Source organism: Saccoglossus kowalevskii, chromosome 6, assembly GCF_978046115.1.
Source record: "Saccoglossus kowalevskii chromosome 6, keSacKowa6.1, whole genome shotgun sequence".
Classification (NCBI taxonomy): domain Eukaryota; kingdom Metazoa; phylum Hemichordata; class Enteropneusta; family Harrimaniidae; genus Saccoglossus; species Saccoglossus kowalevskii.
This window is the reverse complement of record NC_140646.1, coordinates 6,138,689-6,257,446: the sequence shown is the minus strand read 5'-3', so window position 1 is coordinate 6,257,446 and position 118,758 is coordinate 6,138,689. Positions and strand designations below refer to the sequence as shown.

At 37.1% G+C, this 118,758-nt stretch overlaps 3 protein-coding genes across 3 annotated transcripts; 2 read left to right on the top strand and 1 right to left on the bottom strand.

Moving 5' to 3' along the window:
- The first annotated feature begins 21,837 nt into the window (after positions 1-21,837).
- LOC100377563 (purine nucleoside phosphorylase-like) lies at positions 21,838-27,304 on the top strand. The gene is made up of 6 exons (XM_006814556.3): positions 21,838-21,878; positions 24,568-24,737; positions 25,888-25,985; positions 26,075-26,250; positions 26,398-26,585; positions 26,985-27,304. The coding sequence occupies exons 1-6, from the start codon at positions 21,856-21,858 to the stop codon at positions 27,197-27,199; spliced, it is 870 nt and encodes a 289-aa protein (XP_006814619.1). The 5' UTR covers positions 21,838-21,855; the 3' UTR covers positions 27,200-27,304.
- Positions 27,305-43,932: 16,628 nt separating this feature from the next.
- Positions 43,933-68,054, bottom strand: LOC100368781 (purine nucleoside phosphorylase-like). Its single transcript, XM_085499992.1, has 6 exons — positions 67,934-68,054; positions 65,408-65,577; positions 63,208-63,311; positions 62,065-62,240; positions 52,516-52,706; positions 43,933-44,476 (listed from the first exon to the last, which is right to left on the bottom strand). Exons 1-6 carry the CDS (start codon positions 67,948-67,950, stop codon positions 44,244-44,246), a joined length of 891 nt encoding a protein of 296 aa, XP_085356118.1. The 5' UTR covers positions 67,951-68,054; the 3' UTR covers positions 43,933-44,243.
- A 272-nt stretch (positions 68,055-68,326) lies between these two features.
- LOC102801880 (lipid scramblase CLPTM1L-like) lies at positions 68,327-112,329 on the top strand. Its single transcript, XM_085500729.1, has 15 exons — positions 68,327-68,743; positions 69,893-69,993; positions 75,505-75,691; positions 81,345-81,475; positions 83,397-83,469; positions 86,563-86,680; positions 91,689-91,783; positions 92,079-92,163; positions 95,736-95,839; positions 96,817-97,016; positions 99,864-99,898; positions 102,856-102,911; positions 107,616-107,660; positions 109,697-109,812; positions 111,983-112,329. Exons 1-15 carry the CDS (start codon positions 68,573-68,575, stop codon positions 112,077-112,079), a joined length of 1,614 nt encoding a protein of 537 aa, XP_085356855.1. The 5' UTR covers positions 68,327-68,572; the 3' UTR covers positions 112,080-112,329.
- Positions 112,330-118,758: the final 6,429 nt, after the last annotated feature.

Below are 118,758 nucleotides of genomic sequence, written 5' to 3'. Positions count from 1 at the left end.
ATGAGCCATGCATCGATCTACAATAATCCATAATCCACTCTGTCCAGACAGACATGCATTTCAGATTATGTTTAGTTGCAGTGCGTGTAATCGTATATTATTCTGACTGTTCTTGTTGTAATGTATACAGTTCCTTTACCCCAATATATATATATATATATATTCATGTAGATATAGTTAAAACATGTATACTCAACATACAACATGTTAGCGTACATTTGGTTTACTGAAAACAGCTCCACAGTTTTCACCATTTCGTTAATATCCAAGCTTGGTTGAGGGATGGATTTATTTATCTAATAGACACCAAGCCAAAACTAGTATCACAATCGTTAATTTGGGTTAGCGTGTGTGTACAAATATTCAGGCCGTATACGTGAATTATAATTATCTAAACTTTGCAAAAGTATCTATATATATCAAATAATTAATAATTTGATTAAATAAATGAATAAATGAAGATGATCGCCTAACTATTCTGTCCAGGCCGCAAGGCATATAAAGTACATAGATGCAATTATAAATGTGTATTGCGGTTATTTATCACGTTCACGTATAAAAACACAATTATGCACGAATAACGTGTCTGTGTATAGAACAGATAATGTACACTAATGTTGTATCACACTGTACTCAAAATGTCAAAGAGACAGAACAATCCTGGCAACAATTATTACGTTACTCACGATGACGAGCAATTTACCACTTATTTATCACATTTTAAGTCGGAAATATTTTAATGCTTGTTGACAATAAGAATAAGTATTGAATTGAACAGAATCAACTTCAACTCCAATGTTTGATAAAAGCTTGATGAAATTTGTTTACATAATTCATTATGAAGTCATATTTCACTCAACTTGTACATTTCAAATGATATTGTTTCACATTGTTGATTCTATTTACTGATTAAGTACCTAATCACACGTAAATCCGGACGTTGTTATGACGGGTGTGTGTCTTTCCGTTCAATCACGTGCTCTGAATGAAACCTAATTCCGTGTTTAGTGGACTGAATGCAAATCATACTGCTGTCAGATACACGCCTCCTGGTGTGAAGCAAATACGATAATCGCTACGCTCCTCCCCGCCCAGGTAATTACACCATTGAATATATATACTACATAAGTGTAGAAGTAAATCACTGTAATAAGATTTAGTTAAGAAGAGAAGATAATTATTGAATTAAACTCAATCAGAATCTTTTTACCATGGTGTAGCCATTTTAGCTATTAACCTTCAAAGATCAGTTGGATCTTGCATAATTGTAATTTTTGAAGGATCTGATTGACCTCTAGTTTAGTTTGATTGTTGTGGTGTGTTAACACGTACTCACAGTCAGCTGACAAACAAGTGATAATTCATTAAATCAGATTGATTTGTCGATATTAAATCTCGTCGAAATCATACTTTAGAAAAGACGCTTTTCAATAATTTTCCAAAATTTAAAATGACGCCATAATAATTTTGGGTTGTAAGATACTAATGCCAAAATAGCCACAATTGGGCTAAAATGCATGAGATGATCCTTTGTCGAAAAATATCAAATAGCTTGGAGATTGGCTAAATATAATGCTCTCAAAAATTCGAAATAGGTCAAAGCTACTAAATAGGATAGTGTTTGATGCCTCACAAAGCAACACAAGGTTGTTATGTTCATACATAGATCACTGTTAACAAAACAGTGACCATCATGAACAACTGATGTCTCAGTGGTGGTATCAGGTATTCGGAGTGAGTACGTATACCTTGCTGACTAGTCACACCCATTGTGATTGGTCTCATATTGTAAAAGATGTCAAGTAATAGGGATATTAGCCTGATTTATATAGTAATTAGGAACGCTGTCTCGCATATTTCTCTTGACAGACATGCCATATTCGGTAATTATCTATTCATGTCGTTTGAAAACCCTTTGAAGGTCTTAGCCTTTGTATCTATTGAGCTACATGCTCCACAATATCTTAAAAGTTGACATGTATACAAATAAGCTGGAGCTGAGGGAAGGTTAATTGAAGGATATGAGAAATCAAAAATATTAAAATTGAAATCATACCACTTATCAAACACTTTAGTGTGTAAACCATTAGGGTTTTTTTGGAAGAACAGATCAAGGTAAGAATGTAATCCAAGCTCTGTGTTGTGTTCTTGATGTTTCATAAATCAAGTGAAGATAACTGAAGAGATCGTCAATGTTTCTGTACGTTTTGTTCAAGAATTTAGTAAGCTTAATGGGTACAGCGACGTTGTTTGGAGTTTGGGTATCCAATACAAACTACGTAGAGAAACGTTAAATGGAATACATGGGTGACACGAAGGAATAAGTGTTGCAGAATTTGTCACCATTGTTTTTACCTGAATGAAGTTGTAATTTAGGCACTGAATGCAATAGTGTTTACAGACACAAATAATGTTGTTGAAGCCTAGTCTGTTGGAACGACGACATAACTGTTATGCAAGGTGTCCAAACAAATAGGACTGATGAATCATCTAAAACAGATGACTAATGAAACGAATCCGTGTTGTGTGAGATTTTATTGTATCCATGAATGTACGTAGAAAATTAGATAAACATTCCACGTCAGTGTCTTCTTTTTAGCCAATATTTTAGCATAAACTACATAAATAGCTTCCATGATAGTTTTAAAAATGTAATTTCAATTTATCCACGATATTTGTTTAAGTTTATTGCATATTATGTCAAGTGGCATATAAGACAGCAACGAAGGGTCTCTACTTCTGTCTGTTTTGTGCTGTTTTCTGGAAACCCCAGGTCATCGCTCTCATTTCGCTCTCTACTGTTCGACGCCAGGTAGTTTTGTATATGTAATGAATGGCTCTAGTATTTCAAATTAGTACTTCCTCTAACACTCGTTTATTATTACTGATGTTAATTTTGTAAATCTTTGGTAAATTTCAGGGATAAAAATATTCAGTTCTCACTATTCGGCCTTGCAGGCTTGAAAAGATGAAAAGTCTAAGACGATAGAAGAAAATGGATATACAGTATTTGTAAATGACGTAACAAGATGCCAAACAACGCAGTTCTAATTTTATGAAGACCTAGCGGTTGACCAAGCATAGCTAACAGATCGTTGAAGTGAAGTGAGCTTGAACAAACCCATTGACAGTACTTCCTCTAGGGCTGGATAAATCAACGTCAACAAGATTGTCATTATTCATTCAGTGATCCACTGAAGTTCTCGTTGTTTACAGATAAATCTGCTACGTTTGGAACTATTGGAGCTATGGTATATTTTCCCTATAATTCGCACCATACTGACATGTGTTGGTGTTGTTATTGATGCCTGATCTGTGGTCAAATACTCTCTTATATTAATATGCTTATCTCCAGTCTCACCAGCATAAACCACACAACGTGCATGCCATGTCATAAACAATAAAGTTTCGAATGAATGTGTGGTATTGTTTTCTTGACAGGTACCATAGTATCACCAATAAGAATTGCACATGTTTTTATAATTCCTTGCAAGACAATGTGAATCAGTGAAGTTTTATATTATAAAAAACATGGGTAGCGGGTTATCTTAATCTTCAGATATGAATCAGTATAACCAGACATTTCGAAATGGTCCTTTCCCAGTAGTAGTTAAATAAAAATGAACTGATGGTGGTATATAGAGCAATAATGCCTAAAAAGATGCGTGCTGTTGGTAGCAATATGTAGGGTAGTTCAGATATTGATGAGTTGAAATATGATTTTTATTGGTGGACATAATTAAATAGGCGAAGATATTGTTTTTTCAGGGTCGCCATTCACTTTTAATTCATTATCCCTTAAGTACGGGATATCTGCCACTACACATAAAACATTTTATTATGACTTAGCTTTGCCTCATATCAAGTATTGCACTCAATAGGTGATATTGACACCTGGTAACCTTTGGTAAATAACAGACGTCTAGAACAATAATTCAAATAATAAAAATATTCAAATTGTTATGTTTTATTCAATTATATTATTGAAGTTTAAATGATGTATGTGCTGTGCTCTATGGTGAATGGAAGGTGCGCTTCACAGATAGTGAGTACATAGTCTCCAAGACAGTAGCAGCAGATATTTGGTCTTGCAATTTCGGAGCTGAAGATGTCTCCTTTTATTGGGATATGGCAATTGCAGCATCAGTCTTACAACAACTCTGCATTGTAAAGAATAGGGGTAAATCATGGATACAACAGTAGTCAATTACAGCATGGTAAACACATTTTTTCTTTCTCGCAGCCTTCCTTTGAAGTACACTATCTGTAGTTTGTGACACTAAACACACTTGATCAAAGGTTTGAGCGGCCAGAAGTATACTGGGAATGACTCGGTGTAACTGTGTGTGATGGTTACATGTTCCTTTTTAGTAGTATCATGGGTCTACGCAGTACGGTGAGTTGCTGGTAAATGCGTTGCGTTCTCATGTGACTAAATGTACCTTTGAATTTAGCTGCATCAGTGGTTACTTGGACTAATACCTCATGTAGTAGTAGGTAACGTTCTTTTGTGTCATCCAAAGTTGAGGCTTGTACGAAGGCTAGTTTACTGACATATACATATAATGGAATGTTGGTTACAGTGTTCAGGTATCCAGTCATTGTAGGGACACTTACCAAATTGAAAGTAAAAGCATAATTCAAACATATACAAAATAACAACAATGAATTTTAAACATATTTCAAACATGATTTTCGATATGAGGAATGCCACCTATCCATCAACTACTGAGATAACTATAGTAATTACATCACTATAACCATTGTCATTATGTCCTATTGTCTATTTCATTGCCAAGCAGTGAAGGGTATAAATACACTATTTTCACAGTGTTTGTATCAACAGCAACTGAACAATTTGTCAATGAATATTCTCATCAAAGTAAACAATAGCTTAATCTAGTTGAAGGTATTCATGTCGAACAGATTTGTTGTACACTCTTCACTGTAGTATTGTTTCTTTGAACAAAGTGTGTATTGGCATGATTAGCACTAGTATATCTCTTCCTCAGATCCAAGTATATTCTATAAAAAAATAAAGCAATCAGCTAGATCCTTGGTTTGCACTATGAACACTATGTCACCTGTGTTAAGACTTGGTAAAGTGCATCTAAATGATTTTTCAGCTAGCAATGTGTGGGTATATCATCTGACACTCATTATAACCTTGAAACTGATCAAACATAGGTGGGATAGCAGAGAGCAAGAATTATCAGAGGCTAGCATCACGTATTACTTGGTGCTAATTTGTGCAGTACAACAATAAGGCATAATTTAGCGAAAATAAAAAAAAACATTACTGTGTAAGAAAACACATATTTGCTGCTCTCTATTGATGAGTTTCAGCTTTTTTCAAGCATGTGTTATTGTCCATGTTATCCATCGTCGCAAACGGTTTAAAACGTGGACTTATGGGTTTAGGTTCCGTCCCTTCGTCGACTGGCATCAATTTTGTTAAAATATGGTAGAAAGACAAGCCATAATGGCCTACATATGCACGTTGATTTGTTTCACTTTGTTGACCAAAACACCAAAAATATACATTTGGACAAGTCAACAATAGTATCTCATTTATGCCTCGGCCAATTTTTTTCAAACTTGGTATATATATGAGTCCTGGTGGGTTACTGTTCTACGTCATATTATAAAATAAGTGGAAATTAACTATATACTCGTAAAATATACATTAAAATTGAAACAATATGATATATGTACTATGAAAGCTATACCGAAATGTTACCTGGACGACATTACTTTAATTTCAGAGTAAAACAACAGGCAGTTAAATACTATAGAGAATCCTGTTTAAATTGGAATTTATTCTAGAAACAAAAAGTCGTCAATGAAAATTATGCGGTAGCCGACCATCTATGGCCGTCTCAACGAACCTGTGAATTTCAAAATTAATCAATAGATTCTGCCTCATGGCGTCATAGCGTAACTGAAAAATTACGCGACTTCGTGTTCCATTTACCATGGAAACGCACGAGATCACGCGCAGTTGTATTTGGTAGTGGCCGAATGAATAAACCTTGGCTGGTGATGATGGCGTCCTCAATATTAGGTATAACTGAACTATCCAGGGCTATGCAGCCAGTGCTATAACGAAGGTTGCAGACAAAATATATGACAATTATATGAAACGACCATATAAGATCATGTGGTCCTAATAGTATGCATAAATGAAATATCTCAAGCAATTGACAATGTATTGTCATGTGACCTCATTAATATGCCTACCTCACTGTTGCAGATAGGACACGATACCAGTTCTATAATGAAGGCACCGGAACTGATATCATGATGTGGTCATTAATTGTGCTATCTAATGTCCACATTTACTACAAACTGGATATTGTTCACATGAATATTTGAATAAACTATTCTTAAAATATTTGGATGAATATGTCATTATTTCTGTAGACAACTCATTCATATATAACTACTTTAGATACATATTTGCTATAAACGGAACATTGTCTTCATATAGCTAAACTATTAGCTGGTCACGTGTCCTGATTAGTTATGTGCATATTTAACTCTAGATATATATTACAGATAACAATTTTGCTACTAGTTTGACGTTGTCTACATAGGTAAATAAACTACTAACTGTCACATGGCCTCATTAATTAACCTCATCTCTAATTTACTGATAACTATTGCAGAAACAGATTTACTACTAATCTAATATCATTCACATGGATCACGTGGTTGCGTGTAGCATTAGCATTAGCATTAACCTGAACTTTTGATTGGGAAACAATCCGCGGCTTCGTGTTTACATTTTACAATTAAGGTCAGTTTCAAAATAAATAGTTTTCAATGATTTGTATTTAAAATATGAATAAAAAATACCTAACGTTATTTCTAGACTGCTATGGTTTCAAAATTGCAGACAGTTACCCTGATTGATGAGAGTAGAAGTCATGCGCGACGGAATTAGCGCATGTTCATTTTAGAAATGTACACACTCGGTTAACACGCTCTCACATAGAACATATATGCAAAATAGCACAACTCACATTCGTCAATTTCAACCACTCGATCGTAAATCACGGGGGATGTTGTTACCTTGAAATTGTTTCGTTGATATTACCCCAAATATGTATACTTTCAAATTCGCCTGCTCTTTTTTGTGTCAACGCCGCCAACACTGTGCGTTAGCTTGTAATCCATGTGCACTTTTCACCTCTGGCAATGCAGATCCTGTGTTTTTCAAGTCCCGAACATATCGGCCTGTTGGGCTCCGACACACAAGCAAATTTTATGAATTTAGTTCCAAATGACGTAACTACGCTCAGAACCGTCGATTTGAGCATCTAGTAAACAGCTAAATGAGTAAGTAAATAGCAGTAATTTAACATATATGGCTGGAAACAGCAGTTAGCTGAAGAAAAGATAGTCGACGCTATTTCCCTTTATTACTTAGTACACCTGCGATATTAGGGCGTCTGTATAAAAGTTAGAATTATAAATAAATAAATAAATAAATAAATAAATAAATAAATAAATAAATAAATAAATAAATAAATAAATAAATAAACAAACAAACAAACAAATAAACAAATAAATAAATAAATAAATAAATAAATAAATAAATAAATAAATAAATAAAACAGTCAAACCACCAATTAGTCAAACAATCTTGGGGACAACTGTGATAGTTTATAATACATTTATAATGAGTGAGGGAATTTATCTTTGAATGAGATGAGGCGAACATTTTATTGTTGAAGTATATAGGATTAAGAGAGGAATGATAAGTGTTGATCCATACTTCTAAGCCATAAGATATATGAAGAAGTATTAGTGAATTGTAAAGAAGGACATAGGCAAATTTGGGAGGTGAATGCCGAAGTTTCGTAATCAAACCAATTAAGGAGGAAATTTTTCAGTACATGTTTATAGTGAGATTTCCAGGTAATATCAATTATTAACCCTAAATATTTGGTAGCTTTGACTTCCTGTAGAATATTGTCATCCATTTGCAGTTCTAGTGTTGAGATTGGTTTATTTTGGGCTGAGGAAAATAGCATGTAATTAGTCTTGTTAGCATTGATTGTTAATTTATTAGCACATCACCATGTGTGTACATTAGTGAGGTTAGGTGAGCTTTTATTAAGTGAGTGAAAAAGATTTTCATCATTAGCGAATATTTTGTAGTTTAAAAACGAAGAAGTCGGGAAATCATTGATATATATATAAATATAATAAAAAACATTGATGTCTTAATATTGTGCTTTGAACAGACGTTTTTATCGCACAAACGATGATAAATAGTGAGCAGGTATTACACATGATTATTATTACGGTTATCACGTGATATAGTATACATCGCTGATTGGTTTAAAGACGCATCGAGTCCAAGGGAAGATGGGGTTACTGCCGACAAACGTCCTTGTGTTCCACCATATTGTGAATTTGGTCAATTCAATCAATAGGGTAATTTGTGTTTATCCATTTACTACCATAGGTCTTATGTGACATCAGCTATAATCATATGGCTCATTCGTCATCTTCTGGCCTTTCTCTGCAAAGTGTAGAAGGTCGATCGTTGTACTTTCTGGTACAAGAGCTGATGAAGCCAGATTCTACAAAGGAGTCTTAACTGTGAATGGATTGCCTGTACAGTAATTCTCAATTGAGTGTCTGATCTACAGAGCATTGTCTCTTACAGAAACATCCCCAGAAAGCATTCATTTGAGCAAGATGGATTGGCATTAGGCAAGCATAATTAAGGAGATCATGTGCGAAAAAATACTTTATGAGATTATCTAATGCAGCCAAGTAACAGTCACTTGAGCGACAAGTGCTGATAAGAAGGAGAAGGCTTTCCACTTGCATAAGGTACTGTGTGAGAAATTGAGCAAGTTGTCCACAATCTGTATCTTTTTCTCGTTGTTTGATATTTTCTGAATACCAGGACTGGATCAGGTCTACGTTGATGGAGTGCATTCTTAAAATCAGTACATGGGATATGGAGAGGTTTAAGTGGAATTACAGAGGAAATAGCATCAAACTTCATCATCAGGATTGCCAGATAGGTTGTAATATGGTACTCCACACCTCGCTTGTAGGCCTTGCCACCATAGATCCCACGAAGAGCTGCAGAAGTGTATGTTCCGCTGTCTATGGTACATGTGTCAATGCCACTTCCATCAATTGTTTTACCGAGAGCATGAAGGGCAGCAAAGGCAATATGAAGAACACCTGCTCGGAGGATCCAGTTGATGTTATCCACTGACTGCTGAATTTTGAGTGCACGTTGGTAAGGATCCAAGTCTAGTGTTATGAGGGTTCTTCTCTCTGGACCAACAACAAAAGCAGAGATGCTCTGAGTCAACATCAGAACAGTGTACAGAGTCGCATAATCTGTAGGTGATGTCTTAAATAGTGGAGCAAGCACCTCTGAGTTTGTGCGGTCTTGACTCTGAAAGGAATGTAATAACAGCAGAGATTTGTTACTAGCCCACGTTGGCATAATTTCTTCCTTTGCTAGTTTTACAGCCTTGTGGCTTCGTTCTTTCACTGAAAGAATAAAATCATCACAATCATGGATGTCTTGTGATGTGGAAGACTCTTGCTGTTCTCCTAAACATTCATTTGTGTTTTCACTGTCGTTTGTCGTCAGCAGTGAGGTGGTTAGCAGGTGCCCAAATGTGAGTGTAATCATTTGAGGTAAGACACTTTCGCTTTCCCAGCTCATAGTCCTCAAATCGTATTGGCTTTGTTTGAATGATTGGCTCTTGCAAGTACTTTACTTCAAACTTAAGTGGTGCAAATGAGACAAGTTTCTCTGGGATGACAAGTGGTGGGTTGACATGTTCCCCATTTTACTACTACTGTACCATGGAATGTGTTCTGTCCTGCTAGCATGTCTTCTAAGAGATCAATGTTATCAACAGCAAACCAGATGTTTACACCTTTCTTGACAAAATCAGGCAAACAAAACCCCCCAGTCTCCTTCATTCTTTGAAGAACACCTTGCTCCATACGCTTCTCAAGGTCAAGGATTCTGTGATAGTCACTGCCAATGTAGACTTCTGAGAGGTTAATAAAATAGCAAGGGGCAGACCGATTGAGAGTGGAGTCTCAACAGATTGCTGAAAACCATGGTTCTTCTGAGACTGATGTTTTACTTGACCATCACTTCGAGTATTCTGGATAAGAAACTGGCAAGCAACATCAACTGTTTTGTCAACTTCTTCGTTGCGCATTCCAAAAACTGTATTTACATGGTTGCCAAAGAGTAGATGGGTGAGGAAAAACTGGAGTAGTGGGGGATTTTCAAAATCTTCAAAGCTTCCATTGAATGACCAGTTCTGATGTTGCATTATCACCTCTCGTAGAATGTTGACCATGTTCTTCAAGAGGCCAATTGTTTCATCATTATCTAGCCGAACAGATCGAATTTCCATTGCTTTGCTAACTGCTGTTGGGAGAACAATGCTGTCAGGTTCATTTCTGCGCAGTGATTTGACAAATTGAACATTTGGAAGGCGTTCACTTATGAGTTTTTTCAAATGTTTTCGGTAAATCTCAGAAATCTCTACCTGATACCTTTTCAAAATTAACATGTATGCAGCATTCACCTCAGCCATATTCAGAGTAATGCTGTATTTTGAATGAGTAATGAGTATTTTGAACACAGAGAAGTAACTGTTCGTCACAAAGAGAATGAATTAGCTGGTCATTACATCTATATGTTGAAGCAAATGTTCTTTGGGCAGACCGTAAACATTTTCTATGATAGTAATTTTCAAGGGCACTAGCATCTCCAACATCTTCTAAATCTGACACACAAATTTTGACAGAGTCGTGCTTTATCTCTAGTAAGTTTCCACCCATCATGTCTGACAAAACTTGGTGGAGTGGTTCGGAAGTATCTTTGAGCAAAAGCTGCAGGACGAGAATATACAAACTTCTGCTTTGGGGGTGATTTTCTTCCTCTTAGGCAGGGCAGAGTCAGATGCACTAGATGGGCGTCCAGGTCCTCGTACAGAATACACAGACAAATCAGACAAGGTTTGCTTGCCCCTCAACCTTTCTTCATGGTCTTGTTCACAACAGGTTTTCGACACTCGCTATGGTAACATGCAGATTTGCGTTCAGATTCACTGAGTGAATTTAAGTGATCAGTAAGTTTTTTGATATCAATTTGTCCCAAAGACTCTCGTTACAACACTTGATAAGTTCATCAATCACTTCTGGGTTATTTACCAGTCTCTTGGTTGAGTTGGCACCCTCGTTGCAGATAATGCATATGCTGTTTTTCGCAAACATGACTGCCTATTTATCTTGTTTGTCTTGTCTCAGCTTGATGCTTTTATCTCAAACAGTTTACAACATATAAATGATTGAATATTCTCCCAATACTCGTTTGAGTCTCCTTCAATATCTGTAGCAGGATATTTGAAAATAGATTGGACCAGTTGTGTTTCTGTGCCTGAAAACCAAAGAAAAAGTTGGTCACATCACTGAAATGACAGATGTGTTTAACCATGTTGAAAGTGTCATAAATGGAATCAGCATCATCAAAAACCCCTAAATTGTCTCTAAGTACATAAAAATAGGTTTACCGTTAATGAAAATAAGCGTGGGTTAGGTCGAGAAGGTCCGCAATTGAAACACACAAATTTTAGCACACAAAACCTACGGGATAACACTTCGTACCACACTATTTGCTTTGATTGCTGTCTCAGGTCTGGTCACCTGAATTATTGGCGATCGCTAGGATTGTCCTTATCACTTGTATCTCCCACTATAAATCATGGAGTAAAAATGTTGGACATAACTCATTCTACTCAGCTTGAGTGTGGGCCCAAAGTTACCATTTTTTTTAATATCTTGTTTCATTGCCAAGGAATTTGATTTTAAAGTTGGGGTAACTTTTCGTCAAGAACGGTTTATTAACTCTTTTGTGATTTTTGTTATCCTCGTACAAATCTTTTTGTCAAAATCTCGGACACATCTCAATCTAGTTTGCTTGAGTGTGTGACTAAAGCTGCTATTTTGTTTTTGAGTCTGTACCACCATTATCATGGTAACCCGAAACAATATTTTTTTCAGCGGAGCAGATAGCCAGTCAGCCATCAAGTTTTTATGTTGAGTTCTTCGAATTCCGGCATTGGGTACGAAGGTGTCGAATACGAATACTAGCACGACACGTTATGTAAATATTTTGGATTTCATGGTCTAAGAATTTGCAAGCAGATATCTGGTTTGAACTGTCTTAAAATAGTTTAAATAACAAATATAATAATTTCGTATGTCGACTCTTCGTGTTAATTTCAGAAAACAGTCATTTTTACCCAGAATATTAGCCATTTTAATCAAATTAATTCTGATAATAATGCATTGACCTTTTCAGTAGGTTGCAGCAATTTATACGTAATATTTGTCATATTTTATATAAGCCCTTTTGTATTGTTTATATTGGATTGTTTTGATGTAATTATTTGCATTCTGTCTTTTTACAAACTAAAACCAAATGCAGTTATTATACATTTATGGTACAACACGCCGGTTTCTTTCATCGTTAATTTTAAAAAAGCAAAGGTAGGTATCAAGCCATTCAAACACCGAGCGCAGTGCGCAATGTGGTCAGTTGAAAAGGTTTCCATTTTATTCAGTCGGCTATTAGAAAGCTTGAAGTTAAATGATGATAGCAATAGGATGGCAACTCGATTGTCAGTCACAAATAGCGAGTTAATCGGGTAAAGCACCCATGAGAAACAAATTCCCGAAATTGTGAAAATTTTTGTTGTAAATCAAAGATGGCGGCCAACCCACGATATTGATCTGTAATAGTTTTTCTCATGAAAAAACTTAGACCTTACATGGTTCATGCTACATATCAAGTTGATCGGTTGAAGCATTAAAAATGGCGGCCAAACCACCTGACCAACCCCCAAAATAGATTTTTAAACGTAACGTGCTTTACACCTATATGCTCGAAACCGAATTTCAAATCTATGTGTTCAGTGGTTTCGAAGAAGCAGATTTTCAAGTGACTTTCAGACCAGTGGACCAATTACAATTTCGAATGTCGTCACTACTTCACATTAACTCCAATTACATTTTACATTCAATCGAAAATGGGCAAAATGGATGATTTTGTGTGAACGTTAAGTTGTCCTAAATTCACGTTATCTGACATTTCAGATACTCAATAGCTTTCTAAATACGTGATGATATTACAGACAACAGTTCCTGGGCTTTCATGTTACTTTTCAATTATCAGTCACACATTGTACAAATTAGAATTCGAGACAGTGTTCATCTTTTTTGGGCATTAGGATTTATGTCACGTGCATTTCACGTGACCAAGAGACAACGACGTTTCTACTCATGATAAAAACATATTTTGCAATTACACAGTAAATTGAATACATAAATAAAAAGTTAATGTACGTGTTATTATATTTAAATGACAGATTCAGACTTCTCTTATATAATACCTTTTTAGTTCCAAGTATTATTCCAGCACAGGATATTATGCATTTCATTCAAATAACTCATGGCTAACTTAATGGGAGCATTTGCCAAACACCGCCTGGCGACGCGATAGTATTTAGGCTAGGGGTACCTCAGAAGACCGCGGTCTTATACTATGTGATCGTTCCAGGTAGATCACGTGTTCATTTACTGCATTATTGATATAGTACCTTTGTGATCAGCTGACTCACAAGTAATGTGGTTTATTGCAATACGCGCAATGAAGTTCTAAGTAGCTTCGGGTCGGTTATGCTGCTCCCACCACTGGCGCTTGATGTAGAAATTCTGCGAAAATGTAATATGTTCAAATAAAATTAGTATATTGTACATTTGTTTTGTTTTTCTTCACCTGCTCCTTTCTTTCAAAATTATATTACTCTTAACCGTGAATTGAATGTGGTGTAACCCACTGTGTATGTCACTATGTAATTGAGTATGCAGCTTCCAATGGTATCGAAAGTTTCACATCATACAATTGTATTAAACATGCCCGTTATTTTCAAGCAATGAAGCACTTACTAAATTAATGGATTGTTACTTGAACAAATTACATTATTTTAACAGGTTAACCCCGAAGACGTATATTTGTCATTTACAATTCAAAAGTTGAGTGAACACGGTTTTGATTCAAGGGGTATATTTCTTTGTTATTTTGCATCACGAACGCTTGATTTTGTCCTAATTGACAACAATATGTACGGAGGCTCAATGACTGAAACCTAGACAAAAAGTGACACAAATAATATGATTTATTTGTTAGTAAATTTACATTTGCCTGCTTTAATATTGTAAAACCTTTCAAACCATCAATATATATATCAAGTATGTGTGTGTGTTGCACAATTGTGTTTGGGGAACCAGTGAAGGGCGGTGGTTGTCGCGCAGCGCGTGTTCGAATTTCTTGTAAATAAACAATGTATTTTACACGCGTTGTATACGTAGCTATGAGTCCCATATCGAACAGAACGCGACGCGACGACAGCCACCCTTTAATCTTCTTGAAGTTTTATATATGAAAACAGCATTTTACTGTGCCCACCATCTTCGCCAGCCAAGGACCATTTATTCGGTCTAATCCTCAACATTATTAGATTTACTTCGGCTCATTTGCATCACCCAATCACAACTCAGATAGAAACGACAATTACTTAACAAAACAATTGAAATTAAAATGGTGGAATATAGAAATGAACGTGTTGCTAGCTTTTTCTCTGTTAACGAGCTTACTGACCATAACAGCGCTTAATGCTGTATGTGAGGGAAATGATATAGGGACTATGTTGCAGGAAGACTTACGGTGGCCCATATATACAATCGGCGAAGAATGACCAAATTTCGGCGATCAATGACGCATTGCGACGACCAATAACCAATTACGACGATCAATGACGCATTGCGGCGAACAATAACGCTTGCGGCGATCAATAACGCATTGCGACGATCAATAAAGCATTGCGAAGATCAGTAACGCATTGCGACGATCAATAACCAATTTCAGCTATCAATAACGCATTGCGACGATCAATAACGCATTGCGACGATCAATAACGCATTGCGACGACCAATAACGCATTGCGACGACCAATGACCAACTTCAGCGATTTAGTTTAAAGGATGGACCCACAATGCTTTGCACACTTCAATGGCGTCCGCCATGTAGTCAACTCCGTTCGTCCACGAACTACAGCTTGTGTAAGTATTCGTTATATGAATAAATCCAAAATGCTAGAATCCATTGCTATGGCAAGCCAAGTGTTGCAATATTATTAAAAACAATTTTTTTTTTTAAATCCATATTTTATTCCACAAAACGCGATTTACATTTGTAAAATCCATATTTCATTCCATAAAACGCAATTTATGTTTGTAAATTCTATTTTACATTTCATAAAATATTATTTTATTTTCTAAAATTCGTATTTGATTTCATCAAACGTATTTCTGTTCAAAGAATTCCTATTTAATTATTCAGATGCCATTTTGTTGTGTACAATTTATATTCCATTCAGTACACAAATTTATATGTTTAAAAAAAGGTTGTCATTTTGTGTCATTCATTTTACTTCTGATACACCGAATTGTGTTTAGGGTAAATATATGTTTCAGTTCTGAATCAAAATTATTTCATTCGTGATTCTATATTGATTCATAAACCGTAACAAACTTAGGGGGCCTACAATTGTATGCCGTCATTTTTGGTAAAAAGTGATATTTTCAACTTCTTTGATACTATACATATATGTACCTCAGGTAGACCTTTTTCAGATTTGTTTATTTCGTGATATCTTAATTCTCTAATTTTAATGAATATTTTTGTCATTTTTGGTAAAAAGTGACATTTTCGAATTATTGTTGAAAACAGCAAGCCCGATTGCTTGGATACTATACACATTGTTCATTTTCTAATGATATCTTCAGTTCTTGAAATGTGCATTGCTAACAGCGTAGATATCTCATATTATATATTGTTATATCGTTAGTTATATCGTTAGTTATCAAATTTAAGATATATAGTTTTGTTTATAGTAATATAGCTGGAATATAACCATGTCAGGAATATGATTGTTAACATTAAAATGATTGACATTTGTATCTGATCGTCAAACAAGTACTTGTCCATATTGAGAGGATTATTGCTCTGGAACAGCATTCAAAATCAGCCATTTTGAATACATGTATATATATAACATGATGTATAATGAATATATAAAATGTGAATATAATCAGTCAAAGCATTTAAGAGACATGGCTCTAGAACCCCAATCATTAAAGCAAAATGGCCGTCAGTCAGCCATTTTGAATCCAATCTGAAAAATAAAATGACATGCATCAGGAACCCGTAATGTCTAATGTATGTACCAAGTTTGAACGAAATCCATTCATAAATGCCAGAAATGCTTGATATTTGATGATTTTTTAGCACAAAAATGACTACCATTCGGCCATTTTGAATAGGATCGTCATACCAATATATCTGTTTATCTATGACATGATGTATAATGAATATTTAAAATTTGAATATAATCAGTCAAAACAAGTCGGAGATATGGGTCTAGAAGCCCATTCATTAAAACAAAATGGCCGCCAGACAGCCATTTTGAATCCGATCTGAAAAATAAATGATGTGCATCAGGAACCTGTAATGTCTAACGTATGTACCAAGTTTGAACGAAATCCATCCATAAATGCTTGATATTTGATGATTTTTTAGCACAAAAATGACCACCATTTGGCCATTTTGAATAGGATCGTCAAACCAATATATCTGTCTATCTATGACATGATGTATAATGAATATTTAAAATTGCGTCATTGATCGTCGTAATTGGTTATTGATCGTCGCAATGCGTCATTGATCGCCGAAATTTGGTCATTCTTCGCCGATTGTATATATGGGCCACCGTAATGTTGAAGGACGACTGGATCGGTTTCTACAGTTTTGTCAGGTTACTAAAACACCGTTTGTACAAATATTTAGACATTCCGTCGTCTTCATTCACTTGCTCACAGACAATTTTCAACGTTGGAATAAGAAATTTTGGAATATAATATAGACCTTCTGTTCGCGACTCCGGGAGAATCAGCGAGGATTAGCGTGCATATCATTAGCGTTGTTTTTGACACTCTTGAGATGAATTGCCGTCATGTTAATATTCCTAGAATGCAAAGCGCCTCCCTTTGAACGCATGCGCATAGGGATTGTGACACCGCCATTGTTTTAATCTGTGATGAGCTCCCCGACCCTCATATTTATGGTACAGCAATGCTGATTGGTGGCACCAGCTAATTGGCGCGCCCAATCAAAAGACTCAATTCAACTGCAGTGAAATGCAGCTTTTCCTAACACGATCACACACGGGTTCGTGGGCCGGTTATGAAAGGCCGGCTTTAGCGAAACCGTGCGATTCGGACGATGTGTGCCCACATATGCACAAATAACGCGTTTTTATTCAATTGACGGTATAAATGGTATTTAAATACCTTGAGGACCACCAAATAAATTTACAACGCAATTATTTTCAAATTGTAATCATCGATTCTGACCTAAATTTCAATGATATTGTCAACATCGAAGTCTAGTTCTGTCTTCAATGTTCTGTTAGTTCATTTGAGCTTCATGTGTATTTCTAAGTTACGTGTCCAATAATTAAAAAAAAATGTTAATATAATATTAATGACAATTGTTCAATAGTTAGTTGATAACGCAAGGTTCAATGTTCAATCATTCATTCAAGCTGGACAACAGCCGATATGTCGTGATCTGTCAAGGTGCCGAAAATTACCAACGTAATACCTCTCTACCAAGGTGCCGAAAATTACCGATGTAATTTCTGTCTATCAAGGTGCCAACTATTACCAACGTAATACTTCTATGTCAAGGTATCGAATATTACCAACGTAATTACAAACGTAATTCCTCATTACCAAGGTGCCGAATATTACCAACGTAATTACAAACGTAATTCCTCACTACCAAGGTGCCGAATATTACCAACGTAATTACAAACGTAATTCCTCACTACCAAGGTGCCGAATATTACCAACGTAATACTTCTCTGTCAAGGTGACAAATATTACCAACGTAATACTTCTCTGTCAAAATGCCAACTATTAGCGATGTAATTCCTCTCTACCAAGGTGCCAAGTATTACCAATGTAATTACAAACGTAATTCTTCACTACCAATGTGCCAAATATTACCAATGTAATTACAAACGTAATTCCACTCTACCAAGGTGCCGAATATTACCAATGTAATCACAAACGTAATTCCTCTCTACCAATGTGCCAAATATTACCAATGTAATTACAAACGTAATTCCTCTCTACCAAGGTGCAGAATATTACCAATGTAATTACAAACGTAATTCCTCTCTACCAAGGTGCCGAATATTACCAATGTAATTACAAACGTAATTCCTCACTACTAATGTGCCAAATATTACCAATGTAATTACAAATGTAGTTCCTCTCTACCAAGGTGCCAAATATTACCAATGTAATCACAAACGTAATTCCTCTCTACCAATGTGCCAAATATTACCAATGTAATTACAAACGTAATTCCTCACTACCAATGTGCCGAATATTACCAATGTAATTACAAACGTAATTCCTCTCTACCAAGGTGCAGAATATTACCAATGTAATTACAAACGTAATTCCTCTCTACCAAGGTGCCGAATATTACCAATGTAATTACAAACGTAATTCCTCACTACTAATGTGCCAAATATTACCAATGTAATTACAAATGTAGTTCCTCTCTACCAAGGTGCCAAATATTACCAATGTAATCACAAACGTAATTCCTCTCTACCAATGTGCCAAATATTACCAATGTAATTACAAACGTAATTCCTCTCTACCAAGGTGCCGAATATTACCAATGTAATTACAAACGTAATTCCTCTCTACCAAGGTGCCGAATATTACCAATGTAATTACAAACGTAATTCCTCTCTACCAAGGTGCCGAATATTACCAATGTAATTACAAACGTAATTCCTCACTACTAATGTGCCAAATATTACCAATGTAATTACAAATGTAGTTCCTCTCTACCAAGGTGCCAAATATTACCAATGTAATCACAAACGTAATTCCTCTCTACCAATGTGCCAAATATTACCAATGTAATTACAAACGTAATTCCTCACTACCAATGTGCCAAATATTACCAATGTAATTACAAATGTAATTCTTCTCTACCAATGTGCCAAATATTACCAATGTAATTACAAACGTAATTCCTCACTACCAATGTGCCAAATATTACCAATGTAATTACAAACGTAATTCCTCACTACAAATGTGCCAAATATTACCAATGTAATTACAAACGTAATTCCTCTCTACCAAGGTGCCGAATATTACCAATGTAATTACAAACGTAATTCCTCTCTACCAAGGTGCCGAATATTACCAATGTAATTACAAACGTAATTCCTCACTACCAATGTGCCAAATATTACCAATGTAATTACAAACGTAATTCCTCTCTACCAAGGTGCCAAATATTACCAATGTAATTACAAACGTAATTCCTCTCTACCAATGTGCCAAATATTACCAATGTAATTACAAATGTAGTTCCTCTCTACCAAGGTGCCAAATATTACCAATGTAATCACAAACGTAATTCCTCTCTACCAATGTGCCAAATATTACCAATGTAATTACAAACGTAATTCCTCACTACCAATGTGCCAAATATTACCAATGTAATTACAAATGTAATTCCTCTCTACCAATGTGCCAAATATTACCAATGTAATTACAAACGTAATTCCTCACTACCAATGTGCCAAATATTACCAATGTAATTACAAACGTAATTCCTCACTACCAATGTGCCAAATATTACCAATGTAATTACAAACGTAATTCCTCTCTACCAAGGTGCCGAATATTACCAATGTAATTACAAACGTAATTCCTCTCTACCAAGGTGCCGAATATTACCAATGTAATTACAAACGTAATTCCTCACTACCAATGTGCCAAATATTACCAATGTAATTACAAACGTAATTCCTCTCTACCAAGGTGCCAAATATTACCAATGTAATTACAAACGTAATTCCTCTCTACCAATGTGCCAAATATTACCAATGTAATTACAAATGTAGTTCCTCTCTACCAAGGTGCCAAATATTACCAACGTAATTACAAACGTAATTCCTCACTACCAATGTGCCGAATAATACCAATGTAATAACAAACGTAATTCCTCTCTACTGCGGAATAGTTGTCATTGATTTTTATCGTATCAGCTTGTGCCGGGCCATCAGCGACGGCCTTAAAGTCAGATGACTATTTCTTTATTTAGTTTTTAGTCGTATTCAAGATGGCTGCTCCAATGTAGTAAACATCAGAAAATTATTATTCGCATTTATTTTATTATAACTTGTACGCTAGCTGACTGTGACGTGTGAGTAAACCCCAGAAAATATCACTCCAGTGAATTTTCAAGCCACGGGTTCACTTTTGTATAGCCCTATTTCCGGATACTATATATCTCCATGTGGGCCTATATAATGTAATTGTTACTGTTCACTTGTTTCGTGCCATAGTATAGTATTGTATATTTACCGACACAACACTGACTTAGGAAAGTACAGCGGTAAGGTCAATACAACTACAGAACACAGAACAAAAATAAAATATAAGTGCAACTAAATCAAAAAACGCACAACAATCTCTAGTACAATTGTGTGTGTGACTAATAACTACAAAATAGTGATAATGAAGTTAAAATGAATCAAAATACACACTTAAAATAGAAATCACATAAAATATTAAGAAAAACATTTTATTTTGAAAAATTCATGAGTATTTCGTAGTATAGACCTGCTGTGATTGTTAAGTATAACTCTGGGAATTCAACACTGTAATGGCTTTTCCTCATAATTGATGCAGATATGCAGTGTATCAATATGCAATGGGGAATCATGTGTGGCCATTAACTATGATTTACTCACCATCACATCAAGTGTAAAATTTGGGGAGGGTGTCTACTGTTTTCACACATAGCATACCGTTCCTGTGGTACCATATCATCCCATAATGTGTACGACGGATCCGAAAATTTGGTGACGGAAGGAGCTACTGCTATTGAATCTCGTGGCCGAGGATATTTTTGTTTACCAACCGAACGGGAGGGGCGTGCTTCCCCCTAAATCCGCGCAAGCATATTATTATAGTTTAAACAAAGGTGCCTCTAAGTAATATCATATTTTCCACGTACACCCGAAGTCAAGGCCGTGATTTACGCCAAAATGTATTCATCCCATTCATAAACGATTTGTTAGATATATTTGATGTAGAAAGTCGTAATAAATAATCTAAAAGTTAGCTGCCACCTATATGACATTGTCATTTATTAAAATCGAAAATAGGTTTACAAACTTGCATTTAACAGTAAATACTGAAAGGAAAACGCGTGCTTTGATTTTTGTGCAATATTGTGCAATGTACTAGTACTTTGCATAATTGAACAATTAGTTTATCTTGGTAGTCATCATGTGCAGATTTTACCGATTTCTAGATTTTTCAGTCCTATATCTTGTATTTCTGTTGTAATTTACTCAGTTTTTTGTTGTTATTTTAGCTTAACCATGCCTTAGTTTTTCTTGTTTGTGTGCATGTATCCATTTATACCCATTTAACGTATGTTTAAATGATTAAATAAATATACTGGTAGATTACTATCACACTACATATACATGGGGCCTGCTACGTAAACATCGCGTGACCTCGAGTCTACAATCATGCAAAAGACGTCCCTGAGTCGAACGGTCACAGGTCGGTGAGAGTTCTCAAGTAAACCAGCGTCGACATACGAAGAGTACAATGGACGTCCAGGCTGCTGGTAGGTTAGTAATAATGCTTGTTATCATATGTACATGATTGTAACCAATCCTAGTATCTGTCATTACAGGGTGTACGCTAGTTATATTAGCTTACTTTAGAGTGAGCGACAAAGGCACAAAAGTCACACTTTGTTTCCATTGACAGAAAATCGTATTTTTGACATTTCAAGCCCTCCTTAAACGGTGTTACTGCACTTACTGCGAACATGGAGGTAGAAAAGAGCGTCCTCACTCCTTCTCTTTTCTACCTCCATGCTGCGAACAAGTAACACAAGTTCCCGTATGTACACAGTATGATTGGCTCTCTTGTATCTGTTACGTGATCCAATTCATTTTAAACGCATGACAACTACGCGACATATGCTCTTTCATTCAGCATTTATCTTTTATAGATTATTAAACGCAGCCAACTATCTAGGTCACACACCGAAGCACACCATTCATCATGACTTAGATGACAGTCTCTCTATAGATAGAGGGACTGTGCTTAGATGGAACACGCGTTTAGGCTAAATGGACTTTAGATACAAGAAATTGTTCCCCGTGTGTTTTTGTAAGTTTTTTTCACCTATCTGCAGTGTGTTAACACTTACTTCTATGGATGGTGTTCACACATGCAAATGTTTCTCTGTTATGTATTAACGGAATAACTTGGTTAGCTTGGTTACCCCAACTTTTCTAATCGTAATTTTACTCTTCCAGATTCATTCCACATTCCATATTAAAGGGCGGTAGTCGTCGCGCTGCGCATGTGCGACATCTTCTAATGAAATCCACAAGTATAAGGTTTGACTTGGGCGCGATTTGCACTAATTACCGCCGGTGACTCGTTTGATACCTTCCAATCACCTGAAAATACCTAATTGAAGCTTGGTAACGTCTCAGTTTGTATTCGTTGATCTACGCAACAGTCAAAGTCGCCATCTTTGTTTATATGAGACCCATATATCTCGCGCATGCGTGGCGCGACGACTACCTCCGGCGACTACCCCCCTTTAAAGTTCATCCTAAACGTCAGTTCCACCTTAAATATGGCTTGTATTGTGAGAATGAAATTCTTTCTCATAACAAAAGCTATTAATACCTGGTAGTCACCATTCAAATACGTGTGGGTGTGTGTTGACCGCAGTTCAGTAAAACTTGGTGCTTAGGTGATCTGGAATAGCTTTTTATTGAAATCCGTGCATATTAAAGCGGGAGGGTCGTCACCTACGCATGCGTCAGATGGCCATAGCGTGTCATTGTTGCTCATAGATCATTTTTGGTAGTCACGTAGTTCGGCAGTGCTTCGCCGCCATTTTGGATTTTGAAAAACCCTTTCTGGGGATCCTGGTCTAAAAAGACTTTGGCGTGATTTTGACCACCATTTTTAATTTTCGAAAAACATTCAGGCATCAACCATTAGTACATGATTTTTTCAGTGATCTTTTTCAGATTTTGTATTAATCACATGGTTCGGCGGCCATCTTGGATTTTGTATTTAACATTGACCAGTTACTCATGATCTATTTGTCCAATGGACGTGATATTCAACATGCACAGTCTACCGTGTGAAAATCATGTTTCCAAAGTCACGTGGTTTGCATGTTGTATTAGTTGGGCATTACACAGACTACTCTAATCTCAAGCTTCTTTTCACTCAGCCGTTCAGAATAAGAAGATTGTTGAATGTTTTGTTGAATTTGTTTCAATGCATCATGGGAACCCCCTGTACAATATGCACTGTAATTTAAATGAACAAAACATAATATATTAAGATGGGGAGTTGCCATTCGATTTTTTCGCTTTTAATTGGAATTTCGTAGCTGGGCTGGGTGTCATGTGATCTAAGTAACATGCAACAAATGTATATTGAAATTATTGGACAAGAGATATAGGTGACCATGGTTACTAAAAAATAGTAAACGTAGACTGACATAACAGATGACAATATAAGGTCGAGTGACCTCATTAATATGCATATATCAAGCACTGTCGCTGAAAGGAACATGCAACCAGTACTATAACGATGGCATCGGACAAAAGGTATGACTAATAATGAGATGGCCATATATGATCATGTAACCTCATTACTATGCACAACTATAAAATCTCAGGACTGTGGATAGGATCATGTAACCAGTGATTATATTAGACAAGAGATATGACTGGTATATCAGATGACCATATATGGTCATGTTAACTCAATATTAAGCATGACTGGGATAGCTCAACGACATTTGATGATAAGGACATGCAACCAGTGACATAATGAAGTCATTGGACAAGAGATGAGAATAATATGTGGTTAATATAACAGAGTGATACATATGGTCATGTGATCTCGAACATACATAACTGAAAAATGTCGAGCACTGTGAATAATGTAGACATGCAAATGTTATAAGGAAGGCATTGGACCATATATGGTCATGTGATTACATTGATATGCATAAACAGTAATGCCTAAATAATATTGATGTTACATATATGTAACTAATGCTATAATAAAGATATTATCATATCAATATAGCATATAGTTATTAATTTTATTAATATACATAGCTTCAATCAGGTCTGCTTATTTATGCTGCCTTCAATGCCTTCTTTTTTAGCATTAAACAGCGTTACTTGATTTGCAGCTATATGTAAATAATGTTATTAATGATGAATAAGCTGAACTCTCAACCACATTTTTGTAACACTATTTAAGGTACATTTATGAAGAAATTGAAGCCATAAAAACTGAACTGGAATCCAAAACTATATACAGACCCAAGGTTGGTATTGTTCTAGCAGATGGGTTTGAAAGTCTAACCAGCATCATACGAAACCAAGAAACAGTCTCTTACGCTGATATCCCTACGTTCCCAATCAGTAAGAGTAAGTAAATCGCAAACCATCAAATTCTACTTCTACATTCTTTAATCGGACATTTTGTTCATGATGCAGAGTTGTACATATAAATTGGGGTGTAACAAAATCACGTGATCAATTGTGGGGTCTTAATTAAAATGTTGCAGTGACACCGCAATCAGATTTCGATCAAGAGTTAACTGGGAAGTTTGTGTTGAAGGGTAGATAGAAGTGTATTTTAAGCACATAAGCCATTCGTCATTTTGGATTTTGTATGCAGTTAACTAGAAAATACCTTCAATACATGGCATTTTACTTATTGCTTGTTTTCTCTGATATGAATACTGTTAAATATAGATAAATATAAACCTTCACTACTGCAGGTGTACAATATGGTGCTGATTGGTTGGATAATGCAATATCCTTGCATTTATGTACCAGGCCAGGACCCTGTTCGTCTTGAAGGAGTGTTTAATCAGACATAAATACATTCAGCTCTGACACATAATAAATGAAATCTGGCTGATTCTATTGTTCTGGTGGCTACACATTAGAAACATGTAAAACTACACAATTTCCCCTGTGAGGGCGCATTTTTATTAATTATACTAGTCTATATTATTTTCAACAATTGCCATTACCGCTTACTTTTGTTCTTCAAGAAGTATTTTTCACAGTCCTTTATTTTTAAATTATTTACTTGGCTATTCCCCAACATCACACACACCTTTGCTCCCCATTGCCTCAATGAGTAAATTGGATTTTAGAAAAGCACTTTATTACGTAATCAGATTTATAATTTCAAGAATGCTAAGATATGTTATTGTTTTATTGTTGTTGTTTTTTTTGTTTGTTTTTTATATTTTAATAGTCAATGATAGATAATACAGGCCAAAATACAGTAGAGCAGTAATGATTTTAAACTTCACGAAAATACAAAATTATCCCCATTTGTTTAATGTAAACAGATTTAAATCTTTATGGCATCTCACTACATTGTAGATTAATTTCACAAAAGATTTAAATTCTTCTTTTACAGACATAATCTCCAAGACACTTTTATTTTATTCAGTTATTGTATGCCCGTAACAAGTATATTAAATTAAAGTAATACTCCAGTGTTGTAGACACACAATAACAGTTATGATAATTTGTCCTACTCCTCTATATTTTGCAGGTCATGAATCACATTTGATATTTGGTGATATAGGTGGTAAAACCATAGTATGCAGCAAAGGAAATGTTACTCAGATGGAAGGATTCCCAGCATGGCAGGTATGGCTTTGGCTGGCTTTCTGCAACCCACATTGCACGTGTAATTGAGACATATAGTATATGTAGATTGAATGGATATTGTTTTACAGGTGGCTATACCGGTGAGAGTGATGTCATTTATGGGAGCAGAGACACTCATTATTATTAACAAAGTACAAAAACTGAATGATAAATACAAGGCAGGAGACATCGTGTTAATCAAGGATCATATTAATCTACCTGGATTAGCCGGTGATAGTCCATTAGTTGGCATAAATGACCCAAGGTATGTTTATTTTCAAAGTCATAAATGTTTCCATCATACAGACTGTAGGATTCAATTGCAGCCTTCATTCAATGCCACCTTTATACATATACAGTTAAAACTGTCATCGTCTAATAGATCACTCATTATGTTATTTCTCTTATTTAGACTTGGTCCCCGTTTCTTTGGAATATCTGGTGTATACGACAATTGCCTTCGTCGTCTGTGTCGCCACATTGGTTCTGAACTGGACATAGACTCCATAAAAGAAGGCATTTATGTCCAGGCGAGTGGACCGTCGTTTGAAAGCAATTCGGAATTCACGTTCTTGAAAATGGTTGGTGCTGATATGCTTGGTGAGTGTTGTCATTTGTACTATACCACTTACAATAATATAAACCCTGGGCTTACCACTCTGGCAATATAATAAGATGATATAAACCCCCACAATTTGAGGGAGTGAAACAAACAAGGATTGGTCGATTACATTCTGACCTCTACAGTAAAATAGAAATCTCTTAAACACTCTTTTATAATTATCCTACATTTTATGTTGCATTTTTTTCACATTTGTCATAATTCAACATTTCAGAAAAATATTTTCATGCAATACACTGGTCGAAGGTTTCTTTTATAAATACATGTATTTTGTTAGTTTTTGTGACTTTGATTTGAACGCATTAAACATAACCAACTTATTCATGATCTGATGATTATATGACAATATTTTGTAATCGTTGTGTATTTCCTCATAGGCATGAATATGCTTCCAGAAATTGTGATTGCAAAAGCTTGTGGGATGCGCGTCTGTGCCATCGCCTTAGTGACAGATGGACAAGAAAGTGGTCACCCGGGCAACCTGATCCTCGATCATGACGTTGACTTAGACAGTGTTGCTTTAAGGAGCGAGGGGGGTTTCCGATCGTTGTTGTCTCGTCTTGTCTCTAGGATCGACGAGGAAATTCCATGAACTCATCTAAAGGCTATGTTCTGTTTTATGCAAGGGCGCCCTCCTGAAATGTCTTATCGATTTTCTGCACATTTGAGAAAATAAAATATATAAAATATACAACTATTACAATCGATTGCAGTATCCCGAATTGCAGATGACTAGGTGCTACCATCGTCTGATGACCCATGGAGACTATATAATTATAGAAACCTCTGACTTTTTCTGTATTTAAGTAATTTTATATAGAATTCAAGTAATTGAAAATTTATTTGATAAAGTATATAATGATATGCATAGATGATCTACTGTACGTGCAATATCAGTGTTCACACACCCATTAGCATTAGGGGTAATTGAATAATATTAAACTATGATTATATCAATCCGCTACTAGCAGCCAGAAATTACACTGGCAACTAGCTCAAGAAGTTAAATACTTTCTTACGACAACTAAACACAATACCAGTATTTAAGATTGAACTTATTGAATGTAATGTGACGTCATAGCATAACTATGTGTTTGTTTGTTTGTTTGTTTAAGTATTACTCAATCAGCTTGGTGTCCAGCCTCGTTTCCAAATATGTTACGAGTTACTTCTAATACTGGAAAGTTATTTTTACTAACTAACTAACTGAATGAATTCAACAACTTGCGTTTACTGATTTCACCATTCTAAAAAAACAACACAAATCTGACGTAAATGCAGATATTGTGCAAACCACAACTTCAAACAGTGGCTGCTCTCGATTTAGGTAGTGACTGATGATAATTATTTATAAAAAGTTTCTAATTTTAGCCTAGTCAGCAATTAATTGACATTGATTGTTGGGAAACTAGAACAATTAGTGTACATTATACATTTGCTTTGTAAGATGTTTCTGACTGACAACATACATATATGGATATTCATATCAGTATGTGTTGTAAGGTGTTTCTGACAGACAACATACATATATGGATATTCATATCAGTATGTGTTGTAAGGTGTTTCTGACTGACAACATACATATATGGATATTCATATCAGTATGTGTTGTAAGGTGTTTCTGACTGACAACATACATATATGGATATTCATATCAGTATGTGTTGTAAGATGTTTCTGACTGACAACATACATATATGGATATTCATATCAGTATGTGTTGTAAGATGTTTCTGACTGACAACATACATATATGGATATTCATATCAGTATGTGTTGTAAGGTGTTTCTGACAGACAACATACATATATGGATATTCATATCAGTATGTGTTGTAAGGTGTTTCTGACAGACAACATACATATATGGATATTCATATCAGTATGTGTTGTAAGGTGTTTCTGACTGACAACATACATATATGGATATTCATATCAGTATGTGTTGTAAGGTGTTTCTGACAGACAACATACATATATGGATATTCATATCAGTATGTGTTGTAAGGTGTTTCTGACTGACAACATACATATATGGATATTCATATCAGTATGTGTTGTAAGATGTTTCTGACAGACAACATACATATATGGATATTCATATCAGTATGTGTTGTAAGGTGTTTCTGACAGACAACATACATATATGGATATTCATATCAGTATGTGTTGTAAGGTGTTTCTGACTGACAACATACATATATGGATATTCATATCAGTATGTGTTGTAAGGTGTTTCTGACTGACAACATACATATATGGATATTCATATCAGTATGTGTTGTAAGATGTTTCTGACTGACAACATACATATATGGATATTCATATCAGTATGTGTTGTAAGGTGTTTCTGACAGACAACATACATATATGGATATTCATATCAGTATGTGTTGTAAGGTGTTTCTGACAGACAACATACATATATGGATATTCATATCAGTATGTGTTGTAAGATGTTTCTGACTGACAACATACATATATGGATATTCATATCAGTATGTGTTGTAAGGTGTTTCTGACTGACAACATACATATATGGATATTCATATCAGTATGTGTTGTAAGGTGTTTCTGACTGACAACATACATATATGGATATTCATATCAGTATGTGTTGTAAGATGTTTCTGACAGACAACATACATATATGGATATTCATATCAGTATGTGTTGTAAGATGTTTCTGACTGACAACATACATATATGGATATTCATATCAGTATGTGTTGTAAGATGTTTCTGACTGACAACATACATATATGGATATTCATATCAGTATGTGTTGTAAGGTGTTTCTGACTGACAACATACATATATGGATATTCATATCAGTATGTGTTGTAAGATGTTTCTGACAGACAACATACATATATGGATATTCATATCAGTATGTGTTGTAAGGTGTTTCTGACTGACAACATACATATATGGATATTCATATCAGTATGTGTTGTAAGATGTTTCTGACAGACAACATACATATATGGATATTCATATCAGTATGTGTTGTAAGATGTTTCTGACTGACAACATACATATATGGATATTCATATCAGTATGTGTTGTAAGGTGTTTCTGACTGACAACATACATATATGGATATTCATATCAGTATGTGTTGTAAGATGTTTCTGACAGACAACATACATATATGGATATTCATATCAGTATGTGTTGTAAGGTGTTTCTGACTGACAACATACATATATGGATATTCATATCAGTATGTGTTGTAAGATGTTTCTGACAGACAACATACATATATGGATATTCATATCAGTATGTGTTGTAAGGTGTTTCTGACTGACAACATACATATATGGATATTCATATCAGTATGTGTTGTAAGATGTTTCTGACTGACAACATACATATATGGATATTCATATCAGTATGTGTTGTAAGGTGTTTCTGACTGACAACATACATATATGGATATTCATATCAGTATGTGTTGTAAGATGTTTCTGACTGACAACATACATATATGGATATTCATATCAGTATGTGTTGTAAGATGTTTCTGACTGACAACATACATATATGGATATTCATATCAGTATGTGTTGTAAGGTGTTTCTGACTGACAACATACATATATGGATATTCATATCAGTATGTGTTGTAAGATGTTTCTGACAGACAACATACATATATGGATATTCATATCAGTATGTGTTGTAAGGTGTTTCTGACTGACAACATACATATATGGATATTCATATCAGTATGTGTTGTAAGATGTTTCTGACTGACAACATACATATATGGATATTCATATCAGTATGTGTTGTAAGGTGTTTCTGACTGACAACATACATATATGGATATTCATATCAGTATGTGTTGTAAGGTGTTTCTGACAGACAACATACATATATGGATATTCATATCAGTATGTGTTGTAAGGTGTTTCTGACAGACAACATACATATATGGATATTCATATCAGTATGTGTTGTAAGGTGTTTCTGACAGACAACATACATATATGGATATTCATATCAGTATGTGTTGTAAGGTGTTTCTGACTGACAACATACATATATGGATATTCATATCAGTATGTGTTGTAAGATGTTTCTGACTGACAACATACATATATGGATATTCATATCAGTATGTGTTGTAAGGTGTTTCTGACAGACAACATACATATATGGATATTCATATCAGTATGTGTTGTAAGGTGTTTCTGACAGACAACATACATATATGGATATTCATATCAGTATGTGTTGTAAGGTGTTTCTGACTGACAACATACATATATGGATATTCATATCAGTATGTGTTGTAAGATGTTTCTGACAGACAACATACATATATGGATATTCATATCAGTATGTGTTGTAAGGTGTTTCTGACTGACAACATACATATATGGATATTAATCATTGTATTAATCAAAACTATAACTTGCATTTGGGAATCACTATGTGGACGTCTGTACACAACATTGTATTCATTGTCGAACCCATCGTACCAAGTTTTTGCTAGAAGGAGCTGAACAATGCAATACTATAGAAGCTGTATAGGTAACCATCCACTTGAAAGTATCGCCTTCAGAGGGCGACATAACTGGTGATACATAAATAAACGAACGGATATGTGTATGTGAACTGGTTGCGGCCACTGGTTGGTTTGTGCCTTCGAGCAGGTGCATACGGCACGTGACCTGATTAAACTGCAACTTTATACGGAGGCCAATGATTGGGACAACAACCGGTGTACATGTTATAGCGCAGGGTCGATTTTCCATTTGACAATTGTGTTTCGTGTTATGTCTACGCCCGTGTTCCTGAAAATACCTACATACATTGAAAGGACTGCCATCTTTTGCAAGTCTACTTCGTCTAAGTTTCCACAATGAAATCACGATCATGTTAACAGCACTAGGTATTCCCTATTTGGAGGGGGTTATTATAATGATTGAATCAACGTATGAACTGCTCTATATAATAATCACATTTAACGCTCGAGTGTATATTATGAGACACGCGAAATCACAAGGCCCGGGGAGCAATACATAGAATTTGCCTAATGGGGACGTGTCCCTGAAATGGGTCTCGTTTTTTGGATTTTAGGTATAAGTATCGGTCTTATTTCTGGTCAAGATAGGTATAAAAACCGGTAATATAACCTGAACATTGTGTTAATAATATGTTTTTATGTAAGTGACAGAGGTGTTTCTATGGTCAAAATACATATTTTAATAAATTAATATGCAATGCAACTGTTGGCTTACATGTGCTTCTATTGTAGATGCTCTTCTAATAGAGCAAATGCGATAACTGTTTTATTTGGAATAAACAGTGATGACAGAAATAGTACTTTGCTATAAATATGGGTATAGATTTTGCCACTATTCAGGTATAAAAATCGTCACACTTTTGAGCACTCAGGGGCACCTCCCTACCCACCTATGTATCAACTGTCCCCGGGTCACAAGGCAGCCAGAACCCACACAATGGTTTATGGTGTTACTCAGTAAATATTTAATGCAATTTTATTCAATAACTATGCGATTCAAGTGTTCTTTTTCATTGTGCATTATAATGTATTCGTGAAATTATAGATATTTTCATGGAAAAGGGGAGGACATCTAATAAGTCTGACAACATTTATTGAGCAAAATACATACCGCATATTTATTTATTTACTGTAAAATAAAGTGAAACGTCGATTATACGAACTGTTCGGTAATCCGAACGTGTTTGTATCCCCCGTCAGGTGACATTGTTCGGTGTAAATCTCCCGGTAATTTGCGTCACTGTTTGATGTCCATCCCGTGTCTTGTGTGTCAGTTTATTGTAATGCTTTGTGTGCGTAATAATGACGTTTTATAACATGAATAGCGTAAGTGTTGCGGGTGTTGATCAGGGACTTTGCCGGTACCCGACTTCGAAATTACAACCCGGACTTGTACTTCATTTTAACTGGAATTTTGATCTGTTTACTTTCAGAATAATAATCGTATATATTGTCTTGGTAGTAATTATTATAAGTATGTTTATATACGTTGCTGTAGAATAACACTAAACGTTACTGAAAACAACATTTCCGTACATAGAGGGCGCGCGGTAGCTAGAAGTGGACATTTAAATGTGAGTAAATGAAATTTAAAAACGTCATTTTTTACGTTTTATTTGTTGACACTGATCAGACACCTGTTTTATAAAACGCTACCCGTATATGGTAGAAGTACTGGGTAAATTGATGACCCAAATGACGCACACCAGAGGTTTCTCACAGAAACTTCGGTTCAATTGCTAATCAACCTATAACGATGAGACAGGTCGTCATTTATATAAATAAAATTATATAGCAGCGGCGAGCCAATGAGTACAAGCCCAGATGTGACCACGTGATTACCAGGTCTCAAACTCGTAAGTGGGCCTTATACGGTATATATAGGCACAGTCCTGACTGTGATATAGGGAAGAACGTGTTAAAGGAAACATCAATCCAAACAACGTAATGACCTCTAAAGAAAAAGCTCCACAAATGTAGGAGAATGCAATTTACAGTTTTTTTATATGACTTTTCATTCTCTAGATATTCAACTTTTCATCAGTATTATGTAGTCAGCCATCTTCATTTTCAAGCAAAGGATTATGGGTAAAGTATGATATCATATAATCTGTTGTCAGAAATTAAAAAAATGATTTCATCTATAACTTCAAAAGTTGGACTTCAAATTGGCTGAAAGTTTAGAACATGGTAGCATACATGTACTGGTGCCATCCCTGTTTATAAAATAGTTGTCATGGAAACAGAACTGAAAATATTTATTTTTATGTTTTTCTACCGAATGCTCAAATTTCCTTATATTGTATACAATTTACCGATGTGAGTAGGTTATATAGGTGATATATTACATGTTGACCACAAAAAAGGGACAAAAAAGGGTCATTCTATATTTCACGACTAAAATCTCAATTTCTTTTTTAACATTTTTAGCAATATCTTAATATGTGTATTTGTAATATTCTAATTTCCATTACTATAATTATATACATGAGTAATATGCACAACGAAAATTTGAACTAATTCACATCAGTATTTCTCATGTTATAGATGAAATAATTTTCTCAATTTCTGACAACAGATTCTATGATGTCATACTTTACCCATAATCCTTTGCTTGAGAATCAAGATGGCTGACTACATAATTCTGATATAAAGTTGAATATCTAGAGAATGAAAAGTGATATAAAAAAACTATAAATTGCATTCTTCTATATTTGTGGAGCTTTTTCTTTAGGGGTCATTATGTTGTTTGGATTGATGTTTCCATTAATAACTCCATTTTGCAAAGGATTGTGGGATAGCAATTGAACTATAGAGGGCATTTGGGGGGGGGTACTCGTATCTTTTCCATACAGCCATGTGCTGACATCAACTGTAAATCATGCATGGTTATATTGTTGAACTTTGCATTAATTTCATTTGCAAGCTTGTTTTGAAACATGTTTTACTGTTTTTGGCTGCAACTGTAGGAACCATAGAGATGGACAAGTGTATCCGATTTCTACTCATTCATACATTCTTATTTATGTTTTATTATTTTCTATATCACAGTGGAAAACAAATCTATCTTGTCTACTAAAAACTTGTGGTTGATTTTAAATCAGACTGAGCAGGAGAAGACATTCTAAGTGTGTGATGACAGTATCAAGAATTAAATCAATGGAAGAATTCATATTTTTGAGAATGGTGTAACCTCAGTTGAATAATATACCATTCTGCGTAATGAACTGTTAGTGTATGAATGTAATGCTGGGTTACATGGCGTTACTGAGATTGAATACTTCGGCAGGAGACATGTTAGTGACATGTAACAAACGCCCTCTATAGTTCAATTTTCTATCCCACATGCCTTTGCAAAATCCAATATGGAGTTAACATATTTCTTTCCTATAGACTATAAAATGATAATGCAGCATAAATTATTTTATAACATCCCGGGAAAACAACACACGCACGTTATTCTCACTGTTTATCAGTAAACGATGATATAGTATGGTAATATACTTCTGAGGTCTCTATCACAATTTTCTGAGGTCTCTTGGGTTTCTCTAATGAGTTTGACAAGTTCACTACCCACACATCCGATGAGTTTGGCAAGTTCACTCTACCATATATCCGATGAGTTCGGCAAGTTCACTACCCACACATCCGATGAGTTTGGCAAGTTCACTCGACCATTTATCCGATGAGTTCGGCAAGTTCACTCTACCATATATCCGATGAGTTCGGCAAGTTCACTCTACCCATACATCCGATGAGTTTGGCAAGTTCACTCTACCATTTATCCGATGAGTTTGGCAAGTTCACTCTACCCATACATCCGATGAGTTTGGCAAGTTCACTCTACCCATATCCGATGAGTTCGGCAAGTTCACTCTACCCATATATCCGATGAGTTCGGCAAGTTCACTACCCATATATCCGATCAGTTCGGCACATTCACTCTGCCATACATCCGATGAGTTTGGCAAGTTCACTACCCATATATCCGATGAGTTTGACAAGTTCACTACCCATATATCCGATGAGTTTGACAAGTTCACTACCCACACATCCGATGAGTTTGGCAAGTTCACTACCCATATATCCGATGAGTTTGACAAGTTCACTACCCATATATCCGATGAGTTTGACAAGTTCACTACCCATATATCCGATGGGTTCGGCAAATTCACTCTACCCATATATCCGATGAAAAGAAGGTTGAATTTAGTACACAAATACTATGGTAGTATACTTTGTATATTAGAACAAATATTAGATATTTATTTTACCTTTTTCCAGTTGCCCAAATACTCCTAAAATGTTGAATTGTGGGTATATATGACATATCTGTGTAGCAGCAATCATTACACTGATTTCTGATGTACTTAAAATCACATATATGAATGGTTGACATAACAAATCTATATACATACAGCAGTACACATGCAAGTTATTTTATCGATTCGAAACTTTGTAATGTAACTTTGTCCTTTCTTGGTATTTAGGAAATCGGTTTTTTCTCAGCAAAGCAACTCATAACCTATGTCAAATGTATGGGGACAATAGTTGGTTGCCATAGTAACTGACTGAGATTGAGTTAGAAAATGCTGCAAATCTGTGTATAAATAGCATTATTATAAACTATATTATTTTATTTTTATTTAAAATGATGGCGAACATTAACAAATATGTACATTATTGTTACCATGGTTGTGTGATTACTATAAAATTATATTTGTCCCAAATGTTGTCCCTACCGCTGTTATTTCTCACCCAGTAACCACTAGTAATGTTCTGTCACCTTCTGTCACCATTGAAATAGGAAAAATGCTGATTTGTCAAGAACGTAGATAATGCATTTGATTCACACAAAATTTCACTAATATGGAACATCTAATTCGTGGAGTACGCGCACACTTGGGTCACTGCGATACGAATTATTCATACCCGGCTTCTTGGTAAAATAAATTGAAAATATCCCAATATCTCTTCTAAAGCAAATCTTTCAAAGCATGAATGTGAAAGAGTTACACTATACCCATATAATTGGTAACGTGGCGGAAAATAAATTGGTTCCATCATAGAGTTAGAACTTGTAATATTGACCGGCTGTAAATGTCTGACAGCAGAGACAACATTTCCCATCATGCCTTGCAGATTATACATTTCACATAATACATTTTTACATAATCATTTCTATGTATTTTATTTTACTACTGGGCGCTCATGAATATAATCTCCACATAATACAGGATTGTTTGCTGGCTGCTGGCTTGGGGGGATTAGTAAACAATGACTACAGTGTTACCAGTATTGTCAATCTTTAAGCTTGGACGTTATGAACGCGTTATAAATAAAAATGGCTGTTAGATTTCAAATTGTTTATTGCACAATCCAATCAGCAAGCTTTTCTTTTTAAATAATTGCACAGTCGCTATGAACACGTCTTATGGGCATAGACAGTTTTGATCATATTGATCATATATATATATGTTGCTGATTTAAAAGAACTTATTGTTAAGGCAAAGGCAATGCATCCAAATGCATTAATTGTTGTGTCCTCTATACTACCACGTAATAAAGACCATGTAGTGAATGAGCGTATACATATGATTAACAGTCAGATAGAATCTTATTGCGAACAGGAAAACAAAGTGCAATCATCATAAATTAACAAATGCTCGGAATCTATATGCCAGAGATGGTATCCATCTACATCATGGTGGTGCAAGTATTCTTGCAGCAAATTATATCAGCAAGCTGAAATCTGTTTCCATAAAAAGAAACGATTATTCAAGACATCACAACAGACATGTACAAGTAAAGCCTCAACAGAATACTGCCAGATCTTACTACAGACAACCAAGAGGATTCAACAAAAGGAATAGCCAATCATACTACAACAAATATGATAATTTTGATTTCGGCTACAATGCAAAGATGTGCAATAATACCACAAGTTGGCAAGATCAGCAGTACTTGCTGCCACAGCAATACCCAAATAATTACCAACAACAAGGGTATCAACAACACATGTATTCACCACAGCAAAACCAACAACAGTAACAGCAGAATTCACATGGAAGGGGAAATTTCAATGGTCAATCACCACCTTGGCAAAGAAATAACCGTTACCTGGAGGAGATAAACCATTCATATTAACATTTAATGCAAAGACTAAAGATTGCTTCATGGAACATCCATGGACTGGGGGGAAAATTAAGTGACTCACTGTTACTAAATTTTATTAAAGGACATGACTATATAGGATTCGTTGAATCATGGTTAGATAAGGATTGTAGAATAGATTTCCCAGGATTTAACTTTTTCCGTAGTGATAGATTAAAGCGTAGATGTAGAGGTAGAAATTCAGGTGGAGTTGTAGTCATCTTAAAATGAGAACTCCAAAAAGGAATCACCAAAATTAACAGTTCTCATAGCGATTTCTTATGGATAAAAATGCAAAAATCATTTTTTGGGCTAAAAAATGACTTGTATGCCTGTTTTTGTTATATTTCCCCAGAGGGGTCAAGTGTTTATAACACATCTACAACCTCGGGTCTTGACATTTATGATATTTTAGAAAAGGATATTGCTAAATTTAACAAAGTTGGAGATATTGTGTTAATGGGTGACCTGAATGCAAGGAGTGGCTTGCTAAAGGACTTCATTTGTAATGATAGTAATAATAACTTACCATTACCAGACCATTTTTCCATAGATGATGTGTATAAAAGGAACAATATGGACAACCATATAAACAGCTATGGTAAAGCAATGGTAGAGTTATGTCGTAATAGTAACTGTCTCATTTTGAATGGGAGAGTTCCAGGTGACTCCTTGGGAAAATTTACTAGTCACCAATATGGGGGGAGTAGTCTTGTTGATTATGGAGTAATTAGCAGTTCCATATTTAGAGATGTACAGTATTTCAAAGTTTGGCCACTTAACCACCTTTCAGACCACTGTCCTATCTCCTTGTCTCTCACTGCAAACTTCAATCATGACATTAAAAATACTTATAGCAACATTTCCCCATTACCAGGCAAATTTATCTGGGATGAAAATGGGCGTGAACATTTTGTCAAAGCTATCTCAAATAACACTGTGAAAAAGAAAATTGATGCCTTCCAGTCTCATGATTATGAAAACATAGATGAAGCTGTTAGTCATTTTAATGATATTATAACCAGTGCAGCCAAAAGTTCATTAAAGCTAATTCATCCCAGGGTAAAGAAAAAGAATAATAAACCCCAAAATAAAAAATGGTTTGATAACGATGTTACCTCAATGCGTAAAAAATTAATTCATTGCTCACGCTTACTTGACAAATTTCCAAGAGATAACCTTATTAGACAGGAAAGATACAGCATCAACAAAAAGTACAAAAAATTAATTAAAATTAAAAAAAGAGAATATAAAGATAAGCTGTGTGACAAAATTATGGCACTTAAACAAACAAATCCTAAATTATTCTGGAAACTGTTAGAGAAACTTGGAAATGTTGACAAAATAAATAGTAACAGTGACAACATTAATGTAAACGATTGGTTAGATCACTTTAAAAGTCTAAACAGTGAATCTAATGTTGATGAGAGTAGTTTTACCCATACAGTTAGGAATAGTGTTAGTAAACTGGAGAGGGAGAATGTAAATAAAATTAATCTTGATTATGAAATCTCAAGTGATGAAGTAAAAAAGCATATTAAATTACTTAAATTAGGTAAAACCTCAGGTAATGACATGATTTCAAATGAAATGTTAAAACATGGTGCACCATATCTCATTAATTCAATTGCCAAATTATTTTGTTTAGTTTTAAAGTCAGGCAAATTTCCTGCATTATGGAACTGCAGTTTAATTATCCCTATTTTTAAATCAGGAGACCCAGCGGATTGCAATAATTATAGAGGCATTGCCATCTCCAGCTGTTTATCCAAACTTTATACCATGATATTAAACAGCAGGTTAACTAGCTATCTGCATGAAAACAATCAAAACAGAGATAATCAGTTTGGCTTTAAGAAAAATCATAGGACAACGGATAACATTTATATTTTGAGATCCTTGATTAAAAAATATGTAAACAACAAACGTAAAAAAACAGAAAACTATTTATTTTCATGCTTTATTGACTTCTCCAAAGCCTTTGACTCGGTTTGGCGTGAGGGCTTACTATATAAACTTCTGCATTTAGGCATTGGGGGGAACTTCTATAATTCAATTAAGTCAATCTATAAAAATACACACTATAGCATTAAAATGAATAGGGGAATTACACCATACTTTGATTCTAATAGAGGTGTGAAGCAAGGCTGCAACTTAAGTCCCCAGTTGTTTAATATTTATGTCAATGGTATTTGTGATGTTGTTAACAATTTTGACCCAGTGGACCTGAATGGTGTGAAATTTAACTGTATTTTATATGCAGATGATCTTCTGTTAATATCTACTAGTCATGATGGTCTACAGAAGGGCATTGATGCCATTCAAAATTACTGCCAGAAATGGAAATTAAAGGTTAACATAAACAAATCTAAAATTATAGTTTTCAACAGCACTGGTAAAAACCTTGAAGACAAATTTCAATTCTATATTAATGGAACACAACTTGAATGTGTGAATTTTTATAACTACCTTGGCATCACTTTTCAATCAAATGGGAAATTTAGTGCAGCCACAGCAAGGTTGTATGAAAAAGCTCACAAAGCATCATTTAAAATGTATAAAATGCTTTGGAATTCAAATGAATGCCATTCAGTGAGTCTAGCCTGTAAACTGTTTGATTCTGTTATTAAACCAGTTATTCTTTATGGGTCAGAAGTTTGGGGTAGTTTTCTGACTAATCTATTTAGTGGAACTGGCAATAGCAAATCAGAGATTGATAATACTGTTTTTGTATCAAAGCTATTCTCTGACAAAATATTACCAGAAAAACTTCATATAAAGTTTTGTAAGAGAGTTTTTGGAGTACACAGCAAGGCATCAAATATTGCTTGTAGAGGTGAACTAGGTCGTTTCCCACTTGTGATTGATGTTTGTACTACTGTCATAAAATTGTATCAAAGGTTGTCATGTAAGAAAACAAACAACATAATTATCGAAGCTGCTTTTAAAGAAAGTAGTGGGTTTAAATACGATCCCTGGTATAAATTTGTCCAAAAACTTCTACAAATTACAAATATGACAAACACGGATACTAATCAGGCAAATTTTTGCAATCTGTTTAAAGAAAGGTTAAACCAAATTTACTCAACAAATGTGGAAAGTCAGTTGAACAAAACTGGTCATAATAAACTAAGTACTTATAAAACATTCAAAAATAATTATAAATTTGAAAAATACTTGGATATAAAAAACAAAAAACACAGAGTAGCATTAACCAAATTTCATATTTCAGCCCACTTCTTGCCAATTGAAATAGGTCGTCACAGGGGAGTAAATAAAATTGACAGGGTATGTAACAAATGTGACTCTAAGGATGCGGGTGATGAAAAACATTACTTTTTTCATTGTGACAGTTTTTCAGAACACAGAAAAAAATTCCTCTATACATTTTTCAAATACTCATCTGACTATCAAACATTACCAAATGGAGAATTGTTTATTAATGTTTTCTCTAGTGTAGACAAATATATTTGTAGTATTTTAGCTAATTTTGTTTTTCAGATTTTAAAATTATTTTAGATTAGTTGTGATACTGTATGTTTCTTACGTTGGACTTTACTCAAGCATTGTTTTTGTGTACGTTCCAAATAAAATATCCTATCCTATCCTATATATATATATATATATATATAGATATTCACAATTTTTATAAATACGTTTCTAAACTAAATCACAGCTTTCTTTCACTGTATAATTAACACATTGCATATCTTTCATGCACAATGTAATATTTTATCAGATTTTCTCAATTTTTGCATATTTTCATACAGGACATCTGTCGTTCATACTAAGAGAATACTGATGAATGAGGTGACCAAGTTTGGAATAGAATTAGTAAAGTTATTGTGCACACATATACAATTATTAACGACAATGACAGACATTTTCCCCATAATATAACTTTCCAGTCCATCTTTGATGATACGGGCAAGATAAAAATGTCTCTTGAGACTTAACCAGAATGCTGTGTGAACAGTGAATGGCATCCATGACCTGGTCATTTTATTGTTGGTTGCTAGACTGCTCTTTAGACTGCCTTGCCTCACAGACATGGAATACTCAATTAAAAATTTACTTTTTACTGAATCATATTAATACAGGCTCCTGTCAGTTACTAAAAATCCACCATAGAAAACTTTTACTCATTTCTTGTTACTAATAAATTGATCAAAAGTAAATTGAATATAATCTACTTTCTCAGCACCAGAAAAAGAAAGAAACAAACATCTTTTAACAAGTCCACTTTAGTCTAGAATTCTTTAGATGCTAGACCTTATTTATATCCCTACAAGGAAACTAGTGCTATCTCAGCAGGTGCTGGTAACAAAGGAATGGGTTAAATGGAAATACGGGACACAATATGATCAACTGATCATTTAAAGTTACAATAGTAAAAAATATAATATACAGATTGACAAGTGTTCACATATAAGGTATTGCTTTCTCTTGCTACATAAAGCATACAAATGTCTAAATATTCCACTCCAGCAAACTGCATACACAAAGCATGGCAACAAGAGAACATGGTTTGAGGAGATTGCATTGTACTATGACATTTATTGTTTTGTTAGTAAATCCATGATGTACAAGAATCATACAATAATACAGATGATTTGTTGAATGGAATTTAATTTATATACATAGATTATTCTAATAATCCTACATTGTTATAGTTCATCATTTATAAATAAAATATGTTTGGCATTCTGACGTCTTCAATTCAGAGGGCCGTAGGATTAGCCATATTGTATACATTGCCTACTGACGCCGTTATTCATTTCAGATATTGGTAAAAGCTTTCAGTAGACTGTCAAAGTATGCTGAAATCATATCATATCACAACACATTATGCATAATAATTTCAGTTGAGTGTCTCTCTTCATGCAAGATAAAACAGACCAGTATTTTGGTCTCAGAACTGTGCACAACACAGAGCTGATCATGGAATTTCAAAAAAATGGAACAGCACAGTTTGAGTTAAAAAGTGGTAGTCGCACAGCACGTGTTCGAATTTCATATAAACGAACATTGTATTTTGTGTTGTGTTTGTATACATCGCTACGAGTCCGTACCGAACAGGACGCAACACAGTATGACGACCACTGCCCTTTAACTAGACAAGAGTCTAAAACTTATAAACAATGTTTTACATTACATGTGTGACAATGGACTGGATGGATATTAAGATTGACTGAGTGATTTGTTGAGGTATACATCGTAATATTTACAGTAACGATACAATTGAACAGATTTTTTTAATGCTGTATTCTCATTTTTATAACTGCCAATTTATCTGCAACTTTCAGACTAAAATTGGCAAGTCTGTAAATTTATAAATTACACGAAAATCAGTCACTTGAGAGCTGAAAATCTAAATCAATATAGTATCAGTACTGTTTTAATTTCTATAATAATACTGAAGTTATGAAAATCACCATATAAGCCATTTCAGCGAGCAACAAATCTCAGTGCCAAAAGATACTGATTACCAGGTAATAAGTTTCCTCAATTTTTGTACTGAAATCAGCAGATACTGTTTGAATACTAATAAATTATATGGTTTTGAATGAAATAAACTTAGCGATTGGATAAAATGTTTATTATTGTATCATGCAACAGGAATATTTATTTATCATAGTAATAACGATGAAAAATCGAAAAAAAAAAAATAAATAAAAAATAGTACTGTACTGATCAATTTTGATTTTCAGCTCTCAAGTGACTGTGCTGATAAGATTCTGCTAATGTCTATCCAGGTACCTGATAAAGATGACAACTACTACTACTACTACTACAGATCAAGGTACCTGATAAAGATGGCACTACTACTACAAATCAAAGTACATGATAACGATTGTGTTTACTACTGCAGATCCAAATTGAAGCAGTTTGAGTTGAATTAAAACACTGAGCATATTTATTACATTGCTACACATATATGCAATGCATTATAACAGAATACTATTATCACCCTGGAAATTCACTAAATTATATCAGTTTTAGTAATGTTTTCACAATATCATCATTTAAAACAATAATACACAAATTTCATCCCATGTCACCAAGCAAAATTTTAAAATATGGAAAAAAAAAAATAGAAACCAGTGCGAAAATAACATTTTTCAAAAGATTGTCCGATGACCCCAATTATTCTTTTTATTTAGGTATCCTGATGGTGTGAATCCCTAAAAAATCAATTTGGCTTAAAACCCCTTAAATATGTGCAAAACTCAATCATTAAAAGCAAAGCTCATGTAAAGCTCAAAATAAAAAAAAAAAACATTTAGAGACCATGTGGGATTTTTAATGTAAACAATGGGAGCTTAGTTTCTTTCAAATCTAACTGTAGTAAACAGCCGTTCATCAAGTTACGGTTAAACTGACATAGGTCACTACAAAGTCTAGAATAGAATAAATTTGACTATGAATATTACAGCAATTATTTTAGGCCACGATTACGATAATAAACTGCCTATATGTGGAGATTTCATCAAAACACATAAATAGGAAATACATTAACAAGGAGCATCATCTGACAGTGATCTAAAGGTTCCACAAACAAATTGAAAGTATTTGTGGGCTTGCATTACAACGTGCATTGTACACTATATTATATAACACAGTGACACAGAACAACCACCTACTTAAAATTTAATTCTGGCTAGTATTTTCAGCAATAAAACGCACAAAAATAAATATACATTTCCAACATTTTTGGAATCACCTACATTTCTATTGTTTTCTCTGACCAAAATACATCACTGAAAACGCATCTTTCATTTCTTAAGGCCAATATATTTCCCATATAAGAATATAACACCACAAAATAAATATTGTAGTAAAACGATTACATATTTAAAAAACAAAACAGCAAAAAATAAAATAAATACCATCCACTTCATGCAAAGGTTATCGGTAGTTCTTTCTATTGACAGTGAAGTAAGTAACTTAAATAACAACTTTGTTGTTGTTCTGAATTGGATCAGACAGCCTCTTTACCATCATACACACCAGCTTTTGCAGATCAGCTGCTCTCCTACGACCAGTTTCCAAAACCTCTTCATGATTGGCTTCAGTGTCTTCATCGTATCCCAAATTGCATTTGTTGGTAACCAAAGACATTCCAAATACCCTCAAACCACAGTGCCTAGCAACAATAACTTCAGGACAAGTACTCATTCCTGTAATTATATAAACAGCACATGTTCTAATCAAATACTACATGTACAACTATGACAAACATCAGCAGTACACAACAGTTTGTACAACTATGACAAACATCAGCAGTACACAACAGTTTGTACACTATAACAAACATCAGCAGTACACAACAGTTTGTACACTATAACAAACATCAGCAGTACACAACAGTTTGTACACTATAACAAACATCAGCAGTACACAACAGTTTGTACAACTATAACAAACATCAGCAGTACACAACAGTTTGTACAACTATAACAAACATCAGCAGTACACAACAGTTTGTACAACTATGACAAACATTAGCAGTACACAACAGTTTGTACAACTATAACAAACATCAGCAGTACACAACAGTTTGTACAACTATAACAAACATCAGCAGTACACAACAGTTTGTACAACTATGACAAACATCAGCAGTACACAACAGTTTGTACAACTATGACAAACATCAGCAGTACACAACAGTTTGTACAACTATGACAAACAGCAGTACACAACAGTTTGTACACTATAACAAACATCAGCAGTACACAACAGTTTGTACACTATAACAAACATCAGCAGTACACAACAGTTTGTACACTATAACAAACATCAGCAGTACACAACAGTTTGTACACTATAACAAACATCAGCAGTACACAACAGTTTGTACAACTATAACAAACATCAGCAGTACACAACAGTTTGTACAACTATAACAAACATCAGCAGTACACAACAGTTTGTACAACTATAACAAACATCAGCAGTACACAACAGTTTGTACAACTATAACAAACATCAGCAGTACACAACAGTTTGTACAACTATAACAAACATTAGCAGTACACAACAGTTTGTACAACTATAACAAACATCAGCAGTACACAACAGTTTGTACAACTATAACAAACATCAGCAGTACACAACAGTTTGTACAACTATAACAAACATCAGCAGTACACAACAGTTTGTACAACTATAACAAACATTAGCAGTACACAACAGTTTGTACAACTATGACAAACATCAGCAGTACACAACAGTTTGTACAACTATAACAAACATCAGCAGTACACAACAGTTTGTACAACTATAACAAACATCAGCAGTACACAACAGTTTGTACAACTATAACAAACATCAGCAGTACACAACAGTTTGTACAACTATGACAAACATCAGCAGTACACAACAGTTTGTACAACTATAACAAACATCAGCAGTACACAACAGTTTGTACAACTATGACAAACATCAGCAGTACACAACAGTTTGTACAACTATAACAAACATCAGCAGTACACAACAGTTTGTACAACTATAACAAACATCAGCAGTACACAACAGTTTGTACAACTATAACAAACATCAGCAGTACACAACAGTTTGTACAACTATAACAAACATTAGCAGTACACAACAGTTTGTACAACTATGACAAACATCAGCAGTACACAACAGTTTGTACAACTATAACAAACATCAGCAGTACACAACAGTTTGTACAACTATAACAAACATCAGCAGTACACAACAGTTTGTACAACTATAACAAACATCAGCAGTACACAACAGTTTGTACAACTATGACAAACATCAGCAGTACACAACAGTTTGTACAACTATAACAAACATCAGCAGTACACAACAGTTTGTACAACTATAACAAACATCAGCAGTACACAACAGTTTGTACAACTATAACAAACATCAGCAGTACACAACAGTTTGTACAACTATAACAAACATCAGCAGTACACAACAGTTTGTACAACTATAACAAACATCAGCAGTACACAACAGTTTGTACAACTATAACAAACATCAGCAGTACACAACAGTTTGTACACTATAACAAACATCAGCAGTACACAACAGTTTGTACAACTATAACAAACATCAGCAGTACACAACAGTTTGTACAACTATAACAAACATCAGCAGTACACAACAGTTTGTACAACTATAACAAACATCAGCAGTACACAACAGTTTGTACAACTATAACAAACATCAGCAGTACACAACAGTTTGTACACTATAACAAACATCAGCAGTACACAACAGTTTGTACAACTATAACAAACATCAGCAGTACACAACAGTTTGTACACTATAACAAACATCAGCAGTACACAACAGTTTGTACAACTATAACAAACATCAGCAGTACACAACAGTTTGTACAACTATAACAAACATCAGCAGTACACAACAGTTTGTACAACTATAACAAACATCAGCAGTACACAACAGTTTGTACAACTATAACAAACATCAGCAGTACACAACAGTTTGTACAACTATAACAAACATCAGCAGTACACAACAGTTTGTACAACTATAACAAACATCAGCAGTACACAACAGTTTGTACAACTATGACAAACATCAGCAGTACACAACAGTTTGTACAACTATAACAAACATCAGCAGTACACAACAGTTTGTACAACTATAACAAACATCAGCAGTACACAACAGTTTGTACAACTATGACAAACATTAGCAGTACACAACAGTTTGTACAACTATAACAAACATCAGCAGTACACAACAGTTTGTACACTATAACAAACATCAGCAGTACACAACAGTTTGTACAACTATAACAAACATCAGCAGTACACAACAGTTTGTACAACTATGACAAACATTAGCAGTACACAACAGTTTGTACAACTATAACAAACATCAGCAGTACACAACAGTTTGTACACTATAACAAACATCAGCAGTACACAACAGTTTGTACAACTATAACAAACATCAGCAGTACACAACAGTTTGTACAACTATGACAAACAGCAGTACACAACAGTTTGTACAACTATAACAAACATCAGCAGTACACAACAGTTTGTACAACTATAACAAACATCAGCAGTACACAACAGTTTGTACAACTATAACAAACATCAGCAGTACACAACAGTTTGTACAACTATAACAAACATCAGCAGTACACAACAGTTTGTACAACTATGACAAACAGCAGTACACAACAGTTTGTACAACTATAACAAACATCAGCAGTACACAACAGTTTGTACAACTATAACAAACATCAGCAGTACACAACAGTTTGTACAACTATAACAAACATCAGCAGTACACAACAGTTTGTACAACTATGACAAACAGCAGTACACAACAGTTTGTACAACTATGACAAACATCAGCAGTACACAACAGTTTGTACAACTATAACAAACATCAGCAGTACACAACAGTTTGTACAACTATGACAAGCATCAGCAGTACACAACAGTTTGTACAACTATAACAAACATCAGCAGTACACAACAGTTTGTACAACTATAACAAACATCAGCAGTACACAACAGTTTGTACAACTATAACAAACATCAGCAGTACACAACAGTTTGTACAACTATAACAAGCATCAGCAGTACACAACAGTTTGTACAACTATAACAAACATCAGCAGTACACAACAGTTTGTACAACTATAACAAACATCAGCAGTACACAACAGTTTGTACAACTATAACAAACATCAGCAGTACACAACAGTTTGTACAACTATAACAAACATCAGCAGTACACAACAGTTTGTACAACTATAACAAACATCAGCAGTACACAACAGTTTGTACAACTATAACAAGCATCAGCAGTACACAACAGTTTGTACAACTATAACAAACATCAGCAGTACACAACAGTTTGTACAACTATAACAAACATCAGCAGTACACAACAGTTTGTACAACTATAACAAACATCAGCAGTACACAACAGTTTGTACAACTATAACAAACATCAGCAGTACACAACAGTTTGTACAACTATAACAAACATCAGCAGTACACAACAGTTTGTACACTATAACAAACATCAGCAGTACACAACAGTTTGTACAACTATAACAAACATCAGCAGTACACAACAGTTTGTACACTATAACAAACATCAGCAGTACACAACAGTTTGTACAACTATAACAAACATCAGCAGTACACAACAGTTTGTACAACTATAACAAACATCAGCAGTACACAACAGTTTGTACAACTATAACAAACATCAGCAGTACACAACAGTTTGTACAACTATAACAAACATCAGCAGTACACAACAGTTTGTACAACTATAACAAACATCAGCAGTACACAACAGTTTGTACAACTATAACAAACATCAGCAGTACACAACAGTTTGTACAACTATAACAAACATCAGCAGTACACAACAGTTTGTACAACTATGACAAACATCAGCAGTACACAACAGTTTGTACAACTATAACAAACATCAGCAGTACACAACAGTTTGTACAACTATAACAAACATCAGCAGTACACAACAGTTTGTACAACTATAACAAACATCAGCAGTACACAACAGTTTGTACAACTATAACAAACATCAGCAGTACACAACAGTTTGTACAACTATAACAAACATCAGCAGTACACAACAGTTTGTACAACTATAACAAACATCAGCAGTACACAACAGTTTGTACAACTATAACAAACATCAGCAGTACACAACAGTTTGTACAACTATAACAAACATCAGCAGTACACAACAGTTTGTACAACTATAACAAACATCAGCAGTACACAACAGTTTGTACAACTATAACAAACATCAGCAGTACACAACAGTTTGTACAACTATAACAAACATCAGCAGTACACAACAGTTTGTACAACTATAACAAACATCAGCAGTACACAACAGTTTGTACAACTATAACAAACATCAGCAGTACACAACAGTTTGTACAACTATAACAAACATCAGCAGTACACAACAGTTTGTACACTATAACAAACATCAGCAGTACACAACAGTTTGTACACTATAACAAACATCAGCAGTACACAACAGTTTGTACACTATAACAAACATCAGCAGTACACAACAGTTTGTACAACTATAACAAACATCAGCAGTACACAACAGTTTGTACAACTATGACAAACATCAGCAGTACACAACAGTTTGTACAACTATAACAAACATCAGCAGTACACAACAGTTTGTACACTATAACAAACATCAGCAGTACACAACAGTTTGTACAACTATAACAAACATCAGCAGTACACAACAGTTTGTACAACTATAACAAACATCAGCAGTACACAACAGTTTGTACAACTATAACAAACATCAGCAGTACACAACAGTTTGTACAACTATAACAAACATCAGCAGTACACAACAGTTTGTACAACTATGACAAACATCAGCAGTACACAACAGTTTGTACAACTATAACAAACATCAGCAGTACACAACAGTTTGTACAACTATGACAAACATCAGCAGTACACAACAGTTTGTACAACTATAACAAACATCAGCAGTACACAACAGTTTGTACACTATAACAAACATCAGCAGTACACAACAGTTTGTACAACTATGACAAACATCAGCAGTACACAACAGTTTGTACAACTATAACAAACATCAGCAGTACACAACAGTTTGTACAACTATAACAAACCTCAGCAGTACACAACAGTTTGTACAACTATAACAAACATCAGCAGTACACAACAGTTTGTACAACTATAACAAACATCAGCAGTACACAACAGTTTGTACAACTATAACAAACATCAGCAGTACACAACAGTTTGTACAACTATAACAAACATCAGCAGTACACAACAGTTTGTACAACTATAACAAACATCAGCAGTACACAACAGTTTGTACAACTATAACAAACATCAGCAGTACACAACAGTTTGTACAACTATAACAAACATTAGCAGTACACAACAGTTTGTACAACTATGACAAACATTAGCAGTACACAACTATGTTATAAATATTGTATCAGTTCAATCAAATGATTGATTGATATGGCTACAGGCAGAATTGTGTCCTTGTTTTATACAATTTTTTTGTTTTTATTTTTTTTTTAAATTGGAGTCAGTGCACTTGAATTAACAAAGTGGATTACAGAAATGAACTTCCATAAAAGTGGCGATATTTGTGTATGATGAATCCTGAGTCGGTAGTTTTGGCATGTAGCCTCATGGTTTTGGTTATTATTACAAATGCACAGTGCAGACATGATTTTGTTTTTTATTTGTGGCATAGAAAAAGTCTGGTGCCAGTGCATGTGTGCGTGGATGTTTGTTATTCAGTGATTGGGCTAAATATTTGACAACATCCAATTTGATACAAAGTAGTAAATGCATGTTTGGCATATAATATTTATTCTTTTATAAACACACAAACATTTTGCTTTCGATTTTACACCCAAGACTTAGTTATCAGCTTACAATGGATCGGTCGAAATTTGGCAAATGTTTTGATGGTCATCATGGCAACGTGAGGCAACTTATTATAAAGGTTGTGAGCATTATTGAATGATTTAGTTGACCGGTTCAATTTTACACTGTGTGTATCGTAATTCGTTCTCTACAAATTTCCAGTGATTTATTCTCTGCAATTATTACTATGTATTCAAATGATTTGATACCAGAACCATGTCCTTGCTTGGAAAGCGTTAGATTAAATGCAACCTTTTCAGGGCCCTGAGTACAGCCAGTTCGGTTGGACACAATCTAGAATTAGACTGGGTATTCTGTACAGACCAAACACCACAGAGGTTGGACACAATCTAGAATTAGACTGGGTATTCTGTACAGACCAAACACCACAGAGGTTGGACACAATCTAGAATTAGACTGGGTATTCTGTACAGACCAAACACCACAGAAAATGACTGAGATCAAATTGTATGATGCCAGTGGATTGGAATTGGACTGGGTATTTTGTGCAAATGTCCCACAGCCAGATACAAAAGTCACCAAGTGCCTATCACCCACCCCAAAAAATAAGATCGGAGGAAAGCAACCTGGTTCTGGTCGGTTCCCCTGGAATAGTCGAAAAAGCAAAGGCTTATGTGGAGGAAAAATGGGTTTGAGGCTCACAAGAGGCATTGAACTCCTATACTTCACTCGCATGGTGTAACCGACACTAAAATCATTTGTCTTTATCCTTGAAGCGATGACAATCTTTTGCTGGCTGGAGCCTTTCTATAAATACTGTTTTTACCATGTTATAAGGCTGGGTAGAAATACTTGGGAAATTAAAGGCGGGAGCGAGTGGAGAGCCATGTGGTGTCCAGTGATGCTGAAGACTAGTGGTTTGTCATCAAATGTAACCTCAATTTATACCCATTTTAGCCTCTGTTTCGTATATTTTTAGAAAAAATTATGCTTACTACATAAATTGGGTGTTAACGACAGCACTTAACTTGTACTTTAAATACAAAGCTGAGAATCTTGTGTGGCCAGACACTTTTAAGTCGTTCACAAGAAATCAATACACAGGTCTGTTTTTGGCCTCGAAGCTAATTTTCAATAATACAGTCACTCTGGCACAAAGTCATCGATAATACTTGTAGAATAAATGTACCTACACAAACTATGTTTAAATCCAACGCTTTAGCTGGGTGTGACAGGAAAGTCAAATCACACTTGAATTTTATCTGGACTACATGCACGTGTTGCGCGTGTTATTGTCAACAAAGTATCAAATCAAATTTTCGAATGCCCAAAGCTCGGCCAAGCGAGTCATGGCGACACATTGCGCATAGTATCATCGAATACATGCGACAGGTTATGACGTGATTTTCAACGCCGTGGATAAGCTACGATGTAGGGCTGTCGTTTTATAGAAAGTCATGTCAAAAAAAAATTCTTATTGTTTACAAAATGACCAATTAATTTATGAAAGACTCGTGATTACTGACAGGGCACCGATCAGTTACCGAGGCTTTGTTTACCATGCATTCATTAATTACTCAAAGGTGATAAATAGTCTGTATTGGTCCTGTCAGTACGGTATTTGTCCAGTCGGTACAGTGAAGCACCGGTCGGTATGGTAAAACATGGCTGATACGGTAAAGCAATGACCGGTACAGTAAACCGAGTCAAACTCACAGGAAAGCGGCTGGGTAGTAATGATCAGTTCCTTAAGCCACATACAAATGAGAGTCAAAGCTGATAGTGTGAGTACTTACCAACAGTATCTGCACCAACCATTTGTAAGAATCTCAATTCTGCTGGAGATTCAAACGATGGACCGGAAACTGCTGCATAGACTCCTTCTCTCATTATGCTGTCCATATTGAGTTCCTTTGCCACAGTAAATGCCAACTTTCGCATTTCTTTATCATATGCATCAGATATAGAAGGAAAGCGGGGACCAAATCTGCAAAGTCAAGGGATACCAGGTTTCACGTTACTCAGAAATAAAATAATGATAGCGGCAATGTCTTTGATGAAATATAATGACATGACATAACAGTACATACATTGGTCACTGGTAGCATAGTGGTTATTGCATCAGACTCATGATCGGTAGACCCAAGTTCAAATCCTACCATAGGCTGAACGTCAAAAAGGTCGACCCCTACCCTGGGTGAGTGTGCCACAGACTCAATGGGAAGGCCAATTCCACTGGCCGAGATTCATTCACTAACAAATGCGACTTTGGGGGAACCTTGGTTAAGGTCCGCAGGTGCTTGTGTTCGACCGGGCCTGGTTGACGCCAGGATAGCGCATTACAAATTGCCATTTGACAGAGAGATGGCCACACAGCCCTGTCATGTAGTCCCAAACATGAATATGACTTCTGTGGCAAAATGCACTATGTGTCGTCACTAGCACTTGCAATTTGCACATACAAAAAATAAAAAAAAAGTCAGGAGAGACAACAGTGACACTCAATGTCCGGAACTGTCGCCTGGCACAATAAATATTTAAAAAAAAACAAAAAAAAACAGTACATAGATGAAACCTATGTCAACAAGTTCAATTATTGGCTGTCACAAATTGAGATTAGAATGATACAATTTGCAGACAGGTAACAATGGGGAAGAGTACGTACATAAATACATTTCTGAGTATGCGTATGTTGACTTGGTCATTGCATACATGTAAACTGCATAACACAAGTTTTTAATGACTGTGTCAATTATAAAATCAAAGAAAGCTTAGAGTAAACTAAAGCATAATTATGAAATATTTAAAATTTCCCCTGTGTACACTCACAAATAAACTGAACCAAGCTGTCCAAAATATGTTGAAATATTTGAGTGAGAGTAAATGTTAATTTTATTATGCCTTAGAGTTGCACTTGGTTTAGGTGCTAAGAAACCTAAAACAACAAGTCATTGTCAATGACACGTCCCCGTTCCGTTCATATTTGAGTGACATGTACATTCAAAGCAGATCATGACCGAAATGCACCTGCATATGTACAACACATTGTGCTAAATCTGAACAAAATCCATCCATGCATGACTGAGATCCGGTTCTGGAATTGTGAAAATACGTGATTTTGATGCATTTTCGGCCTTAAAATGGCCATCATTCCGCTATTGTTAAGCAGATCATGAAACAAATGCACATATCTATTTGTGACATGATGTACCATGTGTGTGTGAAGTTTGAACTTGATCAATCCAGACATGTCTTGGATACGGATCCAGAACTGAATTCTTTAAGAAAATGGCCGCCAGTCGGCCATTTCGAACTTGATCCGAAAAAAAAAAAGACGTGCATCAAGGTCCTATTATGTTTAATGTATATACCAAATTTGAACAAAATCCATCCATGCATAACTGAGATACGGGTCCGGAATGGTGAAAATGTGCGATTTCAATGCATTTTCGGCCTTAAAGCGGCCCCCATTTGGCTATCGTTAATGAGATCATGAAACAAATGCACATACATATTTGTGACATGATGTACCTTGTGTGTGTGAAGTTTGAACTTGATCAATCCAGACATGTCTCGGATACGGATCCAGAACTGAATTCTTTAAAACAAAATGGCCGCCAGTCGGCTATTTCGAACTTGATCCGGAAAAAAAAATGACGTGCATCAAGGTCCTATTATGTTTAATGTATGTACCAAATTTGAATGAAATCCGTCCATGCATAACTGAGATCTGGGTCCGGAATGGTGAAAATGTGCGATTTCAATGCATTTCCGGCCTTAAAGCGGCCCCCATTTGGCTATCGTTAATGAGATCATGAAACAAATGCACATACATATTTGTGACATGATGTACCTTGTGTGTGTGAAGTTTGAACTTGATCAATCCAGACATGTCTCGGATACGGATCCAGAACTGAATTCTTTAAAACAAAATGGCCGCCAGTCGGCTATTTCGAACTTGATCCGAAAAAAAAAATGACGTGCATCAAGGTCCTATTATGTTTAATGTATGTACCAAATTTGAATGAAATCCGTCCATGCATAACTGAGATCCGGGTTCGGAATGGTGAAAATGTGCGATTTTGATGCATTTTCGGCCTTAAAATGGCCGCTATTCGGCTATCGTTAATTGGATCATGAAAAAAATGCATGTGCATATGTCCCATATAATGTGTAATGTATGAGTGAAGTTTGAACTTAATCGGTCCATGCATGTTCGAGATACGGGTGATCACGGACGCACGGACGGACGGACGGACGGACGCACACAGGGCAAAACATAAAAATAGGCACACTGTAGTATTAGGACAAGAGTAAAAGTTATGTATTAGATTAACGGGTTGCATTAATGGGCATGACCTGAACTTGACCCCATATCTGAATGGACACATTGTGAAGCAGGATTTTAAAATACAAAAATAGCAGTTTATACAATGTATGAGCAAAGAGTTTTAGATTCTCAATTGAACAAGGATAGTAAGAATTATATTCCTAACCTTACTGGTATAATTTGTGGTTTAATCAATATATATTTTGATGAGTTGATATGTTCAAATGAGTTGACAAATTTAACATCAAAATGATATCATTTTACTTGGTGAAAATAATCGAAACAAATTGTGCTATCCATTGAATATCACAAGAGTTGCAAAGTATTATCAGCAACATAAATGTACTCTGTACAACAACAAGTAGTCCAAGTATCAAGCCAATTATATGAATATCTCAAAATAACTTAGCGGTACAGAGAAAGACATCAAAGTGATAAAGTCGGATACAGTGAATAAATATTAATAGAGATAAGTAGGATGTTATCATACGAGGTAATTTAATCTAACTTTTGAACGCTTTTGTCATTATGAGAGATAATAGGTCAGGAACAATTGGTTGGAAACTAGTACAGTTACATATCAGACTAATATATTACATCATAGCTCTAAAATAACTATTCAAAATAGCTTTCAACAATATCTCTTTATCGAAAATATTCTAATTGGCGGTAAATCTGTTTATTTTGAGGAATTTGCACAGAATGAGATAATGCTCGTCTCTGATCTTTTTGTTAATGAAGGCGTTATGCCCTGGCATACTATTGCTAGAGCTGAATACTCTTTAGTTCATAAACTAAAATGGTTAGGTTTGATTGCTGCCATTGCGAGTGATCTGAAAAATAAGAATAACGGGCCTAATGAAGTATGCTTTCAAATAACTGGAACACCAACTCCATTGGGAGATCTATCAAAGAAAAATATTAAAAATGAATTTAAAGACAGAGTCTTTGCTGCACTGGTGAGCCAAAATAAATTGGGAGATATCCTAAACTCTGGTCCATGACACTGGAAAAGGCTTTACAAATTGATGCTCAAGATGTCTATTGATAGCAAAACAAGGGAATTTCAATTTAAAACTCTCCACAACATTCTTTATACCAATAAAAAACTTTATAAGTTGAATCCACAAAAATGTTCATCCCCAATGTGCTCCATCTGTAAAAATGAAGTGAAAAGTTTAGAGCATCTATTCTATGATTGTAAATATTCTGTAGTCCTCTGGCATGAGTTAATGTTCTATTGCTATGGAATCACCACCAAGCATATATATTTTTGTAAGATGAGAGGAATCAAACCAAAATTTAAGGGTCTATATCCAACGTGTTTATCAATGTGAGAATTTTATTGCTAAACAAAATAACAAAATGGAATTCCATTTGAAAAAGTTGTCTCCAATCTTAACATTTGTTTGTTAAATATCTTTAAACAGGAATGTAATTTTTACAAGAGAAATGTAACATAACTTTATGCAGGATACCCAATAAAATATCTCTTTATCGATAGCATAGAAGAAAAGGTATTTTGTGAAGGCATTTACACACCTACAATTGGCTTGTAAGAAAAAGAAAGACGCCATGGTGCCATATTGGACTCCAACAGTTAGAAAATGACATCAGTTTCACAACATTCGGAACTATTCGATCACATTAGCTCCCAGTGACCTCAACTGATCGCTTGTAGCTTGGCAAAAGGACAGGTATAGTATGTACATAGGTAAACCTTGCTACTGATCACATCCATTCTCGTTTTTTTAACAAGTTACAACAGATTATACAAGACACTACCGGATTCTGCCGTGAATTCGCCCATCCAAAAAATCACCCTGGGCAGTTTCACGGCTGGTGGGCCCTTATTTGGGGTTCAAATTTTCAAAAAATTATCATCAAATATTTTTAGGGGGCTTATATTTTCATTGAAAAATCCACCTACGCAGATTTTCAACACCGGCAGTTGGACCACCCAAAACGAAAGAAACTATTGCAGAAGTTAATCTAAAATTGTATACATTTTTTTCCAGATGGATTAAAAAGTAGACCGCACATTTTTCTCCAAAAAAATAACATTAACGAACCTTGTGCGCCAAATACAATTATTTTTTTTCATTTTATTAGTAACGAAAGTCTATTCTAAATAAAAGAAGTTTCAAATAACAACAACACAACTGCATTACTTAGTAGCAAATGATCATGGTAGCGCAATCTGGTCATGCTCCATTTTACAATTGTTGATTATTACCTAGTAATGATTATAATAACATGCAAAACGTTGAATTGTTAAAAAATGCAAATAAATTTCAACTTATTTCATCGTAAGCGAATGATTTCGATCGCATTTTCAACACTCAATGCTGTAGAAATGAATATCCGCCATGTTTGACTCGAGATGGTGTTCTTTGACCTGACAGGTCAAATCGGTAATTAACCAATGAAAACGATGGATGATGCCAACGTGTTCAAATTACCATAGAACATTTAAATATGTTAATGTTATTGAACTCAACACGGAAGAGATTTGCCAATGTTGTTGTACGATCTTTTGGCTTGGATTTTGATGGGAAAGCGACATGATTTGCTTTTAATAAAAAAATTAGTTGTTTTCAAAACTGAGCATTTGAAGAATAATTTAACATTATTTAAAGCGATAACAGCTCATTGTCGAAACGAAGCTAACCCATTCACGCTAGTTGCCTTAAACATCAATACCGTAAAATTCCTAATTGAGGCCGTGGCTTTAATTAAAATTAATTTTATCAATGGACGAATTCAGATGCGTGAAGTCTTGGTGCGGCTTTAATTAGAGCATTCACTTCGGTAACAGTGGGAAATTTTTTCCAAAAAACAAAGGCCAGAAGGGATAATGATATGCTAATGATATGCACGACTCTCGATTGCAACTTTGTTGCGATTCTAAGCGCACTTTCGGATTTTTACGCACAGACAAACTTGTACACAAACGAAATTTCACACTGTATAACATACTGCACAATAAATAATATCTACAAATAGATTTGTATGCATTTGCAGATTACAATACTGTATACTACAATCTCTTGAATAGACTAATTCGTTAGCACTGGTATAGGTCACAACTGAGAGACAGCCGTCTGACAAAGTCGATTGAGTTTGACTACTGGCATGTTCGACTTCCGGCAGAGTGACTGTACATTCCATGTTTAATTTAGACATCGGGGAAATTAAAATAAAAAAATAAAAAAAGTCAAAAAAAAAATGTTCGCATGATAAAAAAAACAAGTCATTGTCAATGACACGTCCCCGTTCCGTTCATATTTGAGTGACATATACATTCAAAGCAGATCATGACCGAAATGCACCTGCATATGTACAACACATTGTACTAAATCTGAACAAAATCCATCCATGCATGACTGAGATCTGGTTCCGGAATTGTGAAAATACGTGATTTTAATGCATTTTCGGTCTTAAAATGGCCATCATTCAGCTATTGTTAAGCGGATCATGAAACAAATGCACATATCTATTTGTGACATGATGCACCATGTGTGTGTGAAGTTTGAACTTGATCAATCCAGACATGTCTTGGATACGGATCCAGAACTGAATTCTTTAAGAAAATGGCCGCCAGTCGGCCATTTCGAACTTGATCCGGAAAAAAAAAGACGTGCATCAAGGTCCTATTATGTTTAATGTAAGTACCAAATTTGAACGAAATCCGTCCATGCATAACTGAGATCCGGGTTCGGAATGGTGAAAATGTGCGATTTCAATGCATTTTCGGCCTTAAAGCGGCCGCCATTTGGCTATCGTTAATGGGATCATGAAACAAATGCACATACATATTTGTGACATGATGTACCTTGTGTGTGTGAAGTTTGAATTTGATCAATCCAGACATGTCTCGGATACGGATCCAGAACTGAATTCTTTAAAACAAAATGGCCGCCAGTCGGCTATTTCGAACTTGATCCGGAAAAAAAATGACGTGCATCAAGGTCCTATTATGTTTAATGTATGTACCAAATTTGAACGAAATCCGTCCATGCATAACTGAGATCCGGGTCCGGAATGGTGAAAATGTGCGATTTTGATGCATTTTCGGCCTTAAAATGGCCGCTATTCGGCTATCGTTAATCGGGTCATGAAAAAAATGCATGTGCATATGTCCCATATAATGTGTGATGTATGAGTGAAGTTTGAACATAATCGGTCCATGCATGTTCGAGATACAGGTGATCACGGACGGACGGACACACACAGGGCAAAACATAAGTCCCCGTTTTCGGACTCCGTCCGAATGGGGACTAATAAATACTCAGTATATTATTTAATGTAATATATATTTATTTTTGATAACGAAAAGTATATTCTAAAAGAAGTAAAAACAAAAACGAATGCATTGTCACACCTTGTTTTCACGCCCAATTTAATTAGCTAATATTTTACAGATTAGGAGATTTGTTCCTTTTGTTTTATCCTGGAACATTGTATTTTGTCCCATGTTTACAGGGTTTTAGTACAGAGTTTATTAGGTCACTCGATACGTATGCGAGGTTTGGATGATTGCGTATTTTATTTCATATTTCATAATCACATAGTTGTACCCAACGCGTCATCACGATAAACCGCTGGAATTCAAATTGTTGAGACTTTGTACTGCGCGCGCACAGTGGAATGCCACGAGACCGCCATTGGTAGAAACTTTCTTACCCGGGCGTCCAAGAAACATCTCAATTTCTGCCTGAATTAACTATCAAATCAGTGCCAGACCGTATTGCAGGAACCGCCGAACACCAGAGCGACTGCAAGAAACCTGATTGAACAGCTGAAGCACACCCCGAGGTGAGAGTCGCCAATGAACTTTCTACCGCCTTCCATGGAAATCGTCGCCCAGCTTCAAGTTTCACCGACATTTGCCGAGACGAACTGCTAACCATCGTGTTGCCGCAACAACGGCACCGACCAGCGTTTCGGAGAAATTGTGGCGAGTGTATTCCTGGAACTGTGGCTCATTACTGACCAACGTAGAAGATTCGCTGGAGGTTTGTACAAACTAACTGTAACTAAGATCGTGTATTCCCGCTCCATGTAGTTTGAATTCAACGATAACTGTAAACAATCGCGACCGACGAGAGTGGGTTATTTAGTATATTATATCATATGATTTTCCCCCTGTGTTACACTATCACATTGGATGAGTTTAGCATGAGTGTGGATTTATAACGTCGCATCAGGAATTGTATTGCAATTTAGTTGTTTGACTATTTTTGAATTCCACAAAACGGACAATTCCCCGCGCCGTTATAATTGGAGTGTTTGCGTTCGATTGACCTAGTATACCGATATATAGTCATCCTTTCAGTGATATATTTTACTCAGATTTATTCAGCATTTTGCTTTTATACGATTTACATGAATACTGTTGAACTGTGTTGTATTTTTATGCAGTAGATCATTTAGTCCTGTAGAGGTCAGTGACACAGTGACCTTGGATACGGTAACTAAGCAAACTGGGTGAAGTCAGTTTTACCGTGTGTCCACGTTATTACGAGTTGTTAGTGACGGAACTAGTCCTGAACTATTTTATTTCATGTTCTCCATTGTTCCTATATTGTTCAGTGGATACATACTCCATTTGACTGTTGCTATAGAGACGAATAGCATTGAATATCTGAGACGTATCAGCTGCTATAGGAATTATTATTTCATTGTGTGATTTGCTATGTGCTCATTGATGACAGTGTCAAATAACGAATAAACGACACGTCCTGACTTCTCGGGGCTTTTGGTCAATGTATTTGATGTGTCTTTGCATACTATATTTTTATAATTATTATCATTAGGATTACAGCGCCCTCTATGGTCGCAACTGTTCTCAAGTCCAGACAACAGAATTATACCGAATCAAGGAAGTACGACGATAAAGCTTATTGTTTATTTAAATCTTTTTTGTGTGCACAGTCTGAAGTGTAACACATTCTTAGTAGCAAATGATCACGGTAATGGTCATGCTGCGTTTCACACAAGTGAATAACTTGTTTTCGAAGAGTTACAATTGCTGATTATTACTCAGTAGTGATTACAATAACGTACAAAAAATAAATTCGTTTAATTGTTGTGAAAATTCAACTTAGTTTCATCGCAAGCGAATGATTTCAGTCACATATAAACACTCAATCCGATACGATATCCGCCATGTTTTAGTGACTTGAAACTGTTTTTTGACCTGATAGGTCAAGTCACTAATTAACCAATCGAAACGCTGGATGGTGCCAAGGTGATTAAATTACCATAGCTCATTTAAATATGTTAAAGTAGTTCAGCGACCTCACGGTAAACAAAACACGGAAAAGATTTACCGTTGTTGTAGTGCGATCGTTTGGTTTTGATTTTGATGGGAAAACGGCATGATTTTTTTTTTAAATCAAGAAATTAGTTGTTTTCGAAAGATAAGCTGAGCATTGAAGAAAAATTTAACACTTTTGATGATAATAACAGCTCATTGTCGAAACGCAGTTTACCCATTCACGCTACCCACAATAAACCTGTACTCTGGAATAAGCGCCAATGACTACGGAAAACCTAAATTAGACTCTAATCTAAGCGTCAGGAATCATTGAAATGTTCGAAAAATTATGCCTTAATTTAAAATTAAATGGTATATCTTTTTCTAAAATATGTGGTGGCTGTTTGGTTTGTGAAAGTTTGGGGTGCAGCTTATATTGCAGGCTTTTTCCTGGGATCAAAACTTGTCAATTTCAACATGAAACAATGTCTCAAGTTAGGGGTGCTGCTTCTATTAAAGCTGCGGCCTCAAATATGATTTTTATGGTACTCTTGAATAGGGGTCAATGACTACAGCGAAACTTTTAGGCATCAGAAAAGATTAAAATAACACCTTGAAAAAACTGTCGAAAAATCGCCCTGGGCGGTTTTTTAGTCCCATTTTCTTTTTTTAAAAACTCAAACTGTCGTTTAACGGCCCTGGGTGAATTTACGCCAGAATCCGGTATGTCTGGCAGGAGATTTAATAGTTTACCTTTCTTCATTTGGTCCACATAGTGGGTTGTTGCCAGCCAAGCCAGGAATATTTATATGATCTTTGAGGACCATAAAATCTCCAACATTGTATTTAGAGTTAATCCCGCCAGCGGCGTTTGTGACGAATACAGTATGAACACCAAGAAGTTTCATGATTCTCACAGGCATAGTTATCTGTAACAGGGAACATGAGAGAAAGAAGTTAAAACAAGCAGCCTGTCAGCTGATATAGCACAGTGGTTAGAGATGTATCGTCTGAAAGCAATATTATTCACAGTATAAAAGTTGGATTAAAAAACATTATCACAAAATGAACAAAGTAGTAAAATACCAGAGCAGCAAAGAGAATATTTGTTATTTTAACCAAAAATACCCCCCCCCCCCAGCCCCATTCTAAATACAAAGTATTTCAAAATCATGACTGATTTCACCTGGTAGATATTTGCTTGTTCCAACACTCATTCTCATTCTGACTGAATATCTATGATTTTTATTCTATGCTTCTGTCATAACCTAGTTTTTAATCACCAATATTAATTTGTGCCCTACAAAACAATATAATTAATTTGTTTCATTGTATTGAAAGGGCATACATGCGTTTACATTATCAGCCATGTTGGGAAAACAAATATTAAAGCGGACAATCAGAAATAATAATTACTCCGCTTATCTTTGTCAACAACGGGGATAAAAATAAACAACCTTCTATCGCACTTGTTCGACTTAGTGCTGAGGGTATTCAGCTCCCAAATTCATCCACCTCAAAAAATTATTTAAATGACACCATGTGAAATGATATCAATACAAATTATTATGATCTGTTGGAAAAACATATTCAAGAGCTTTATTATTATCTTTGTTTATTATCAAATTGTTTTCATTGTACACAAACTCTTGATGCAAAGCAATTTCAGCCATGATGGTTTTCTGCACAATTTGACTCAATTTGTCTTTCCTTTGATGACTAGGTTTCATCACTCAAAGGTCAAATTTGAGGCATTTTAGAAGAGATGGACTTTAAGTCGAACTAGAACCCCAAAATCAGAATCCCTCACAAAAGTGGCTTTCACTTGTGCATAAACGCTAAATCAGTGAGGTACAGTATACATTCAAAATGATGCACTTTAGTTTCACAACTTACCTTCCATAGTGGATAGCCTTCATAGAAGTGGAACCGTCCCTGCAGACACACAACAGGTTTGTCTCCAAGAATTCCAAACACAAGCCTACCAGCATGTCCTGGTACTATAATAACAAAAAATAATTTCTTTTATACCTTTGTATGTTTATGTACACTTGTGTAAGGCCAAAACAAGACTTACATTTGGTACATGCAATACAACCTGACCAATCATAACTGCACGTTAACAGATGCATGACAGTAAATCAAACAATGATGAAAGGAAACCTGCAAAGACTTATGGGTAATACCAAATGGCTTCTACATGTATAGCCAGAAAGCAATTTTATATATTTCCATAAAAACCATTAATGTATTCATAAAGTTAATGTATAGTGTCAAGTATTTACGTAACATATGCGTTTCAGATTTCAAACACTGAAACTAACATCAAAATTGTAATTATTGACAATACTTTTATTCACATGCCAAAATAAAAGTTACAAAAAAATTATTTTCTTCTACAACAAGTCAGTGTTAATGACATAGTCCCTGTCCAAAATTTTGTGATCTGACATATCAATTTGATGCTGATGAAGTCATTGAGATTAGATTGAACCCATTAATAGGAGATGGATTTGTAAAAAATTATGATTTAGTTCTTTTACATGAGAATTGGACATTGGGCATTTTGAATCAAATTACAAAAATAATGTTCATGTTGATGTGTCTATTGATATACTGTCTTAGTACAAAATTTAAACAGAAACGTTCATAGCATTCAAGAGAAAGTAGCATGGGTACCATGAAAAACAAGATGGTCGCCAGTCAGCCATATTTGTTCGAATCACAAAAGAAAAAATGACGTGCATCTACAACCCAATATGTATGATTATCATACCATCTTTGATCCAAATCGGCCAAGTCATCTTCGAGAAACTGCTGTGGACATTTTTTCTCCGATCATAAAGTAACTTGACACGCATACAAAATGTATGTAAGACATTATGTATTGTCTTCATGTAAAGTTTGAATGAAATCCGTCAATGGGTGTCCGAGATATAGCTCCGGACGAATGTACACGCGCACGGACGGAGCGAACTCAAATTAATAGTCCCCCACCTCGTCCGAATGGGGACAAAAAAATTCCTCATTGTCAGAATAACTTGGGCAGCTTGTATACTACCGTACTCGACCGCGTTAGCGCCCATGCCCGGACAAGCGCCCACCCCCCACTTTTGCGCAATTTTTATATTTGGGGTCACATTCGGCAAAGCGCCCACCCCTTTAAAATGCAACTAATTTAAAACTTGGTCTTGCGTAACGAATCTTGATAATCGTTTTTATATGATACAGCGTGGATATCGACCGCTGTGAACATGTGAATGCGTAGAACACGGTAACCGTGCGTAAACTACGCTTCAACAATGACCTGTTAATACAAGTAAAATGCTGTAAATATTTCATGCCATATTCAGTTTACCTCTCAAAAATGGCTAGTTACTAGTTTTTTGGAAAAACCATGTCGTTTATTCGCTGAAATAAATTCCAACAGATCGTACTTCGACATTGATAATTCACTTCCGCATTGCGTTACCGGAAAGTCTTCGGGAATTTCCGAAGAATTGCCTTCAGTGCAACACAGCATTCTGATTGGTAAATAACCAACTTGACCCATTAGGTCAAAGGATGCTGCTGCAGGTCAAATGCAAATGCATCATGGCGGAAAGTGATTTTCATCGAGAGTTTGCGTACGATCCAACACCTTCGTCAGTGGAGATAATATGACAATTTTGACTTCGACTGTGTTCCAACAGACTCAAATGTTTTTAATTTCATAAATTCTGGTGGTACGTAATTAATATTGTAATAAAATGTGCATATTTGTTGTGATCATTTTTGTTTCTTCCTTGTGAAAATCAATGACGACTCAACTAATTTCGTAATTTGATTTTCCCTCAAAGACGTAATCTGTCACTTGATGAATCAAATTTTTCATTTGCACTCTTTTTCGAGGGGGGTGCTCGGGTAAGCGCCCACCCCTAAAAAATCGTGATTTTTCTGAGTTGAGGCCCCTGGGCGCTAACGCGGTCGAGTACGGTAACACAAAAATATTGAAAGTGTACCAGAGACGAATTGTAGGTATATCTAGTAAGTAAACACAAAGAAACCTGAGTAGCAAGCTGACAGTAACTGAAATGTACAAGTACAATATCCTTACCAGTTGACACTGGAAAGTTAGGAATATCTTTATAATCGATGGATTCTTTGTCTTCTAGTTCATCAACTAATCCCCCTAACCCAGATCCACAAATAATACCAATGCTTGGAATATGTTTTGTTTTATTTTGTAGGAACTTGCAGACTTCCTCGTGATCTTCATATGTAAATCTGTCGAGAGGGAGAAGAAACAAAAAATCCACAATTACACAATCAAATCAGTGCTGTGATTTTGTGATGTAGTCAGATGTCTTAGACAGTAGAATCACATATGGTGTCAACCCCAAATCCCACCACAGAATGCCAAAACTTATTCCTAAAGACAAGTTTTATTGAACTCTAACCTATTCTGGTACAAATGAATAAAAAGCTAAACAGGTAATAGTCGCATGTTTTACGATGTAACAAGAACATGTCTTGATGCAACAAAAATGTTTTGTAATAATAGTTCAGCTAAGACACAAATATGTTTTGTAATAATAGTTCAGCTAAGACATAAATATGTTCTGTAATAATAGTTCAGCTAAGACATAAATATCCTACTTTATTATGGTAAACAGCTTGGGTTGAAAAGTTTAAAACTTTGGCATACAAGGAAAGTAGAGCAACTATACTACTGTGAAAAAGCAACAAAGAAACAGTTCAAAATTAGCATATATTCTATGGAGTCTCTATATACGTGTTTTTATTTATTATGTCCTCAATACAAACACTTATATGAACAATAATTTGTTTGTTTGTGTGGTGTATATCTGGTGATGTTTAAATCTTTATAATGTTAGGTAACACTGTCAATGTTCAACAGTATCAGGGATGTAGGGATACAGTTGGGGGGGGGCATTTACTTGTAATTTTCAATATAAACCCTATAGGTTTGTAGAAATTTTGCCTGTCTAAAATTTCAATCTATTTTTTGAGAACAAAACTAACATAATATGCCTAGCGGCAGTTTCCATAGACCACAATATTATTTTTAATACACTATACATCTTTTTTATCAAAATTGTTTAGATATTAAAATACATCCTTGCCAAGGGAAACAATGGCAAAATTCCCTAAAATTACAAAACAAGTCATCTTCACCCCATCTTGTACATCAATTGTCTCCAAACTGAGTATCATGACCTCATATTTTCAATTCATTTTCATCATTCTTGTAATATGATGCATCAAATACTAAAAATAAAGAAAATGACAAATAGTTTTACCTTTGAGGTAGCATTTTTAAAGGGGTAAAACCCTGAGATTGCGAGAGAGGCCTTACATATGAAGACCACCTTAATACTTCAAGTACTGTTGGAAAAATGCCAACATATGTTATAGGCTTCTTTTGATGTTTGAATAGTGTTTGTTTATACTAGTTCAATCTTAGTTCCTTATCTATCATACCAGCAAAGGGCAACCAACACTCATAAGGGCAAAGAAAAAATGGTTTTGCCTCACTTTGAAACCTGCAACTCTGACATTTTTTGGGGAATTTTGTGGACCTGTAATATTTTGTTGACCCAAATCATCCCTTATGTACAGCATGTACTTGAAAACCATATTTAACAATTGTTAACTTAACATATACATTGTTGTTGTACATGTATTACACAATCATAAGACAAACACAATTATAAAAAAGAAACAAAACCATGTCACCACATAATCTTTCAATTTTTGGGGATGAGAAGCAAGTCATTATTCTTTTATTTAGTTCATAAAAACTAAATACATTTCTCTCAGTCTATTTCCTAGTGCTACACGTACCACGAGAAACAAGTTTTGTTTACATTCCTATCACAGTGTTTGGCAAACACCGGCATGCCGCACGCAGCACTACCTGGTGATGTTTCATACGAATTGTATACATGTTGTAAATGTGGAAAAAGGTGAAGAATTACAAAACAATAAATTATACCACCACAATTCACGTCAAAACCAGTCACTACAAGAGGGGAACATTCTGTATTTTTAGAGTGAGCGCATGACACGCTCGATCATTAAAGAATGTACTACCACAGAGAGATATGTACAAAATTAGATGTAGTTCGATCTGTAAACGCCGGTTGATTTATTCCGTCCGTCGATCACCCGACGGACGAAATAACACGATCGGCAATTAATAAACGAACTACAGCGAAACCAAAGAAACTAGACAGGAAAACTAGGACGGCAACTAGGGTCAACGTGCGTCACAGTCAAGGATGGAAGAGCAGTATTGGAATAATCCATACCGGTAAAAAATGTAACACAAAAATTTCGGCAACTGTTTATTACTCACGTACATGCACGCTGTCGTGTATACAGATTGTTTTCTTTGCGGATCATTCATTGTAAGAAGTATATTGTCATTTACGCGCGGAGTTGAAGGTGAATGAAATCACAACAGTAAATCATAAACACGGCATGGGAAAGTGTGCCTTGTAAGCGGGTCGCTGAAAACAACGGCCCACCAAATCGCACGAGCTAAACTGTCGAGCGTTCCATTACGTTATATTAATCAGCAAGTGTATATATTAATGTTTCGCATAAACAAACTTACCTTGCTGCTTCTGCCATACTGTGAAATATTTCGGGGCTTCCGATCAAATTTTCGTGACCAACACTAGACAAAACGCGCGTAAATGTAATAAAACACGTGATAGACACACCTCTTAGAGACAGACACTGATAGGTTGACGTCATTCTGGGTCAAAGTTTGTAATAGTGCTTGCGATGTCAACCGTATGACAATGCGCATTGGTTCTTTACTGACATATTACAGTACTTTTGCTAACGGTTACTTCTTTAACATGGAAATGCGACGGCCCTCTAGAAAAAACTTGTTAAAACTAACTATTTTATGTTAAATGTATGAAAATCTCGCAAATATTTCAGATATACGGGGAGTTAATTGTTGATCTTTTGCGGAAGCATACGACCCTCGCTCGGTGTTATGAGTCATCGTTATGCGACGTGTTGAGTATCCGGTGTTCGCGGTATTCAACCATAGAGCTAGCTCCATGATTCAACTAAAATGCCAGATTAATGTTTTATTTACTGTGTGTCACGGAATTGTCATCGGCAAGTGACCTTCCTGTTTCGCACTTGTGAACATTAATTCGCGGTAAACGGACATATTGGAGAGGAAGATTCAATTAGCTTTATAAAACATATGGCTGGGCAGAAAGTTTGAATCAATATGAAGTTTTCTGTCGGGACAGTAATCAACTACATAATTGTTGGTTTATTTTTAGCCTACATATTACATTCTATAGTTACTTTGCACGATTTGTTCTTCCCACCGCAATGCAAGCACGTCAATAAAAATCAATGTATTCGTCCGCTTCTAGCCAAAAATCCAACGCTCGAGGTAAGAAAAATGTCTGCCAAAAATATCAATAATGTTGAAAGGTCAATGTATGGAAGGGGTTATGATATTATTATGTCTCCAAGTTATATGTTTGTGTATAAAGGTTGAGATAGAAATATGTGATGTTAATATAAAAGTACCAGCACTGTAGAAAGGGGAAAAGGTCAATGTTCTAAATTTACTGGGTTGAGAAGTCATTGCAATGTTAATTTTGCATATTTTATTTTAGTAATTCATTTATCACCAAAATATATGTAAATAAGACCAGCGAGTAATTAAGTCCTAGATTGTAAGCTGCATAACACAAATAATTGCAGGTACCATTTTACATTGACCTTTATATGTATACCCAGATCTTCCATAGTGAGATAGGGGAGTAGGTTAATTAAATTAAATTGGTCAAATCAAATCGCCCTATTACATGCAATATATCTCTGTTGTGCATTTAAGTTATTTTCTATAAGTTTGATTCACTGCTTCCCTCCCCTCCCCTTTGCCTTCCCTTTTTGCTGTACAGATAGATCAGATCTATAGATATATTATTTGACACTCAATTATGCCACCAATATACACATCTATGGACAAAAATATCTGTATTCATGTATTGTAAAGGAGTATGGAAATATGAACAATAAATTAAATACAGTGACTAAATTGCACCTCTATGAGTCAGCTAAGTTTCAGATAATTGAATGGATTTTTAACAGTAGTTTTGAAAGAAAATAGTTAAACATTCACTATTTCATATATTTAATTAGCCATTAAAGAACCTGTATTATACAATCAGTGCCTGTGTTATTCAAACTATGTGGATGTCTTCAACATTAAACACACATGGGCATTGCCCTGTCAATTACTGGGAAACAAAAGATGTCTGCGGCTGGCTGAGGGTGTCAACTCAAGGTTTTACGACATACTGCTTTGATAAAGCAATGTGAACAATCCATCATTCTGGTCTCTAGTTTCCAACTGGGCGCCATTTAAACTTCTATAACCAAAAAAGAAATGTATTATTCTATTCTATTCTATTCTATTCTATTATGTTAAATGAATACAAGTATTACTTTGTTTGTATCACATTTTAGCAAATTTCATTGCAGGTATTGATCAATTAATTTAAAGCTTGTCATTCCTGTTTTTCAATATCAGCTACATGTCTTCACATGTTTAAAAGGCAAAGATGCTAAAAGAAGAGATTTGAAGTTACTTTGGAAGATTGAGGATTTCAATATTGAAAACACTTATGAAAGGTATACTATAAGATGGACAGTTAATGCAATCGTTTTAGCTGTGAACGTTTTGGGGAAATATTTGAAAAATTGAAAGTCTGAACCTTACTTCACCATAGCATAGAAATGCAATGCCTAGACAATCTATTTCTATGATATAGTCTACTGTAATTCATAGCATTGCCAAGACCATCTATCTCTATGATATAGTGTCGTATAATTCATAGCAATGCCAAGACTATCTATCTCTATGATATAGTGTAGTATAATTCATAGCAATGCCAAGACTGTCTATTTCTATGATATAGTGTAGTATAATTCATAGCAATGCCAAGACAATCTATCTCTATGTTATGGTGTAGTATAATTCATAGCAATGCCAAGACCATCCAACTCTATGATATGGTGTAGTATAATTCATAGCAATGCCAAGACCATCTATTTCCATGATATGGTGTAGTATAATTCATAGCAATGCCAAGACCATCTATTTCTATGATATAGTGTAGTATAATTCATAGCAATGCCAAGACTATCTATCTCTATGCTATGGTGTAGTATAATTCATAGCAATGCCAAGACCATCTATTTTTATGATATAGTGTAGTATAATTCATAGCAATGCCAAGACCATCTATTTCTATGATATAGTGTAGTATAATTCATAGCAATGCCAAGACCATCTATTTCTATGATATAGTGTAGTATAATTCATAGCAATGCCAAGACCATCTATTTCTATGATATAGTGTAGTATAATTCATAGCAATGCCAAGACCATCTATCTCTATGCTATGGTGTTGTATAATTCATAGCAATGCCAAGACCATCTATTTCTATGCTATGGTGTAGTATAATTCATAGCAATGCCAAGACCATCTATCTCTATGATATGGTGTAGTATAATTCATAGCAATGCCAAGACTATCTATCTCTATGCTATGGTGTAGTATAATTTATAGCAATGCCAAGACCATCTATCTCTATGATATGGTGTAGTATAATTCATAGCAATGCCAAGACTATCTATCTCTATGCTATGGTGTAGTATAATTCATAGCAATGCCAAGACCATCTATTTCTATGCTATGGTGTAGTATAATTCATAACAATGCCAAGGCTATCTATTTCTATGATATGGTGTAGTATAATTCATAGCAATGCCAAGACCATTTATTTCTATGCTATGGTGTAGTATAATTCATAACAATGCCAAGAATATCTATCTCTATGCTGTAGTGTAGTATAATTCATAACAATACCAATACTATCTATTTCTATGCTATAGTGTAGTATAATTCATAGCAATGCCAAGACCATCTATTTCTATGATATAGTGTAGTATAATTCATAGCATTGCCAAGACCATCTATTTCCATGATATAGTGTAGTATAATTCATAGCAATGCCAAGACCATCTATTTCTATGATATAGTGTAGTATAATTCATAGCAATGCCAAGACCATCTATTTCCATGATATAGTGTAGTATAATTCATAGCAATGCTAAGACCATCTATTTCCATGATATAGTGTAGTATAATTCATAGCAATGCTAAGACCATCTATTTTTATGATATAGTGTTGTATAATTCATAGCAATGCCAAGACCATCTATCTCTATGATATGGTGTAGTATAATTCATAGCAATGCCAAGACCATCTATCTCTATGATATGGTGTAGTATAATTCATAGCAATGCCAAGACCATCTATTTCTATGATATAGTGTAGGATATTTCACAGCAATGCCAAGACCATCTATTTCTATGCTATGGTGTAGTATAATTCATAGCAATGCCAAGACTATCTATCTCTACGCTATGGTGTAGTATAATTCATAGCAATGCCAAGACCATCTATTTCTATGATATAGTGTAGTATAATTCATAGCAATGCCAAGACCATCTATTTCTATGATATAGTGTAGTATAATTCATAACAATGCCAAGACCATCTATTTCTATGATATAGTGTAGTATAATTCATAGCAATGCCAAGACCATCTATTTCTATGCTACAGTGTAGTATAATTCATAGCAATGCCAAGACCATCTATTTCTATGCTATGGTGTAGTATAATTCATAGAAATGCCAAGACCATCTATTTCTATGATATAGTGTAGTATAATTCATGGCAATGCCAAGACCATCTATTTCTATGATATAGTGTAGTATAATTCATAGCAATGCCAAGACCATCTATTTCTATGATATAGTGTAGTATAATTCATAACAATGCCAAGACTATCTATCTCTATGCTATGGTGTAGTATAATTCATAGCAATGCCAAGACCATCTATTTCTATGCTATGGTGTAGTATAATTCATAACAATGCCAAGACTATCTATCTCTATGCTATGGTGTAGTATAATTCATAGCAATGCCAAGACCATCTATTTCTATGATATAGTGTAGTATAATTCATAGCAATGCCAAATCTATTTATTTCTATGATATAGTGTAGTATAATTCATAGCAATGCTAAATCTATTTATTTCTATGCTATAGTCTAGTATAATTCATAGCAATGCCAAGACCATCTATCTCTATGCTATGGTGTAGTATAATTCTTAGCAATGCCAAATCTATTTATTTCTATGCTATAGTGTAGTATAATACATAGCAATGCCAAGACCATCTATTTCTATGATATAGTGTAGTATAATTCATAGCAATGCCAAGACCATCTATTTCTATGATATAGTGTAGTATAATTCATAGCAATGCCAAGACCATCTATTTCTATGATATAGTGTAGTATAATTCATAGCAATGCCAAATCTATTTATTTCTATGATATAGTGTAGTATAATTCATAGCAATGCTAAATCTATTTATTTCTATGCTATAGTCTAGTATAATTCATAGCAATGCCAAGAATATCTATCTCTATGCTGTAGTGTAGTATAATTCATAACAATACCAATACTATCTATTTCTATGCTATAGTGTAGTATAATTCATAGCAATGCCAAGACCATCTATTTCTATGATATAGTGTAGTATAATTCATAGCATTGCCAAGACCATCTATTTCCATGATATAGTGTAGTATAATTCATAGCAATGCCAAGACCATCTATTTCTATGATATAGTGTAGTATAATTCATAGCAATGCCAAGACCATCTATTTCCATGATATAGTGTAGTATAATTCATAGCAATGCTAAGACCATCTATTTCCATGATATAGTGTAGTATAATTCATAGCAATGCCAAGACCATCTATTTCTATGATATAGTGTAGGATATTTCACAGCAATGCCAAGACCATCTATTTCTATGCTATGGTGTAGTATAATTCATAGCAATGCCAAGACTATCTATCTCTACGCTATGGTGTAGTATAATTCATAGCAATGCCAAGACCATCTATTTCTATGATATAGTGTAGTATAATTCATAGCAATGCCAAGACCATCTATTTCTATGATATAGTGTAGTATAATTCATAACAATGCCAAGACCATCTATTTCTATGATATAGTGTAGTATAATTCATAGCAATGCCAAGACCATCTATTTCTATGCTACAGTGTAGTATAATTCATAGCAATGCCAAGACCATCTATTTCTATGCTATGGTGTAGTATAATTCATAGAAATGCCAAGACCATCTATTTCTATGCTATGGTGTAGTATAATTCATGGCAATGCCAAGACTATCTATCTCTACGCTATGGTGTAGTATAATTCATAGCAATGCCAAGACCATCTATTTCTATGATATAGTGTAGTATAATTCATAGCAATGCCAAGACCATCTATTTCTATGATATAGTGTAGTATAATTCATAGCAATGCCAAGACCATCTATTTCTATGATATAGTGTAGTATAATTCATAACAATGCCAAGACCATCTATTTCTATGATATAGTGTAGTATAATTCATAGCAATGCCAAGACCATCTATTTCTATGATATAGTGTAGTATAATTCATGGCAATGCCAAGACCATCTATTTCTATGATATAGTGTAGTATAATTCATAGCAATGCCAAGACCATCTATTTCTATGATATAGTGTAGTATAATTCATAACAATGCCAAGACTATCTATCTCTATGCTATGGTGTAGTATAATTCATAGCAATGCCAAGACCATCTATTTCTATGCTATGGTGTAGTATAATTCATAACAATGCCAAGACTATCTATCTCTATGCTATGGTGTAGTATAATTCATAGCAATGCCAAGACCATCTATTTCTATGATATAGTGTAGTATAATTCATAGCAATGCCAAGACTATCTATCTCTATGCTATGGTGTAGTATAATTCATAGCAATGCCAAGACTATCTATCTCTATGCTATGGTGTAGTATAATTCATAGCAATGCCAAGACTATCTATTTCTATGATATAGTGTAGTATAATTCATAGCAATGCCAAGACCATCTATTTCCATGATATGGTGTAGTATAATTCATAGCAATGCCAAGACTATCTATCTCTATGCTATGGTGTAGTATAATTCATAGCAATGCCAAGACTATCTATTTCTATGATATAGTGTAGTATAATTCATAGCAATGCCAAGACCATCTATTTCTATGATATAGTGTAGTATAATTCATAGCAATGCCAAATCTATTTATTTCTATGATATAGTGTAGTATAATTCATAGCAATGCTAAATCTATTTATTTCTATGCTATAGTCTAGTATAATTCATAGCAATGCCAAGACTGTCTATTTCTATGATATAGTGTAGTATAATTCATAGCAATGCCAAGACCATCTATTTCTATGATATAGTGTAGTATAATTCATAGCAATGCCAAGACTATCTATTTCTATGATATGGTGTAGTATAATTCATAGCAATGCCAAGACCATCTATCTCTATGATATGGTGTAGTATAATTCATAGCAATGCCAAGACCATCTATCTCTATGATATGGTGTAGTATAATTCATAGAAATGCCAAGACCATCTATTTCTATGATATAGTGTAGTATAATTCATAGCAATGCCAAGACCATCTATTTCTATGATATAGTGTAGTATAATTCATAGCTATGCCAAGACCATCTATTTCTATGATATAGTGTAGTATAATTCATAGCAATGCCAAGACCATCTATTTCTATGATATAGTGTAGTATAATTCATAGCAATGCCAAGACCATCTATTTCTATGATATAGTGTAGTATAATTCATAGCAATGCCAAGACCATCTATTTCTATGATATAGTGTAGTATAATTCATAGCAATGCCAAGACCATCTATTTCTATGATATAGTGTAGTATAATTCATAGCAATGCCAAGACCATCTATTTCTATGATATAGTGTAGTATAATTCATAGCAATGCCAAGACCATCTATTTCCATGATATAGTGTAGTATAATTCATAGCAATGCCAAATCTATTTATTTCTATGATATAGTGTAGTATAATTCATAGCAATGCCAAGACCATCTATTTCCATGATATAGTGTAGTATAATTCATAGCAATGCCAAATCTATTTATTTCTATGCTATAGTAGTGTTGACTATTTTGTTTCTCTGTATAGTGACATTAATGTGACATTACCAAGTAAGACAGTACAGAATGGTACGTTGTTTGTTCATGTGTATGTCAACCCAAAAGGATTAACACCAGTCGGAAATTCAATGTCATCTTATGCAGTGTCTCCATTAACACACTATACTATACCTAAAGTACAGTATGTGAATTTAATGACTGGGTCTAGGGAACAGGTTAGTCATATTATTGTTATTATATACCGTATTTATCCGGGTAAGAGCTCATGGTTCTGACCATGGAAAATTGCAAAACAATAGGGGTGGGCCTATGCTGGACATCCTATGCAAAAAAACACAAAAAATTTGCAAAAATTGACAACACGCAGATTGAACTGCAATAGGGGATAGAACAGCGAATAAAAACATGCAACAGAAATAAATGAACAATATGCAACATTAGAAGTAAAAAAAAAATAATGTATTGCTTATAATGTGACAAATAAACCAGAAATAATAAAAATCTACAGTGAAGAATCATTCAAATTTAAGTTAAACTGCGTAAACTTTTTTCTGGTTTTGACAAATCAACAGTCATACAAGAACAATAATAATTTACATAGTGAAAATTACGAAAGTTCATAGAAAAAAACCCTCAGATCTCTATTTGTACGTTCATCACCATCTTCGTCAAAGTTAAAACCCTCAAAGTCCAAGTCAAACAAAATCCCTGCAGCTTCGTCCTAAAGTTCGTCGATGTCGTCTTACACAATTTAGGCTTAGAAATTTTACTCCACGGATTTCGCTGTCTGTCAGCTTGGCACTTTTAATTCATGTCTTATCACAATAAAGAGACAAGAAACATGGGGTTGTGGCAAACGATGCTTTTGTTTACAGTCTGTCAGTCATCTTTGACCTTGAAGCATCTGCTTTACTGATTTGCTAAGAATGACATCACTACTAGTGTTTCATCATAAAGGTCAAATCAACATTGCTTTCTTAGTAGACGAGACGCACATCAATCATGATGGAAGTTATCATTCAGCAAGTTTCGGAGGTTGGAATGTCTCACTATATGGATATCGCGGTGGGCTTGAAATAGGAAGAATTTTTATTACTCCAACGACAGAAGAATAATTTTCATGACAGAAATGCAATAGCTATGATGAAAGGTGGTAAAAAAGTTGGCAGTCTTCGGCATGACAATGCATAATTGCTGGCCCCAGTTATGGATTCCCAAGCTGCTGCCAAATATTTTGTAAAGCCAAAACATAGTGATTTCAACCGCTACAATATTGCAACATTGGTTTCATTGTCGATGATGCTAAAGCTGAATGAGTGCGACACTTGCTTTGCGGCTCTCCATATACTGTAAGATTTGCTTGAATCGCACAAACCAAACAGCTGGCCCCTGTTAGGGCCACAACATATTTCAAAAAGAGAACTACCTTTTCTACTTTAAAGCTTGGTGGTCGTTGCGCAGCGCGTGTTCGAATTTCATGTAAATACAAAATGTATTTTACACGCATTGTATACATCGCTATGAGTCTCATATCAAACAGAACGCGGAACGACGACTGTCGCCCTTTAATATACATTTCTGTAGACTTGCTGACTAATATGATTCAGATAAGAAGTCTTGAAAAATAAAATAATGTAAATTACGGAAACAGCTGCGAACGCGCTGCTCTGAATGCAGAACCCGAAATTACCTATTTTGGTGTTGAAGCTATTTTGTATTCACCCCTCTTTTTATGCAATTGACAATTATTTTTCAAGAAGTCTGCAAGGAAGTCAACTGTTAATACAACAAGTAAAAAATAGATTTTTTTTATTTTTTTTATTACAAGTATAGAAAAAGACCCCCCCCGATAAATATGATATTATAGGGAACAACCCACAATACCTTGTACATGTCATTGTTTATACAGTAACAAGTCATCAACTGTGCTTTTTTTTAATACGTATGAACGTATGAAATATTTTTTTAGAGAGAAGCAATCTGATAACATGGATTTTTGGAAACTATTTTCATAGCAATTTGTGCTAAGGTAGAAGCCTATTCATGATTTCAAATTCCCAGAATTTTTGTTTAACATTGTGCTCTATGGAATTGTTCTAAAAATAGCTATTTTTAAAAAAATGTAGTGCAAGTTTCTCAAAATACGTCACTGTAACACACAATAGAATGCTATTTTATGGTGTCATGGGACAATAGCTTCATGATTTTACATAATAAACCAATGAACATTGTTATGCGATTTGTGACCAACTTTCTTAAAAGTGATTAGTAGGCTTCTACCTTAAAGCACTATTTCATGCAAAAATAAATAGTATTTGTCTGAATTTCCTAGTAATTCGGGACAACCATGAGGACCCATCTTAAGGTAGCGGGACTATTATTTGCATACTTGTTTTCATCTTCTAATTGTGACTAAATGACTACAAATAGACCCGGGAAAGTATATATTTTTAGAATCGCCAGACTTCAAGCTTTTCACAAGTGTATTCTGCATGCCCGTATCTGCATTCTACGACGCGTTACTCAATCAAAGGTGAAAAATTACTTTTTCTGTAAGAAAAATAATTACGCATTTATGCTGGCGGTAAGAAGTATTTTTTTCACTTTTCCTAGTTGTTCAATAGTCTGGTAAATTGAATGTGTTTAAAAAATAGTGTGCTGAATTTCAATTACTGTTTTAGTCGCATTGCCCCCAACTCAAACCACAACTCGTTGGTAAATAATCGATGAAATAGTTTGTCTGGACACATTCAAGTTCCTCTCATTGTCACCTTAAAGCTGTGAAAATTTGGTGTTAATCCGATGACAATAAGTATATGTTATTTTTTGTTAAAGGCCCAATTCACTTGCCCTGGGCAAGTGTGAATTGGAGGTGTGGCTATTCTAATGCATGGTGTTAATCACTTGCGTAGCCTATGATGCATCCTGTTTCAGCGGTCCAACATCACATGACTTTGATTGACAGTAGTAATTATTCAAGATTAGTCGCGCATCCCTTTCCCCGGTTCATGTTCTTTACTTTTATCCGCCAAAATCTCAGCTCGTACACAATTTATTGTCATAAATATTACACACAGTCACTGCTGTGATATTCATAGTCACATGCATCCACTTTGGCACGACATAATCGACCTGTAAGTTCGAGAAAACACGTTTTTACCGGAGCTTGGCTGGAGCTGTTTACTACAGCGTGACAAGCAAGGAAATGATCCCTATTGTTTAGGAGCGTATTTATAGTATACCTGGGCCTTTAAAGACCTTGTATTTTGAAAAACATAAACTCCTAGAAAACGTCCATGAAGTAACAGCAAAGATTTTCAAGCTTGTTTATCTGCACAATCAATTTGTTTTCCCATCAAGGTCTGTTTTAACATGTGTAGGGACATCCAAATGTGTAAGGCTATTGGAAACCAAAAAAATAAAGGAATGGGATAGCTATATTTGGATAAATTCGGCATATGAAAACACCAAAATCAATGATTTTTTTCAGTGGCTGTGTGACCTTGTGTCTGACACATTCATATGCAAATGACTAATCTGTGAAACAAACAGGGGCGGAGACAAACCACTCAAATGTTTGGAAACACTCATTGTGTGTCAGATAGCTACTGATAACACATCCTAACATTGCTTTGTCTTGAGTTTATCTTTGAAACTTATAGGCACACAGATTAAACCTGTGTTGTTGATTTTGGAAAACACTACTGAGGCTGCCTTGCTTTCCTTCAGAAAATCTACATTTTAACCAACTTACATGACATTCTATGTTATGTTGACTTTATCATATGAAAGTTTATAGTGCATTTCATCAATTAATAAATAAATGTGAAAATTGTAATTTTCAACACAAATAATAGTCTCGCTACCTTAAACTATATTTTAATTTTTACCATCTACATCCAAACAAAATCAGGAAATACATGTAACTCTAGGAACCAATGGTAAATATTTTAAAAATCCCATTTTCATGGGTTTGACAAATTTGTTATGTATTCAGATTGACCATACATTCTCCTGGATTCTCCTAGTAAATGGTAAAGATCAATGAAATAGGTTTTAGGTGATAGGTTTTGATGGTAAAAAAAACAACCATACATATGTCATAAGTTATATTTCAATGATTCAATGTGTGGTTTATGTGATCTTCTATTGGAGATGCACTTCCGATAAAAAAAAATATAGTACAGGAATGTGGGTCTTACAATGAGAAGCCTATATATAAACAGCAGCAGTAGTAGCACATTGTTTGGCTTGTGTGCATCCAAATTTATGTGTGTTTTTATTGTGTAGGTTCACATTATGCCCTTGCCTACACAAGATTAATCTAACATACACAACAACTTGCAGTGTGTAGTTTGCATTATTTTTTAGTCCCCGTTCGGACGAAGTCCGAAAACGGGGACTTATAATTCGGTCTCCGTGCGTCCGTCCGGAGTCATACCTCAGAGTCCCTTGGACCGATTCCGTTCATTCTTTGCATGTGCCTAGTACTTTATGTGGGACATATGCACATGCAGTGGTTTAGCGATTCGATTCAAAATGGCCGACTGGCAGCCATCTTGTTTTTTGAAAATGTTGTATTTTGGACATGCTTTGTCAGTTTTCATTCAAACTTGGTACATAGATTATACATGTTAGGATACATGTCCCCGACCGTCCGTGAGTTTCTGAGTCTGTCCGTCCGACCGTCCGTGTGTCCGTCTGTCCGTGCGTCAGTCTATCCAACGTCATATTTCAGAATCCTGTGGACCGATTCCGTTCATTCTTTGCATGTGCCTAGTACCTTATGTGGGACATATGCACATGCAGTGGTTTAGCGATTCGATTCAAAATGGCCGACTGACAGCCATCTTGTTTTTTGAAAATGTTGTATTTTGGACATGCTTTGTCAGTTTTCATTCAAACTTGGTACATAGATTATACATGTTAGGATACATGTCCATGATGATTTATTTCACAATTGGATCAAAGATGGCTGACTGGCAGCCATCTTTTTTTTGAAAATGTCGTATTTTGGACATGCTTTGTCAGTTTTCATTCAAATTTACTACATAGATCATACATGTTAGGATACATGTCCCCGACCGTCCATGAGTTCCTGAGTCTGTCCGTCCGCCGTCCGTCCGTCTGTCTCTGCGTCAGTCTATCCAACGTCATATTTCAGAATCCTGTGGACCGATTCCGTTCATTCTTTGCATGTGCCTAGTACCTTATGTGGGACATATGCACATGCAGTGGTTTAGCGATTCGATTCAAAATGGCCGACTGGCAGCCATCTTGTTTTTTGAAAATGTTGTATTTTGGACATGCTTTGTCAGTTTTCATTCAAACTTGGTACATAGATTATACATGTTAGGATACATGTCCATGATGGATCAAAGATGGTCGACTGGCAGGCATCTTGTTTTTGTTTTTTTATGCGGTATCTTGGTCGTGCTCTGTCAGTTTTCATTCAAATTTGGCACATACATGTACTTTATACATGTTAGGATGCATATCCATGACAATTTGTTTCAAAATCTGGTCAAGGATGGCCGATTGACAGCCATCTGACTTTTTGGCCTTACTACTATATTTCCACAATTTATGTACCATTTTCATTCGTATTTGGCACATACATCATACATATCAGTGTGTTTCATAATCAGATCAAAGATGGCTGAATAACGGCTGTTTTTATTTTGGCCATATTACTATGACACGAAACACGTGTTTTGATGTAAATAAATAATCTGTTGTATATGCCACTTGCAACTCAAGTTTCAAGGACACGCTCGCGACAACCCCTCCGCTTTAATATGACGAGCACAAAGAGAACTTAACGGGGACTGTGTCATTTTCAATGACTTGTTTATTTTGTGTTTGCAGGAAAATAAAACTCTGGGAAAAGATGAAAACACTGTTTCTCACTGGAAACCCAAATTGAAGATAAATGTGGTACAAGATTTGCAGACATTTGATAGATTTGCAATTCCTCAAGATGTGTACAGGTATATTAGGTGGGTGTGATCATTATCTAGTGTCAGATAAATTTCTGTTTTTAGATTCAGAACAAATAACCATAACCTAGCAATATAAAAGTGAAGACATACTCGGCCTAAAACACCAATAGAATATACTGCAGTCACTGTTCTCTACAGGGTATAGAAGATGAAATACTCTTTTCTATGATATGTCCTAAATGTTGTGTACTTTTCGGTATTTACTGAAAGTATAACATTTTTGTTAGTGCCCGTTCGGACGAATCCGAAAACAAGGACTTATAATTTTTGGTCTCTGTCCGTCTGTCCGTCCGTCCGTCCGAAGTAATATCTCAGAATCCTTTGGATAGATTCCGTTCATTCTTTTCATGTGCCTAGTACCTTATTTGGGACATATGCACATGCAGTGGTTTAGCAATTCGATTCAAAATGGCCGACTGGCAGCCATCTTATTTTTTTTAAATGTTGTATTTTGGACATGCTTTGTCAGTTTTCATTCAAATTTGGTACATATATTATACATGTTAAGATACATGTCCTCCAACCGTCCATGAGTCCCTGAGTCTGTTCATCCGTCTGTCCGTTCGTGCGTCAGTCTGTCCAGAGTCATATTTCAGAATCCTTTGGGCCGATTTTGTTCATTCTTTGCATGTGCCTAGTACCTTATGTGGGACATATGCCCATGCAGTGGTTTAGCGATTCGATTCAAAATGGCCGACTGGCAGCCATCTTGTTTTTTGAAAATGTTGTATTTTGGACATGCTTTGTCTGTTTTCATTCAAACTTGGTACATAGATTATACATGTTAGGATACATGTTCATGATGATTTATTTCACAATTGGATCAAAGATGGCCGACTGGCAGGCATGGTGTTTTGTTTTTTATATGCGGTATCTTGGACATGCTTTGTCAGTTTTCATTCAAATTTGGCATATACTTTATACATGTTAGGATACATGTCCATGACAATTTCTTTCAAAATCTGATCATGGATGGCTGATTGACAGCCATCTGACTTTTTGGCCTTACTACTATATTTCCACAATTTATGTATCATTTTCATTCGTATTTGGCACATACATCATACATGTCAGTTTGTTTCATAATCAGATCAAAGATGGCCGAATAACAGCTGTTTATATTTTTGGCCATATTACTCCTACACGGAACACATGTTTTGATGTAAATAAACAATTTATTGTATACGCCACTTGGGACTCAAGTTTCAAGGACACGCTCACAACAACCCCTCCGCTTTAATATGACGAGCACAAAGAACTTACAAAAATTTAACGGGGACTGTGTCATTTTCAATGACTTGTTTTATATGAGCTTTGCGTATGTGTAGTGACTTGGAAGTAGGTCGTTTACGGTATGTGTGAAAATCCATGATTGTACGACTGATCAAGGAATAAAGCTAGTTCTCATAGATAATCTAAGAATCACTAAGAAAAACAAAACCATCAAACTTTTAATTCCATCTGAGATAACAAATGACCAACACAAAATTGTATACTTAATGGAAAGTACTAACAAAAATATAGTCACAAGTGTTGGTTAATTCATAAATTTCTCCTTCCTTGCAAGGAATGTTTGTATTTTATCTTTATTGCTATAAACTGATAGAAAAACTATATTTCTAAGGATGCAATAAAGTTATTATTATTATTACTTTTAGTTACGTTAATCTTGTGAGTAAATGATTTAAAATGCCATCATTACTGGACTTGAAACACGCTATCAAACACAATGACACATAAGTACTGACTTATGTGTCTAACATTACTCACATGGTTTACTGTGATTACCAGAGAGAGACCACATTTTAATAAACTTTAATTAGAATTATAATGATTACTCATTGTGTGTTCAATCATTTATAAAACTTGTATATTTCCTGATCTGACTGCTTGAACCTTTCTTTGATTATTTTTTCAGGACAACTTCAGAAGGAGACTATCTACCTATTTTGTACATTGATGATCTCAGCTATAGACTTGACGATTTGAAGGTAAACTACATTCTATTGAAGCATGAATGTACATTTCTTGAAATACTAACACAAGGGGATAGGTTTCTCTCTTTATTTTAGCATATTTTGTTTATTTCCTAAAATGTCAACATATAAATCAACAGTTTGACTATTTGTGTTTATATGATATGATTGTTATGTGGTAGCAATAACTATATGTACTATCCAGACTTGAAGGTTTTGAACTAGTTCATGGTATTGTTATGTGGTAGCAATAACTATATGTACTATCCAGACTTGAAGGTTTTGAACTAGTTCATGGTATTGTTATGTGGTAGCAATAACTATATGTACTATCCAGACTTGAAGGTTTTGAACTAGTTCATGGTATTGTTATGTGGTAGCAATAACTATATGTACTATCCAGACTTGAAGGGTTTGAACTAGTTCATGGTATTGTAAACATTGTAATTTTAGATTTACTTTAATTATGTGAAAGATCATTTTTTTGGCAAAATTTTGTAGCAGTGAAAATTCTGTTTTCACAAATAACGAAGTCTAATATTGAAAATTCATAGCAGTTTAGAGTAATATGTCTTTAATGGTTTTCATAAAATAACAAATTGTAATGGAATTTAATGGACCTATGGAATACAAATAATCTCAGCAGAAGGGCTGCTTTCAGAGTATACATCACAAACAGCAGACATAGACTAGTAGAAGGGCTGCTTTCAGAGTGTACATCACAAACAGCAGACATAGACTAGCAGAAGGGCTGCTTTCAGAGTGTACATCACAAACAGCAGAGATAGACCAGCAGAAGGGCTGCTTTCAGAGTGTACATCACAAACAGCAGAGATAGATCAGCAGAAGGGCTGCTTTCAGAGTGTACATCACAAACAGCAGACATAGACTAGTAGAAGGGCTGCTTTCAGAGTATACATCACAAACAGCAGACATAGACTAGCAGAAGGGCTGCTTTCAGAGTGTACATCACAAACAGCAGAGATAGATCAGCAGAAGGGCTGCTTTCAGAGTGTACATCACAAACAGCAGACATAGACTAGCAGAAGGGCTGCTTTCAGAGTGTACATCACAAACAGCAGAGATAGACCAGCAGAAGGACTGCTTTCAGAGTATACATCACAAACAGCAGAGATAGACTAGTAGAAGGGCTGCTTTCAGAGTATACATCACAAACAGCAGACATAGACTAGCAGAAGGGCTGCTTTCAGAGTGTACATCACAAACAGCAGAGATAGACCAGCAGAAGGGCTGCTTTCAGAGTGTACATCACAAACAGCAGAGATAGATCAGCAGAAGGACTGCTTTCAGAGTGTACATCACAAACTGCAGAGATAGATCAGCAGAAGGGCTGCTTTCAGAGTATACATCACAAACAGCAGAGATAGACCAGCAGAAGGGCTGCTTTCAGAGTATACATCACAAACAGCAGACATAGACTAGCAGAAGGGCTGCTTTCAGAGTGTACATCACAAACAGCAGAGATAGATCAGCAGAAGGGCTGCTTTCAGAGTGTACATCACAAACAGCAGACATAGACTAGCAGAAGGGCTGCTTTCAGAGTGTACATCACAAACAGCAGAGATAGACCAGCAGAAGGACTGCTTTCAGAGTATACATCACAAACAGCAGAGATAGACCAGCAGAAGGGCTGCTTTCAGAGTATACATCACAAACAGCAGACATAGACTAGCAGAAGGGCTGCTTTCAGAGTGTACATCACAAACAGCAGAGATAGACCAGCAGAAGGGCTGCTTTCAGAGTGTACATCACAAACAGCAGAGATAGATCAGCAGAAGGACTGCTTTCAGAGTGTACATCACAAACTGCAGAGATAGATCAGCAGAAGGGCTGCTTTCAGAGTATACATCACAAACAGCAGAGATAGACCAGCAGAAGGGCTGCTTTCAGAGTATACATCACAAACAGCAGACATAGACTAGCAGAAGGGCTGCTTTCAGAGTGTACATCACAAACAGCAGAGATAGACCAGCAGAAGGGCTGCTTTCAGAGTGTACATCACAAACAGCAGAGATAGACCAGCAGAAAGACTGCTTTCAGAGTATACATCACAAACAGCAGACATAGACTAGCAGAAGGGCTGCTTTCAGAGTGTACATCACAAACAGCAGAGATAGACCAGCAGAAGGGCTGCTTTCAGAGTGTACATCACAAACTGCAGAGATAGATCAGCAGAAGGGCTGCTTTCAGAGTGTACATCACAAACAGCAGAGATAGACCAGCAGAAGGGCTGCTTTCAGAGTATACATCACAAACTGCAGAGATAGATCAGCAGAAGGGCTGCTTTCAGAGTATACAACACAAACAGCAGAGATAGACCAGCAGAAAGACTGCTTTCAGAGTATACATCACAAACAGCAGAGATAGACCAGCAGAAGGACTGCTTTCAGAGTATACATCACAAACAGCAGAGATAGATCAGCAGAAGGACTGCTTTCAGAGTATACATCACAAACAGCAGACATAGACTAGCAGAAGGGCTGCTTTCAGAGTGTACATCACAAACTGCAGAGATAGATCAGCAGAAGGGCTGCTTTCAGAGTATACATCACAAACAGCAGAGATAGATCAGCAGAAGGGCTGCTTTCAGAGTATACATCACAAACAGCAGAGATAGACCAGCAGAAGGGCTGCTTTCAGAGTATACATCACAAACTGCAGAGATAGATCAGCAGAAGGGCTGCTTTCAGAGTGTACATCACAAACAGCAGAGATAGACCAGCAGAAGGGCTGCTTTCAGAGTGTACAACACAAACATCAGAGATAGACCAGCAGAAGGGCTGCTTTCAGAGTATACATCACAAACAGCAGAGATAGACCAGCAGAAGGGCTGCTTTCAGAGTGTACATCACAAACAGCAGAGATAGACCAGCAGAAGGGCTGCTTTCAGAGTGTACAACACAAACATCAGAGATAGACCAGCAGAAGGGCTGCTTTCAGAGTATACATCACAAACAGCAGAGATAGACCAGCAGAAGGGCTGCTTTCAGAGTATACATCACAAACATCAGAGCTACATCACCCAACAAACAGCTTGTTATATTAATGTTTTTTTTAACATTACAGTTTTTGTGATTTTACCTTTAGGAAATAACTAGCAATACAAGTGAAATGGAACTACACATAGAATATAGTCCAATAACCATTGGTAAACTACGTCTATTTACTACTATGCAGGAGTCAATGAAAACATTACAACAATTGGGTAAGTTGTTCCATCTCATGATGGACCAGCATTACTGTGACAAGGTTTCTGCACATAGATTGGTGTAGTGAGTGTCTCACACATAGATTTGTGTAGTGAGTGTCTCACACATAGATTTGTGTAGTGAGTGTCTCACACATAGATTTGTGTAGTGAGTGTCTCACACATAGATTGGTGTAGTGAGTGTCACACACATAGATTGGTATAGTGAGTGTCTCACACATAGATTGGTGTAGTGAGTGTCTCACACATAGATTGGTGTAGTGAGTGTCTCACACATAGATTGGTGTAGTGAGTGTCTCACACATAGATTGTTGTAATGAGTGTCACACACATAGATTTGTGTAGTGAGTGTCTCACACATAGATTAGTATAGTGAGTGTCTCACACATAGATTGTTGTAGTGAGTGTCTCACACATAGATTGGTGTAATGAGTGTCACACACATAGATTGGTATAGTGAGTGTCACACACATAGATTGGTGTAGTGAGTGTCTCACACATAGATTGGTGTAGTGAGTGTCACACACATAGATTGGTGTAGTGAGTGTCTCACACATAGATTTGTGTAATGAGTGTCTCACACATAGATTAGTGTAGTGAGTGTCACACACATAGATTGGTGTAGTGAGTGTCACACACAGATTGGTGTAGTGAGTGTCTCACACATAGATTGGTATAGTGAGTGTCTCACACATAGATTTGTGTAGTGAGTGTCTCACACATAGATTTGTGTAGTGAGTGTCTCACACATAGATTTGTGTAGTGTGTGTCTCACACATAGATTGGTGTAGTGTGTGTCTCACACATAGATTGGTGTAGTGTGTGTCTCACACATAGATTGGTGTAGTGAGTGTCTCACACATAGATTTGTGTAGTGAGTGTCTCACACATAGATTGGTGTAGTGCGTGTCTCACACATAGATGGGTGTAATGACTGTCACACACATAGATTGGTATAGTGAGTGTCTCACACATAGATTGGTGTAGTGAGTGTCACACACATAGATTGGTGTAGTGAGTGTCACACACATAGATTGGTGTAGTGAGTGTCACACACATAGATTGGTGTAGTGAGTGTCACACACATAGATTGGTATAGTGAGTGTCTCACACATAGATTGGTGTAATGAGTGTCTCACACATAGATTGATGTAGTGAGTGTCACACACATAGATTGGTATAGTGAGTATCACACACATAGATTGGTATAGTGAGTGTCTCACACATAGATTGGTATAGTGAGTGTCTCACACATAGATTGGTATAGTGAGTGTCTCACACATAGATTGGTATAGTGAGTGTCTCACACATAGATTGGTATAGTGAGTGTCTTACACATAGATTGGTATAGTGAGTGTCTCACACATAGATTGGTATAGTGAGTGTCTCACACATAGATTGGTGTAATGAGTGTCACACACATAGATTGGTATAGTGAGTGTCTCACACATAGATTGGTGTAATGAGTGTCACACACATAGATTGGTGTAGTGAGTGTCACACACATAGATTTGTGTAGTGAGTGTCTCACACATAGATTGGTGTAGTGAGTGTCTCACACATAGATTGGTGTAGTGAGTGTCTCACACATAGATTGGTGTAGTGAGTGTCTCACACATAGATTAGTGTAGTGAGTGTCTCACACATAGATTTGTGTAGTGAGTGTCTCACACATAGATTGGTGTAATGAGTGTCACACACATAGATTGGTGTAGTGAGTGTCTCACACATAGATTGGTGTAGTGAGTGTCTCACACATAGATTTGTGTAGTGACTGTCACACACATCGATTGGTGTAGTGAGTGTCTCACACAGATTGGTGTAATGAGTGTCACACACATCGATTGGTGTAATGAGTGTCACACACATAGATTGGTATAGTGAGTGTCACACACATAGATTGGTGTAATGAGTGTCACACACATAGATTTGTATAATGAGAGTCTCACACATAAATTGATGTAGTGAGTGTCTCATACATATATTAGTATAGTGAGTGTCTCACACATAGATTTGTGTAGTGTCTCACACATAGATTGGTGTAATGAGTGTCACACATAGATTGGTGTAGTGAGTGTCTCACACATAGATTGGTGTAGTGAGTGTCTCACACATAGATTGGTGTAGTGAGTGTCTCACACATAGATTGGTGTAGTGAGTGTCTCACACATAGATTGGTGTAGTGAGTGTCTCACACATAGATTGGTGTAGTGAGTGTCTCACACATAGCTTGGTGTAGTGAGTGTCTCACACATAGATTGGTGTAGTGAGTGTCTCACACATAGATTGGTGTAGTGAGTGTCTCACACATAGATTGGTGTAGTGAGTGTCTCACACATAGATTGGTGTAGTGAGTGTCACACACATAGATTGGTGTAGTGAGTGTCTCACACATAGATTGGTGTAGTGAGTGTCTCACACATAGATTGGTGTAGTGAGTGTCTCACACATAGATTTGTGTAGTGAGTGTCTCACACATAGATTGGTGTAGTGAGTGTTTCACACATAGATTGGTGTAATGAGTGTCTCACACATAGATTGTGTAGTGAGTGTCTCACACATAGATTGGTGTAGTGAGTGTCTCACACATAGATTGGTGTAGTGAGTGTCTCACACATAAATTGGTGTAGTGAGTGTCTCACACATAGATTGGTGTAGTGAGTGTCTCACACATAGATTGATGTGGTGAGTGTCTCACACATAGATTGGTGTAATGACTGTCACACACATAGATTGGTATAGTGAGTGTCTCACACATAGATTGGTGTAGTGAGTGTCACACACATAGATTGGTATAGTGAGTGTCTCACACATAGATTGGTATAGTGAGTGTCTCACACATAGATTGGTGTAGTGAGTGTCTCACACAGATTGGTGTAGTGAGTGTCTCACACATAGATTTGTGTAGTGAGTGTCTCACACATAGATTGGTGTAGTGAGTGTCACACACATAGATTGGTGTAGTGAGTGTCTCACACATAGATTTGTGTAGTGAGTGTCTCACACATAGATCGGTATAGTGAGTGTCTCACTCATAGATTGGTATAGTGAGTGTCTCATAGATTGGTGTAGTGAGTGTCTCACACATAGATTTGTGTAGTGAGTGTCTCACACATAGATTGGTGTAGTGAGTGTCTCACACATAGATTGATGTAGTGAGTGTCTCACACATAGATTGGTGTAATGAGTGTCACACACATAGATTGGTGTAGTGAGTGTCTCACACATAGATTGGTGTAGTGAGTGTCTCACACGTAGATTGGTGTATGAGTGTCTCACACATAGATTGGTGTAGTGAGTGTCTCACACATAGATTGGTGTAATGAGTGTCACACACGTAGATTGATGTAGTGAGTGTCTCACACATAGATTGGTGTAATGAGTGTCTCACACATAGATTGGTGTAATGAGTGTCTCACACATAGATTGGTATAGTGAGTGTCTCACACATAGATTGGTATAGTGAGTGTCTCACACATAGATTGGTATAGTGAGTGTCTCACACATAGATTGGTATAGTGAGTGTCTCACACATAGATTGGTATAGTGAGTGTCTCACACATAGATTGGTATAGTGAGTGTCTCACACATCGATTGGTGTAGTGAGTGTCTCACACATAGATTAGTGTAGTGAGTGTCTCACACATAGATTGGTGTAGTGAGTGTCTCACACATAGATTGGTATAGTGAGTGTCTCACACATAGATTGGTATAGTGAGTGTCTCACACATAGATTGATGTAGTGAGTGTCTCACACATAGATTGGTGTAGTGAGTGTCTCACACATAGATTGGTATAGTGAGTGTCTCACACATAGATTGGTATAGTGAGTGTCTCACACATAGATTGGTATAGTGAGTGTCTCACACATCGATTGGTGTAGTGAGTGTCTCACACATATATTGGTATAGTGAGTGTCTCACACATAGAATTGTGTAGTGAGTGTCTCACACATAGATTGGTGTAGTGAGTGTCACACACATAAATTGATGTAGTGAGTGTCTCACACATAGATTGGTGTAATGAGTATCACACACATAGATTGGTGTAATGAGTGTCTCACACATAGATTGGTGTAGTGAGTGTCTCACACATAGATTTGTGTAGTGAGTTTCTCACACATAGATTTGTGTAGTGAGTGTCTCACACATAGATTGGTGTAGTGTGTGTCTCACACATAGATTGGTGTAGTGAGTGTCACACACATAGATTGGTATAGTGAGTGTCACACACATAGATTGGTATAGTGAGTGTCTCACACATACATTGGTGTAGTGAGTGTCTCACACATAGATTGGTGTAGTGAGTGTCTCACACATAGATTGATTTAGTGAGTGTCTCACACATAGATTTGTGTAGTGAGTTTCTCACACATAGATTGGTATAGTGAGTGTCTCACACATAGATTGGTGTAGTGAGTGTCTCACACATAGATTGGTGTAATGAGTGTCACACACATAGATTGGTATAGTGAGTGTCACACACATAGATTGGTATAGTGAGTGTCTCACACATAGATTGGTATAGTGAGTGTCTCACACATATATTGGTGTAGTGAGTGTCTCACACATAGATTTGTGTAGTGAGTTTATCACACATAGATTGTTTCAGGTTCTGTTCGTCAATCGCACAAAATTTCAAAAAAATGCTGTATTGATTTTGTTAGAATTTGGTATTAAGACAAATAATAATGGTAGATATGATTTGATTTTTGTTTTATTGTCCTGTGACTGGTGTCAAAACAAAACAAAATTAATATTGGTCGTTCTTTGGGCATGGCTGGCTCCAATTTTATTTAAACTAGGTATGGAAATCGCACATGGTAGGTTTTGGGATTTCATTCAAAGTGTCTGAGACATGCCGTGACTGATTTCAAAATGTCAGGCTGGCATATCATACTATAGGATTGCAGATTGCAATATTTCTCAGTAAAAAATGATAGTGTATAATTTTAAATGTTCAATGAAGGATGATGCGTAAGTTACAACTATTTATCACTTTGCAGGTTTCACTGAAAAGGACACTGATGATGTAAAAGGAATTTTTGTGAACACAAGCTTCTTTTTCTTAGCTTTGACATTCTTTGTTTCTGCTTTTCACGTAAGTGAAATGCTTCATTTTATAATACCTGTAAAAATTTCTTTCTTTAATTAGTACAGATGGTTTAGTTTCTGTAATAATTTAAATTATTATTATGATGCAAATTTCACGTTGATGAATCATAATTATCTATATATTGACCTGCTATAGCTCGAGACAGTTGTATATGATGGTATTTGTTTTTTCAATGAATTCTTGGACTATTGCAACAATTAAAACTATAACAATGTTTGGTACCCACAATAATGACGCGGTATAATACGTGTGGTAGAAAGTTGTTTTTTGCTTTCTCTAGATTTTATTTGATTTCTTAGCATTTAAAAATGACATCAGCTTTTGGAGACAGAGAGACACAATGATTGGCTTATCTACACGAGCAGGTGAGTCACTTAATAGTGCATTATATTGATGACCATATTTGTAAGGAATTGTAGTGGCACTAGTTCAAATCTTTATGTTACTGTGATTATCAACAAGTTCAGGAAGTCAAATTTTATTGGTATTATTTCACTCAGTCTGGCTACAATCAATGCAACACCTCTTTTGCGAATAGTTGATTTGTTCAATTTCAAACTGTACGTACACATACACAGTGTTTGCTCAAAATACATACTACTACTGGTAACATCTGAGCGGAGTAAAAGAACAAATTGGCGATAGTCACAGTGGTGCTTACTGTGAGTGTAAAAGTAATAATATTATGATTGTTTCCCCGATAAGCAGTGTAAGTGATGTTTGTAATATTACAAAACTTTCTATTTATATAAAAACTAGCGTTTGTTATTGGTTCCTTACCTGCAACTGGCATAGTAGTTCAATGCAGAATTAGTGCAAACCAAAACCCAATAGTAGAAATGCAGGTGAATCAGAATGAAAAGAACTCACCCGTGAAATAAATTTACAAGTAAACCCTTTATTACCAAGTATAGTATAGTATATGTTATTTGACATTAAATCACAACTGAACATTACACTAGTTGAAAATCATGGTAAAATGGATCATTGCCACATGGCATCCATTATATCAACACAGCAAAAATAAAACACCTTTCATTCCTGAAAATGTCATAAAGAAAGTCTTGCCCCTTATAAAACGGAAGTGACAAGTCAAGTGGTTATACCAATATCAGATTTTATTGAAACTTGGTACATAGTTGCTATAGGATATTACTCAGATCTTATTAGTTTTTGGTTGAAATCTGTGCATATTAATCACATAATTTGCATATTAATTAGCTTATTAATTAGCTTATTTTTAGCATTTTCACTTGTTTCTCATGTATTATTAAACAGATGTCAATGAAACTTGGTACACATATGATCTTGGATAATGCACAGACCAGGTTAGTTTTTAGTTGAAATCTGTGCATACTGATTATATAATTTGCATATTAATTAGCCAAATTTAAGTCTTTTCACTTTCAACTATTCAACAAATTTGAATGAAGCATGGTACATAAATGCTATTGGATAATATGTAGACCTGATTAGTTTTTGGTTGAAATCGATGTATATTAATTACCTAATTCACATATTAATAGCCAATATTTAACTTTTCCACCAATATCTCAACCAGATGCAATGAAACTTGCTACATAGATGCTTAGGGATAAGCCATATACATGTTCAGTTTAGGGTTAAATTTTGTGCTTACTAATTACCTGATTTGCATAAATTAACCAATTCACCACCCATCAAATTTTAATGAGACTAGTTACATATCTGCTTTTGGATAATTCACAAATCTGATTACTTCAGGGTTGAAATCAATATTAATTACCTGTTATTAGTTTCATGTGTCCTTAATTTGCATAACTGGAATGTACTAAGTAATGCTGCAGATAGTGACATGCAACCAATGTTTATAATGAAGGCATCGGACAATGTGATATAACTAATGTATCTGATTACCATATATGGTCATGTGACCTCAATAATTTGCATAACTGGAATGTACTAAGTAATGCTGCAGATAGTGACATGCAACCAATGTTTATAATGAAGGCATCGGACAATGTGATATAACTAATGTATCTGATTACCATATATGGTCATGTGACCTCAATAATTTGCATAACTCTAATATCTTAAGTCTATTAAGATAGGGACATTCATCTGGTGCTATAATTATATTTTGTGATCAAAATGAGCAAAATATCAAGTCATCATGCATGTACATGTATCTGGTCATTATTTTATTAAATATTTATACTGGATTCTGCCGTAAATTCGCCCTGGGACGTAAAACGGCAGTTCAGGTTTTTAAAAAAATAAATGGGACCAAGAAATCACCCAAGGTTTTTCAAGGTTTTATTTTTAGTCCCCGTTCGGACGTAGTCGAAAACGGGGACTTATGTTTTTGCGTGTGTGCGTGCGTGCGTGCGTCCGTCCGTGATCACCTGTATCTCGAACATGCATGGACCGATTAAGTTCAAACTTCACTCATACATCACACATTATATGGGAAATTGAAATTGTCAATCCGTGTCAATGTTTTACTTTTTCAACTTCTTCTTGAAAACTACAAGCCTGAATGCTTTGATACTTGGTGTATATGTACCTTGGGTAGACCTCTCTCAGATTTGTTCATTTCATGATCATATCTTCAATTCTCTAATTTTGGTGAATATTTTTGTCATTTTTGGTAAAAAGTGATATTTTCAACTTCTTGTTGAAAACCACAAGTCCACTTGCTTTGATATTACATATATAGGTACTACATGTGGACCTCTCTCAGATTTGTTCATTTTGTAATGATATCTTCAATTCTCTAATTTTGGTGAATCTTTTTGTCATTTTTGGTAAAAAGTGATATTTTCAACTTCTTGTTGAAAACCACAAGTCCAATTGCTTTGATATTATTACATATATAGGTACTACATGTGGACCTCTCTCAGATTTGTTCATTTTGTAATGATATCTTTAATTATCTAATTTTGGTGAATATTTTTGTCATTTTTGGTAAAAAGTGATATTTTCTTCGTGTTAAAAACCACAATCATTTATGGTGAAAAATGATATTTTTGAATTCTTGTTGAAAACAGCAAGTCTCATTGCATTGATACTATGCATATTGTTCATTTCCTAATGATATCTTCTGTTCTTTAATTGAAATCTCAGCCGAGAGGCTGCTTGTTTTGAACTTCTTTTGGAATATACTTTTGTTACTAATAAAATGAAACAATATAATTGTATTTGGCGTAAAAGGTTTGTTAATGTAATTTTTTTGGAGAAAGATGCGTGGTTTACTTTTTAATGCAGCAAGAAAAACATGTATAAAATTTTAGATTAGCTATTGCAATAGTTTCTTTCGTTTTGGGTGGTCCAACTGCCGGTGTTGAAAATCGGAGTAGGCATATCTCAATGAAAATATAAGCCCCCCCCCCCCTCCCAGAATGTTTGATGATCATTTTTTGAGTTTTTCAACCCTAAATAAGGGCCAACCAGCCGTGAAACCGCCCAAGGCTTTTTGGGGGATGGGCGAATTTACGGCAGAATTCGGTAATTGTTAAACCATAACTACTTGGAACCACCCTGATCATTGCGTGCAGTTATATTTTTGATTTTAATGCCTCCAATACACAGGATTTCTTTCTAAGCTTTCTCTGATTTGATTATTTTTTCAGCTTGTAGTGATCAAAGTAAATTTATAGACTACCATATTGGAGAGCATTTTGGTATAGTTTTACTGAAAAGACAAGTTTTTTTTATTGCTCATAAATATTGATTTATGCAAATGAGATATTTTGATTTCTAACATGGCTAGGCCATTTCCACCAATCAGATCACAGTATGCCCATATTATAATCAACATATAAATTGAAATGAATAACTTCGTGAAACTTGATTCTGTTGTTAAATTTGAACCAAAAGTTGCATTGATTATATGTCATTTTTACTATCCGAAAATAGTTGCAGCAGTTACTGTTATCTTGAATCTGGTATTTTTCAGTTGTTTGGAGGGCAGTTAGTCAAATTATTATATTCATGCATTTAATGGTTGAGCAAACCAGTATGTTGGTGTTGGTGCCAGCTGGCATTGGCAGTGTTATAGAGGTAAGTGCTACATTTGTATTACTATTTAATTTTTGTTTTGATTTATAGTCATCAACTTGTTCACAGCTGTGGCATTTAAAATCTTAAATACTGGATAATGAGTTGCAATTACCAGTGTATCACACTAGTGTTATTTGCACTCCAAACAGATTGAGGCCACCATCAGCTGTGAAATATGAACACTGATAAACAGCTGGATATGCATCAAAGTCAAACATATTTAGCTTGATATGTAAAAAAAAAAGTAATACAGTCAAGCATATCCCTTGGAAAAAAGTGTTTTCACTCATTTCCTGTTGAGCCTAAGACTACAGTATGGTTACATGCCATATTAAACTATTTTACACAAAACAATTCTCCTAACAACTCAGATTAAGGAACATTTTGCTCCAATTGTTCAAGCTCCTCTGTTGACAAAGTCAAGCAAAATTTTTCATATTACCTATTGTTTGAAGCATGTTATCAACTTGACATTTTCAAACAGTAATTCAAGAGGAGAGTACCTTGGGTGAAAATGGATCCATGAGTGAACCTACCTTAAATTTTCCCCTCTGTTGGGTATAGTTTCTTATTGTATGTATTTGACATGCAAATAAGTTTACTTGTGTACTTTACACGTATCTATCGAGTATTAATTTGTATATCCTTACATTTATGTTTGGTATCTTCTACATGTAGGTCTCAGGATCTGTTAGGTATAGCTCTATCAAATCTGGTCCTTTTATGACATTAACTTCAATTATTGAATATTTTTGTCATTTTTTGTGAAATTGCTATTTTTCACTTCTTGAAATGAAGGTTGCACTTCTTTCAGAGTTGGTCATATTGTGGCAATACTTTCAATATAACTTCAGATATACTGTGGATAGGATTGCTTTCAATACAATGCATTAAAAACAGTATAGCTATATCAGCTGACAGGCTGCTTGTTTAGTGATTCATATTATTTATCTAATCCTATAGTACTTTTTCTCTAGGTTTGGAAAGTTACAAAAGCTTTCAAAGTGCATGTTGTCTGGTCAGGATGGATACCTTGGATATCATTTGGTGCTGTCACAGACTCTGAGAAAAAAACAGAAGAGTATGACTCTACAGCCATGCAGTACTTGTCGTATATTCTCTATCCATTGTGTATAGGGGGAGCTGTTTATTCACTGCTGTATGTTTCGCACAGAAGGTGAGATACGAATCTAAGCTGAATGTTGTGATCGCCATTGCTGTGGCCATTGCTGTGGCCATTGCTGTGGCACTCGGTGCAGCCATAGCTGTGGCCATTGCTGTGGCACTCGGTGCAGCCATAGCTGTGGTACTCTGTGCAGCCATAGCTGTGGTACTCTGTGCAGCCATAGCTGTGGTACTCTGTGCAGCCATAGCTGTGGCACTCTGTGCAGCCATAGCTGTGGTACTCTGTGCAGCCATAGCTGTGGTACTCTGTGCGACCATTGCTGTGGTACTCTGTGCAGCCATAGCTGTGGTACTCTGTGCAGCCATAGCTGTGGTACTCTGTGCAGCCATAGCTGTGGTACTCTGTGCGACCATTGCTGTGGTACTCTGTGCAGCCATAGCTGTGGCACTCTGTGCAGCCATTGCTGTGGTACTCGGTGCAGCCATTGCTGTGGTACTCGGTGCAGCCATTGCTGTGGTACTCTGTGCAGCCATAGCTGTGGCACTCGGTGCGGCCATAGCTGTGGTACTCGGTGCAGCCATTGCTGTGGCACTCGGTGCGGCCATTGCTGTGGTACTCTGTGCAGCCATTGCTGTGGCACTCGGTGCAGCCATAGCTGTGGTACTCTGTGCGACCATTGCTGTGGCACTCTGTGCAGCCATAGCTGTGGTACTCTGTGCGACCATTGCTGTGGCACTCGGTGCAGCCATTGCTGTGGCACTCGGTGCGGCCATTGCTGTGGTACTCTGTGCAGCCATTGCTGTGGTACTCTGTGCAGCCATAGCTGTGGTACTCTGTGCAGCCATAGCTGTGGTACTCGGTACGGCCATAGCTGTGGCACTCGGTGCGGCCATTGCTGTGGCACTCGGTGCGGCCATTGCTGTGGCACTCGGTGCGGCCATTGCTGTGGCACTCGGTGCGGCCATTGCTGTGGCACTCGGTGCGGCCATTGCTGTGGCACTCGGTGCGGCCATTGCTGTGGCACTCGGTGCGGCCATTGCTGTGGCACTCGGTGCGGCCATTGCTGTGGCACTCGGTGCGGCCATTGCTGTGGCACTCGGTGCGGCCATTGCTGTGGCACTCGGTGCGGCCATTGCTGTGGCACTCGGTGCGGCCATTGCTGTGGCACTCGGTGCGGCCATTGCTGTGGCACTCGGTGCGGCCATTGCTGTGGCACTCGGTGCGGCCATTGCTGTGGCACTCGGTGCGGCCATTGCTGTGGCACTCGGTGCGGCCATTGCTGTGGCACTCGGTGCGGCCATTGCTGTGGCACTCGGTGCGGCCATTGCTGTGGCACTCGGTGCGGCCATTGCTGTGGCACTCGGTGCGGCCATTGCTGTGGCACTCGGTGCGGCCATTGCTGTGGCACTCGGTGCGGCCATTGCTGTGGCACTCGGTGCGGCCATTGCTGTGGCACTCGGTGCGGCCATTGCTGTGGCACTCGGTGCGGCCATTGCTGTGGCACTCGGTGCGGCCATTGCTGTGGCACTCGGTGCGGCCATTGCTGTGGCACTCGGTGCGGCCATTGCTGTGGCACTCGGTGCGGCCATTGCTGTGGCACTCTGTGCGACCATTGCTGTGGCACTCTGTGCGACCATTGCTGTGGCACTCGGTACGGCCATTGCTGTGGCACTCGGTGCGGCCATTGCTGTGGCACTCGGTGCGGCCATTGCTGTGGCACTCGGTGCGGCCATTGCTGTGGCACTCGGTACGGCCATTGCTGTGGCACTCGGTGCGGCCATTGCTGTGGCACTCGGTGCGGCCATTGCTGTGGCACTCGGTGCGGCCATTGCTGTGGCACTCGGTGCGGCCATTGCTGTGGCACTCGGTGCGGCCATTGCTGTGGCACTCGGTGCGGCCATTGCTGTGGCACTCGGTGCGGCCATTGCTGTGGCACTCGGTGCGGCCATTGCTGTGGCACTCGGTGCGGCCATTGCTGTGGCACTCGGTGCGGCCATTGCTGTGGCACTCGGTGCGGCCATTGCTGTGGCACTCGGTGCGGCCATTGCTGTGGCACTCGGTGCGGCCATTGCTGTGGCACTCGGTGCGGCCATTGCTGTGGCACTCGGTGCGGCCATTGCTGTGGCACTCGGTGCGGCCATTGCTGTGGCACTCTGTGCGACCATTGCTGTGGCACTCGGTGCGGCCATTGCTGTGGCACTCGGTACGGCCATTGCTGTGGCACTCGGTGCGGCCATTGCTGTGGCACTCGGTACGGCCATTGCTGTGGCACTCGGTGCGGCCATTGCTGTGGCACTCGGTGCGGCCATTGCTGTGGCACTCGGTGCGGCCATTGCTGTGGCACTCGGTGCGGCCATTGCTGTGGCACTCGGTGCGGCCATTGCTGTGGCACTCGGTGCGGCCATTGCTGTGGCACTCGGTGCGGCCATTGCTGTAGCACTCGGTGCGGCCATTGCTGTGGCACTCGGTGCGGCCATTGCTGTGGCACTCGGTGCGGCCATTGCTGTGGCACTCGGTGCGGCCATTGCTGTGGTTGTGGTGGCAACAAGAAAGACATCAAACTTTTGAGCAAAGATTCCAATGATCCAAAAATCTGGCAATATTGAAGAAGGGATTGTCGTAGGAGCATATGGCCCTTTAACTACATCTTATACTTCAAGCAACTAAGGGCTGACATGTGGTTACATCACATCAAATTTTGGAATCTTTGCCTATAAAATTGAAATTATAACATTTGTAAGAATGTAAATTCCTTTGTTAAACATTAATACTAGTAATATTATTATTTTTCTATACTCACATATACATATAAATCAAAGTGTCAGTAAAGATGATTATGTGCTACTGCTGCTGCTGTTTTTATTACATTTAATGAAAAATATTTTGCTTCCTTTTCAGCTGGTACTCTTGGATAATCAGTAGTCTTGTAAATGGTGAGTGCATTCAGCTTACATATAGGCAGGATTCGGCCAGGATATATATAGGCTGTATAGACAGAATTTGGCAAGGATATAGGTGGGATATAGACAAGATATAAGGAGGATTCTGCCAGGGTATAGGCTGGATTCTGCCAGGGTATAGGTGGGGTATAGGCTTGATTCTGCCAGGGTATAGGTGGGGTATAGGCTGGATTCTGCCAGGGTATAGGTGGGGTATAGGCTGGATTCTGCCAGGGTATAGGTGGGGTATAGGCTGGATTCTGCCAGGGTATAGGTGGGGTATAGGCTGGATTCTGCCAGGGTATAGGTGGGGTATAGGCTGGATTCTGCCAGGGTATAGGTGGGGTATAGGCTGGATTCTGCCAGGGTATAGGTGGGGTATAGGCTGGATTCTGCCAGGGTATAGGTGGGGTATAGGCTGGATTCTGCCAGGGTATAGGTGGGGTATAGGCTGGATTCTGCCAGGGTATAGGTGGGGCATAGGCAGGATTCTGCCAGGGTATAGGTGGGGTATAGGCTGGATTCTGCCAGGGTATAGGTGGGGTATAGGCTGGATTCTGCCAGGGTATAGGTGGGGTATAGACTGGATTCTGCCAGGGTATAGGTTGGGTATAGGCTGGATTCTGCCAGGGTATAGGTGCGGTATAGGCAGGATTCTGCCAGGGTATAGGTGGGGCATAAGCAGGATTCTGCCAGGGTATAGGTGGGGTATAGGCTGAATTCTGCCAGGGTATAGGTGGGGTATAGGCTGGATTCTGCCAGGGTATAGGTGGGGTATAGGCTGGATTCTGCCAGGGTATAGGTGGGGTATAGGCTGGATTCTGCCAGGGTATAGGTGGGGTATAGGCTGGATTCTGCCAGGGTATAGGTGGGGTATAGGCTGGATTCTGCCAGGGTATAGGTGGGGTATAGGCTGGATTCTGCCAGGGTATAGGTGGGGCATAGGCTGGATTCTGCCAGGGTATAGGTGGGGCATAGGCTGGATTCTGCCAGGGTATAGGTGGGGCATAGGCTGGATTCTGCCAGGGTATAGGTGGGGCATAGGCTGGATTCTGCCAGGGTATAGGTGGATATAGGCTGGATTCTGCCAGGGTATAGGTGGGGTATAGGCTGGATTCTGCCAGGGTATAGGTGGGGTATAGGCTGGATTCTGCCAGGGTATAGGTGGGGTATAGGCTGGATTCTGCCAGGGTATAGGTGGGGTATAGGCTGGATTCTGCCAGGGTATAGGTGGGGCATAGGCTGGATTCTGCCAGGGTATAGGTGGGGCATAGGCTGGATTCTGCCAGGGTATAGGTGGGGTATAGGCTGGATTCTGCCAGGGTATAGATGGGGTATAGGCTAGATTCTGCCAGGGTATAGGTGGGGTATAGGCTGGATTCTGCCAGGGTATAGGTGGGGTATAGGCTGGATTCTGCCAGGGTATAGGTGGGGTATAGGCTGGATTCTGCCAGGGTATAGGTGGGGCATAGGCAGGATTCTGCCAGGGTATAGGTGGGGTATAGGCTGGATTCTGCCAGGGTATAGGTGGGGTATAGGCTGGATTCTGCCAGGGTATAGGTGGGGTATAGACTGGATTCTGCCAGGGTATAGGTTGGGTATAGGCTGGATTCTGCCAGGGTATAGGTGCGGTATAGGCAGGATTCTGCCAGGGTATAGGTGGGGCATAGGCTGGATTCTGCCAGGGTATAGGTGGGGCATAGGCTGGATTCTGCCAGGGTATAGGTGGGGCATAGGCTGGATTCTGCCAGGGTATAGGTGGGGCATAGGCTGGATTCTGCCAGGGTATAGGTGGGGCATAGGCTGGATTCTGCCAGGGTATAGGTGGGGCATAGGCTGGATTCTGCCAGGGTATAGGTGGGGCATAGGCTGGATTCTGCCAGGGTATAGGTGGATATAGGCTGGATTCTGCCAGGGTATAGGTGGATATAGGCTGGATTCTGCCAGGGTATAGGTGGGGCATAGGCAGGATTCTGCCAGGGTATAGGTTGGGTATAGGCTGGATTCTGCCAGGGTATAGGTGGGGTATAGGCTGGATTCTGCCAGGGTATAAGTGGGGTATAGGCTGGATTCTGTCAGCGTATAGGTGGGGCATAGGCAGGATTCTGCCAGGGTATAGGTGGGGTATATGCTGGATTCTGCCAGCGTATTGGTGGGGTATAGGCAGGATTCTGCCAGGGTATTGGTGGGGCATAGGCTGGATTCTGCCAGGGTATAGGTGGATATAGACTGGATTCTGCCAGGGTATAGGTGGGGCATAGGCAGGATTCTGCCAGGGTATAGGTTGGGTATAGGCTGGATTCTGCCAGGGTATAGGTGGGGTATAGGCTGGATTCTGCCAGCGTATTGGTGGGGCATAGGCTGGATTCTGCCAGGGTATAGGTGGGGCATAGGCAGGATTCTGCCAAGGTATAGGTTGGGTATAGGCTGGATTCTGCCAGGGTATAAGTGGGGTATAGGCTGGATTCTGTCAGCGTATAGGTGGGGTATAGGCTGGATTCTGTCAGCGTATAGGTGGGGCATAGGCAGGATTCTGCCAGGGTATAGGTGGGGTATAGGCTGGATTCTGCCAGGGTATAGATGGGGTATAGGCTAGATTCTGCCAGGGTATAGGTGGGGTATAGGCTGGATTCTGCCAGGGTATAGGTGGGGTATAGGCTGGATTCTGCCAGGGTATAGGTGGGGTATAGGCTGGATTCTGCCAGGGTATAGGTGGGGTATAGGCTGGATTATGCCAGAGTATAGGTGGGGTATAGGCTGGATTCTGCCAGGGTATAGGTGGGGTATAGGCTGGATTATGCCAGAGTATAGGTGGGGTATAGGCTGGATTCTGCCAGGGTATAGGTGGGGTATAGGCTGGATTTGGCCAGGGTATTTGACAGAATATAGACAGGGTATTAGCTTAATTCATTTGAAAGACATGAAATGTGCATTATCATTTATTTCTGTAGGTGTATATGCATTTGGTTTTCTGTTCATGCTTCCGCAACTCTTTGTCAATTACAAGGTAAAAGCAGTTTTTTTTCAATTTTCTTTAAAACAACAATGAAAAGTGAATGATTAAGATTATATACTGTGAAATACTTTATTTCCGCTTAGAGTTCATTTTCGCTATTTTTGCTGAAAAGATGAATCAGGGAAAATAAAATCCATTAAATCTACTTTTTTTGTATATTTTACATTCAACTCATCAAAAATCAGGGAAAATAAAATCCATTAAATCTACTTTTTTTGTATATTTTACATTCAACTCATCAAAAATCAGTGAATATAAAATCCATTAAATCTACTTTTTTTGTATATTTTACATTCAACTCATCAAAAATCAGGGAAAATAATTCCATACAAAACAGAAAAAATTCCTTTTCAGTGAAAATTAATTCCAGCTAAAATAAAATATTTTGCAGTACACAAAGTGTTACACATTCATAACTGACAATAGCAATTAGTAGTAAAACATGCTATATACTTTGCAATACTGTCTGAGACTGCAAAATAAACATGAATTAGTGAGTGTGTCAAAATGAGAAACTGTCATTGTAAATATGTGATTGGCATTTTGGAATGTACTACTTTGAATGTATGGACACTTGTTTACATTGTCAACAGTTATTTGATTATAAATTAAAATAGTGTTTTTATTGTTTTACCATGTGATATTGTTTTTATTGTTTTACCATGTGATAGTGTTTTTGACTCCCATGTGCGAAGCACAAAATGGGAGTCTTTGCAGTTAGTGTGTCTGTATGTGTGTATGTGTGTGTGTATGTGTGTATGTGTGTCCGACTGTTCCACTGCTATCTCAAGAACCATACATCGGTTTTTGATGAAACTTGGTGCATAGATGCTCTGGGCCAATGCGCAGATTTGATTAGGTTTTGGTAAAAATCCATGCTCGTTAATTACCTAATTTGCATGATAATTAGCTAATTTTTAGCTGTTCTATGACTGTTCCACTGATATCTAAAGAACCACTCATTGGATTTTGATGAAACTTGGTACATAGATGCTCTGAACATATGCGCAGATTTGATTAATTTTTGGTAAAAATCCGTGCATATTAATTACCTAATTTGCATGATAATTAGCTATTTTTTAGTGGTTCCATGACTGTTCCACTGATATCTAAACAACCACTCATTGGATTTTGATGAAACTTGGTACATAGATGCTCTGAACTAATGCTAGGTTTTGATTAGTTTTTGGTAATAATCCGTGGATACTAATTACCTAATTTGCATAATGATTAGTCAATTTTCGGTTTTTCCACTGATATCTCAAGTACTAATCATCACATTTCAATGAAACTTGGTACATAGATGTCATACGACACTGCACAGACCTGATAGTTTTTATGGTAATATCAGTACATATTAATTACCTAATTTGCATAATTAATTAATTTTCAGCATTTGATATAAGTAGTTAGCATTACATTTCAATGAAAATTGGTACTTACATACTCAAGGACTATGCAGAGATTGATTGTTTTCGATAAATATTTGTGCATATTAATCACCTAATTTGCATAATTAGTTAATTTTCAGCTTTTCCACGGGTATCTCAAGTACTAATCATCGCATTTCAATGAAACTTGGTACATAGATCCTTTAGGACTATGCAGAGACCTGATTAGTTTTAGGGTAAATAATTGTGCATATTAATTACCTAATTTGCATAATTAATTTTCAGCTTTTCTACTGATATCTAAAGTACTAATCATCACATTTCAATGAATCTAGAATTATGCAGACCCAATTAGTTTCCGGTAAATATTTGTGCATATTAATCACCTAATTTGCATAATTAACCAACTTTCACACTGATATCTCAGGTACTATACATCACATATCAATGAATGTACATGGATGCTGTAGGACAATAGACAGACCTGAATAATTGTGGGTTAAAATCTGTACATATTAATTACCTAATTTGCATAATTAACCAATTTTAAGCTTTCACACTGATATCTAAAGCACCGTAAAAACTCCAAAATTTCGACCGGTTTTAAATAATTGGTGTTAGAAATGTGACGTGTTTTTAGAGTCAAAATTAAGGTGCATTTTCGGACGGTCGAATTTTTCAGAATAGAAATCAGCAAATGAAAAAATGGGGATGATAGACAGTGTGCTTCATTAGTTTTTAAAAAATGCAATGTCCGTCAATTGACGTAAACTTCCTCATGTTTCACGGTAAAAGCAAAGGTCGTGGCCGAGTTGTAACTCAAAATCTAAACAAAGTCATCAATCAGTGAGTATGACAAGCAAAACAAAACATCAAGACGCGGAGAAGAGGTCAGCACAAAACTAATAGGTCAAAAGACAAAGCTGTCTCGCACTACCTAGGAAAACTTGCGAATGTTCGAAGTACAGGTACCCATTGGACAAAAGATACATGGAAGTTTAGCAAACTATCTCCCCGACCCAGTGCAATGTATCCGGTTAGAATCAAAGCTCACGTGTCCCTTATTTGAGGGACCAAATTCTGCCGTAAATTCGCCCTTGGATTAAAAAATAAAATGGGATTTAAGAAAATGAAATGGGACTTTTAAGGTGTATTTTGGCGTCATTTTTCGGACATTTCAATCAATCCTGCCGGCTAAAATAGAGTAAGTTTTACCGTAGTCATTGACGTCTGTCTATTCAAGAGTACACGTGTATGATTTTTATCGTGACTAGCGTGAGCGGGTAAGCTTCCTTTCGAGAATGAGCTGTTATCACTGTGAACAATGTTAAATTATTCTTCAGATGACCAGTTTATTTTTTAAAAACAACAAATTTTTTTATTTAAAAAAAATCATGCCGTTTTCGCATCAAAATCCAAGCCAAAATATCGTACTACAACATCAATCTCTTCCGCATTGCGTTCAATAACATTAACATATTTAAATAAGCTATGGTAATTTGAACACGTTGGCATCATCCAGCTTTTTGATTGGTTAATTAGCGATTTGACCTATTTGACCTATTTGACCTAAGAGAACATGGCGGATATCCTACAGCATCAAACGTTTATACGAGACCGGAATCATTCGCTTACGATGAGACTAAGTTGACTTTTATTTGTATTTCATAACCATTCAACAAATTTATTTTGTGTACATTATTATAATCACTACTGAGTACAGTAATAATCAACAATTCAGAAACGCAGCATGCCGAGATTTTTGTGTTCGTTTTTATTTGAAACTTCGTTTATTTAGAATATATTTTCGTTACCAATAAAATAAAAATCTCTCAGTCAATCAGAAACCCGGATTTATGCCTTCGAGGAAGGTCCCGTTTGAACGCTCACATTGGGGTTTTTTTCGTTTGGGGGAAAACTAAAACTGGTCGCAATTTTCGAATAAAAATGAGTCGGCAATTTTTAGTGGAGTCGAAAATTTGGAGGTAAATAAAACACCGAAACCCGGCAAATAAATAGGCGTTCGAATTTTTAAAGGGGTCGAAATTTTGGAGTTTTCACGGTACTAATTATTCCATTTCAATGAAACTTAGTACAAAGATGCTCTAGGACAATGTACAAACCTAATTAGTTTGGGGTAAAAATCTGTTCATATTAATTCCCTAATAAGCATAATAATTCATAATTTTTTGGTTCTAATCACATTTCAATTAAACTTGGAGACATATATTTTCTGTTACATTGCGCAGACCTCATTAGTTTTACACTCAAATCTGGTCATATTAATTTTCTGATTTGCATAATTAGATTTCAGCTAAGTAATTTCGAATTATATTTAATGTGTTTCCAATACTCTCAGCACATGGGAGTTCTTTCTAAGCTTTCTTTGATTATATATTGTAAGATGTTAAATTGTTTATTTTACACAAACAATTTTGCTTCTAGCAATTCAGTTTTCAGAGCATTTTGCTCGACTACACAGGCATTTAATTGTTGTCATTCAAAGCCATTGGGTTAACTTATTTAATCAGTGGTCATAAATACTCCACATTGCCTCTTAGTAATTTTAACAGTTGTCAATGGTATAAGAATTCCACTATTAGGCATGTTAGGAATTGCAAACTCCAAAATTTTCAAATTTGAACCAGTATGGTTCAAAATGGCTGCCAAACGGTATGGTTCAATCTGTGAACAGTGAAATCATTCTCTTCCATCACACAATTCCCAGTTCCCGAATTGAGTTTGCGCTTTCATTGTTTGTGCGCTTGCTGAGATCAATGAACTGAAAGGTAGGACAGATTTCAAACATTCCTAACAGTACACCAAACATCAATGTTTCCAACTCACAACCTCAAAATTCCCCTAAAAAAACTGCCATCATTATTCAACTAACTCGTACCAGCTTCTGCAAATTTGCACACTATTCTGCCTAAGCAAGAATAATGAACATGCAAATTATCTTTGGCTATAGCGTAATGTTTTCAAATTTGTTGGGGTTATTTTGTGAGTTGAAAAACTATGTCACGTTCATATTTTCTCAGTTGTCTTAAATACACTGTAGTTCTTCCAGCTGCCCTTGTTTGTACCCACCCACACTCACTCCACTATCTTTAAAAAACTGTTTCAAATGCCGCTGACTTCTTCTGGGGTATCATGTCTGCCAGTGTTCTTTTGACTTGTTATATTTCTGTCCTACCCTCGTCCAATGCTGGGTAGGTTACGCATGCGCTAATAGAATTACATTGCAGTAATTCAGGAATCTGGAATTAGGGATTTATTTCTCACAACTATGCTTATTTTTCAGTTGAAATCTGTTGCACATTTGCCTTGGAGAGCATTCATGTACAAGGTAAGTTATCTAGAAATCTAGAACAGAAGATATGCCTGCCAGCCTGGTATACAGTCTGGTGACATGTATGCCGGCCAGCCTGGTACACAGTGTGGTGAAGTGTATGCCTTCCAACCTGGTACACAGTGTGGTGAAGTGTATGCCTTCCAGCCTGGTACAGTGTGGAGACATATATGTCTTCCAACCTGGTACACACTGTGGTGACATGTATGCCTTCCAACCTGGTACACACTGTGGTGACATGTATGCCTTCCAACCTGGTATACAGTGTGGTGACATGTATGCCTTCCAACCTGGTACACAGTGTGGTGAAGTGTATGCTTTCAAACCTGGTAAACAGTGTGGTGACATGTATGCCTTCCAACCTGGTATACAGTGTGGTGACATGTATGCCTTCCAACCTGGTACACAGTGTGGAGACATATATGTCTTCCAACCTGGTACACACTGTGGTGACATGTATGCCTTTCAACCTGGTATACAGTGTGGTGACATGTATGCCTTCCAACCTGGTACACACTGTGGTGACATGTATGCCTTTCAACCTGGTATACAGTGTGGTGACATGTATGCCTTCCAACCTGGTACACAGTGTGGTGAAGTGTATGCCTTCCAACCTGGTACACAGTGTGGTGAAGTGTATGCCTTCCAACCTGGTACACAATGTGGTGACATGTATGCCTTCCAACCTGGTACACAGTGTGGTAACATGTATGCCTTCCAACCTGGTATACAGTGTGGTGACATGTATGCCTTCCAACCTGGTATACAGTGTGGTGACATGTATGCCTTCCAACCTGGTACACAGTGTGGTGACAAGTGGTATACAGTGTGGTGACATGTATGCCTTCCAACCTGGTATACAGTGTGGTGACATGTATGCCTTCCAACCTGGTACACACTGTGGTGACATGTATGCCTTCCAACCTAGTATACAGTGTGGTGACATGTATACCTTCCAACCAGGTACACAGTGTGGTAACATGGATGCCTTCCAACCTGGTATACAGTGTGGTGACATGTATGCCTTCCAACCTGGTACACAGTGTGGTAACATGTATGCCTTCCAACCTGGTATACAGTGTGGTGACATGTATGCCTTCCAACCTGGTACACACTGTGGTGACATGTATGCCTTCCAACCCGGTACACAGTGTGGTGACATGTATGCCTTCCAACCTGGTACACAGTGTGGTGACATGTATGCCTTCCAACCTGGTATACAGTGTGGTGACATGTATGCCTTCCAACCTGGTATACAGTGTGGTGACATGTATGCCTTCCAACCTGGTACACAGTGTGGTGAAGTGTATGCCTTCCAACCTGGTACACAGTGTGGTGAAGTGTGTGCCTTTCAACCTGGTACACAGTGTGGTGACATGTATGCCTTCCAACCTGGTACACAGTGTGGTGACATGTATGCCTTCCAACCTGGTACACAGTGTGGTGACATGTATGCCTTCCAACCTGGTACACAGTCTGGTGAAGTGTATGCCTTCCAACCTGGTACAGTCTGGTGAAGTGTATGCCTTCCAACCTGGTACACAGTCTGGTGAAGTGTATGCCTTCCAACCTGGTACACAGTCTGGTGACATATATGCCTTCCAACCTGGTATACAGTGTGGTGACATGTATGCCTTCCAACCTGGTACACAGTGTGGTGATATGTATGCCTTCCAACCTGGTATACAGTGTGGTGACATGTATGCCTTCCAACCTGGTACACAGTGTGGTGATATGTATGCCTTCCAACCTGGTACACAGTGTGGTGACATGTATGCCTTCCAACCTGGTATACAGTGTGGTGACATGTATGCCTTCCAACCTGGTATACAGTGTGGTGACATGTATGCCTTCCAACCTGGTATACAGTGTGGTGACATGTATGCCTTCCAACCTGGTACACAGTGTGGTGACATGTATGCCTTCCAACCTGGTACACAGTGTGGTGACATGTATGCCTTCCAACCTGTAGTTTTGTTCCTAATATAACTAATATTGATAACATCCTTAATCTAGTTATTTTTGTCACACAGGCTTTTAATACATTCATTGATGATGTGTTTGCATTCATTATCACTATGCCAACTGCACATCGATTAGCATGTTTCCGTGACGACCTGGTATTTGTAGTTTACCTATACCAAAGATGGTGAGTTTGCTGTTATTATAACTTGGGCATTATATCAGCATGACTTTGCATTGTCAAAAAAATGGAAGATTATCTTTAATCAAAAACTGTATGCTATACATCTCCACAAGCAGTAATTTTAGTCTATTGCAGTCATGACACTAATTAGAAATTGGGAACATTTGCTTTGCTGACATTATTGGAGGAAAACAAAAGTATTAGACATTTTGATCACATGAGGGCGTACTTTCCATGTCATCATTTGGTACCATAGACCATGGAGATAAAATAGAGAAGGAGTAACAGCCAAAATCCTCCTAAACTTCTTTTGTTTTAGTCAAGTTTAATCCCATAATTCCCTTTGTCTTACCGTCCTTTCACCCCAGGATCGTCGCCGATGCGTAATTTACTCTCAAGCGTTGCTGCGTACAGTAAACACTCCAAGGGGTTGTTTTACGGTGTCGCAGTAAATGTCAAAGGGCATAAAGTATGCACAGAACTTTTATACTTATCGTGTTTGTGAGAACGGAAAAGTTGGAATTTTGGAAATCGGACAATTTCTTGTTAAGTTCATGTAATTTTTCGTATTTTAGCGCATTTTTGAATCGGCAATATTGTAATGTTTCTAAATCTTGCTAGTAATGATTTTTTAGTCCAAAATAAAGCTTGTTTATTGATCTTTGCAATGGTGCATGACATGGACCGCACCACGTTGTACCAGAGACTGAATTTTGAGGTTTGAAATGACATTTTTTGAAGTTAATACCCTGTGTATGTCCTACTTCTTGTGGCAGTGTGTCAATTTTCTTTATACACAATGTACAAGAAATTCGCTCCATTTTTTTTTTTCGAGCAATCGTTTCGTTCACAACAAAACAATTCTTCGTCTGTAATATGTTCTTCGATTTCGTTTATGTATTCTGAATTGAAGGATATAGCAGTTTCGGTATCATCGTCAAACCCATGGGCGTTATCGGTCATCGCCATATTTATTTATAAGAATTTGACTTGAATTGTCACGAAAATTACCGAGTGCTGCCGAAGGCGTCCGTAATATGCTAATACATGGTAATCCTCACTGCGCTAAGAGGAAACTGTCCTCCTTGGTCCGTTCGTCAAATAAACTCCCTGATCTATGTACAAACAGCTGCGACCATCCTGGTACCTTTGATCTAAGCTTGGCTGTGACTCCTTCTCTTTTTACCTCCATGCTTTATTCTAAATGTATGATACTTTTTTTTTTTTTTTTTTTTTTGCCAGGCGACAGTTGTGGACATTGAGTGTCACTGCTGCTCTCCTTCACCTTTTTATTTTGTACTGCTAGTGCTAGTGCTAGTGCTGACACATAGTGCATTTTTGCCATAGAAGTCATATTCATGTTTGGGACTACATGACAGGGCTGTGTGGCCATATCTCTATCAAATGGCAATTTTAATGCGCTATCCTGACGTCTACCAGGCTCGGTCGAACACAAGCAACTGCGGACCTTAACCAAGGTTCCCCCAAAGTCGCATTTGTTAGTGAATGAATCTTGGCCAGTGAACCTAGCCTTCCCATTGAGTCTGTGGCACACTCACCCAGGGTAGGGGTCAATGTTCAGCCTAAGTAGGATTTGAACTTGCGTCTAACGATCATGAGTCTGATGCGATGCACTATGCTACCAGTACCAGCTATCAATCTGTGAACTGTGATACTTTATGTGAATTTTCTGTGATAGACAAGGTTATAAAGGTGTCGAGAAAAGGTTAAACTGAATGAAATGAGATTTGCTTCAATCAACTACACTGAAAAGCAATAAACTTCAGTTTTTGGTAACATTTTGGGCAACTTTACTATCCTATCTTCTTTCACTGTTTTTTTCTATGATATCCCCAGCTAAAACACTTAATCTTTCCCCCAGTGACGTTGGCATTAGCCGATTCAATGCCATTGTAACTTCTTGCTTTTAGTTTGCATTATTCACCTCTAAACTGCCTTGTGTATTTGATCCATGCTTGCTAGTTTGTGGTTTTCAGCAAAGTCTACTGTAAAGTACTTTATTGTCACATTTCCGCTGACTGGATGAATCAGTGAAAATGAAATCCAGTAGAAGTGCTTTTAATTTAATTTGTCATTAATATCATACTGAACAGCTAAAATGTATTTTCAGGAAAGTATGTTACTGTAATATAAATGTGTATTTATATTATAGGCTGTATCCTGTTGATAAGAAGAGGGTCAATGAATATGGAATATCATATGAAAACAAGACAGATGAAAGCAAATCATCAAAACAACATCAAGACTAGAAGATATTTATTAATAATTAATTGTAGAATTTATAGAAAATTTATCTGACTTAATAATGATCAAGAAATATCTAAAAGATATCCATGATACAACTATGATAATATTTGATTGTAAGCATAAAAAAAAACATGTTTAATTTATCAGAGATATCAAAATTTATTATTGGTAATGTTGCACTTGGAATCATTCTTAAAGTTACTTGAGCTCTTGCAACTATTTACTATGAAATATTTGAAATATTTTCAATAATCCCATTTGATTGTTCAATTTTATTTGTGAAACATTTGAAAAGTGTATCAATACTGAGTCAATGCAACAGTCAACCTAACAGTCAGACCAATCAGAGAGCAGCTTGCAGTGTGTCTGATTGGCTCCCCAGTCCTAGCACCTAACAATCAGACCAATCAGAGAGCAGCTTGCAGTGTGTCTGATTGGCTCCCCAATCCTAACACCTAACAATCAGACCAATCAGAGAGCAGCTTGCATTGTGTCTGATTGGCTTCCCAATCCTAGCACCTAACAATCAGCCCAATCAGAGAGCAGCTTGTAGTGTGTCTGATTGGCTCCCCAGTCCTAGCACCTAACAATCAGACGAATCAGAGAGCAGCTTGCAGTGTGTCTGATTGGCTCCTTAAGCCTAGCACCTACCAATCAGAGAGCAGCTTGCAGTGTGTCTGATTGGCTCCTCAAGCCTAGTACCTAACAATCAGACCAATCAAGGAGCAACTTGCAGTGTGTCTGATTGGCTCCTTGAGCCTAGTACCTAACAATCAGACCAGTCAGAGAACAACTTGCATTGTGTCTGATTGGCTCCTCAATCCTAGCACCTACCAATCAGAGAGCAGCTTGCAGTGTGTCTGATTGGCTCCTCAAGCCTAGTACCTAACAATCAGACCAATCAAGGAGCAACTTGCAGTGTGTCTGATTGGCTCCTTGAGCCTAGTACCTAATAATCAGACCAATCGGAGAGAAGCTTGCATTGTGTCTGATTGGCTCCTCAATCCAAGCACCTAACAATCAGACCAGTCAGAGAACAACTTGCATTGTGTCTGATTGGCTCCTCAATCCTAGCACCTAACAATCAGAGAGCAGCTTGCAGTGTGTCTGATTGGCTCCTCAATCTTAGTACCTAACAATCAGACCAATCAGAGAGCAGCTTGCATTGTGTCTGATTGGCTACCCAACCCTAACACCTAACAGTCAGACCATTCAGAGAGCAGCTTGCATTGTGTCTGATTGGTTCTCCAATCCTAACGCCTAACAGTCGGATCATTTAGAGAGCAGCTTGCATTGTGTCTGATTGGTTCCACAATCCTAGCACCTAACAGTCAGACCATTCAGAGAGCAGCTTGCATTGTGTCTGATTGGTTCTACAATCCTAACACCTAACAGTCAGACCATTCAGAGAGCAGCTTGCATTGTGTCTGATTGGTTCCCCAATCCTAACGCCTAACAGTCAGACCATTCAGAGAGCAGCTTGCATTGTGTCTGATTGGCTACCCAACCCTAACACCTAACAGTCAGACCAATCAGAGAGCAGCTTGCATTGTGTCTGATTGGTTCCACAATCCTAGCACCTAACAATCAGGCCAATCAGAGAGCAGCTTGCATTGTGTCTGATTGGTTCCCCAATCCTAACACCTAACAATCAGACCAATCAGAGAGCAGCTTGCATTGTGTCTGATTGGTTCCCCAATTCTAACGCCTAACAGTCAGACCAATCAGAGAGCAGCTTGCATTGTGTCTGATTGGTTCCACAATCCTCGCACCTAACAATCAGGCCAATCAGAGAGCAGCTTGCATTGTGTCTGATTGGCTACCCAATCCTAACAGTCAGACCATTCAGAGAGCAGCTTGCATTGTGTCTGATTGGCTCCTCAATCCTAGCACCTAACAATCAGACCAATCAGAGAGCAGCTTGCAGTGTGTCTGATTGGCTCCTCAAGCCTAGTACCGAACAATCAGACCAATCAGAGAGCAACTTGCAGTGTGTCTGATTGGCTCCTCAAGCCTAGCACCTAACAGTCAGACGAATCAGAGAGCAGCTTGCATTGTGTCTGATTGGCTACCCAACCCTAACACCTAACAATCAGACCAATCAGAGAGCAGCTTGCATTGTGTCTGATTGGCTACCCAACCCTAACACCTAACAGTCAGACGAATCACAGAGCAGCTTGCAAAGTGTCTGATTGGCTACCCAATCCTAACACCTAACAGTCAGACCATTCAGAGAGCAGCTTGCATTGTGTCTGATTGGTTCTCCAATCCTAACGCCTAACAGTCAGACCATTTAGAGAGCAGCTTGCATTGTGTCTGATTGGTTCCACAATCCTAGCACCTAACAATCAGACCAATCAGAGAGCAGCTTGCATTGTGTCTGATTGGTTCCACAATCCTAACACCTAACAATCAGACCAATCAGAGAGCAGCTTGCATTGTGTCTGATTGGTTCCCCAATCCTCGCACCTAACAATCAGGCCAATCAGAGAGCAGCTTGCATTGTGTCTGATTGGCTACCCAATCCTAACAGTCAGACCATTCAGAGAGCAGCTTGCATTATGTCTAATTGGTTCCACAATCCTAGCACCTAACACTCAGACCAATCAGAGAACATCTTGCATTGTGTCTGATTGGTTCCCCAATCCTAGCACCTAACAATCAGACCAATCAGAGAGCAGCATGCATTGTGTCTGATTGGTTCCCCAATCCTAACACCTAACAGTCAGACCAATCAGAGAGCAGCTTGCATTGTGTCTGATTGGTTCTCCAATCCTAACGCCTAACAGTCGGACCATTTAGAGAGCAGCTTGCATTGTGTCTGATTGGTTCCACAATCCTAACACCTAACAATCAGACCAATCAGAGAGCAGCTTGCATTGTGTCTGATTGGTTCTCCAATCCTAACGCCTAACAGTCAGACCATTTAGAGAGCAGCTTGCATTGTGTCTGATTGGTTCCACAATCCTAGCACCTAACAGTCAGACCATTCAGAGAGCAGCTTGCATTGTGTCTGATTGGTTCCACAATCCTCGCACCTAACAATCAGGCCAATCAGAGAGCAGCTTGCATTGTGTCTGATTGGTTCCCCAATCCTAACGCCTAACAGTCAGACCATTCAGAGAGCAGCTTGCATTGTGTCTGATTGGCTACCCAACCCTAACACCTAACAGTCAGACCAATCAGAGAGCAGCTTGCATTGTGTCTGATTGGTTCCACAATCCTAGCACCTAACAATCAGGCCAATCAGAGAGCAGCTTGCATTGTGTCTGATTGGTTCCCCAATCCTAACACCTAACAATCAGACCAATCAGAGAGCAGCTTGCATTGTGTCTGATTGGTTCCCCAATTCTAACGCCTAACAGTCAGACCAATCAGAGAGCAGCTTGCATTGTGTCTGATTGGTTCCACAATCCTCGCACCTAACAATCAGGCCAATCAGAGAGCAGCTTGCATTGTGTCTGATTGGCTACCCAATCCTAACAGTCAGACCATTCAGAGAGCAGCTTGCATTGTGTCTGATTGGCTCCTCAATCCTAGCACCTAACAATCAGACCAATCAGAGAGCAGCTTGCAGTGTGTCTGATTGGCTCCTCAAGCCTAGTACCGAACAATCAGACCAATCAGAGAGCAACTTGCAGTGTGTCTGATTGGCTCCTCAAGCCTAGCACCTAACAGTCAGACGAATCAGAGAGCAGCTTGCATTGTGTCTGATCGGCTACCCAACCCTAACACCTAACAATCAGACCAATCAGAGAGCAGCTTGCATTGTGTCTGATTGGCTACCCAACCCTAACACCTAACAGTCAGACGAATCACAGAGCAGCTTGCAAAGTGTCTGATTGGCTACCCAATCCTAACACCTAACAGTCAGACCATTCAGAGAGCAGCTTGCATTGTGTCTGATTGGTTCTCCAATCCTAACGCCTAACAGTCAGACCATTTAGAGAGCAGCTTGCATTGTGTCTGATTGGTTCCACAATCCTAGCACCTAACAATCAGACCAATCAGAGAGCAGCTTGCATTGTGTCTGATTGGTTCCACAATCCTAACACCTAACAATCAGACCAATCAGAGAGCAGCTTGCATTGTGTCTGATTGGTTCCCCAATCCTCGCACCTAACAATCAGGCCAATCAGAGAGCAGCTTGCATTGTGTCTGATTGGCTACCCAATCCTAACAGTCAGACCATTCAGAGAGCAGCTTGCATTATGTCTAATTGGTTCCACAATCCTAGCACCTAACACTCAGACCAATCAGAGAACATCTTGCATTGTGTCTGATTGGTTCCCCAATCCTAGCACCTAACAATCAGACCAATCAGAGAGCAGCATGCATTGTGTCTGATTGGTTCCCCAATCCTAACACCTAACAGTCAGACCAATCAGAGAGCAGCTTGCATTGTGTCTGATTGGTTCCCCAATCCTAACACCTAACAGTCAGACCAATCAGAGAGCAGCTTGCATTGTGTCTGATTGGTTCTCCAATCCTAACGCCTAACAGTCGGACCATTTAGAGAGCAGCTTGCATTGTGTCTGATTGGTTCCACAATCCTAACACCTAACAATCAGACCAATCAGAGAGCAGCTTGCATTGTGTCTGATTGGTTCTCCAATCCTAACGCCTAACAGTCAGACCATTTAGAGAGCAGCTTGCATTGTGTCTGATTGGTTCCACAATCCTAGCACCTAACAGTCAGACCATTCAGAGAGCAGCTTGCATTGTGTCTGATTGGTTCCACAATCCTCGCACCTAACAATCAGGCCAATCAGAGAGCAGCTTGCATTGTGTCTGATTGGCTACCCAATCCTAACAGTCAGACCATTCAGAGAGCAGCTTGCATTATGTCTAATTGGTTCCACAATCCTAGCACCTAACACTCAGACCAATCAGAGAACATCTTGCATTGTGTCTGATTGGTTCCCCAATCCTAGCACCTAACAATCAGACCAATCAGAGAGCAGCTTGCATTGTGTCTGATTGGTTCCCCAATCCTAACACCTAACAGTCAGACCAATCAGAGAGCAGCTTGCATTATGTCTAATTGGTTCCACAATCCTAGCACCTAATACTCAGACCAATCAGAGAGCAGCTTGCATTGTGTCTGATTGGTTCCACAATCCTAGCACCTAACAGTCAGACCATTCAGAGAGCAGCTTGCATTGTGTCTGATTGGTTCCACAATCCTAACGCCTAACAGTCAGACCATTCAGAGAGCAGCTTGCATTGTGTCTGATTGGTTCCACAATCCTAGCACCTAACAATCAGACCAATCAGAGAGCAGCTTGCATTGTGTCTGATTGGTTCCACAATCCTAACACCTAACAATCAGACCAATCAGAGAGCAGCTTGCATTGTGTCTGATTGGTTCCCCAATCCTCGCACCTAACAATCAGGCCAATCAGAGAGCAGCTTGCATTGTGTCTGATTGGCTACCCAATCCTAACAGTCAGACCATTCAGAGAGCAGCTTGCATTATGTCTAATTGGTTCCACAATCCTAGCACCTAACACTCAGACCAATCAGAGAACATCTTGCATTGTGTCTGATTGGTTCCCCAATCCTAGCACCTAACAATCAGACCAATCAGAGAGCAGCATGCATTGTGTCTGATTGGTTCCCCAATCCTAACACCTAACAGTCAGACCAATCAGAGAGCAGCTTGCATTGTGTCTGATTGGTTCCCCAATCCTAACACCTAACAGTCAGACCAATCAGAGAGCAGCTTGCATTGTGTCTGATTGGTTCTCCAATCCTAACGCCTAACAGTCGGACCATTTAGAGAGCAGCTTGCATTGTGTCTGATTGGTTCCACAATCCTAACACCTAACAATCAGACCAATCAGAGAGCAGCTTGCATTGTGTCTGATTGGTTCTCCAATCCTAACGCCTAACAGTCAGACCATTTAGAGAGCAGCTTGCATTGTGTCTGATTGGTTCCACAATCCTAGCACCTAACAGTCAGACCATTCAGAGAGCAGCTTGCATTGTGTCTGATTGGTTCCACAATCCTCGCACCTAACAATCAGGCCAATCAGAGAGCAGCTTGCATTGTGTCTGATTGGCTACCCAATCCTAACAGTCAGACCATTCAGAGAGCAGCTTGCATTATGTCTAATTGGTTCCACAATCCTAGCACCTAACACTCAGACCAATCAGAGAACATCTTGCATTGTGTCTGATTGGTTCCCCAATCCTAGCACCTAACAATCAGACCAATCAGAGAGCAGCTTGCATTGTGTCTGATTGGTTCCCCAATCCTAACACCTAACAGTCAGACCAATCAGAGAGCAGCTTGCATTATGTCTAATTGGTTCCACAATCCTAGCACCTAATACTCAGACCAATCAGAGAGCAGCTTGCATTGTGTCTGATTGGTTCCACAATCCTAGCACCTAACAGTCAGACCATTCAGAGAGCAGCTTGCATTGTGTCTGATTGGTTCCACAATCCTAACACCTAACAGTCAGACCATTCAGAGAGCAGCTTGCATTGTGTCTGATTGGTTCCCCAATCCTAACGCCTAACAGTCAGACCATTCAGAGAGCAGCTTGCATTGTGTCTGATTGGTTCCCCAATCCTAACACCTAACAGTCAGACCAATCAGAGAGCAGCTTGCATTATGTCTAATTGGTTCCACAATCCTAGCACCTAACAGTCAGACCATTCAGAGAGCAGCTT

Coding starts and splice junctions, on each gene's coding strand:
- LOC100377563 (XM_006814556.3), top strand. CDS start 21,856: ATGGACGTCCAGGCTGCTGGTAG. Junction 25,986..26,074: donor AAGGATTCCCAGCATGGCAG/GTATGGCTTTGG, acceptor ATTGTTTTACAG/GTGGCTATACCGGTGAGAGT. Junction 26,251..26,397: donor GTTGGCATAAATGACCCAAG/GTATGTTTATTT, acceptor TCTCTTATTTAG/ACTTGGTCCCCGTTTCTTTG.
- LOC102801880 (XM_085500729.1), top strand. CDS start 68,573: ATGAAGTTTTCTGTCGGGACAGTAATCAACTACATAATTGTTGGTTTA. Junction 92,164..95,735: donor TGGCTTATCTACACGAGCAG/GTGAGTCACTTA, acceptor GGTATTTTTCAG/TTGTTTGGAGGGCAGTTAGT. Junction 102,912..107,615: donor AACTCTTTGTCAATTACAAG/GTAAAAGCAGTT, acceptor CTTATTTTTCAG/TTGAAATCTGTTGCACATTT.
- LOC100368781 (XM_085499992.1), bottom strand. Junction 52,707..62,064: donor TGTGGACCAAATGAAGAAAG/GTAAACTATTAA, acceptor TTGACTTTGCAG/ATTTGGTCCCCGCTTTCCTT. Junction 44,477..52,515: donor GGTTGGTGCAGATACTGTTG/GTAAGTACTCAC, acceptor ATATAATTACAG/GAATGAGTACTTGTCCTGAA.